The following is a 116,641-nucleotide window of genomic DNA, read 5'->3' as shown; positions in this document are numbered from 1 at the left end:
CCGTAGTATTTGTACCTGCAATTATGGCCCAACCCTAACCTGGTACACATACTACGTCCCTGTGTCTGCTATCTTGGTTCACATACTTCGGGAGTACCAAATAAACTGCAGCTCATGAAATTGAAGCACTGTCTCTCCCCATTTTTACGTAATAATAGAGGCAACACTACGTAATAAAAAGTGAACGACATAGAAAGGTAAAATGAATTTACTGATTCATATACACAGTATTCAAAGTAAGAAATAATAGTTTTCAATCAACTTTTAGTTATGTTTAACACAATCCTGTTTTTGCGACGCACTTAGCAACTCGTTTACGCGACGCACTTAGCAACTCGCCACGGCGCATTGGCGTGTCGCCCAACTCTCAGGTAAACGAGCTGCGTTACACCATTTTTCTTTGTCAATTTTACCTTCTCATTCTTGGTGTTCCGCGAAGCGAGTTAAAAGAACGTAAGTGTTCCGTGACTAAAAAAGTTTGGGAAACGGTAGTGTAGCCTATAAATATGTATATACAAAAACAAACTTAACACCTTCAAAACAAAATTATTTTCAAAGTGTATCAAGTTCTATAATAGTGACCACCCCATTTTGGTATAACCGGGTATTTGGCTTTATTCAAACATTATATATATTATTAATATAGACTCTGGGATTTAAACAGAGATCTGAAGAACCTCTCGACTGTACTAAAGGAAATCCGGTTGAAACCACTGTTTCACAGTAATGAAAATGTAGTGATTGAAAAATGAATTGTTTTGTCAAAAATATGGTAATACTATGATTTGTAAGATAAATTATATTGATCAGAATATTGCAATGAAAAGCGTAATAACGTAATTAGAAAGTTAATTCATAACGCAATAAAATATGTTTGAACACCTTGTCAAAGTAGGTTGGGGTATTTTTTGTGTGTGAAGTCTGTGTGAAGACCATATTCCTGACATTTTTATAAATAAAAACCGCTTATATAATTTTTTTTTTGACTGGATATTTTTTTTAATACTATCTTTTCAAATAATGTCAAGGAAAGGAAGGGCTGCTGATGAGACAAAATGCCCACTTTTTCAAATGAGCGATAGTAAGTGGATCGGAATATGGTGTTCTTACGGAAGATTTTTTGTTTGTCAGTCAGGTAATACCAAACATATTCATATTTTAACTTTTTTAAAGATTTAAATGTAGAATCCAAAATCTTCTATGTCATGTATATCGTATTTTGCGCATGTACGGTACTGTATTCTTCCTGTTTTAAAACACTAAACAGGCGCTGCATGAAACTGTTCGAGGCAATTTTGGGAGTATGTTATTAAATTCACTCAACATCAGACGCGATCGACTACTCGAGACGTGGCGATCGACCGGTCGATCGCGATCGACGTGTTGGCCACCCCTGATATATATCATAAGCATTCCGCAATGAATGCATTTTGTGCAAAACAAATACTAACAACACTTTATTTAAATATACAATATATAGGTCAGTACAATTAGTATCCAGCATGTAGCACAAATATCCATTGCAAAATATTGAACCGGCATCAAGGATGTAAATACATAACGTTTGAGACACGAGGCTGTGAAGAAATTTGGCAACACTGCTGGGGATTCAGAAAATCTTTTTGGCATAGGAATAACGGTGAATTCAAATTAACAAGATTTTTTTTAATATCTATAATATAAGCTAATTCAGACGCATTTTGCAAACGTCAGTTTCGAAATGATCTTACTGATTCATCAAAAAGTCATCCACGCAAAATTGGTGGGGTGGGGAACTAAATGAGTGTACACCAATGTTTTCCCAACCCTTGTAATAAACAGTTTGCATTTCATTGAAAGCTATTCAACGCGGTGACTCATATTAAGCGGGTTTTTAAAATCGTCGTGTGTCTTTACTTAAGTAGACAGCAGCTGCCTCGTTTTCACGCCGTGATAGTATACAATTACTATTGAACAACATTTCAATATAAATATAAAATAAACAGTAAAATTTTATAAAATAAAATTAATGCCAAGCGACCCGATTCTGAGCCGCGACCCATAGGTTGGGAAACACTGCTTCAAAGTAATTTGAAACGGTCTCTCCATTTCTTATTGTCATATCCAACATGTTCTGCTTTCATCGGTAGCCACTCCCTTATCTGCTTGACAGACGTTGACAGACAGCGTGAGGCATTTGAAATACGGTATATGCTGAAAGTTTGATGAAACAAATATGAAAGATATTGTATTGCTGTAAAATAGACTGAAAAGTTCCAAAGCGAAGTTCTTAATGTTTTACACTCTTTTAGATGCAAACAACATCATCTTTTATCAAGAGACGGAATTGTGTTTCAATCATTTGACGCTAAGAAATTACACTGAAAGTAAAAAGGCGTGCACGGAAAGAGGATCGGAGATTGCTAATTATTAATAGCAAACAGAATAGCAATATTAGCAAATTATAACCAACACGACTCGACATAAAATGCATACGATGTAAAATTCGCAGTGGCGGCGCGTCAATAGGGCCAACCGGGGCAATGCCCCGGTTGTTTTTTCGATATAATAAAAAATATTCGAAAAATACCTCAATATCGGTTGCACAGACTGTCTACACTAGCCATATTCTCCCGACATGGTTCATTTTCCGCTCGCAAAGCCTTCGCCGAACGTCGACGGGGCGACGCCGATTTTGCCCCGGTTGCTCATTGTATATCGTATTCTCTCTTTTTTCTTCCACTCGCCGCGTTTGTCTCGTTTGTTTTCTGTTTCTTTTACTAAATCATCGGGGCCGATCGGGGCTAGCCCCGAAATTATGACGACACAATGCCGACGTTTCTTACAACAACGTGTTGACATATTCACGCATTCCTTCTCGTTCGTTGGTTGCTTGAAGAGTTGATAGTTTCCTCGCCTTCGTTTTTGTCGCTTGTTTCGCTATTTGAATCAGTTAGAGACCTTTAGTCCATTTGCTTTCGATTTTCCACATTCCTTTTGAGCTCCTCACTTCTTTCCGGCTTCGCATTTTTTAGCCTTAGACCTCATAATGAATAAGGTTGATGCACTACTTCGCACTCCGTTTTCGCAGCTGCCGCTGGAACAAAAATTAGATGTACAACGTCTTGGGCCTTATCAACCAAAAAATTGTTCACTGGAACAATCCCATGACGGAGGAAAGCGTCGGCGTACATTCTGCGCAGAAACTTGGTATAAAAAAAACACGAATGGTTGTGTTTTTGGTTGTGCAGCGAGGACAAAAATGCACTTTTTTGTTTTTATTGCCTATTTTTTGCTACCGCCCGTGACTCACGTTGGTGTAAATTTGGTTTTAGAGATCTTAAACATCTTTCCGAGCGTGCCAGGGATCATCAATCTTCTATGGAGCAACTGGACAATGCAGTAAAATACCGAACATTCGGAAATGATAATATTGCAGGACAGTTGGATGAAAGACGCGCGGTTTCTATTCGTCGGCACAACCAAAACGTCGAGAAAAACCGCCATGTTCTCGGTCGATTGATAGATGTTTTGAAGTTCATTGGTTGTCACGAGCTGTCCCTCCGTGGGCACGATGAACGGGCTGGCTCTTCTAATAGAGGGGTATTTTTGGATATGGTGGAATACACCGCATCCCTAGATACAGTATTGAGAGATCATCTTGATGCCGCAACTGTTTCGAAAGGGACATCTAAGGATATCCAAAATTATTTGCTCGACTCAATGTATAAAATTTATTTACAACATTTGGCTCTGGAAATTGAGAATTGCCAGTTCCTTTCGATTCAGTCTGACGAGACAACTGACATCACGTACGTTTCCCAACTGGCTGTGATTTTTCGGTTTGTGAAAGATGGTAAACCTACCGAGAGATTTCACAGCTTTGTACCATTCGTTGATCGCACGGCTTGCGGGATATCGGCTGTACTGAAAGAAGTGTTACAGCCTTACAACGCGAAGTCAAAATTGATAGCTCAAACTTATGACGGCGCGGCAGTCATGAGTGGGTCGAAACATGGTGTTCAAGTTTATATAAAAGAAGATTTTCCTCATGCGCATTTTTTACATTGTTATGCACACCAATTTAACCTCGTTATTAAAAATATGTGTCTTGATACCCCTCTCGTCCGTATATTTTTTGCAAATGTTTCGGGGTTTTCTTCATGTTTTTCCCGTTTCGCCGAAGCGCTCTGACCTCCTTCGCCAGATATGTAGCCGCCGTCTCCCAGCTTGTGCACCAACACGTTGGAACTTCCAATCACGCGTGGTGCAGGGCGTGTCCGAACATGGGTCTGAGCTCATTGAGTGTTTCAATGGCATTCAGAGCTCTCCGGTTTGGGACGAACGCTCTGTGAGGGAGGCGGCAGGTAGAAGATGGTAAGTTTTCATTTTTTCTCGCTTTTTTCTCCACAATATTCTATCACGTGGATGTATGATACGGCGCATTGCAGTCAAGGCTAATTCAAAATTCGTAACCTCCTCCAAGGGTGTAACATATTAGTCACCGATTAATCATATTTGAAGTTCGTTAATAAAATAATACTTCATTATTTTTGAAACTGACTTTCCATTTCTTTGTATTAATTTCCCACATGTTGTGCTTTCATTAGCGGCATTTTTAATAATAAAAACACTCAACAAATCACTTATCTTGCCGACAGACATTGACAAAGAGCGTTAGGTATATTGATAGATTTACATGCTGAAGGATTGATACGTGAACCGAGTATTAAAGACATTGTGGCATCAAATTTAAATCAGGAAGTCAATATAGTGATTGCGTCGATGCGCGCACTAACGAAGAGATTGGCGGTAATATAAACCAAAAAGCTGCAACGACGAATTATTATTAATGTCCTGCGTTCATTTAGATGCAAACAACATCATCTTTTACCAAGACATGGAACTGTATTTCAATCATTTGACGTTGAGAAATTACACTGAGAGTATGAATATGTGCAAAGAAAGAGGATCGGAGTTAGTTACAATAAAAGACTCACCAATGAACGACGTTATCGTACGAGAGCTCGACGAGTAAGTATTATTACATTCTTCAACTTTTAACTCATGTGATCACATCGTTCCTCAAACATCAAATCAAAGTCGTAATATGAAAGCAGCCAGTGTCAGGTATTTATGAAAATGTGCTAAAAGCGCTCCCGAGGTATGTGAACCAAGATGGCGGCCAACGGAACTTAGTATGTGTACCAGGTTAGGGTTAGGCCATAATTTCATTTCAATTTTCCTAATTTTATTTCTATTACGAGTTCGGGGACTAGCCAAGTGACTCCCGTAGTATTTGTACCTGAAATTATGGCCTAACCCTAACCTGGTACACATACTACGTTCCGGTGTCCGCCATCGTGGTTCACATACTACAGGAGTACCAAAGCGAGGTTGCGATAAATCAACTGCTATCCAGTATTGCGGGCATTATGGCATCATAGATTTGAAAACTACACTGTATGTATTCATGTATCACGAACGGCGAAATTTGTATGTATGGCTATGCGCAATGTAGACGCTTGCTGCTGAATTATGCTTATATCAGGGCATTTTATCGCATCTACCTTACTCTTGTAATAAGTCATTTCTCATATTTCAATGAATAGCCGTTTTGGAGTTTTCATAAGAATACGAACACTATCACATTACGCCATCGAGCTTAGCTTCGCCCTGCAAAAATAATCTTTTAAAGCTTTAACAAATTTAACGTGAGACAATGGCCAAACAACACTTTATTGTAGATAGGGTTTCAATATCAATATTGCTATCAGCACATTCGTCATGTTAAGAAACAATTGTTTATGACAGCGGTTCCCAAAGGGGGAACTTGTGAGGCGCGGCAATTTGAGAAGTGCGCGTTGAAAACTAACACAATTGTATTAAACATAACTTATATGATTGAATAATTGACCTATTTTGTTTAATATAAATGTTTTATTGTTTCTTATTTTAAATGCTGTGTATATGAATCTATAAATTTATTTTAACTTTCCATGTCGTTCACTTTCTGTTACGTTGTATCTGCCTCTATTGTTACGCAACAATGTTAGTAGAAAAAACTTGCTGCAATTACGGGAGTTGCAGTTTAGTGAACATGTGTGATTTGTCTATTAGCCTATTCATAGCAAAATCACGTTCACCAATGCATTCCCTCTATTCGAGTTATTCCACTGTATATTAGAGCTTGCTCTCTGATTTACTTGCCGGTGCGGTGGAATTTCGATCAGCCTCGTGTCAACATTTTACAAAAGTTTCTAATACTGCCTTCAGAATCGCATTTTATATAATAAAAAAAGCATTAAATTTGAACAAAAAAAATTATTCAAGGAGATAAATTGAACTGAGTACCAAGTTTTCCGTCAAATTATGATTAATTTTTCATTCAGGCGAGCCAGTCCAAGTGATTCTAGATATCAGCGGTACTTGATTGGTTTGAACGACATCACAAATGAAAGGGAATGGGTTTGGTCAGATGGCACAAGAGCAACTTATACCAACTGGTAAGTTTCGCGAAGCTTGTATTGTTTAAGATTTTGATGTCGCGTGAAGATAGAAATGATTGTACAATGTTATTTTGAACATAAATTTATTTGTCGTTGTGTAGAGAACTTTGGAAAAAGTCACTTCAAAAGATTTCACGCGAAAAATCTGGAATTTCTCCGAAAACAGAAGATGGCATATGCGTATTTTAAAGTCATGACTGAGAATCTCATTTTCAGTCTCTTGTACATATTTCTGGGTTTTTGGGTCATATTTTGCCAAATTGAAATCCATCGAAATAATGATTGGTTTTTGTGTTTCAAACGATTTACCGGTAACTTTATATTAAATCGCATCTTTTTTTCCAAATTTAAAGTAATTCACTTAGATCCGTGGTCAAAACCTTAATGCTGCATTTCCCCCCTTTGCGTCTTTTGAAATTGTTCACTCTCTTTCACAACGTATAAATTTACTGTTCCCGTTCCTGTTTCAATATGTATTGGATTATTAGGTATAAGTGATAAGTGGACTATGTGCTGTGGCATTTGTATAGTTAATGATGTGTACATAAACAGGTATTTCTGTGATGCTAAATGAATAGAGGATATTAGTAATACTGTAAGCTTAATTTCTTCCCAATATAAATAAATGTAACAAAATATCTCATTGGGAAGAAATATTTTCGCGGTTGGGAAGGCCTTATTACTTGCTGCGCATCAGTAAGTAACCGACTAATACTAATTGTTGTCATCTTGAGAGACTTTTTTTACAGGTATAATGGTATGTGGATAGAACCTACTAACGCTAGAAACAGAGAAAAAAGATTGTGTGATTACGCTGGAAAAAAGATTTGGATGGAAGTGGGCTGATGTTTCATGCAGTGAGAAATATTCCAGCATTTGTCAAAAAAGTAAATATCGTTTTATAGATTGTTAACACAAAGCTTCAATGATTCACTCAGCTTAAATCGATCATTATCCCGATACCGCCTTGAACTCTAAAATGTGCAAGGAGATCTAAATAAATGTCTTTTTTCATCAAAAATTAGGAAAATTATCGAACAAATTGTATCATTCACAACTTGTCCAATGAAAATGCATTTGGTTCCAAACACATTTTTATTTTAGCAATGAACAGTTTCCCAATCGCCATTTATTTAAAATCCGATTCGAGCGTGGTCGGTATGAACCCTAAGTTGATTTTCTTGACTTAGAAATCATCACATATGACAGTTGCTAATAAATCACTCATTTGTCGTGACCGTTTGGCTACTTTAAAACCGCGTTAATTTGAAAAATAAAAATCTATTAAATCTTATGCAAAAATATTCAAAACGAAATCTTTCGTCTTAACTGCAATGTGTTTTTATTTCATAGGTGTTAGTAAATCATTGCTATTCAGGTTAAGTTACTTCCATTTTCATCTTTTAATTGCAATGGCTGGTAGCATTAGATAATAAATTTTAGGATTTGGTATCATTCGGAATAAGTATTTGATTTAGTACTGTATTTTAACTACAATAAAAATTTTCATGGCTCAGCAGAAGTTTGTTGCATTGTCAACAATGTGTTGTATGAGAAAAGCTGTAAATTAAGAAACGTTTGAAAAAAAAACATTTTACAGTGCTCGAGTTTAATCTCAAATTCGAACTTAATAATTAACATTCACTCTGAATGAATTCCATGCATTGCCAATGTTTAGCTGCCTAAGTAAAGATAAAATACACGGGTCCAAGGGTTTTGGTTTTCGAAAATGTTGTCAAGCTGAAAGTAACATAAAACATTTTTGTATTTTACATCAAATAGAACTTGTATTCAACGTTAGAGCAAATTGCAAATACCATATCAGTCACTTGGACAAGAGAACTTACTACGACGCTCAGTCCTATTGCTTCAGAATGAATAATACTGCCACGCTTGCAATGATCAAGACAGAAGAAACTCATCAATACATAAAAGAAGCGATTAAAACAAGATTTGTTTCAGTCAATAACATGACTTTCTGGATCGGTGCGAAAAAAGACAGTAGTGATTCATGGACATTTATTGACGGCGAGCCATTCTCTACTGGTGGATTTGAAAAATGGGCAAGTGATCAACCGGGATCTGGAAATAAAGTATATCTCAATACTAGTGTTGAAGATTCAAACACAGATCTGCTTTGGGTTTCTGGAACAAATGAAGATAAAAGAGGTTTTATTTGTGAATTACCAGGTTTGTGTAATACGTCACAGTTGCTACAATTGCATTCGATTGCAACTGGAAACCGCGCAAACGCATAATAGCAGATCATTAGTATGTGTTTGCCCGGAGATATTAAATGAAACAATAAGATAGCAGTTCAGGAAAATTTCGAATCGGCAGTAAATCTTACTTTCAATTGGAAAATTTTCAATAATTGGCAATGACAATATAACAGTAGATGATGGTGTATTTTGCAACTGTTGTCAAATATTTTTTATACATTTAACAAAATGACATTTTAACAAAATACGATTATAGGTAACCCGATATAATCACTTCTCTCATATTGTGTGGGATTTCATTATAACATTTGTCGTCTGTCCATTAACTTATATTTTAAGAGATCTCCCTAGATCAGGGGTCGGCAAACTTTTGTCGTTCGCGGGCCGAAATATGAAGGTTGCAAGTCTTTGGCGGACCGCGCATATTTTTAGAAAGTTAAAAACCGAGAGAATGGCCAATGAATCACATTTTTTCACACAGATTTCAGGTAAATTTCAAGCAGCGCGCGAAGACTGAACATTTGAATATTTTCTGCGCCATTCTTTTTTACGTTTTGTTGCCTTTTGTCTAATTATAATCAATTTATAGGTTGTGAATTATATACTTGTTAGGTTATAATATAATTTAGTGTCTCAAAACAAATTCTGTTATGTAAAGAATATAATTGTCAACACAGTTTTTTTGTTATTATAATTCAGTGAAGCGTCGCGGGCCGGATTATATTGTTCCGCTGGGCCGGATCTAGCCCGCGGGCCATAGTTTGCCGACCCCTGCTCTAGATTATAATTATTTGAATTAATAATAATCAATTTTGACATTGTTGTATCTAACAGTTTGTCCATCATGAATTTAAATAGTAAAAAGTATTACTTTTATTCTGCCGTAACTTGTTACATTGACTTAGTTCTGAAGATCCGGTGTCCTCTGCTGTTGCAATAATTTTTATACTTTTCTATACCAATCTATAACCATATCAAGGGTTGTTGTTTTATATCGCAGTCATTGATCCTTGTCACTCAACACCATGTAAGAATGGAGGAAGTTGTAGAAGTACCATCGGGTGTCAGGTGGAATGTAGTTGTGATAACGGATACAGAGGGACATTTTGTGATCGCGGTATGAAATCTGTTCGACTATTTTACTTTTACTGACAAGGAAGAAGTTGTCGCCAGAATATTTCTGCCGATCGCAAAGAGAAATTGTTGAGTGTTGACCCAAGTATATATATCGAACATATGCAACTTACGGATGTATACTATTTATTATGGCTGTTAATCTTCGAATACGTGGTGATTTCTGAATTGATTCAAATATTTTTTCAGATAGCATCGAATAACGAATACGTGGAAAATATGTAATTGTATGCGACTTTTATATTGTAATGGGTCCTCCAGACACATAAATTGCTGAAAACATTGAACCTATCACTCAGACGGGTTGCTTAGTGATCACGCAAAATGAAAAACACATTTCATCAATACCTCAGTCACATATTTAAAATATGGCTCCACGACGTTAAATTGAGGAATTCACCCTGGCCTTTGGCGGAAACAAAAAACGATTTAAAAAACGTATTCGAATAATTTACTATTCACAGGATTTTCCATATGACATATATTTTTCTGTACCTCCCCATCCTTTAGTAATTTATGCTTGTCCCTTCCCACGGAATTCCCATTTGAATGGAACTTTTAAATTTATGAAAATCTAGGTCTAGTGTCTACTAAATACGACTGCATATAAAAAGGTATATGCAAAATTTCAAAATTTATTGTCTTTGTTACCTTTAAAATTCGGAGGTATCGTCCAACTATGATTATTCAGTATCATTCTGGCATTCATATTCTATTTCTGAGTCACTCTACTCATTCAGCAAATTATTAAGTTTTTGCTTATCGACTGTTTCTAATAATTCAGTTGATCCGAGTAAAACCCAAATTATTTCCTTAATCTTCATATTATATTCAAATCTAATGTGCACATAGTTTATAACAAGAGCAGGTCACATCTGTTTTCGTAACTTACTCAACAACAATCCGGCAAATAAGCGTTGTACTGATGTCAATGACACTGGCATGACCAAAGCAATTTTCTCACCAGTTTTTAATATTGGAAACCTGCGTGCATTTTTCCAATAATCCAATGGTTGTGAATTTGGTTGCCGTAATTTTTAAAACATAAAACAAAATAAATAATAGATACAAGTATACAAAGAAAAAACGAGAGCAGAAACAATTAAAAGGTAAATAAGTATACCGACTTAAGGTTACCTCTGACGTAATCAAGCTGCTGTGGCATGACTACTGTCCTATGGGAAATACTATTGGGATTGTCATTGGAATCCTATTCTCATGGACAAGACTTATCTATTCGATTCCAAATTTTCAGCCCTACTCCCTATCTATTCTGAAACTCTAGATGACTCAAAGATCACGAAATTTTTCAATTGGTTGAACATCGTAATTATGTACAAATTGTGCAATAGGATTTTGACCAAATTTATTTTAACTAGAGAAGTAGACAAAAGTAGTGTTTGGGTCCGATTGTTCAAACCTTTGATTTTTGGCTTTACGTAGCCGTATGGCCATAGTGTGCGCATAATCTTTTATTACTATTAACCTAAATCTTGTATTAAGTATATGCATGTGGCATTTTCTATATATGAATATGGCATTGGCTGCATATGTAAATGACGTTCGCTGTATATGCATATGTGAATGGTTGCATTTGACATTCACATGGCATTGACTGTGTGTACAAATGATATCGGCAGATATGCATTTTTGATTTCCTCAATATGTATATGGTTTGGTTGCATATGCATATTTTGTTGGCTGTATGTGCATCTGGCATTGGCTCATATGCACATGGCATTGGATGTATATATGTATCATGTGTTGTGATTTTGTAACGTGTCGTAGAGTAGACAACGCTTTGATTGGCTGCTTTGTAAGTCCACGTGTGTGTGACGTATTTATGTTTAGGCCAATCACAGAACAAGTCGATAGACATATAAAAGCTATTAGTTCTTGATTCTTGACGATCGTTATCTGTCACTATCTGTAGCTATATTAGTCAATGTGCTTCAATGTTAAACTGTTATCGTTTGATTGTGTTGAACTGATGTATCTTAATTTGAATAAATAAATAATACAAGCGTTACTACATGGTGTCAGAAGTAAAAGATTGATCATCATGAGTAAATTCAACTCTCCGAGAAACCTTTGCCTCGAAGGAAATCTAAGCGAAAACTGGAGGAAATTTAAGCAACAGTTTGAAATATATTTAGAAGCATCAGGTGACAATGTGAAGTCGGATAACTCAAAAGTAGCAATATTTTCAATTTTGCCGGAGAAGATGCGATAGAAACTTATAATAATTTTGATATTGCGGAAGCCGACGACAGGAAGAAACTTTATGAAGTCATCAAGAAGTTTGAAAATTATTGCAATCCTAGAAAAAATGTTGTTTTCGAGCGACATCAATTTTGGCAATCGGCTCAAGATGTTACGGCGACTTTGGATCAGTTTGTAACTAGATTTAAGAAGTAAAGTAAAATCCTGCGCGTTCAAAGAAGAGTCAGAAGATATGATTAAGGTTTGTTTATTTTCAATATGCGTGACCATGGAGTAAAAGAGAGACTGCTAAGAAAAGATGAACTAACGCTTGTTCAAGCTTTAAACATGGCCAGAGCTGCAGAGACGTCAAAACAACAAATACATAAAATGGATAATTACTCGATGGGGTCGTCTGTTGACAACATTAGGCAATCAAAACACAAGAGCTCGTTCGCCAAGACTGGTACGACGCGGCAATGGAAAAACGTAAAGCATTGTAAATACTGTGGTGGTAGTCACGCACCTGGAGCACGTCCAGCTTTTGGAAAGAAGTGTCGATTTTGCAAGAATATTGGACATTTTTATAAAGTATGCATAACGAAGCAAGAAGATTATAAATCAAACGAAGAAAGAGTAATGAGTTTGATCTCTGAAGACAAAGATATCTTGATGTTATCGGTCGATAGCGAGACTGAAAAGAAATGGTTCGTGAACTTCAATATAAACAAACAGTTAGTTAAATTTAACTAGATTCCGGTGAGGACTGTAACGGTCAAAGCCTACGATAAGGTCTCTATACCTTGTTCTTATAAATAGCTTACAAAAAATATTGACATTTTGCTTGTTATAACAATGTCCAACCTGTTCTTGGTTAACTTTCATGTATGGAATGGGAACTTTTAAAACGTGTAAACATTTTGACCAGTGGTGCAATAGAAGGTGAATACGACGATGTTTTTACCGGGTTAGGCTTGATCTGAGGATCCGAATATAAAATTACGATAGATCCCAATGTAACGCCTGTTGTACATGCACCACGCAGAGTTCCGATAGCTATGAGAAATTCTTTAAAGTCTGAACTTGATCGAATGGAAAAATTTAATGTGATTAAGAAAGTAAATAATTCTACTTACTGGATTTTAATAGCATGGTTATGGTACGAAAGAAAAATAACAAGCTTAGAATTTGCATCGATCCGACGGATTTGAATAAAGCAATTAAAAATCTCATTTTCCCATGCATTGTATTGAAGATGTTGTAAGTCGTATGCCTAATGCTAAAATTTTCAGTGTTTTAGATGCAAATCATGGTTTTTGGCAAGTCAAATTGAGCAAAGAAAGCTGTAAACTCTGTACTTTCAATACTCTTTTGGAAGATATTGCTTCCAACGTTTGCTATTTGGTATTAAGTCTGCCCCAGAGGTTTTTCAACAAATTATGACTCATCTTTTTGAAAATCTAGAAGGTATAGAAGTTATCATCGACGATTTGCTAATTTGGGGCGAAAACATAAAACAGCATGATGAACGTCTAGCTAAAGTTCTGGAGATTGCCAGAAGAAGTAACTTGTAACTAAACAGAAGTAAGTGTCGATTTAGACTCAACGAGGTGAGTTATATTGGATATTTACTAACTGGTGAAGGCTTGAAACCCGATCCAAGCAAAGTCAAAGCAGTTCAAGATACGCCAGTTCCAGAAAATGTTAAAGATCTTCAAAGATTTTTGGGGGTAATAACTTATTTGGCAAAATTAATTCCAAATCTATCTCAAATAGCCGCCCCTTTGCGTAATATTTTGGAGAAAGATGTTTGTTGGCACTGGGAACATGTGCATAATAAATCATATAATGACTTGAAATCTGCTATAACAGCTGCTCCAGTGCTGAAATATTTTGAAGTAACAAAGCCAGTAACACTTTCTGTAGATTCCAGCTCTAAAGGTATGGGTGCAGTTCTAATCCAAGATGGAAAGCCTGTTGCATATGCGTCAAAGGCGTTGACAAAATGTCAGCAACGGTATGCACAAATTGAGAAAGAAATGTTAGGGATCACTTTTGGTTGCGAGAGTTTCCACGATTATTTGTAAAATCAAAAGCTCGTGGACGTAGAATCAGATCATAAACCCCTAGAGTTCATATATACCTTATTCTCTCAATGTACGTTATAAACCTGGTTATCAATTGCAGATCGCAGACGCCTTGTCAAGGTCTACCCAGGTGTTGAACGGAAAAGAGAAAGAAGAATATGACGAATACGAAGTGCACGTGCTCAGTAACGGTGAACTTTTAGAAAAAAATTATCATAAACTTGTGGCAGAAACCAGCAAAGATCCCGGAATGCAAGATCTATACAAAGCTGTAATGGAAGATTGATCCGTAAGAGGTACGAGATTTCACTAATAAATTTTGGAATTTTCGCGATGAAATATGGTATGCTGATGATATTTTATTCAATGGCGAAAGCATAATCATTCCTCAATCAATGAAAAAAATAATAATGAATAGAATTCATTATGCACATCTTGGAATGGAGAAATGCAAAGCAAGAGCACGGGGTTGTGTATTGGCCTGGTATAAATTCTGATATCGAGAAAACTGTATCCATTTGTACTACATGTTTGAGGTACCAGAGAAATAATCGCAAACAACCATTATTCCACACAAAGTCCTTAACAGGCCACGGACTGTTGTTGGAGCAGACATTTTTTACTTTGACGGCAGAGACTATTTGCTAGTCGTTGATTATTATTCGAAATATCCTGAAGTAGCCAAACATGTTGACAAAACTAGTTCATGTGTAGTAAGAAGTATGAAGAATATTTTTGCAAGACATGGTATTCCAGAAAAATTTGTTGCAGACAATATGCCCTTCAATAGCAAGAATTTTCATAAATTTTGTCGAAATTGGGAGATTAATTTGGTCACATCCAGTCTAAGATATCATCGTTCAAATGGTTTAGCAGAGCGAAATGTTCAGACAATGAAAAATGTATTAAAAAGGCCTATTTTTCTAATCTAGATTTTTTTCTTGCCGTTTCAGAGTTTCGAAATACTCCTATCACTGGGATGAAAGGGTCACCAGCAAAATTTATAATGAGCAGAAAACTTGGAGAAAGAATTCCAACAGGAAGAACTTCTCTGCAACCAAGAATTTCAGCTGATGTCAAGAAGTCATTATATAGACGACAACAAGACCAGAAGAGATTTAACGATCGCGCAGCATTTCCCAGAACCGCAATAAAGCCAAACGACTCAATTCGATTTCGAGAGGGAAAAGGGTGGTATCCGGCTGTAGACGTATCCAATCATGATAAACCGCAATCATTCAATAACGCTATGGCGAATTCAGCATCATTTGGTTACAACAAAAGAACATTTTCACCATATGTTGGTACTGATATATGTCCCGAAGTCCATAAATCTCATAGCGATTCAAAGATTGCAGAAGTATCTCCAAGCCAGATACATAATTCTCGGGATGAAGCTATAAAGATTGAACAACCGCAAATACGAAGATCTACAAGAATCCGAGGTCCACCTGAAAGATACTGTGATAATATCAGTAGATTGTTTTATTATGATGCTCGTTTCGGAAAAAGGGGGATGTCATGTGTTGTGATTTTGTAACGTGTAAAGTAGACAACGCTTTGATTGGCTACTTTGTGAGTCCACATATGTGTGACGTATTTATGTTTAGGCCAATCACACTAAAAGTCGATAGACTTATAAAAGCTATTAGTTCTTGATTTTTGACAGTCTTCATCTGTCACTATCTGTAGCTATATTAGGCAATGTACTTCAATGTTAAACTGTTATTGTTTGATTGTGTTGAACTGATGTATCTTAATTTGACTGAATAAATAATACAAACGTACTATAACAACATGTATATTTCATTGATTCTATTTAAATGGCATTGGCTGTATATGTATATGGCATTAGCTGTATATGCACATGACATTGACTGTAAGTGTATGTGATATTGGCCACATATGATTGGCTGAATTTGCATATTTATTTGGTTCTACATGCATATGCATAGCCATATATGCATAAGAGGTCGTGATTTGGCTGTATATTCATATTGCATTAGCTGTATATGCACACGTCATTGGCTGTATATGCATATAAATTGTCTTCTTGGCATTGGCTGTATATGCACATGGCATTGATTGTACTCCTATATGATATTGGCTGTATATGCATATGGCATTGACTTATATACAAAGTATATTCACTATTTATGGATGTTTGGCTGTATATGCATATGCCTTTGGCTGCATATGCATACATCATTGGCTGTATATGCATAAAAAATTGGTTATATATGCATCTGACATTGTATGAGTTTTCATATGGCAATTACTCTGTATACAAATGATATTGACAGATATGAATATTTAATTGCCTCAATATGTTTATGATTTGCATGTAGAACCGAGGAAATATACAAATACAGCCAATGCCATATGCATATGAAGCCAATGCCATTTGCATATACAGCTAATATCATATAGGAGTACAAGCAATGCCTTGTGCATATAAAGACAACGCCAAGAAGCCAATTCATATGCACATACAGCCAATGCCATTCAATATAGAGTCAATGCAATATACATATATGCAGTCAATGACATATAGGCAAATGTCCTATGCATATACAAGGAATCAAAATATGCCTACAATGAATGTCATATGCATATGCAGCCAATGCCATATGCCCAAACAGCCAATATGACATACAATTACAGTCAATGCCATGTGCATATAAAGCCATATGCAAACTCATCCAATGCCATATGCATATATAGCCAATGTTTTATGCATAAACAGCTAAAGTCATATGCAGCCAAAGTCATATGCATATACAGACAAACCATATTCATATAGATCCAACCAAATATTCATAAATCGTGAATATACTTTGCATATAAGTTAATGCACCATGCATATACAGCCAATGCCATATACATATACAGTCAATATGCCATTTCAATAAAATCAAAGCAATATCCATATATAAAGCCAATGCCATATGCATATAAGCCAATGTCAGATACACATACCGCCCACAAAATAGGCATATGCAGCCAAATCATATACATATTAGGGAAAATATCTATATTATAGTGAATGTACTTTGTATATAAGTCAATGCCATATGCATATACAGCCAATATCAGGTACTCCTGAAGTATGCGCATCAAGATGTCGCACAACCTGAACCCTAATCCGGTACACAACCTGAGTTCAGGTTGTGTGCCATCTTAGTGCGCATACTTCAGAAGGTCCCAATTTCGTATAGGAGTACAATCAATGCCATGTGCATGAACAACCAATGCAAAGAAGTAAATTCATTATGCATATACAGCCAATGACAAGTGCATATACAGCTGATGCAATATGCATATACTGCCAATACCATATGCATATACGTCCAACTCACATGCATAAACAGATGGAGCCTTACACATATACAGCCAATGCCATATGCATATACAGCCAATGCCATTGTATATAGAGTCAATGCAGTATAAGCCAATGCCATATGCACATACAACCAACAAAATATCCATATGCAGTCAATGCCAATGCAGCCAAGAAGGTATGCATATACAGACAAATCACGACTTCTTATGCATATATGGCTATGCATATGCATGTAGAACCCAAGAAATATGCAAATTCAGCCAATGCCATATACATATACAGTCAGAATGCCATTTCAATAGAATCAATGCAATATACATATATACAGCCAATGCCATATACAGATAAGCCAATGCCAGATGCACATACAGCCAACAAAATATGCATATGCAATTAAATCCTATACATATTGAGGAAATCAAGTATGCATATCTGCCAATATTATTTGTATACATAGTATGCACATACAGCCACTGATATATACAGTCGACTTCATATGAATATACAGCCAACGCCATATGCATATATGGCTATGTATATGCATGTAGAACCAAGGAAATATGCAAATTCAACCAATGTCATATGCATACGCAGCCAATGTCACATACACTACAGTCAATGCCATGTGTATATACAGCCAATGCCATATACAGTCAATGTCATTTCAATAGAATCGATGCAATATACATCCAATGCTATATGCATATAAGCCAATGCCAGATGCACATACAGCCAACAAAATATGCATATGCAACCAAATCATATACATATTGAGGAAATCAAATATGCATATCATTTGTTTACACAGTCAATGCCATTTGCAAACTCATTTGATTTCATATGCTTAGAGATCCAATGTCATATGCATATGCAGCCATTAAAATATGCATATACAGTGAATGTCATTTACATATGCAGCCAATGCTATATTCATATGGAGCAAATGCCATATGCATATACTTGAGTCATATGTATATACAACCAAATCTTATGCATATAGTGCCAACTAAATATGCATATATAGGCAAGGTCCTATTCGTATCCCGCGAATTCAATATGCATTTTCAGTCAATGCCAGATGCACAGCTAACCAAATAGGCATATATAACCAATAATATCATTTGTATCATTTCTATATGTATTTACAATGCCATGTACATATACCGCCAATGTCATATGCATATACATATTTACTGTTAATGCCATTGCCATGAGCATACGAAGTCAACAAAATATGCGGAAGATAGTGTTATATGCATATACAGCCACATCATATATATATAAAGCCAAAAGAATTTGCATATATAGCCAATGCCATATGTGTACACAGCCAATATCTTACTAATCGCCTAGCCCTAAAACATATTTAATCACCAAATGCCTTTACTTACGTAATCGCCACTGCTTCATTAATCACCAAAAAGCATATTTGATTGCTAAATGCCTTACCTCATTTATTCGCCACTGCCTTACCTAATCGCCACAAAACATATACCTCAATTTACTCAATTGTCACTGCCTCACTTAATTGCCAAAAATCATATTTATTCGCCCAATGCCTTAATAGGAATGCAGTGGCGATTAAGTAAGTTAGTGCATTTAGCGACTGAATATGATTTCTGACTATTATGTAAAGCAGTGACGATTAGTTAAGTTAAGGCCTTTAGCAACTAAATATGATTTTTGGGGATTAAGTAAGGCATTAGGAGACTAAATATGCTTTTTGGCAAGTATTTTGGGCAGTGTCGATTAAGTCAGGTAAAGCATAAAGCGACTAAATATGCTTTTTGGCGATCAAAGAGGCATTGAGATTCAGTGAGTCAATTCATTTAGCGACTGAATATTCATTCTTGAGATTATGTGAAGCAGTGACGATTGAGTAAGGTAAGACCTTAGGAGACCAAATATGCTTTTTTGCATTTGAGTAAGGCACTGGCGATTGAGTGAGATTGATGTTTTTTTGGCGATTCGGTAAGGTAGTGGCGATTAAATGAGATTACGTTTTGCGAGGAAGGAATTTAGTTTTTCAGTCAGGTAAGGTATTTAGCTATAAAGTATGCCTTTTGGCAAGTAAGTAAGGCAGTAGCGATTAAATGAGTTGAGGCATTTAGCGATTAAATATGAAAATGTAAAATCGAGATTATCTGCCCACAAAATTTCTGAGAAAAGCAATGGAATTCTGGTGAAAGCAATGAATCAGACAAGTGACACACGGCGCCTTTTTCAGTATTCTTCCTCAAACTGGGCCCTAGGCTTCATTAGGGGACCATGTAGCGTTCCCTCTGATAAAATAGTACACTGAGCAAATGTTTGTTTTAGTGAGCATGGATATTTTAAGGCTGTATCAGCAGAGTCGTAAATGATATACAACTTTGTGAAATATTATGGCAGTGTTTCCCAACCCGAGTCCGCGGTCTCAGATGAGTTCGCGGAGCGTTTGAATGAGTCCGCAACGAGACAGCAATTCACTGCGGGTCGCAAATGTTTTTACGTTAGATTTTACATAAAACATAAAAAGTAAGTTTATTCACATAACATTAATCGAGTCAATAATTACTGGTTACTGAGTGGGGCTGGGCATATATCCGAATATTCAACTATTAGTATATCAATTTACTATTGAAAAATTCGGTAACAGATTGGACCAAACGATTGGATTTCACAACTTGCGGATTTCCGACGAAATCACGAGTCTGTACATCTCCGATAGATACCTAAGTGGTGTTTCTCGTGAGTTCGAACAACGAGGAATAATTTTTTTTTTCTAGTATATGTCAATGGTGGCAACCCAAATTTTCTAAATTAGAAAGCGGCAATACAAAATACTAAAAATAAAACGGAGAACACCAATTTTGTTTTATGATGGTAGGCGACCGAATAAAAACGCTTTTTTGGACATTGCAAATCGCAAAATTTCGGGTGCTACCGTAGTATACGTACCAAGGCATTTCCCCTCAGGATTCGTTGTTTTCCTGCCTACACATTGGTACGTAAAGTACTGCCGTAGGTGTTGTACGAACAACTCAGATTTGTTGAATTCACAGAAATACGAATCAAAACAAAATATAATTGGGCACTTTACCACGCATTTTTGTGTCCACGAATTCTCATGGGATTTTCTGAGTAGTGTTTCTCATATTTCGTCAACACAACCGCAGATTAAAATGATTACAAATAAATTAATAATAAAGCAACCCATCTAAAAAATACCTGTATCGGTCATGGATTGAATACTTTATGTAATCGAAAAAATCATTGAAAAGTCGGCACTTTTAACGAGTTACGTATAAGCGGCGATTACTTTTGAAAAAGTAATCTTGTCGTAAGTCGAAGCAACCGCGGGTTACCATGAACCCAATTAAATTGAAATAGAAAGACATTTTAAATTCTCGTCGTTGTCATGAATTGAATATTCGGTGCTTCCACAGTACCACTTCCACCAGGCTAGGCGATCATTTTATTCCAATTTTCCTTATTTTAGTTCAATTTCGAGTTTAGGGCCTATCCCTAGCCTGGTAAACGTACTACGTCCAGGTGTCCGCCATGTTGGTGTACATACTACGGGAGCGCCGAATATTGTGCGACAGAAAAGGCCATTATACAATAAAAATTTGGCTCTTATAACGAACGCGTGATTGCGGCGAATTTCCGATTCGTGTGTTTGGTTTCATGGCTCTTCACACAGAGTACGGTTGCAATAAACGCACCCTGAGTCCGCAAAGGTTTTCGCCGGTGAGAAAATAGGCCGCGACCAAAAAAGGTTGGGAAACTTTGTGGAATATTATGGTATTGTAGGCTCGGCTAAAAATAGCTCGATCCAGATGTTTTCAGAGAAATCAAGATACATTACTCGAACGTAACAGACACGAGTGTGACATCACAATGAACAGTAGCAACCAAAATACACTTGAACTTGGGACGGGCATCCTAGCTATATGTTAGAAAATTATACGAGCCATGCTTAGAACGTAATATTGCGAGCGCGCAAGATTGAGATTTCAGTGCGCAAATGGTCTGGTAGTACCGCACATTAGATGGAACCTTGATTGTGTGGCACAAAGGATAATAAGTGTTGAGAGTTATTTGAAGTTGGAGAATAGAATATAAATGAAAATTTCATGCTTTGTCAAGAATTGGCTAAAATTTTGCAATCGATTCATTCATGTTCTCTCACAATAAATTGTGTTCACAATAGATAAACAGTAACAAAAAGCAATACATTAGCACACGTTTGCAGTGGTAAACCAAAGAGCTACTGGGCAATGATGACAAAGGTGAATAATCGGCGCTCCAGAAGTATGTGTACCAATATAGGGGTAACTAATTTTGTTCGCTTATTTTACATCAAGTTGTGTAAAGAGACGGAAGCCTATGGGCAGGGGGTATATTCACTTGGCTAACACAGACAGTACCCGAACTCGTGATAGAACTAAAATAAGGAAAATCGGTATACAATTATGGCCTAACCCTAACCCGGTACAAATACTACGGGAGTACCCATTATTGAGGTTGGGTAAACCTTATTTAGGCGGCGTTTGATATTATCAGATATGACGGGGGTTTCCATTCGACTTATAACTTTCTTGGCAGAACGCAGTCATTGTAGTAAGTAAGTGTCACAGCGAGTATTGTGGTAACATTAGAATTCGCATAAGACTCCAACCACCCATTACACGTGCGAGAGAAAATATGTGCTTTGCTCTCTTCTGCGGCCGCTGGCCTGGAAGCCGGCCGCTTTTTAGTTGTGTATAATGCTTCTATCAAAATGTCGAGTTGCCGTTAGATCAGAAAACCCAAGATTCCGTTCGGTTATTTATTTTAAACGGAAGAAAATTGGACACACGAAAAAGTGTTTCAAGTTAATTAAATCCTAAACGGAATTGTTAATAACGGCATTGTTCACATGGATGCAATCATGTGATACAGGCAGTGTGGCTTAGCTCAAATCGGATACATTGATATGACAGTACTTGCCTTATCATATTATTCGAAATTTCTGATCCGAAAAGAAAATTACGAGTTTCAAACACTGGTGATTTCACATGAGCAAAGTTACTGGCGACTACTAAATTGTAAGTCAAAATCCGTAGTTCTGCGGCGCCGTGGGGTACAGTCCAGGGGTTACGCAGGTTTCCATTCAAATCCCAGAGTCGATATTAGTATACGTATATCGTATAAATATTACCAAATACCTATTAGGTTTGCCACTGTTATTAAACTTGCTACACTTATTTTGTTTTGTCAGTATTACCTTATATATACATATTAATAGCTGAAACAATTCATACAACATGAGACAATCCAATTATTGCACAGGGATTCTCGAACGTCTGAAATTTTTCATGGGTGTCCCTCTTTCTTTAAATAGGTTGAAAACCAATGGTGTAAAGAGATAAAAATTGCATCCATGGTTCACACGCCCGAGTGGTAATTTATCAGTGTGTACGCCCGTCACTGTTTCTCCTTATGTCACAGATAGGGCTGGGCATTTTCGAATACCTGATGATTTCAGAATCGAATCGAATAATTTTTTCGAATCGAATCGAATCTCGAATACTTGAAAGGTATGAAATTATATGTAACTTTCTAATTATTTTAAGTCCTCCAGACACATAAATTACTGGAAACATAGGATACATCACTGACAATAAGAAAAAACACGTTTTCATCAATACCTCAATACAGAAAAGAGTCGTATGTCAGAATTGTGTTGAAAAAATATGGCTTCAATGAAAAAAAATTGAGAAATTTTCCTCGACCATTGGCGGAAAGAGTAAAACAAGATGGCGGCGATTCGAAAATTTGCTCTCAACCGATTCGAATAATTTACTATTCGATTCGATTCGAAATGCCCAGCCCTAGTCACAGATAGGTTTTTGTCACTGTTATTCCATGTATTCCCAAATATTATGTTTCGCGCCAATCGTTTTTTTAATTTTCTCGGCATCGATTTGCAGCCATCATGATGGCGGATGTATGAGTAATGTGAAAGGCCCCATTTTTTAAACACACCAGAGTTGTTGGTCGAATTGCAAACATCGACTCATTTCTCGCTTACCGCAAAATCTCCCTTTAAAACAACAGAAGTTAAAGATTAGGTCGGCGGGTTTTGCCCCATAGAACTCACTGGCTACGCATGTGCTTTCTGTTGTAATATTCGAAAATTTGAATGAGATTTACAAATATATCCCGGGAGAGGAAAGTGACCAAGACGGCCTAACCCTACGGCGAACCACAGCCTCTCAGCCTGGTTACCAGTTCATGTCGGGTACGGGATTCGTTAACCAGTTATTTGTTTTCAGATGCATTGACTTGCAACCTCACACCCTTCAATAGAGGTCAAAATAATATCTTTCAGTATTTTATTGCACGACTAACTTTAGAAACAAATATATCTTCGGAAATTGTTCCAGTGATCGTCAAGTTCCTTTAATATCTACAACGTGTGGTCCATAGACGCTGCGCCTGTCAACATCTTGAATGACCCACGCATGTACGGGGAACAAGACAAAAATAGGAACATAGAAAATAAAATACAGCAAGAATGAATGTATAGGGAAAATAGTCACAATGCTGCCTATTATTTAGAATACTTCCTCGCCATAGTTAGTAGCTTATTATTAGTTAAAGCACATCTACAGATACGGTTTATGGACGGCCATTAGGATCAAACGATAAAGAAAGGAGTTATCAGAATACATATTAATTTTGCTACAAGTAGGAAGTAACACCAGTTATGTATGAACTCCGGTTGACAAAAAAACTTTTACAATAAAGATCATTTTTGATATTTGCAATACCACAATTATTTGCATGTGGCATGATGGCACGCAGCAAGGTCATTTTACAAGTTTGAGTTTGCACCCCTGCACTGGTGTATAAAAGTCTGTTCCATTTATGTGAGCAAGTCTAGATCGCTATAGTCATTATTTAACTTATACGCCTTCGAATAAGATTGAGTTGTAAACAAAAGAATAGATTTTATTTATCGCTATCTCTCTCCAAAACCGATACCTATAGTTCATAGCAAACGGAAAAATATTGTAAAAACACATGTGCAGTAGAACCACATAAAACATGTGAAATGAGATCACATATATGAGCACACATTATGGTTTTTTTCTCGAACATGTGCACAGAGAACTAGTTGAGGTGCATAGAAAATATAATGCTAGTATTCTATACAGTTCAAAAAATCAGTTTTAATAGATAGAAATAAAATTTCAGTATAACAAATCATGGTCTATATCAGTGGTTCCCAATCTTTTCTTTCGCGTGGGCCCCTTCCGGAGGCTTTTAGCACTCATGGCCCCCCTGTTTATCATTCCAGTGGTATTAATAATGATGCTACTTTGATTGGTTGATTCCAAATCCCATTTTGTCCAAACAATTCATGCTCAACAAGGGGAAAAAATGTGAAATAACCTTATCAAGCAATTGAAACTAGGAAGAATTGGGAGTTTTTAGTAAAAGGAAAATAAAAATCAGTTTTGCGACTGGCAAGGTGGCAAATTATCATAACTTGATGTTCCACAGTTCAAATAGTAATCTAGATTATCTAGAACTTAACTCAGACATACAGGTTATATTTCCAACTCACAAATGCTAAATACGGAAAGATAGGTAGATAAACTTATTCGATCGAGCTTATATTAACCCAAAAATGGCCTCAAAACAACAGCAAAATTGTAAAATTGACTAAAAATAATATAAATTCCTTGTTGGGATTAGTTTACCACATAATTATTAATAATGACCATTTTATAATGATAAAAATAGTAGGTTCATAAATATATGTATGTTCAATATTGAGCCGAAAAAATACGGCTTTGGGAATGCCGATTTCACCAGAAAAATAGCAGAAAAAAGACAAATAGGTTCAAAAGGACGAAAAAATAATAATATATATGTATATAGATTAATAATCACAGTGAATTATTTTATACATTTTTATTTCCACACACAAATAAAGATAGCAAGAATTGCTGAATTAATAATTGGGATATACTTTAAAAGGTATTTTGTCGTTTAATACGAGCTGGCAATGATGATAATAATTAAAACTTCTTCAGGAACTTCTGATTCTTAATCTGGAATGGCTGGACAAAATGTGATTTTGTGATTGACTGCTAGGGCTTGGATAAATAAAACAGTGGTGGCCACTTCATGATATTGGTGACACAGGGTTGAGAACTTAGGCCCTATATGTTTCTAGTATATATGGAGTCTGACACAAAACATTTCATAAGCCAGCCAGCCACAACGAAATCTTATTAGGACAAGGTTAGGGTTAATATTAGTAACACAGGGTGGAACTCCCCTACATCTTTATGGTATATGACGTCTCACACAGAACACTTCATATACCAGGTTATACAGAATGAAATCGTGAACAAAATCTTATTAAGACAGGGTTCCCCATTGGGGGTGAATTTTACAAGCACTAAAGTAAAAGGCCAAATGTGGCCGTTGACCACATAGAAGTTTGCCAAGGACTCCTATGCACTATTGATGTTTTTTATGCTTCGCTATGAAGAGACAGTCTATTCTATTTTCCTTATTTTAATACTTCACTTACAACATACTAGAAAAGACCGTCTACACAGTTTACAGGTATAAATATACTTTTTAATTTCCCAATAGGTAAACGAGAAAACAAAGATCGTGAAACCTTGCATTACGAGGTGAGAATAAACGCAGGGAAACATCATCAGGTATGAGAGACTGTGAGTGTGGCTTAGCATAAGATTCACCAACATTTTTCTCGCACAAAAGAAGCTAAAAATTACAATATTTGTGAAGAAAAAAGTGTTAAATCTGGAAACAGTCGACATGAATAATATATATAATCAGTAAAAACACCAATTTTGTTTTTCAAGTGCAAATTTCATTTGAACAAGTTGAAAAAAGTGAGTAAATTTTACACAGGAATTTCATGTTAATGTATCTTTGTATGAATCTGGAATGCCTCAGAAATTTAGTTCAAATAAGTTTAAACCGAATTTTTTTTTTAATTTACTATTGTTTAAGCGTTCTAACCATGTTTCAGATGTGAAATCAGCAGCCCTTTCTCGGGCAAAACTATATCTCAGAACATGGAATCAATTTGAAATGCAACATTGCAAAAATGTAAATCATTCCAAAAAAGACTGGAACAAGTTTAAATCAAATTGCTAAAAGTGGAATTGCTAAAATAGTCTCAAGTTTATAAAAAACCTGCAATTTACATACTTTCTAATTTAAAAGGAACATTTTATTCATATATAAAAGTCTTAAAGATGTTTTTGGAGTCTGTAGTCCTTGGTTTTGGAGTTTTGTTTCTTAGTTCAATACATTTAGCTATCCACTGTTTCCAAGCTGATGTTGCAATATCGTCTGTAACTGTAAAATGAATTGATCAAGTGGTTAATAACAGTTCAACTTCATAGGGAACAAAAAGAATCAAGATAGGAAACTCGTTCCTCTATTATAGCCTGTTACGGAACTGGTGAGTTTTAATGAGTTTTGCTCTAAGAAAGCTGATGCATGCTCACTCAGGGGCAAAGAAGACTATTTTGAGAGCAAAATAAGGGCGTTCCGGAAGAATGTGTACCAATATGGAGGTAACTAGTTTTGTTTGCCTACTTTACATCAAGTTGTGTAAAGGGACTGAAGCCTATGGACAGGGTAGATTCACTTGGCTAACACAAACAGTCCCTGAACTTGTAATAGAACCAAAATAAGGAAAATCGGAATAAAATTATGGCCTAAACCTAACCTGGTACACACACTACGGTAGTACCCAATTATCATTCCTCATGTTATTATCTACTTCAATGTATAAATAAAGTCCCTTTACAGTTTCAATTTTGTTATGAAGTCAGTTCTCAATATATCTTAACCAGGTTTGTTGTTTTTTAATCAGTAATTGCTCAGGTATTTTAACTTCATTTAATACATCTGTGATCGCCAGAACAATATATTATGATATCGATAAATTCCCTTTGCAATTTTCAAAAATTTTAAGACTTTATGAACACCCCTTTTTCATACATACAAATATACCTTGTTTTTCCAAAATTACTTTTCAAATCTATGAATATTATTGAAAATTCAAATATTAATTAAATCATTGTCAGGGAAAATAGACAAACAAGTCAACATACAACAAGCATATATAATCAATCAGCAATAATATACAAACGAACACATATGCTTTGATTCGTCTAATTTATGAGAACTATTAAAAACAGTGGTTCTCAATATTTATTCATTGTTCAGAGAATTTTGCCTGTTTTTACAACTTTTTATTTGTTTCATTATTTACGTTCCATCCACATATTTCCAACATATTTATTTTTTTTGAGTGAAACATACTTTCGTATTACTATCTGATATTTGTAGCTTGTTGTTAGCTAGTTATTTTTGAGGTGGGGTGCAAGACTTGACAATTTCTAAATAGGAGGCGCGGCTTAAAATGTTTTTTAAACCACTGATTAAAAACTTAATCCATGAAGTACCCACCATCTTCTGTAGTGCCGCCCAATCTCTCTCCATTTTTTCCCATTTCGAACCAGAAGTCTCCGCGAATTTCACCATGGAGTCTTCTAATCTTCGTAACCGTTTGTCAATAGCTTGCAAATATGTCGACATCATTTCAGGATTGCTAGATATGGGAACGCCAGGTCTGTGAATATGTTAAAGTAAATTATACAGAGATCTGAATTGAATTATATACAGCACACTAAGGAATAGTGTTGTGCAGCTGTGAGTTTAAAATGTATTTTCTTGATATTGAGTCATATTTCCAAGCTTCTCGATGTCTAGAGTTCAAGAAGTATTTATGAATTCCTAACGCCAGGATTTTAGACTTCTCTAATGATGTAAATCAGGGGTGTGCAACCTGCGAGCCCGCGGGCCAAATGTGGCTCACAAAGAAATATTGTGCGATCTGCGAAGTATTGCCAATTTTGAATTGTGTGCGGGCCGCGAAAATTTTTTTTAAATTAGTTAATCTGGTATGTGCACGTAATTCCGATCCCTTCGCATTGCAAAGCCTATACCAGAGTCCAATTTAATATCTATGCCTATGATGTCACAATGCCCTAGGTCACATAAAAGAAAGGCTGGGAACCACTGCTCCAACCAACACATATCTAAGTACAACAATCTTAAACTGGTGAACCGTAAAGTACCATCAAACCCACCTATCTAATAAAGCAGCAGTAACAGAAGGGTCCACACCATCAGCAGTTGCTGCTGCGGCTGTTACTTGTTCCAAGGTTGTAAGTCTTTGATACATGCTGTAGTTACTGTATACTAGCAGAATAAATCTGGAAAAAAAATCGAGTTTTTGTTAAAGAGTATTCCTTCCAATTCCAACATACTCAAAAAAGTGGAGAATCAGTATGTGTACCAGGTTAGGGTTAGGCCATAACTTTATTCCGATTTCCTTATATTAGTTCTATTACGAGTTCGAGAGCTGTCTATGTTAGCCAAGTGAATATGCCCCGTGCCCATAGGTTTCAGTACCTTTACACAACTTGATGTAAAAGGTGAACAAATTTAGTGACTTCCATATTGGTACACACACTTCTGGAGCGCCCATAGTTGTACAATGTACTAGGAATCAATCACTGTTGGTTTTACAAATTCAAACACTATAGAGCTTCTATTCACACAAAGCATTATACGCTAAAATTAATGGAAAATTCATGATCTGAAATTTGGGCTTTAAAGAGTGCTTTTCCCTATGGGCCAAAGCAAAGAATTTATAAAATCAACTTACATAAATAAAATAGCACCGATGATAAATTTTCCTCCTTGCCCAAAAAAATGAAGTCGCGGACTCTCCGGTTCATAAGAACGAGAAGACGGAATGTATCCATTTGGTATGTGCAGGGATGGAACTGCAGAAGTTGAGTCCCGAGACGGTGTGAGACTGAAAAAATCATTTTTATATTAAAATCTTTCATGCCTTTTCCTCCAAACAATGCCCTGTGCAAGTCTCAACCGCTATCTTAGGATATTTAAGAAGTTAATCTTTGGATTAAGCTTAATACACCCTGAATGAGATTGAGTGCATGAAATTTGAACCCTGTGTGTATCTGCGATGTTAACACAGTTAAGTCAAACAGCGCATGATTGCCACCAGGTATATTCATGTCAAAGATATATAAAGCACAACCGGTGTATAGCAAAACGATATAATTTGCCGACGTTTCGAATTTCTATTCAGAAAAATTCTCGCCCTGATGAAATTTTTCTGAATAGAAATTCGAAACGTCGGCAAATTATATCGTTTTGCTATACACCGGTTGTGCTTTATTTATCTTTGACAGTTAAGTCAAACGCTCGACTGTTGAGCCACCTCATACAGTATTGTTTAATGATAAAGTCACATTTCATGAAGTTATATAACTTTAACATAAACAAGATGGTTCCATTACATTTGAACCCACGACGATTGCACCTGCATACTATTGAACCTATGGAAGTTTTTGTTGTTTTACGGATATTTAAACCCATGCTAACCCTAACCCATGGGTTTTAACACCCGCATATAGATTGAACCTGCGAATATACACATGGGTTCAAATGTACGGTCACCAAACAAGATCAATGGAGCATTTTTGAATGTTTCGCTCAAAGCAACGTTTTGTACATTCACTCATATATCGAAAATCATTCTGAGCAAAAGTACAAGCTACCATTAGGATTAGCTCAAATTAACATTAAAATTCTTCACTCACCTTCCTTTGTTATTGTTAACATCAGATCTATTTTGCAGTGAACTTTGAACCCTGCCATTTTCATTAGATAAACTGGAGGAAGCTAAAAATAGGTGGTAAAAAAATAAGTTTGATAAAATGAATGATCATGTTTCTCAACAAATGCCACCCTGCGAGGGGGAGGCCAGGGTTACTGGCAAATGTACATGTTATTGAATAAAAGTGCATAAAAACAAAAATTTCGCTACTTTTCCACTTCAACCTAAGCATTGGTATGAAGGAGGTTCAAAAATATCGTTACGCATGATGGCATGAACAAATCATTAGTCACATAATAATAGTTAGAGATGGTATTATAATACATAAAACATATACTGAAAGTTGATTTTAATTTCAAATGGATGAAAATTATTCGAATCTTGTGAGGCAGCTATGTCTCTAATACACTAAAACAGTGGTTCCCAACATTTTATGACTGGTGGCTTCTAGCACTCATGGCCACTGTTTATCATTCCAGTGGTATTAATAGTGTGTTGATTTCATAATTCCAAATCTCATTATGGCAAAACAATTCATGCTCAACAAATGAAAACATTCGTGAAATAACCTAATCTAGCAATAAAAGTAGAAAGAACAGGAAGTTTTCCTTGTGGAGTGAAAAGTAAAATCAGTTTTGCGGATAGTAGCGCTTCCGTCATCCACCCCCAACCCAAATGTTCTATGTCCCCCTTTGGGGGCCATGGCCTACGGCTGGGAACCACTACACTAAAAGAAGCCTATGAAAACACACTTACATCTGCTCCCTTTAGTCTTTGTATCATTGCCAGTTTCAGATCTTCGTTTCCGTCTTCGGAGATTACCTGTTGAAATAATGATTAGAATGTCTTCAACTCATACATGAAGGTTATTACAGAGTTAACAAAAAATAACCATAACTTTTACTTCTACAGGAATAAAAAAAAATTAATTTAACACTTCATTCTTGTGGCAACTGACACATTCGGATTCGAAGAAGGAAGAAAACAAGATACCAATAGGAATATTCATGTATTGCACTATACGAAATGCATGACCAAGTCAAGAAACACCGGTAATGATTCCAAAAATATTCATGAATGGAAGACGGACTTCTGTTTGTGTATGATTAACATTTCAGAAATCAAGGACACTTTACACAAAAGTTATCTCTCCAGAATATGTTCCAAATGAACTCCATTTTGGAGATGGACCGGTACTGTGTATAACACTGGGAATTCATTACATGAGTACATGATCACACATCAGCAAATACGAATAAATAGCAAGTACTGAATAATGAATTAGTTTCGTTAAGTGATAAACTATTGTTTTTTTGTTTGAACTGCCTTACAACAAATTCAATCTTTTTCACAAAATTGTTCACTCACTGTTTTTCCTATTTTTGTCTTCTGTCTGGGGTTGTGATTTCTCATAATCAACTTGGTCTTTCAGTTGATAAGCTGTGAAGAACAACAAAATATGAGAAATTTAGAACAAGTTGTAATAGAAATGTTTTCTGGCACGAGTTTGAGTTTTTTTTTCAATTATTTTCACACTATACTCCGTTAGAGCAAACTGAATAGTCTTCACAGCTAGGTCTTTGACGTAGACACTCTTTCACACATTTTCTCATAATTGATAGGTAAAGCTTTACCAATTCAAAGAGAGTCATTTTGGGGGTGATTTACAACTTCTTCCTGATCAGGGCCCTACTATAGAAAACGTGAACACAATTCATCAAAACCTGAGTGATGCAGAGGGCACGAAGTTTGAATTAATATACAAGGTGTCTGTCCATTAATTCCCTTTACAATTTCAATTTTGTTATAAGTCAGTTCTCAATATATCTCAACCAGGTTTGTTATTTTTTAATCACTAATTGTTTAAATATATTTACTTCATTTAATTAATACATCTGTGCGGACCAAAACAATTCTTTCCCTTTGCAATTTTAAAAAATGTTAAGACTTTATGGACACCTTATATTAAACATGCAACATCTACATTGTTATGTTATTCTAAACCTGGTTGCATCATACCTTCAAAGTTAATGTTAGTGAACAACCTTGTTCAAAACTTTATAAAATAATGAAAAGCATTTTATAAAAATCTTGGGTCCAATGATATCTTACCTAATTTCCTAAAATTTTGCGTCAATCCACTTGCCACATTTTTCTCAATGAAATTTTTGACAAGTCCCCATGGAGTCTTCTTGTAACGTAGTTCAGATGTTACCCTGGAATTCAAAAAATAAAAAAGTTGAATTTAAACAGAAATACAAGTTATTTGACAAACTATTCTTAACAAAGATCTCTTCTGACAATATTTATCCGTTATATATGCTGCTGATTTTCACTAACTAACTCGATTATAATTTACCAGCATAACTATAGTTGTTACAGCTTGAAAATGTGAACAATTTAAACCCAGTATAGAACACTTAGTCTATCAAGACAAGGCCATAGAAAGCATTTTCCCTGTTTCTGAGAAGCCTAAAACAAAAAAAATTGGTGACAATTGGACGCAAAACACTATCTGCAATTGCAAAGACGAAAATTTTTGCGTTACTTTCTTAACACCCTGTATGACAGAACTAAGAACCAGAATCAAATAATAGGTTATCGATGAAAAGCACCTAAACTGATTTTCTTGAAAAACAACTTTACTTATAAACAAAGATGTTATTATTACCTGACTTCACATGTATCTCTTGTAACTTTCCTAATACAATATCTCATGCAAGTATAAAAGTAATCAGCATAAGGAATTCCATAGTTCTGTACAACACAGTCGATACCATATGATTTGCCTTCAACAGTGGACGGATATAGAATCTAGAAGAGAGAATATCGAAGATTAGCTTCAGTCGAGAGAGTAGCAATTGTTTATGCATCACAAAACAACAAAAAAAATTGTAGAGATGTGAAAGGACATGACTCTCATCCACAGTATAAGTTAACCACTCCCATTTATATTTCAATTTTGTAGAGTTCTCAACATCACAAGCCTTGCTAGATGCCATGGAAGAGCCCTAATTTTTTACCTATATATATATAAGCTAACCACCCCTCACATAAAGAAGATGTTGGACGCCGAACATTGTTTATCATACTTAATTCGATCCGAAGAGTTTGAAACATTGGAACACCGTGCTACATGAAGATGTGCATAGTGTTTGACAATCAACCTTAATTTGACTGTCACCAGATTCTTGATTGCAGTTACTAATGGGCCAATAAAAGTAGCCCAAAACGTAATTCTTGTGTGAAAGTTTTTAGTTTAAAGATGTAACCAGAATAAAAACAAACTACTGAATTGTATTTCAGCTACAATTGTTATTTGTGTATGATATATGAAGGTGAATAAAGACCAAGCCCTATGCATAACAGTATTAATTTCTGAAAGTCCATTTACCTGTTTTTCTTTACAGTGTGATGTTTTTGGTCCGATTGGATTATCGAGTCGCAATGTATAACTTAGATGTCTTATCTTTTGACCTTTCACCTCATCATCATCGGTCCATCTTCCAAAGTCAATTTCTAGAAATAAAATAATAAAGTGAGCAACAAAATTTCATATGAAGCAAGAATAAAACAAAGTATGAGATAAGAGAGAATATTCAGCAACTAAAAATAGTTAATACTCTAGCTTTATGACCCAATTCAAGAAATTTGTTTGAGTATCACCACAATGACAGCTTCAGTTTTGGATGACAACAACATAGAATGGTTTATGCAACAAAGTATTACTGATATATATATATTACTCAAACATATTTCAATTGAAATTCGATATTAATTACATTTGTCTATTATAATATCGGAATAGTTTCTCAATTTTAAATATCTCAATATAAATACATATAATATGCCATATTTACCACTGTGAAATTATTCATAAATTTGAATTTAGTGGTATTTTGAGTATCTGGTTTCCTACAAAAACACTTTAATAAATAAGCACCAATTTGAATTTCATCAGCACAACAAACATTCTAAATACCAATAGAAAACTTACGGGTAGTCCCCTTGTTAACGAGAGTATCTTTCCAGAAAGCACATTCGTTTTCTTCTCCGAATATGATTCGGTACATGTCACGAGCTGACGTCTCATACACAGAGTTCAATGATACTTTATTGCAATCAGGTAGAGTAAAGTCCGCAGGTTCTGGAGAGAAAGAAAACATTGGTAGATTTTGCACATGCAAGGTATTGTGATAAATTCGTTAGAAAATAACTGATATAACCACTTTTGTAAAAAGAATAAAGATTAGATTGGCTAGATATAACAGGATAGACACTACTATAAGCCCATGTATCAAAAGCCTGCTAACAGAGATATAAAATAACCAACATATGGAGTCGGAAAGTCATACAGAGTACATAAAAGCAACAAAAAAGTTTTAATATCCGAAGTCAAAAAGTCAGGTCATAGAATTCTAAAACTCTAAATTACTCTCAAAAATTTTCAATTAGCTCAATTTTATGGAGCTAATAGACTTAATAGACTAGACGTATAATGCAAGGATACTGTAACAGGAATAAAAATATCAAAAAATGCAATTCAAGAGTCCTGCTGCGCACTAACACAAATATATTGCTGTAACGTTTCGTCTGACCAAAATTAGACATTCTTAGATAAGCAGTCTAAAATTATACATTGATTTTGGTCAGACGAAACGTTACAATAATATATTTGTGTTAGTATGCAGCAAGACTCTTAAATTGCAAATTACAAGTAACATCATTGGCCTCTTACCATCATTCTCTTCATCAACTGCTTGTTCTTCCATTTTCCTGCTTCTAGAATCTTTCATAATGAGAGGAGATTCATCTCCGTCCACATCCTCTACTCCTTCCTCGTCTTGAATGACATCATCAGCAATAGACACATCGTCATGGGAACATTGAGAACTCTGGAAATTACAATTTTTACATTTAATATGTTGCAATAATGCTGAATTTTCAAAACAGACTAAACAACACTAAAGAAAGATTATCTGAATTTTTTTTTTATGAAAAAGTATAAAATTTTCAAGAAAAAAAAAATCTAGTTCCGGTTTCAAGCTTTCGATCGTTAAGTTTTCGGTCTACGGCCGATATTCTCGTATTATATATTCGATTAAAAACTTTTAAATCCATTGATATTGAATTCATATAGAGGCCAGGAAGAAAGAGAATATATAAGCATGATGAAACTTTTACTTATGGGAGTGAAATTTACTAATCGAATGCACACAATTTAGTACAATGTCTAAGGAATTTGACATGCAGAGAGTTCTCTAGTAATTTTTTAAAATTGTCTATGTCCGAGGAAACACAGTCTAGATAAGTTTAGCATAAAACTTAAGCCAACCCTATTTGTCAGTATAGTTAGTAGCCTAAGGCATATTCTTAGGAAGTTTCAAAGTAATAAGATAAAGTTACATAAGAGAAAAGTGCTATGGTATATTATAAACCAAGTTTTTCACACCGTCTTAGTAAATATTGTGGCCGAGAAAAATGTCTCTTTTTGAGTGAGTTATGTCTTATTTTGTCTCAATAAGTTACGATCCAGCTTATTTATACATATATTATTCTGTGGAATTGTCAATTTTTGTATGTCAATAAAACTAACTTTTTAAATAGTATGCCCAATAAAATTATTATTCGCTTTTTGAATGAGTTGTATTGTTTTCCTGAAGTTAGATTATGATCTAGCGCATTTATTATTCTGTAGAATTATTACTTTTTATAGGCTAAGGCTAATTATATATAAACACTTCAGAAGCTGTTCAGTAACATTACCGAAATATGACAGATACATCACACAATAATAATACTGTTAGTGGCTGTTGTATAGAGCCGTGTTCGAACGAAAAGCGTAATTAAACGTCGCAAAAAAAAATAATTATAAATTTTTTTGCGTCATATACTGTCTCCGGAGAGAACATATTGGGCTGAAATCGAACCATCCTTTATCAATCCAACACAAATCTTATTTAACGACTAAAAAATAGCAAAATCTTACATGAATTGACTTATCATATGAATCCGATTCTTGTTGAAACTGCGGATTGCTTTCCTGGGATGAATGTCCGGTACTTGGAGAACTCTTAGTTGATTTTGTACTTCTACGACGACTTAATTTCTCATATTCATCATCATGTGGAGTTTGGGTTGAATTTGTCTGAAAATGGAATAATTTTGTTTTTAATACAATATATATCATCTATACTGGATCGTTATACCGGAGGGGGCGATATCTCTTGGTTGCCTAAAGTTTTACCAGCTACAAGGTGAAGAACAAAATATTTTGAAAACTCTCAGATTACCGCAGATTTGAAAATAGTTCTACAGTCCACAAAAAGGAAGAATGCAGCTCAACTGGAATGAATTTTATTTAGGAACATTTTTTTCTGTAAAATTTATTCATTTTGGCAGATTAATAATTATAATTTATCATTTATCTCCATAAAATTTGATACTTCGTTTTCTAGCGAATGAATAAATTTAGAATATTTGAAAAAGTAATATTATGGAAATGAATTATTCAAACACGGAGTCAGGTGTAACAAGTTATGAACTATGATTGAACTTTTTCAGCATAATTTATCTATAACTAAATACAAACACTTTAATTAAATTGTGATATTATTATATGAGGCATTCGGAGATGCAACATGAAGATCGAATGTCTCAATCTCAACTCTACCACTCATAGTTCGGGTGTCAAATATTGTTTTGTGTCCCATGTACTCCTATATACTATCTTTCCAGTCAATGTATAAATCACTCACCAATTTCTTTTTTCGTTTCAATTTTGTTGTTGTTCCGCCGTCTCCCTCACCTTATAAAAAAATGGATAATTTGAGTCAAACATCTAGAAAAATATCGTGAATGTTTAGCAGAATCTCATACTTAGAGACAATTATATAATGTGAACAAACTTCATCTGAGCTAACATTCAGAATTGTGAAAAGAGAATAACTTTTTTACAACGAATTTAGAAAATATATTCATAATCAGGAATATCGAATATGTCTATGATAGAAATTTGAAAAAATATTTGTAGATTTGAATAACTCGAAGTTTATTGCTAATATCATTTGCTTATTCAGTATTAGCATATATGTATATTTATATGCATATATTATGGACTAATGGAAGTACAAGTTGCACATATCGTGAGAAAACGTTCCGTTAAAGATTGAATATTATTTTTTTGAGTAATGGGAGAGGAATGAGGAGCTTAAAAGAGGCCAAGAGAGGAATGTGTCAATAAGGTTAGAGACCGCTTAATTAACTGGACTTCAGAAATACTGGTTGAAACAAGACAAATAGTTTTACAGTGAATGCATCACAAATATTTTCGATTAGATTATAAACATATCATATTAGAGAATCAGTTTCACTAGAACTTAACAATGTTTTTAGAACTACAATACTAAATGTCATCAAATTGACTTCAAAACAAAAGAACAATTTAAATATTATGCTGTTATGCAGACTACAATAGTTAATTCTCCATTTTAAATCAAATTACTTGATCACGGGAATAGGTTCTGCTAGAACTAAACACAATGACTTTCACAACAATGATACTAAAGGAATACTAAAAGAAAATTATCCTCCCAAACACACACAAAAATTATATGAATATTATGCAATAAATCAAAGGAATTCCTTTTTCAAGTTTCGCTTTGAAACAATCGATTCCAAGGAATAGTCCTTAAAACAGCCAAATGCGTGAACAAATTTTTATTCATAGTATGTGGTTGCAAATACTTGCATTATCTGAAATCATAAGATTTACTTCAAATTGAATTTAAATAGAAAATTTCATAAATTGAGTTTAAAGAGCAATATTATTGTCTTATATAATATGGATTGAATTATGAAAATAAAAAGTAATAATGTTTTATTCAAAATTTATTGAAATTAATATGGTATATTATGTTAAATAGATGATAGAACCAATTGGGAATGATTGTGGAAATGATGCGGGGCACTAGGAAGAAGGCTTTTAAACTATTATGATCTACGGCCCCTCTCAAGAATATACTAAACTGTGACACCCTGCTCTTCTATGAAAAATCCCAGATTTGCATTCAACGTGTGTGTTTTCATTGGTTATTTTATGCTCCCCATTTATTTAGAAAAGCCAACATACAAGCAAAAAAATTACTATCAAACTGTCAAAGAAATAAACAAATGAAAACCACTTTACTTTTTAATTAATATAGCCATCATAAATGGTACCCAATGAAGACTTTGCTTGTACTGATATGTGCCCCCTAGAGGAGCTGATTCTTGCAAAAACTTCACTCGAAAGATTTCAGAGCGAATGATATCAGCTACATTTACAAACCAACTTACCGAAACTCTGGTGTTTTCTGGGGGGCATGTTCTCAGGTCTGACGTAATCATCATCTGAGCTACATAACCCAAGTTCTTCTCCGTAGTTACTGTGAATTTGAGTCCATAATTCATGAGCAGTCATCGGCTGAATGATAAATGTAAATTGGAAAATGTTTGAAAAAAGATCGTAAAGTTGTTGTATCACAAAATGTCTTGGATGTGGCTACATATTAGTACTTCAAAATGATGAACATCACAATATTGATAAAGTGATGTAAATGTAAGCAATATGTATAATGATATAATCTTTTGCATTGTGGCCCTAAAAAAAATCAAGTCCTATCAAAAACATAGCTAGTAAACAGGATATATGGGATACAAAGTCCCCAAAAAAGCCCGTTTGTATGAACAAAAATTCGAACTTCGAAAGATCTTTTTTATTTTGGTTAGTTGTATAATATAGTCACATTTTATAGATTCATTTTAGAATTTTGCACACTTAACAAATTTGGCCTAATGCACACTTTATTATGCATTTATTTTCATACCTTGTCCAGCAAAGCATTCTGCCACAATCTGAAAGTCAGTAGATAGGCTCTATCTCTTGCAGTGAAGCTTGTAAACGTTGTTTTTGTTTTGTCTTTCATTAAAAACTGTATTGCATTCGGAATGACTTTAACTGTTTTTTCTTTCGTCATTTGGTCGATATCAACAAGTTTTACAGTGACCTTGGAAAAAAATGAAGGTTGAAATAAACTTGAAAAATCATTAAAATTAAATGATAATGTATTGCAAATCAACACATAACAATTTAATAATAAAAACGATAGGTACAAATACGATGCAGGACTGAATGAGTTTCTAAATCAGCGGTTCCCAACCAGCACCTATGAGAACCCGCAAGTGGGCCACAGAGAAGTTGGGGGGAGCCACAATGATGAGCTTGAAATTCCATATTCTCCATAATCTCATACTATAAATATCATAGGAATGAAGAACACGGGGGCGGCATGCGTGCTAACAGCATTCCGAAAGGGACTACAAGCCATAAAAGGTTGGTAATCACTGTTCTAGAATACAATATTAACACTTATTATTATAATTTAATCATTTAAATGAGCAAAACCATTTTGAGCAGTAAACAAACTTAAATAATTTCAGTGCAACCAAGATATAGTAAACCCATTCGAAACTTTTCTTAATATGACCAATCTATTGATTCATCATGTTTACTGTTGATTAATCTCAATGACTTAGGTCACACCTATAGGCTATACACCCGTAGATGGAAACCGAAAATGGCCGCAGTGATAACAGAACCCTCCACATTAAGCAAAGAAAACATCAACTATGGGACAAAATATAAGCTCATATATCGCCAATGTTTAAACATACATAACTGCACTCGTATGTATGGTTGATGTCAACAATTCAGAAATCCTAAAGAGCAATTCCTAACAGTTCATTTTAACCATATATGAAATAACAATATTCCCAAGAGAACAAGTACTTATTCCATATACCCTTCGAGACCCCTTGTCTAATCAACTAAACAAATTCCCAGTGTTGAAGATTGTAAATAACAAAAACTAATTAAAAATTCGGAGATGGAATATCATTCCTTTCATAACCATCATGGACCACAACAACCACAATGTTATGAAGTACTCTGCTTTTGCAGGTCATATTTTACATCACAAACACATTTTGCATATGACTTGTTATTATCACTGGTATTTTGACAAGCAGAATATTCGATAAAGCATAAAAGAAAATCCTGAAAAGGCACGTCTATTGCAATTGATAGGTCAATTGCACCTAGTAAGGTGTCTGAAACATAACATAGAAAGTGCTTATAAAATGTGATTCAAGAGTCTTTCTTGCACATTAAAACAAATATATTTATCAAAGAAAACGATACGAAAATATATTTGTGTTAGTGTGCCGCAGCATCGTTGCATTATATGCATATGGATCCATCGTCACAAAAGCATAGAAATGGGATAAGCAGATAGTCTTGCAGAAACCCAATTGAAAAAGTCCATTATTTTTTGCCAAAATAGAGGAAAGATTGACTAAAAAGATTAAAATAAAGCGGTCAACAATAGAGAATATCTTCTATAATGAAAGTATACTCACAGCAGTTTGCCATTTCAAAATATTCGAGTGAAAACAAAGATAGTTTTGTGAAACGTACAGTCTTCCTTGAACTAAAATGTCTTTTACCATTGCACAGGTATAATCTGAAATATAAACAAATGGCAATTACATACAGGTTGTATGACTTTTATCTTCTCACTTATCACTTCATTGACATTCAAAGTGAACAACTATACACAGAATTCAAATCAGTGAAGAGCTTGGAGATATGAAACAACATTATAAGACGTGAGGAGAAATGTTGAATGACCAACAATATAAAACAGACATTCAATTTAAGAAAGAGCAACGTGAAAACTTTTTTATATGATTGTGTCATGAAGGTGTCAAGCAAGTTCCAAGTAAGCCAAATTGTAAATATAGAGTAAAGTAAGATATAATCAAATGGAAAGCATGTGATGTCATAATTCGAAACAATTCAACTTCCAAAGTTCTACCTTGAAGGGTTCATGCATGATGTTTTGTAAGTCGTTTATCATTATACAAATACTACAATTCAAAATGACGCTGGCCTGAAAATTTCTGATTTGAAAGGTTCTTGAAATTTTGTATCTAGTTTATTATTATAAAGTGAACATACCAACAAGTAATCTTTCACTTGAGGGTAGATCTTTGAAGAATTTATGGAAAGCTTCATTTTTCTGTTTGTATGAAGGACTCAGCACCTGAAAAAAAAAATTTAACATTTAAAAAAAAAATATATTTTTGAGGAGAATGCACATCCATTGTTTTGAAGAAAAATCTGCTTAGAGTAAGGTTGCAAGCACTCAATCAGAAGCAAGATTAGAAAATTTATACATTCATGATAGAATTATACTTCAGTATTTAAAAAAAAGACAAAATAACCTTCATGATGTTGTATTATTTACAATCATTAAATTAAAATGAATGCAAAAACTTGTTGACGTTGTAGTGTAGTAAATATATTGCACCAATGTTTCTAATTGGTCAAAATCATATTCACAATTCTCAACTATCTTAGTCTATCTACGAATATTAAAACAAATTCCCTTGTATATGAATTAGCTACTTGACAAATGAAGTCTACTTATGCACATCAGAAATTTAGTACAAGAAGTTTCGCTCAGTTTTCATAAGAGTGTAAATATGTTCCATATTTCAGAGATTAAAATACCATTTTAATTATTCATTTTTCAATTCCTCTCCTGTTACCAAACACAAACAAATGTAATCTCTGAAATATGGCACTCATAGCTATGATTAGTTAGGTTATTCATATTCAAATCTAGATGTTGAATAGCAAATCATAAAAACGTACAGGAAACTGACACCGCAACACAACCATCATTATATCATTTAAATTTAAAAAAATGATTCACTTAACTAAATCATACAATTACGCAAATTTGTTAAAAACGATGATACATAGCGCATTCAGAGTTATATTGGTTTAGAATGGAACTTATTTCTAATCTTGGATTTCGTGTATTCAGCCAAATTATATTTCATTTCATATTTTCAAGCCTCTAGTATTTGACAATATTAAATTTCATTTTCATCTTTGCTTAGGAAAGCAAATAAGCGTGCATAAAATAAATTCAATGTATCAAATCAAAATATCAGAATCATATAGGATTTGTCATGAAAAGTATTGGATTGTACTTCATTTGCATCTAGGTGTAGAATCTTGAAAGCCATAAACAACTAATGTGTGTTCATCTGTTAACATTCTTACATCACAATTAAAATTTTAACCATGATGGTTATATATATGGATATTCATTTTAATTAAGATAGGAAAATCTAATGAAATATCATAATCTTTGATGTGAAAGATTCATATAATACATCAGGTCAGGACTATGACGTTATCCATTATTATACTATGTTTGACCAGTGACCACCCACCGAAACTAGTGTTAATTTTTGATATCTTTTAGTCTTGAAATCAAGAAATGTCAAAAATATAACCAACTATCTGTGACCACCCACAAAATCACAAAATATCTGTCTTCAGAACTAATTGGCCAATTGTTACAAAAGGAGTGGTATAAAAACAAAACTTCTCAAAACCAATTTTCAATATATAATAAAAAGATTGATTTAATTGTTCAAAAGAGGCAGACAGTAGTGAAAATTGATCAGTATGGCAGTTCTCTCATTTCATTTTGTGAACATTATAATCAATTGCAAGTGCAAAAGGGTCATGCAATGCAAAGTAATCCCATACCCAACATGGATGATAACCGGGAGAAGGCCATGGCTCGCCATATGATTAAGCAGTCTTATCGGATTTCCTCTCCCCGGGATAAATATGTAAATCCTAATCCTACCATCATGTTCTTCCTCCTCTCATACAGTGTTTTGTAAAACATTTAGCTGATATTGAAAAGAATTTGATCGAATACAGTCTGGTTACTGATCCAATAGCACTGTTATTAAACAACTCATTCCGAAATTTTTATTCATTTACTTAGCTCAATTCTTCACGGTGGTATGAACAGAAGAAAATTTTGCATATCAGGAATTTCCGACTAAACAGACTGATATGAATGCGACCAGAGGACGAATTGAAAAATTTCCTACTCATAAGTAATCTGGCAATATCCTACAATTCAATATACTAGTCATCACACAAATATCCACACAAAAACTCTTTGTCAAAAAGTTAAACTTCACAAAATAAAGTCTAAGTTCTAATGTTAATATTATCTTCAGATGTCAAACAGCAAAGAATTAATTGTTTTCTTAGATATATGTCACACAAAAATGTTAAACTACTATTTTGCTTAAAATTTGGGCTACCAGATATGCATACTTATCAAAACAATAAAAGTCAAACGTACCATAATCTATATATACCAAGTTTTTAAATACGGTATGTGAAAAAAGCCTAATGTTACTCTTCCAAAAACCAGAATCATTTAAAACACAGTATATGCTTGGTCGAATAGGGGCCTAATTTCTATCCTCACACTTCATATCCTTCAAAAATGCTATTCAATAAATTCGATCAATAGGCAGAGATAAGTGCACTTATATGCCCAACAGCTCATAAATAAACTGATCAATTCAGCAAAACTTCCCTTAAAAGATTCAGTAAATTGAGGCATGTAAAATGCGAAATTGAAATAAGACTCTTTTCGCCAACGGCAACGTCTGTCCAAATTGAAGAAAATAGAACTTTAAACAAATTAAATAATTTGATGTGAGGCAATTTAATTGGACACAAAATATTTCAGCAAAAAGAATATACGGTAATCATTGATAGGAGCCCTCATTCGACCAAGCATGTTTTACCTACTTCAGATATTTGTTTCCTAATATGATGCAATTTTGGACTTGATTTAGCAACCACCTAAAATCGACATGGATTTATAAAAATTGGGAAATCATGTTACCTATAATATTTTGTGTTTTAACATTATATATTCCATTATGATTCATTACAAAAATATATCATATGAAAACAAACTCAACAATAATATGACCACACAGTGACTAATTCCTAAGATTGTTAAGAGTATGTTCCAACTACATTAAAAAAATTTATTAACAAGTATTATTTTATATAATGAGTTGTTTCTGACAAGATATAAAATCAAGAAAAGGTTTTACAGAGATACAAAAATATAAAAGTAGTGTGTTATTCCTAATCCATTTAACAGTTTGTTTGTTTTCTTGTCAATGGGACTTAAAAAAGAAAGTACCACAGTTGAATACTCTAACCATATAAGCCATAAGAGTATGATTTGTGAAATTATGAAACAATGATAAAATAAATTTTTAGAATGCACTAAAGCACTGTTCAGAATAATCTCATTTTGAATATTCATGTATACTAGATAACACCATGTTGTGATACGTCCTAACACGGAAATCCCATGTGATGTCACTTCCTCAGTTTCGCAGTAATTAAAAAGTAATAAAGAATATATATTAAAAAATGCTGACCAACAAGAGCAATATATTGCCCTCTGTATATAGCTCACCAATAGAAGGCTATAGCCTATAGATCTGACATATTTGAAAATGAGTTTGATTTTTATGGCAGCTACACATACTGATACATACGTACTGCCAATCAATTGAAATACCATGCCAAGTGTGGATCAATCATATAGTCCACCACAAAGCAGGTCTCATGCAGAGCTCAAAAAAATCAAACTGTCAGTGTCTAAATCCCCACATATGCTATTAATAAATCAATACTTAAGAGCCTTAAAGAAAGCTTCATTTACAAACCATAGAGTAAAATCAATGCATCTGCAGTTGACCTTTTGAGAAAGAATCAATGATTCTAACAAAAATAAACAGGGAAAGAAAATATGTATACGATATTTACTGTATATCGTCGCATCAGCCCTGAAACAGTGAACTCATAAAAATTCGCATATATGCCGACCCTTCAAATCACAGCAAATGGTTGCAGAAGAGAATTAATGGAAATGACAAACATCATTGTCATAAAGCGATTCTTGCTACAGCATCCTTGCATTATATGCATACAGATTCACTGGCACAATAACATAGAAGAAGGATAAGTAGTTAATCCCGCGTATACGCCAACCCCTCAGTTTGGCAACTTTTTTTGTTTCAAACTTGGATTACGGTATATGTGAGGATATATGATATATATGAGTGTTCTTTCTGAAAATACTAACCCCACAAAATATCCCAGAATACAGTATTCTTTTTATTTTATGCATCCAACAATATTCAAGCAAACTGGGCCGAATTTCAGCTATTATGAGTGTTTTTTCTCTAACTAAACTAAAATATACTTTATGTACTAGACGCAACATGTTATGTTATGTGTGTGTTGCCATGTTATGTGTGTCTTTTCATGTACTAGACACAACATGTTATGCATGTGTTTTTTATTTCATATAATGAACTGATGTCCAAATAAACTTGACGCAATGTAAGCTTGTATTCTGATGTAAGTTACCCATTCCAGCTAAACAATAACATAGGACAGTCAGTTAATCCTTACTCCACCACGGAACTATCAGTTCAGCGATTTTAGAGATCAAGAGCACAATAACCAACAAGCTAGTATTAGTACAAAGATATATAGTCAAGCATGGAAATTTGGATGATATTCAGATATGTTCATACACTTCATGCCGGTCATTTTACTTACTTATAAATCTCTTAATAATATAATATACCTGTCTGTCAGAAAATTTTTGTGCCATTCTTGAAAATGATTTGGATTTTCTTGATTTAGTTTTTCTTTTTCGTTTTTCATTTTCTTTATTTTCTGTTTTTGTGTTAAAATCATTCTGAGCTTCAGTCTCCATTCTCAAGCTGGCTATTGCAAGCTCTTCGACAGCGGTTTTCTTGCTTTCTCCATCCAATGATTTCTTTTGCATTGATTTTGTAGGAGAGGAAGGGGTAACCTTACCACGAAAACTACTTCGAATGCTTTTTAACGCTTTTTTACCCTTTTTCGGAGTTGATGTAATCGCTGTATCTGAATCTGCCCGATCACGATTGATCAATACTTTAATTTTTGAATCTCTTATAAAACTATTGTCTTCGAAATCAGTAACTGGTAAACTTGATGATCCAGCATCGCTTTCATAATCAGTTGCGCAGGACCCAGGGCTCAAAAGCACGTGACTAGTAAGTAGGGTATCTGACTTGTGCCTGGTTACTTTTAACTGAAGCCCGGTATCATCTTCCATAGTGTCATCGACAGGAGTTACAGGGCAGCTAACGGCTTTTGTAATCACCGGTAAAGCTTTACTATTCGTGCCTGCATCTGGGAAACCGCTTATGTCTAAATGCGATGGTCTATTTTGTTGTTTTCGATCGAACTTCCAATCGCTGCCTTTTTCTTTTCCATTCTCTCGAATAGTTTCCTCAATTCGCACCTCTTCTTCCGATGCGTCTCCAAATGACGTCACGGTTACCGTGGGAATAGCCGTCGATTTCTCGGGTAACGTAGCCCGAGAGTCCATTTTTTATAGACTAACGAAATTAAATTCGATAATAAACTATATTTTTTTCATAAATTCGATATATTTTCCGATATCTTTTGAAAAATATTGCTGAGAATAGCATCGTTATAAATTAGAATATTGGTCTCAACCGGGGAGATATTTAGCTTTGTATGTGCAGTGGTATTATATTCTTTTAAATATCATTATATACTCATTTACGCACACATCATAAACTGCTTAACCTGTCTATAAGCGGTAGTGCGGCCTGTGACTAACACTAGGTAACTAAATAACACTTGAACGTTGAATATATAATTTATTTTTTCTTATAGTTAGGGACTTCCGAAATATGCGGATGGGTGAAGCCGTGAATTTAATGGGAAAGAGTCGAAACATCGATTTTCAGTTATGAAATGCGCTCATCTAGTCGCGATATGCAACATTTTATAACATATTGATAACTTGAATACTTTTCTGCATTGCTAACGCACTATAAATACAACGAAAATTTCGTTCTGTATTAGTATATATTACATGAAAATTTCAATCAGAATGACGACGTTTATAATCGAGAATCAAGAATGGATTGTGACGTAATAAGAAACTAGAAATAACTTTTCACTGCTAATCTGGTGATCAATTTGAACAAAAAACATGCGAAACACTTTTCAATAATTATTCCCGAGCGATAAAGGCTATTTATAATCAAATTGACGAGAAAAAGTAGGCCCTTCAAGTTCAGCGTTTCCAAATGGCCGAAACAAATACTTGATCAACATTGTAAAATATAGTCAAAATAATTCAACTCGGACAAAGAAAAAAGGCATAATAAAACAACACTAAATTCATAGTAAAACCATACGGTGCACAGCCTGTGACAAAATTTAGGACCAATCACGTAAAGCGGAATTTCCACGAAGAGGTGCTGTAGGCTACAAAAAGCACACTTCCGCATACAGTAATCAAATTTGCAAAAAATGAGTCGACCCATAGACGGCATTTGAGTCAGCGATGTTCAGCGGGCATTTATTTAAAATAGACACAATACACAAGTGCGGAATCAATTTCCTATTCTACAATAATTTTAGCCAAATCGAGCAACGAAAAATTCGCACCGAAAATTAATTTACAATAAACCCGCCTTCAAAACGCCACACGGCAGCGATCGATCGATAACCTATAATAAGTATCGATTTTAAAGGCTGAAATTCATCACACGGCCGTGAAAGGTTTACTTTCGGTCATCGAACTGAAGAAACCCGCTCTTTTCTGACTTCCTGAATGCATGCAAAGACTAAAACTGGCAGGGTTAGTTAGGTTAAATGGCCAAATGAATGTAAAGGACACCAAGGTCGTAAAATAATAAATAAACAATGTCACATGTCTTCACAAAGGAATTCTATAGAACACGGGGTGTAAAATTTCTAAACCAGATATAAATTGGAATTTTGTTAAATTTGGAGTAGAATCGATTTATCGGAGATGATTTATCAAAAATCTGTCTCTTTGTAACACTTGAAATGCAGTCAAATAATGGAAATGCATATTATGTGATGTTAATCTCCATTCGAATGGTCTCCGCCGTGGATGGCTATTGAGCTACCTACATCCAGTACCCACCCAGTAGGTTTGATTATTAGGGCAGCTGCACTCCTTATGTTTTGTGTGTTAGCTTAGCTGCTGATCCTGCGTGTAGGACCATGAATCAAATACCTAAATTTTCAATTATCAAAACTTTCTGTATACCACAATCTCAAATCACTATATTCACTGTATTTAACGTCGCCATTTTGGTAATAATACGCTAAGATCCAGTAACACTTTTCAAATTTTCTATTTTCATTTTCCTAAGTCAAGCCAAAGACGCTCAAAAGCTATTGTTTCTACAAGTACTCGCGCCTATACTCCTTTAATACGTAATAATACGCTCAGATTCAAAAGCTATTTGCGAATTTTCACATTTTTTTTCCTAGCCAGGCCCAACGATCGCTCCAAAGCTACTGTTGCTACCAATCCTAAAAGGACTGGCTCCAACTGCACTTGGGAAGCATAGGCGACGAAAAAAGTTATGAATAATAGATCATATGATCCCCTATAGCTAAGCAAACACTGGTTCCATCCGAGCTAAATACTCACCAGACTTCATAAATATTTCAGAAATACAGGAGTTGAAAAAGTCAAACGAGAATCGGAAGTTTTGCAACAAAACTTCAACCTGTATGGACATTTATATGCAATAGGATAAAAAAAAATAATGATAAAAAGATATTCTCGCCGCCCACATTAAAATAACCAGAACTCAGGTCTTTAATAAGTGTCTAGAAATTCAAAAATGATTAAATTCAAAATTGTGTTTCGCGTTTTTCTCAAAACTCAAATTTGTGACTTAGGCCCGTTCTGTTCTCATCCGGCGATTTATACAGATGTAAAAGGTGAAAATTTGGTCGCACAACGAATTAATAAATTTGTCAATAATATCTTTTTAGACCATATTTTAAAGCCTAAAGTTTTTTTCGCGAGGATTTTATTGATTTACCGATAAATGGCAACGCTAAATCACTTAATATAATCAATTACCGCATAAGCGAAAATACACCGCTGTTGACTATAAGTGGACGACGCAAAACTAAACCACATTGGTTTGAATATAAATTATAAATATAAATAAGCCCTAGGTAGATAGGTGATTGAAAAATAGCATTAGGATTGAAATCTGACAACAAAACTTTACTATCCCTGTAACGCTCAGTAAAAGCCACGCAATCGGAACTAATTTGTTAGATTAAGACGCGTTTTAGAACTGTCCTAGAACGGTGGACATTTGTAAATTTTAACACATATATGCTATTTCAATTTGAAATGCTTCCTATCCACTCAGATCGCTCATCGCTTGCGGTCTAGCCCTCGTTTAAGATCGAATCGTCCTGATGCAGTGCCTGAAACGATGACCTACCTAAGCGACAGCATCTTATGGTAAAAGCTGTTATATGGCGTAATAAACGTTGCCGTCTCGCTATTCTTTCCGGTTATACAAATACGGTTCAACATAGAATCAAATGTATAGCGATTTTACATATTCGCCAAGCTTAATTTGGACGCATGACAGTCTCATTTATTTATGACTACAACACAAATGCATAGCACGCAAATTTGTGCGGGGAACGAGTCATATAATGTAAATTACTTCCGTTTAAAAGCACGAACAAATACCTTAGATATAAGCGATGCAACATATTAAAAAATGACTGTGAATGCCCATTATTGATATAATCAGTGAAGTCCGCATTTTGATTTTTAGTTTTCTATGATGCCTATATTGTTAGCATATATTTCCGACCGAAAAGTTAGAAAGCCAGATAACAATTTAGTCTGCCAAGCACATCATTCAACTTCGCTAGTTTCCCCAGCTAGCCATGAAATTATTTAATTCAGTGACATTAGTGATGGCAATATGTCAAAAGATTTTTTTTGATTAATTTTATGACCAAACAACACGTACTGCGATTTTTTGATTACTCTCAAATGTGACGGGGAAGCATCGCTAGGGCGCTAAAAACAAGTCTTGAATAGACATTTCAAACGCTGGCTTTCTCGTTTGCTTCTCACTGTTTGTACATCCTTACTACTGAAATCTTTATACGCGAATTCAAGATATGCCAGCACTTTCCTCAGGTTTAAATCCCCTGACTGAAATCAGGCAAAAAATAACTTCAAAAGACTCAAATTCATCGTAAATCTATACATTGAGAAAAACCTCCAAGATTAAATATACAGTCATTATGATATCGGATTCCGTAATAATGGCTAAAATTATAGGGTCGCATTTTAAAAGGATCCTCAATAGAGAATATTTTATTTTTTTACGGCTTTTAGTAAAACAGTACGTAAATGAAAGAATAAAATAACTAATTGATTATACAATTAGGCTGCCTAAGTTGGGTCCAACTACCAATTTATATTTTCAACCCGCTGGTGGCTTTTAACTTCAGTTAGATAAATAAATGAAATCTTCAAAAGAAATTATTTCTTTAAACTTCTAGTTAAAACCCTGGGCAAATGAAAAACACGTTCGCATTACGATTTTTGAATAAATGCTTCGGCGGATGCAACAACTGTTTTCCACACAACTCGTGCTGGTAGCCTACCTATAACGCATGTCAGGCACATGCTTCTGAAAAAGGCAACTTGTGGAACCACAGAGCTGCTGCATTTTGGTCAACCAGTTGCCATGGTCTAAATACAACCTGGGTACATGTGAAAATAAACGAATATCAATCAATGCATATTTCATGTTGCCGACGCGCGTTAGGTAATACAGATGAGACGCTACAGACAGATTAACTCGTTGAAAATCTATAAATCGAATACCGGAGGTCTTTGATGACAAGTTCCAACAACTGCAGACAATTTATCTTCATCCGGGACATAGACGGGACTCATTAGGCAGTGATATATGATACAAATATGCAAAAAACTAAGAGTCAATTCAATCGAAATCAATGAGAACAGGGGCGCAAACAGAAGTTTAAAAAAGGGACATTCGGACCCCCTAGGCAGCGTCACTGAATGAGAAAAATACATCCAACATATTTCGGAAACTAATTATCCCATAACGAAACAATACAGATATTCAAATCCATATTTCAAGTCAACGGGGATTAAATTATCGCAGACCTTTCCTCCGAAACATTGACAATATGCCCAAAGAAAACCAATTATGACGAAACAATTGAATCGGGAGACCATAAATATTAACGAACCATTGTTAACGTTGATTGGTTACAATATCGGAAACAAGTAACACACTTTTGCTAATTAGTTGCGCTAATAAAAATAACAGTAAAACTTTCTACAATATTTGCGTATTTAAACTTGCCCAGAAGCAATTATTTGGTTAAATAAACGTACACCTCTAAAGTCTAAATATCCCTAGGATTTACACCAAACTAAGTTCGACGTCGATTACAATTCTAAAACCAATCGCGTTACTATTCAGAAATAATCTTACATCAAATGTTATATTTCTAACAGCTCAAGGTTCTCGACGCACAAAAGAAAATTAGCTTTTCTAGAATTCTGTTCTAGAATTAACACAAGAGAACAATGCCTGAAGATTTACGCACTTTATCTCGGCATAAAATACACAAAAACACCGTCATCGGTAACAAATAAAAACGATTGTTAAAAAGAATATAATCCAGTTTCCCGAATACCCCGAAAAGGTCAAATTTACTCAGCACACACACTTAATGTAATTATAAAAGAGAAGCGCTTTTCCGTTTCAAGCATATTGTTACGTCAGAATGATCAAATACATTGTGCTATCACAATGGTGGGTTATAATTTTCGTCCGAATCCCACAAAAATAGACTCATCAAGTGTTATTGAATGAAGCCGATGACAGTGAAATGTAATAGAATGTTCAGATATTCGAAGGCTCTGAAAGACAGGGAAACCAGTTTACGACAAATCTTCGCTTTTCAAAAAAACATAATTTAATAGTAAAGCTGCGAAGTGGCTTGAAATTTTATAAATTCCCTATTCAAATTTGATTTAACTCTATAGTTTTGTGAAAAAGACGATGGAACCGCTATCAATTAGCGTCAACAGTTAATACTCGGCATTGAAGATACTTTCTTGTGCTGTGTTATTTATCACGTAGAATGGCATAAGAAGGAATATAACTAATTCGGGGTAAACATCTAATGATTTAACATCGAAGCGTGAACTGTTAATACAATTAATCGATAAGCTATCTGAGTCTAATGTCACAGCTACTGTGAAGATTATGGACTCTATTGGCGGAAAGCGTACCGTTGCTATTTGTCGGCATTGGATGAGAAGAGAATAAAAACCGCAATTCTATGCCAGCACATACTTTTATATACAGCACCATTAAACGGAAAGTCTCTTTTCTGTAAAACCCATACAATACCAGTTTATTTTCTTTGGTTGCTTGGGTAAACGAATATGGCATTCTCGAGATAACGCGTTATCGGAACTAAACGCCAATATAAACACCCCACACAAGAGAAACCCATTATCATTTTTGTTTGCTGTGAAACTCCATTACATATTCTAACAACTGGTGACTGGTGGTTATTGCTGTAAACCGCTATTCCGAGTAAGTCTGACTTTGGTCAGACGAAACGTTACAGAAACACATTTGTGTCAGTGTGCAGCAAGACTCTTGAATCGTATAGCACTATTGTCGACATTATTGATGATTTCCCGAGGGCGTGTTTAATTGAAAATTTGTCCAACTACCCTGGGTTACTGCCCCAATACTAGTTCTTATAATTATTTTCGTTGATACTTAGTTTTAGATTATTTTAACGTAATTTATTTGAGGTTCGGGACTCGAGTATATGGCCTCAAATTTTACTTCTAACCCCCTAACCTTAAATAAGAATAATATAATCTCTTTCCACGAAATAGCAAGTATATTTGCGAGCTTTCGTTAAATCATAATCTATCTTCCTCAGATAAAACAAGATATGGCTTAATAAACAGCGAATAAGATCATAACCTTAACTAAGATAAATACATAAAATCAAAGATGGAACAATAACTGTATAATATCGTTGCTTTTGCTTGTTTTGACACCCTCGCAACAACAAGAGCAATTTATATAAGAATCAAATGTCAAACCACTAACAATTCTCAAACCCGACCTTTCGTTCCTACTTCCAACCGCAAACAACAACAGATGTTCCCGAGAATTCTTCCCAAGAAATCTATATACTAATAATGAATGCAATGCGGCGTTTGCGGTTCGTGAGATGCATGCAATCCCCGGGGGCAAATTATAGAATTTTTTTTCACCGTCCAAATCAAACAACAAAAGAATCAAATCGACGGTTATCGATTGTCAACATCGTACATTACGGCGCATATTAAAAGATAAAAAAGAATCGGTCCTGATTTGATTATCTTTTTAAGTGCTAGCCTTCGAAGTTATTATTACTCATAATTATTCAAATACACTAAACTACTCAAAACCAAAGAGTCTTTTCTCTGCATTTGTGCATCAAAAAAGATGGAAAAATACGAATAATAAACGAGGGAAGCAGGTGCCATCTATGCAATAGTATAAAAATAGTATGAGTGATCATACCCATCTTCGGAAACATCTAAATATTCTCTATTTGAAAACGGACACGGCTTTTTTTATTTAGCGTGTCCTCAATCGCGATATAACAGTCCCATGGTGTCAGGAATAAAGTCCTTAGTTATAGCACACAAACAGTAATTCAATTTTATATGCCCAATCAGTCTGATACAAGTAATGGAGGGCAGTAGAAGAGCAGTTGGCTAAATAACACGTATTTTGAATTTCGCTAAATATGGCGTCAAGGAACTCTCCTAAAAATTTTGTTATAGTATAGTAAAGTATAGGAAGTATTTTTCTGGAGTCAATGGTCGAGGAAACGAATTCCATCCAATATCACAGCTGGCATTACAACATCTCGCATAAACATAATTTACACATCGTTCAATGTGATATTATTAAACCTTTGCAAAATCATGACAACTGTCTAATAACGTAAGATTGCAAAACCTATACAAATCGTCCGATTATAAAATCCCGACGACGTCCCAGTGGACGACATTCATATAAAGCAATATATACTGATTAAACCAATTGCTCGACATAAATGTCACAAAGCAAACTGACCTCTAATAACATTTTGTTTGAGCGTGATTCTAAAAATAGATAAAAACCTCAGCAATTTCACGATCGATTGCTAATTTCTAGCGTTGCAAAGCTGCTCAAAATACTCGCACATTTTAATGGCATTTTGGTATAACTGTGAACTCTCACTAAATACGATGATATGGATAAATATGTACGTGTGAAACATGTTCGTTGTAGTAGTGCCATCCCTGTACGTTAATTAGTTCGATTTGGAATACAATCTATGGCCCCAATAGTCGTTTGATTGGAATCAGATATAGAAGGGTGTGTTTGAAATGAAATATGGAACGATATGTGGTCCAAATCTCCATTTGACTGGCGTGCTTCGGAAGGGCTATTGGGCAGACAGCAGGTTAGAATTAGGGCGGTTATAATATGATCCAATCGTCATTAGAATAGACTGCTTCATGAAAGGCCATTAATTGGGATGTAGAACACGATTCGATTTTTAGGGCAGCCACACAAAAGGCTACACCTACAAATTGCAACATCGTGATGCAGGTTGCATTCAAATAATGTCAATATTATCAGAAAAAAACGTAATCCACGTCAAAAACAAATTGGATGCAAGAGAGACTTGAGACGTGTTTTTTATACAATGCCATTACAACGCCCTTTGCTTCGAACAAGGCCCTAAAAAAGCAGTGACCAATATAATATGACGATGAAGAGCAAATATTTTGGAAAGAACCGGAAAGAAACGTATGCAAAATTGCAAATGCCTTCAAATAAACATCGGATCCATTATCCCGTATCATCAGGCTAATGGAACTCGTCTCATTCTCGGAGAGTCGACAAGTAAATAAAAAGGGTACTCCTGAAGTATGCCGCACCAAGATGTCGCACAACCTGAACCCTAACCTGGTACAAAACCTGAGTTCACGTTGTGCGCCATCTTGGTGCGCATACTTCAGGAGGTCCATAAAAAGTAATTAGAGCAAAGAAGATAATACGTTGTCAATATCACCCAACGTCAATTGGTTATACACAAATGCAATTGCAAATTTATTGCTGCTCTTACCAACTAACTTCAATAGATCAATAAATCTTCAATAAATAGAAGTTCAAAAAAGTGTTTCCATACGTAATATAGAAGTGGTCCCATTAAATGAAATGAAACAAAGTTCTTGGGTGAAATATGGGGCCTATCGGACTCTGAATTTGAAATTTGAAAAAAATTAAACGTCTTGCTAAACAATATTTATTTCTTGGTTATTTATCAACAAAAACTTGCTCTGCAGATATTACTTTAGTGGAGAAACTTGTAATGAAAAAATTTATTCCATTTATGCGAGAGGACCTCGCTAGCTTTACGGATGATCACAATCAAAGACCTCATTTTAAACTGCTCTGTTGCGCCCTCTAGCAGATCAAATTTTATATCCTCTTGTACAATACTATACAATGATAGCAAGATAGCATAAAACGTCCAATAAAGCCCTCAATATATAAGGTGTAAGCAGTCTTTCCTAGCTTTATGGGAATGTAACATTCACGCCTTGCCAAAAATTGAAAATGCCATCATATACCAGGGTATTGTAGATTTCTTGTAGAATGATTTTATTATATAAAACCAAATATACCTCAGAATCAAAATTCGATAAATAATCCCTTGTCATAGACACGAATATGATTTCAATATCTGTATATCACAAGGCAAGCACGCATTGAGATGAAAATTCTGAAGCAAAATGTGCCAAGCACTGTCTTCTCAATTTACTTTTCGAATGGAGATAGTTTAACTGGTAACCAACAATACAACCTTCTTATTAGGTAATTTTTACAAATATAAAAATAAAGAATTTTCAATCATACATGGCACTGAGAATCAATGGAGTCAATCAAATATTGAATTTTTAAATACCGCATAAAGATAAAAAGCACTCACATTATACCAAGATCCAGATCTCTGTAAAATAGGAAAAATAGTCGAAATTAGAATGAGTGCATTTAGAGCTCGACAAAGAAAATAAAAGATATAATAATATGAAAAGGGTTTGATAAGATAAGTCCGCAGTAACTCTTAACAATCTACATCATGAGATTGGCGGGTACTAGAGTAGCATAGTGACACAATCCTGTTTTTGAAGTCACCCAGAGATAAATGTTCTTTACTTCTGAGTGAGTGCACATGACCTAATTTTGAATGTATTAGGTCGTATGATATTAATTGTTATAAACCATAAAAGTTGAACAATAATTTGATTAGTGTCATTCTCAGCAGGATAGGATCTACATATTTACATCGGGGTGAAAAATCTATAAGACGACTTAATCAGATGCCGAACCACCGCCCCTCATCCAGTTACTACAGGTCCATGTCGAGTTTGCGATTAGTTAGCCAGATAATTGATACAGATACATGGACTTGATGGCGAAAGAAACCATACTCCACCAGCAAGACATGATTCTAACCTGCGAACCCACGCTGGGTAATCAGAGATGCAGTGACGAGTATATTACTAACACTTAGCACACTGCGTCATACCACCTGGCAGTATCATTATGTCTCAGGAATCATCTTATTTTGAACATGATATACATTAAAAAATATTCTGTCAGTGAGCACTTTTGAACAGGATAAGTAATGTCACGGACAAAAGGTCGGGGCTCGCTAAATGTTGACCTAAATTATTAAAATGTTGGCTCGGCGATGTGGCGCATCGTGCTAAGCATTAGGAATACGCTCGCCACCGCACCTCTGATTACCTTGCATGGGTTCGCAGGTTCGAATCCTATACGGGGATAGTAATATGCGATAGGATTGCTGGACTCGTCGTCGCTGTGGGTTCTCCACATAACCGCAGATCGATTACGGCTCCCTCCACCATCAAGTCCATGCTTCCGAAAAAAAGTAACTGCCTATCTAATCCCATACCCAGCATGGAATGGTAACCAGACTGAGAGGCCGTGGTTCGTCATATGATTAAAATTAAATATGTATATCCTATCCTGAATAAACTCACCTTCTTTTTCCTCAGACTTCCTTGTTTAGTGAGTGATGAATTTGAACTTCTGCTCATCATGTTTTCATTCCTTAGTTGCAATGAATTGTTATGAGGATGATATGATATGCCCATAGAAGGTCCAATCAACTGAAAATTGAATTAATATAAATTATATAAACTTTCTGAAAGTTCATAAGTGGGCGCTCCAGGAATATATATACCAATATAGAGGTAACTAATTTTGTTCGCCTACGTCACATCAAATTGTGTAAAGAGACTGAAATCTATCGGCAGGGGGTATATTCATTTGCTAATACAGAAAGTCCCCGAACTCGTAATAGAACTAAAATAGGGAAAATATTAATGAAATTATGGCCTAATCCTAACCTGGTACACACACTATGGAAGTACCCATAAGTGTTGTTAAAGGGTGTGGAATAATGAAAAATTTATAAAGTTTGAAAGCTTGCTGCTTGAAGACCTTCAGAGGTCCCTTGGGCTTCTGGTCACACAAATAATATCATTAGTATATTTATCCGATGCATCAATTTCTTTGCCCTCGTTTTTTTTTTTTTTGTGGTGAGAAATAATCGATTGGCTGAATGACTTGTGAATCTTGCAACGGTTGAATTGCCATTGCACATAGCTACAGATCAAGCGTTGCTAAATGTATTTATATTAAAGATGATTGCTGTACTTCTCGTCATCGCAAATTGTTTTATCATTTGCTAAGCCTTCCTAAAGACTTTTTTCTACCCAAATTAAGAATGCGAAAGCTTATTTTAATAATTGAGATTACTCTTCTATTACAAAAAAACAATGTAAAAGACTGTCGGGATACAGGGATTTTCCAAATGAATTGAATACTCAGATTTACTCAAAATTGATTATGTTAGATATTTTATACTCGTGGATTGAAGATTGATAATTTAGATCAGTCTTATTTGGAAATTATCAATTTGACTAATTGAAGTCTCATGGTATCACCAGAATGCCTTCATTTTATTTCGAAAATCGTAAAAAACTTTTTTGCCTTCCCAAACTCCAGAGTCAATGAATTTACATTGACCCCTTCGTTCTTAAACCTTACCCAATTTAGCATAAATTCAAAATTCTATATTTGGAAATAATATTTTAGAAAGTGGAATACCGGATCATTTGGCTTCGGCCATCCCTTTATGTATACTCATAATTAAGTCTTAAAAAAAGTCAAGTCAAACATTAATATAAAAGATTCAAGATTTACTGTTAAAAAACGATTATGTCTCACAATGACACTTTGTGAGAAGGCCATGCAAAGTATATAAAAAGCAATACAATATTGAAATAATATATTTATACAAATGTGACATGTCATTGCTCCATAAATGCTTACGACAATAGCAAGCGCTTATGTAAGGTTTTTCTATACAATTATAGGCAAATATGTACATGTGCGGTGTACTCAATATGAAATTAATACCACATTGTTTTTTCATATTGCTTTGTTGTATTTTTATTCTTCTTTTTATGAGACTCAATTCTCGATGATTAAGGAGTCACATGACATTTATTATAAAAAATAGGCTAAAGGTTGTGGAAATAATGTCAAGGTGCTATTATTGATTGATACGCATTGTATGAATTATGTACTCGTGAGCAGAAGAAAAGAACAATTTTTCTCTACTCTATATACATTATGAAATGGAAAAGCAATTCAGGCAAATTTGAAGAATATTAATAAAAGTATTTGTTAGATTTAATCTTCTCGCCTTATTTTCAATATTTACATTTCAAAACTTTTAATTTATTTCATTATTTACCACATATTTTCAACATGTTTTTTGAATAAAACATAGGTACTTTCACTTTACTATCTGTTATTTGTAGCTTATTGTCAGCTAGTCATTTTTGAGTTGGGGTGCGACAATTGACAAATTCTAAAAGAGAGCACAATAATTGAAGGACTACTGATTTTCAGATGAACATTTAAGATATATTTTAATTGACCATGTTTGAATCACAGATGCCAGTTTATATTATTATGTTTTATTGTATTTATTTATTATATAATCCAAAACAAACCAAAATGAGAAATATATTTGAAATGTGAAATTTTTGATTTTGCAAAGTTGAATTTCATTTATTCTTTATTCTTTCATTTATTTAAAAATAGTGATTTATGTGGTTTTTAATTATCTGTTACATTATAAAGACCCTAAAATCAAATTCATAAATATTATTTCGAATATACACAGAATAGCGAATTATTCGCTCCCTGTGCCATTTTGCCTATGCAATTTTATATACAATTATATCATTTTAATAGGTATGTATAGCAAAGAATTCTTCTCAACAAAATACCATATATGCTCTACAATACATGCCATTGAAATCATCAATTATGCAAATGGCACAAGCTAACATTTAATGGAGACATATGCACATATAAACTTACATGAATTTCAAACCAGAATTAAATTTTGTTAAGCTTGTCTCATATTCACATAAGATATGGTAGTTTATTTGGTTTCCTTTAGTTTACTACATAGCAGGAGTGCGCAACCTCTGGCACGCGTGTCAAACTTGGAATGAAGGCACAGCTATTCGACACGCGAGCAAGGTCATTGAAACAAGATCCTTTAATAGATAAAAAAATTTAAACCTTTAATAAATTGACTGAACGAACTTGGCGTTTGTTTCTTCTGGATGAATTTGAAATGCTGGATGATTGAATTTCGAAGTAGCTCAATTTGAAAAAAAATTAATGACCTCAGAGTTGAGTTAGAATATAATTGAAAAAAAAATGCGATTAGAGAAGAGAATACAAGAGAGAAGTACAAAAAATGAACTATTGCGAGCATGAATTACCATTTTTGAAAATTTTTCATACTTAAAAAAACTTGCAACTGCATTACCCCCCATGTTTGTACGTTCTCACGAATTTCAGTCAGCACGCGGAAGAATTTTTTCATTGAATTTAGCTGATTTTGGCATGGAAACTGAAAAAGGTTGCCCACCCCTGCTATATGATATATCCGTTTGCCTATTTTGTATCTCTTTATCCCTAACCTTTAAAAACAAAATCTATTTCCTTTATTTGTTTAATTTTTATAAAGAAACCCTCCAAAAACAATGAAAATCCTTCCCAGTTGGGAAAACTTGCTGCAATTCATTATGAGAGATATTCAAATCCAATAGCACAGTAATCAATCATTGTGATATCATAAACTATAAACATTTAAATTTCACATTACCTGTCTATCATCAAAGTTGCTGTGAGTAGGAGTTAGTCTTGGTGATATGTCGGATAATTCTCCCTCGGTGGTTGCTATCGAGTTCAAAGCTGCTGGTGAAGTGGAAGTCGGTTTTAATCGAGGTTTTGAACCTTCACTGTGGAAACCTGAATGAACATGTGTTTAAAATTTAATAAAACATAATTTAAATATCTGTTTTGAATAGCTCGTCATACAATTCAAGATCTTGAAGGCAATTATATTATTCGGGGCAATAATATTATGAATAAAACGCTTTTGCGGGTACCAGAACATTGTGTATTGAACCGCAGGACCTTTACTGTTGTTTATTCCCTACTGAAAATACCAGTTTCGGGTAGCTTGTCATATTATTCGACGGTGGCGCAATTATACGAGGAGTCAAAAAAATTTCGCTAGATCCTATAGCAATAATTGTAAGTTTAAATAAATTTGATTCAATTGATTGTATGATAAATGAGAACTACAAGAACAATAAACACTATCAATGAGCAAAGACAAAGCAATTTAAATTGTTATTGGTATTGCTATAAAATTGGGCGCAAGTTTTTGGACACCCTGTCTTAAAAATAAAATAAAATGTTTTTAAGGGTACCAGAACACTGTTTATTGAACTGCTTTACTGAAGTTTATTTCCTACTTCTAGCGCAGATATGGACAAGGAAATACATTATATAATCCTTATTTTAAATGTTATGATTGTGCAAACTTTGTTTCAAACACTCTCCTATATCTGTTTCCCACTCATCTCTATATCTGTTTAATTTTGAGGTATGCTTTGATAAAACACCCCACATATTAAACAGAGAATGCCAGTCTTTATACTATCTCTCGATGGCAATTCTATTTCAGGAATGTCAATATTAAAATAGCTTAGTATTTGAGTATTCTGCATTGCAAAATTAATTTAAATTTGAAAGAGTAGGAATTTTGCAAAAAAAAAGTTGATCGTTTTCAGAATATGTTCATTTCCTTTTTGACTTGTAAATTTCCGCCATGTAAGATCTTAAGCAATTTGAATATAATAATATGCATGAATGTGCAGTCCATCTTGCAATGGTTGTTTCACAATATCTTTATTATATTTGCATTTGTGGATTGTGGCGAATAACTGATAACAGAATTTATAAATACACATGCATTTAGCATACTCCTTTATTTCATTTTGCAGCTATTAATACAGCAAAAGAAAGATATGCAATAGCACAAATCCGGAAGCAACAAATTTTTTTATGGAATTCAACCTTTCAGTGACTAATGAATCCGTAAAATCAAAAATTATATTCAGAAGTTAGGTCGCTTTAGGACCAGATATGTAACCTTACTTTATTAAACATGGTCTAATGTAGTTTACATAGAGATATGAAAATTGAATATCCCATAATGTGCTAAGTGTCTGACCGTCGCAAGTTGGATAATATCATAAATATCAGCCGGATGGTTACGTCTTCCGCCACACCCAAGCCCACACGAACAGAGCACTTAACTAGTTGACTATTTCCATAATCGGCTGAGACAGTTAATTGAATGAGAGACTGCAATTCAATATCAACTTTCCACTCACCAGGAACATAAATATCAAAAACCTTTCATATTGGCTCGGCGGTGGGGCGCATTTGGAATAAGCTTGCCACCGAAGCTCTGATTACGCTGCATGTGTTCGTAGGTTCGAATATGTGCGATAGAATTGCTGGACTCCTCGCCGTCGTAGTGTGCCCAACATGGATAGGTAACCAGACAAGAGGTTGTGGTTCACCATAATGGTTGTGTCGCTTAAGACTATCCTCTCCCCCCTGGATAAATATGTAAACTTATCCTATCCTACTTTTACAATCAGATCCATCCAGATCACTTATACACTTACCAGGTGAATCAAAATCAATGGATGAACAAGAACTTCTATGATTCGATGAAGAATTTCTGGATTCAGCTCTCGATACAGGTTGTGAGTAAGAATTTGGTGAAGTCTGAAATATAAAATAAATCAAATATTCAATCAAAATTCGATTTTCCCAAAGTTCAAGTCAAAGTCAAATTTCTTACACCAGCACATATAATTAAATTTTTCAATTCCACACGCAGAGCTCCTCTGCTTGGATTTAAAAATTGGGTGAAATAAAATCAATATTATAAATATCTCGATAAAGGCAAAATAAACATCAGATAATGAAGATTGATTTTTTAAAACAGTGATTTTTGATATTTACATTTCCTAAAAAATTATTGATTTTTCGACCCATTACATCCTTGTGTTTAGATTATACAATCCCAGCGAAACAAACATAATAAAGGTGGCTTTAAATAAACACCAAAAATCAATTCGCTATTTATTTATAAAAAAAATATAATTATAATAAAATATGAGGCATGATTATACATCAATATTGTGATGTCATAATCTAAATTTTAGATTGTAGAAAAAAGAAAGCCTCAAAAATTATGGTTTTAAATTAATATTACATTTTGCATCTCTTCTAATATAATATACTGTTACAGGTGGTATATTTAGTAACTAAACTCAGAATAGAATGTAATCTCATAGATTACATAGAGTTATAAGAGCTTTTTGCATTTCATGTGAGGCTATATATAGTTCCCAGAGACTCCAGAAATGAGAAACGTCTGAAAACTAAAAACTGCAAGTCTTAAGCTCTATAAACAAAAAAATAAATCTTTCCCAAAACTAGTGCCATGGGTTTCATTAGAAGATAAAAAATAACTAAAAATCGCTTTTAATTATGATAATAGCACAAGCATGGGTATTACAAATATTTTAACAAGAAGTCTTTGATACAGTACAAGAGTTGCAAACAAATTCAATAGTTTGTTCCTAGTTTCAAAAAAAGCCTGAATTGTCCGAGATATATCATGCAGGGCAAAAAACAATTGACTACCTTCAAATGCTGAGGTCTTGGATAACGTGATGATGCTGTCGGTAAATCTAGTCCGTGAACTGGTGAATCTCTTCCACTGTGACCATTCATATATTCTCCGTTTAACAATCTGAAAATAAGAAGAAAAGTGAGTAGGAATTCACCTATTTGGGTCCTGGTTGGCTCATCATGCATATCGCATCGCCGGCTACCCTCTGTATTTGCAGATTCAAATCCAGTGAAGAATTCTCAAACCTAAACATTGGTACTCCCGAAGTATGTAAACCAAGATGACGAACACCCGAACGTAGTATGTGTACCAGGTTAGGGTTGGGTCATAATTTTATTCCAATTTTCTAAATTTTAGTTCTAGTACGGTGACTAGCCAAGTGAATCCGTTAGTATTTGTACCTAAAATTATGGCCTAACTCAACCTGATACACATACTACGTTCCGGTGTCCAACATCTTGGTTCACATACTTCGAGAGTACCTTATTGTCAGCAACTGTGACTACTCACTGTTTATCGGGTTTTGTCTTCCCTGAGATAGTTAAAAATCCAATCTCACATAGTGGCGAGATAAGGACTATTAATATAGATAAGATATGTTGCATTTAGAGGACATTTCCAACAACATACAGGGTGTCCCAAAATGAATGAAACTCACAAAATTGCTAATCGAATTATTGGGTTCAATTTATTTTCAGATGCCTTGTATATCTACAGTAAGTCTGTACCCTAATTTAAGTTACAACAAAAAATTGAAAAATAAGCTTTGCAATGACTTCTTGTATGTAGTCTTGTTTAAAGCAATGGCGGGCGAATACAGGCAATACTTCACTAAGCGGGTTGGCACAGTTTATAACAGAGAAAAGACATTGGAGGCACCTATTTACCCACAGACAATAGAAAATTTTAGAACATAGTTAAGCTGTATATATATATATATATATATATAAGCATTTGAATAGGGCAGACAGCCAATAAAATAAAATTAACACATACAACCAAATAGTTTGATTTTGAATGATTTTGAGTTATAGAGACAACCATAGCAAAAACACAACACCTTCAAATTGGAACAATGATAAATACCTAATGGATTCTATAAACAAAAAATACTATTTTTCACATAAATAATTCAGTGATGCCTGTAATTTGACCTAGTGCAGCCAGTTCGTGTAGCAAAACACAATCTCGATCGATGAATTTAACAAAATAATCAGGTCAGGCTGACTTGTATTCCTCATCTTATATCGATTGCACTTGAGATGGCGATATAGCATTTAATCATATGAGCAATTTGGGCCAAAGAATGCCCATAATGAGTTAACACAACTACGCAATGCATAAAGGTAAGGCTATGTATGAGAAGCCACCATTATTTTTATGGAAGAACTGAAATCCTTCTGATTCAGTATTAACAACACAATATATTATACACACTGGGTGAAGTGGAGGGCATGCGATGTGAAGACCAAATTATTCAACTGTAACACCAACATGGCTTTATTAACCACTAAGCAAGCCATCGGTGCCAATGACTCTTGTATAAAATTGCCCCAAAGTTTTTTCCACCTGCTGATAATTGATCACTCAATAGCACATTCATTTAGATCAAGTGTTGATATTCTCTGTAACGGGGGCACAGGACCATGCATCATGAAGTTTGAGAACCTATGCACCTAGACAACCTTTTTACTTTCGTGGCCCATTTTCGTTGCACAAAAATTCTGTGACCCACTAACTTTTGCATGCTGGGAAAAACTTCAAGAAAAACATAGAATTCTTCCTGCGAAAATAGACACCTTCACTTTAATAATGATTAGGTGAAAATTACCACCCTGCAACAAAAAACGCATCATCCATTGCTACCACTATCAAATTTAACTAACTTTATCAACAACTCTATCATCTTCTTATAGGTCCAGAAAATTTTTTTGTGACCAGCAGTGGGCCATGGCCCTATGGTTAAGAACCAGTGATCTAGACCCTGTATACAATTGCCCTCGACATTCTTCCCAGGGTCTGGTTACTAACACATATAAAAAATTGATTCCATTCATGAACCTACCCGCTAGTCTCCCTTCCTTCACTTCCCTTTGAAACGTCGTCAGATTCATCAGAACCAGGCAAGTAATCTCCACCAGTTTCCTCGGACTCTTCCAGTCTGTAAGAAAGGAGAACATTCCAGGTTACAAATTCTGGGATTACGTTAAAGCAGTAGTAGTAACTTCTAGCAGTTGCGTGTAAAAAAACAGTATTGGGAGAGGCAGAGAAAAATACAAAATATAAATTTACTAGCCTATATGATAAATAAATCTAGATTTTAACTAAAAAAAAACATAAAAACTGAAAACTGAGTTGTGACACATTCTGCATATTCTGGATAATGACTCATTACTGAGACTATAGGTCATATACAAGGGCATACCCAGGGTGAATCAAAACATTGAAGGAATTTGAAACTAGTACTAATTTATATAATAGAAAACTTTCTTTTTCACATCACCTATTACTAAAATTATATTTTATTTATAAAACTTACAAATTTTGAATATAAATCTCTATACAAACCTAAGCATGTCCTTGTAATGCCTTACTAAACCAAATATCACAACTAACTAGCAACATTAGCCAGATAACCAATATTTAACTGCTGTTTGACAGAAAACATCACGCCACCTCACTCAACTTAGATAAAGTATCTCTTATATAAGCAATACAAGGACCACTCGACTGTTTGACAAGTACCTACAGTTAGAAATATACAAGAGATCTTTATTTAAACACTTGCTGAGGTTACATCCTATTGCAACACTCAAAATATGGATTTAAATATATGATTTGAAACGAATTCAAAAACATTATTATTTTAAAGTGTAGAAGTTGTATGCGTACGTCATCCTAATCAGGAAAAAAATTGTTTTGTACACTGATTTGTGTTGCATTAAAGATCAATTTTATTACCTACTGGTATGTCATTGGAGAGGGTTTAACACAAAATATTGCCTAATTTGTCCAATAAAAGCACAATTAGTATTCATAAATTGTAAAATGATAAAATTAACATAATGCGCATGTTGCGGTGGTCGTTTCATAGAAATGCATATTATCACACTTCAGAATTATATGGAAAGGGTGGTAATATCGAAAATCCGAAATAGGAGCATATATGGAAATTGCATGCACTGCATCTAGCTTTTCTGTATTTGAAAACTTGCTGAGGTTAAATCCTATTGCAACAATATGTATTTATATAAATGATTTGAAGCGTATTCAGAAATAAACTTATCTTGAAATTTGAAAGTCATATGCAGTAACATAATTAGAGTATAAAATCATTTTGTACACGATTTGTGCAAAAATACTGAAGAAAAATTTGACCGCATAATGTGAAAAGGTTTATTACAGAATATTACAGAATTTGCACCACAAAAGCATATTTTCGTTCATCGATTTGGAAATGGAAAATTAGCATATACAATGCTTCTTCTGAGGTAGTCGATTTGTTGAATAAATATTATTACTAACCTATAATCAATACACGATTCAGAATTACATGAAAAGGGGTAGTATTGGAGAGTAACATATAAATAAAAGCATGTATGAAAAGTTCGTGTACTACATCTAATTTTCCTGTATTTGAATAGTGATTCACTTGCTTCCCTATTTATTTAGGTAATGTTTATTCCTGTGGCGGTAACGTCATGAGAAATGATATGAACATCACACATACTACATTGAGTCTATTTTCGTAAATACCTATCAATAACAATATATACCTAACTATAACGTGCAAAACGCAAACATAAAAGAATGAGATACTATTTCGATTACATTCAAAAATATTATTTCCGAACATGGGATATCAGTCTTGTTTGACCATCTGGTGTCAAACTATTCTAAAATATGTGAAAGAAAATGGTTCCCCCTTTCATATCATTAAATATCAGTGGATGCGCGTTGAAGCCATGTATGGGGCGAAAGGCGAGAATATGTGTCACATAAAAAAACTGATCGCTAATTCTTGATTGTAATAAAATAATTGATTAAATTTGGACATCCCTGGACAAAAATCCATTTTAACATAAAATCAGACATAAAAACCAACCTTTTTACCAATTCTAGCCCAAAAATACACATCTGAATCCCAATGAATTTGAGGGCCAGACTTCAAACATTACAAAAAAAATCAATACAAGCATGCTGGCTTGCTATAAATCCACATGCAACTCCTTACATTTAACTGATAAAGCAATACTCACATAGTCTCTGGTGGAGTTCTCATTTTTATCCATTAATAATCGGAATAACAATATTACAGTAATATTGCACAATTATTATTATTATTAAATACTAAAGCACCATTATTTACAGCGTTATAAATCTAAGTATGTTAATACAAATAAAATAATCTATATAAAATCAAAATTAATTACAAAAAGGTACAAAAGAATTTAACTAGGACCATATAAGTTAATACTTCTTAGGAAAATATATATTGTAATGAATACATATTAACCTTAATATATAAGTTAATAATAAAGGTATATCATATATTGCCATAATATGTAGAAATTAAGATATTTATAATTAGATTATAATACTAATCTGTTAATGTTAATAAACTAATCCAGTAATTTTATTCAAATTATTAATTCAAAGTAAAGTAATTGGTTGTAGGGAAGATAGTAAACCAATCTCATTATTTGAAGGTGATTGAAAACAAAAAAGGAATTTAACCACAGATCTGGCCTTTAGATAAAGCCCAAAACCACAACCATCATGTAAACATATTTTGTAACTTTTTTTTTTTAATTTTCTACCACATCTTCCCAATAAATAAAGACCAGAACACGAGAAAATATCCTATCAGAATGTTTCCTTCTCTATAACCTTTCCAATGGCTAGCACATTTGGTCATCCATCCACTCACACCGATATATACAGCGTTCTCTTTCTATAAGTCAATTACAGACTATTTCGCTATTGAATATAGCCAAGCTGCCGATCAATGCCTACGATGAAATATAATTTACAAGAGCACGGGTCTCCCGAGCCATGGTTGCCATGAATTAATGATAAGCTTGGGAATCGTCGTTATCTCATTCTTGTCGTTAAGCACTGGAATGACGCAAACAACTATCCGCGTGTGCCGTCACAATGCACACCAAAACCGTCGGAAAAAATCGTTGGCATAAAAATTTTCCTTTGCACAAATTAACGCTAATATATTGAAATCATTCTTTGCAGTTGTAAAACGAAGAAAAAGATGGTATGCATATATCTACATTTAACGAGTATGTGCAGATTTATATACATAGTATGTATCCAATTTCATTGAAATCGTCGGTTTTTCGGCGCAGGAAAGAATAGAGGAAATACAGAGACAAAGCAAAATTGTTACCGATGCAAGTAGAAATCACAACAATCCAATTACCAATGATAATCCCCCACTATTGGATTAACTTAGCTTAATACACACAGGTAGAATTTCCTATTAAGCAATTGAGATTATGCAAATGCAGTGTTTATTGCTCGCATTGGAAATGCGCGAACATAGTAACCCCTGCCAGTATCTGTTCACAGGCTTGTTCATATTAAAAGATGCACGAGTGGTAATAAACTAACATAGTTGAATTATGGGCGCTCCAGAAGTATGTGTACCAATATGGAGGTAACTAAATTTGTCCGCCCACTTTACATCAAGTTGTGTAATGGGACTGAAACCTATAGCCAGGGGACCGACTATTCACTTGGCTAACACAAACAGTCCACGAACTCGTAATAAAACAAAAATGAAGAAAATCGGATTAAAATTATGGCCTAACTCTAACTGGTACACATACCACGGGAGTACCGAATTATGTATGTCCGATGAAGTCCGATATTTGTCAGACGAAATTTAAGCGAAATAAATTTATGTTAATGTGCAGCAAGACTCTTCTTGAATCACTTAGGATAGTTATCATACAAATTCATCCATCTGCGCATTGAAAGATAAGTAGTTAGTCCAGCAGAAACTCAAAAGAACACACGATATATCACGCTTGCATTTCGAATATTTACACAGTAAAATGTTAAAGTTTGTTCACTCTAACTAAGCTATATGGTAGCCGTGGACACCATTCCCCGAAAACGACGTAAAAATTATTTCAAACAAAAAAAACATAACCACATCGCTTATTCATAGCAACATATCTGCTGTAATAAGCTACCTCGCAAATTGTTAGACCCAGCTGACTTAGCCTTTTATCACAGAACAGAGTTACGTTACCAGGAAGTGCCATCAAAAACGACACATTTAAGAGCAATACATTATCGTAATGACGCGCGAAATATGGACAAAAATTGCAACATCAAACAAAGGCCAACAACAGGTAAAATATTAACTAATGATTTATTCAATATAAGCCTTGAGGACCAACAAGCTGGATAATAATTAGCCAGACGTAATGAAGCAATATCGAACAGGATTACGTGATTTTTAACAGGCAAGACTCAAGTCTAATCCACATAATATGTGTCAAAAGTTAACACATGGTGAGAACGTATTTGACCGAGTCCATAAAAGTAGATGAACTAACTTTTTGAATATGGTGTCCGGCTTTATTTCGAATGTACGAATCCAAAATACGATAGTTATTTGAATAGCTGGATGACGAATCGCGCACCGTTATTACGAAATTTATTAAAATGAGCGATCTGACGTTTCCATCCCTATTCCCAACCTATTACACTTTTGCCGTTTAGTTATCAACAGCTCGCTAATACCGTTTCGCAGCGTAGATTCGAGTCCGTGTTTTAAAAAGTCAATCTTTTGTTTCGCCAGTTGATTGTGCGTGACCTATTCTATTTTAACGTAATTTTCAATGTAATAGCTCACGCAATCTGACGCACGGATCACTGGATTCTAATTTGAAACGGCTAAACGTATCTTCAATGTCGTCATTATCAACTAAAGTCACCGTTGCCGGAAAGTCATCTCGAACTTTAGCAGCTCCTAACCCGGCCGTTGGTGCAGAGCCTTCTTAATAGCGGAAGGCGCATAAATTTATCCTATAAAAAGTCTTCTTACCTTCAGATTCAAGACTGATGACATTGTCTTAAAAATTGGTCAGAAAAATTCACGCTTTGCACGTCCACGCCGACAAGACCGCGACACCTGTTTCAGCATTTCGAAATTGCCTTCTACACAAACCAGCAAATAAATTTTAAAAAAAAGAAACGCGTCGAAACTGTTGTGATCAACAATGGAAATTGTTACACAATAGACAATCAATGTCCGAAATCACCCCATTTATACAAGATGGCGATTATAATACACGCCTACGCGCGTTCTCCCTAATACAACGCTCTCCATTAGATTACATTACAAGTTAGGACACGTTGACCGTCAGTGAGCTCAATGTCTTAATTTGCCGACAACAATTCGTTATAACTGAGCACAAATCGGATGTAATTCGTGTAGATTTGTGGATATAGTTCTGTAACGTGTCACCAAATATAGCGCCAATGGAAACGATATACTAACTGTACCACTGCACCAAAAGTTACCCACTGCGAAATTTCGATTACAATTATACTTCAATCAGATTGCTACTTTGAGTGGTTGAACGACAAAATGGCGATTTTATGACCAATTCGGTTAAACTTTCTAAAATAACATAAATAGGGTAAATAATACATATTCTGATCAATACTTGAATAATAACAATTAATTAATTAGATACACCTATATTTGTAAATCGTCAAAATTAACCCAAAATTTGAAAACAATCCGCCTTTGGGGATCAAAAAATTTATCGAACGTGGATTAATAAACGTTCACTGAATACACTTTCAATCCAATTCTACATATTTATTCAGATTCATTCAAAACACTCCTGTCAGTCTGGAAGATAACTGTTTGTCGCTATCCATAAAATCTGCATCTAACTTAAAGAGGCAACATTTACTTTATAAATATGACTTTTGACATCTGAAGAAAAACGTCTGCCTTATCCAGACTACAAAATACTAGCGCAAATGCGGAAACTATCAAAATCGTATTTCCCATTCTTGTCGCATAAATGGGAGAATTCGTCATTATCGCATTGAGTTTATTTATAACGAATCAAATAATTTTGTAGAAACTCGGCACCAATGTAACTTCCCCGTAACAGATTTACACGAATTCATATTTACGGTCCGAAATATAATAAAACTGTATTATTTCAACTAAACTTGATTATGATATAGTGCGGGGGTGTGCAACCTTCGGCAGGCACACAAAAAAAATTTTGCGGGCCGCGAAGTGCCAATTTTGAATAATGTGTGGCCCGCGAAACGATTTTTTTTAATTTAATTCAATCTGGTACATACGAGTTATTCCAATCCCTTTTGCCTTACAAACCCATACCTGAGTTCAATATATTATTTATACCTATGACATTACAAAGCGTTTTTGTGTCATAGGTATAGGTTGCATACCCCTGATATAGTGCAAAAAAAGCCCATATTCACAATTCACATTCATATTTCCGATCCAAAATATCACAAGATCATCTCTTTTTGTTAAAGATATTGACAATGAAACAGAAATATTGAAGATACGTTTATAGAGGTCAAATTAGGTTCCAGTGATCCGTACGTCAGATTGCGATAGCTATTACATTGAAAATTACGTTAAAATATAATAGGTCACGCACAATCAAGTGGTGAAACGAAGGAAATCGACAAGATAACCCATTGTTTCAATATACAGAGTGTTCTAAAAATTTCGCCCGAATTTAAAGTAATAACAATTGTGAGTATTTCATTCTATGATAAATGAGAACTACAAGCATAATAAGAAACATTAAAAAGACGAAAACGAAGAAATTTTTAAGTTTTATTACGACATTTTTTGGACACCCTGTATGAATAATACAGCTGAATTAGTTGGTATACACAAATATAAACCGCCATTACAAAGTGGAAAAAGCTGCCGAGAATTCAAAGAGAAAATACAAAACAGCAAGTAGTTTGGAATGGAGATGGATATATATGGTTCTAATCGCTCATTAAAATAACTTTCGTAATCTCGGTGCCGCGACTCGTCAGCGCCTCGAACGAAAACGGAAACCTGTGGCCACTATGAACCAAGAACTAAGAATGGCACTGAGAATTGGAATAGATAACGTTCTCCTTTCCATGTCAAATTACTAGAATTAGTGGACTCAAAAAAGTCTTAGTGCAGTGCTAATCTGTCAGTTGTCTCATTGTATTTAATAGAGCATGTCGCAAAACATGGGAATTTAGAACAGATCACTAAGTACTGACGAATGAGTAACTCCGAAACACTAGGAAACCACATTTTTTGCTAAAATAATCTAATACCTTATATTTTATGTTAAATTGGTACACATTGGTACAAGCGAGTTTGCACAATTGCCTAGGTTGGTATTAGTAAACGCACGAAGCTTTACTGGCAAACGACCAGCAAAGCGACAACCCGAAAAAATTCTGCCAAAAAGGACCGCCTTTAGTTGAACAAATCTGGACGCGATAGAGAGCTAGTAATGACAATAGCTTTACTCCGTTTGAACAGCCAAACAGCAAAAACTGCGAGTTTCAATCTTAACAAGCCCGTGACCTTCATCCCTAATCACAATGTACACCTTTATCGATTGCAGTCGAGCTAATTTCGTTAAGTCAAAAACATAATTTTATTTTTTTTAAATCAATACCAGTGTGATAGACATTTAATAGAGGAAGTCGTCAGATCATGATCACATGGAGGTACAACGCAATCGCACTTTGTTAAGTCCTGAGGAAAAGAGTGTTGTTTAACGTGTTTTCCAATCAGAGGAACGTCAGTCAATAATGGTAGTGCCCACAAAATATGGAATTCTCGGCGCTCCCGTAGTATGTGCACCAAGATGGCGCACAACCTGAATCGTAACCTGGTACACATACTATGTCCAGGTTGTGCGCCATCTTGGCGCGCTGCGCCAAGTCTCACGTAACTGCATCAAGTCTCGCGTAAATAGGTGTTTCTAAAGTGCAATCTTTATAGTGTAAATAGTAATTTTGAGATAATTGACAAAATATTTAGGAAATCCATTCATTTTAGAATCTGGATTTTATCGCCAATATAAAAGATGATACATGATATTACATATCCGTTGAGCGCACAAAAATATAGTTTAGTTAGATTTTAGTTATAATTTTATAATATCTCTAGCTTATGGCATCGCTGTGATCGCACGCTTCGCTCAGAGATCATTCCATTTAATTTCTGAGTGGATTCCGCGACCTTGCTTTGAGTAATATTCTTAAAAAAAGAAAAACGTTGAATAAATAGCAGAAAAAAAAATGCTGCAGAATCACCACGCAATGAAATGTGCGAAACAGTGGAAAATACCCAGATACTATATTATGTTAATAAACTCTGACAAAGCGCATTTAATTATTCAAAACTGACTCTATTAACAATAGTTCCTTCGGTGGTCAAAATATTTACTCAAGATATAAGAATAAATCTACGATAACTTCGAATAACACATAAAAGCATTCCGAATGAGCTTTACATTCCAAACTATTCTCCAATTCTATGCTACGCTGTGTGGGCGTAATGTTCGGAAATTCTTTCTTCAGTTTGGGGAATTTCCTAAACGTTGCAAACATAGCGCTCATGGGAAACGATATCAAATTCACAATATCAAATTGCTGGAATAGCTGGTTGCATCATCAACCGCCTACACTTTGATAACCAGATTCGATAAAAAATGTGGAAAAACAATAAGCGAGTGAGGCAATTCTTGGTTGGTTCACGTATAAATAGTTGTACTTTAAGGCCCTGATGAGCGATCGATTATGAATTTGAACATTATAACTATCAGTTGGGGTTACGCGACACGCAAATTTTTCAGACACGCGCAAATTATTTGTAAAAATTTTATACTCGGCTAAATTTCCCAAAAGCAAATAAATTCCGATTCTCCCTATTTTAGTTCTATTACAAGTTCGGGGACTGTCTGTACTCTGTGTTATTCAAGTGAATATACCCTCTGCCCAAAGGCTTCCGTTCCTCTACACAACTTGATGGAAAGTAGGCGAACAAAATTAGTTACCTCCATATTGGTACACACACTTCTGGTGCGCCTAAAATTGAATACGGTAATAAAAATTAAAAATCAGCAAACTACCCGTGGCCCGCTTGTGACTAAAAGCTTTATTTGTAATTTAAAAACTGATCTAAAAATATGTATGACGTTTTCGTCCCACTGATTCGTTGTTTCAAATTTTAAATCAACAATAATGATTAGGTCAAGCAAGCTAGGAATTTGTTTAAGGACACAACTGGCTTCCGCGAACGATTGTTTTCATAACATCATATTGTTTTGATAGCGTAACACAGATATAATCCAGGATTCGGTATTGTGGGGAATCGAAAATGTGATTTGAAAGAATCCAGAACACTAAAGCTGGATTAAAATGTTATACAATTTATTGCAGTATCAGCTATAATGCGGGAAAACTAAATCACTAACCAGCGTATGTATAGTTGATGGCACTACCATTTTATAATAATAACATAAAATTTACGCGTAAGCAAGCCCACTGGGTACCGATACTAACACGTGACAGGGATGAATCGATCAAATTATTCTCGCTGACGAATTCAAAATAAACCAACTGTGACGTCATATTCGCAGGTTCTCAATCAATCTGTCTAATTACTATTCATCAACTAAAGACCAAAAACATCCTTTCCTGCATTTCAACAAACAAGCGATATCAGGCCGCTTTAACGCAGCCGCCATACCTAGGATGTTATGCCTGATTGACTCGCGTAGCGTAGAAATAGCATGTAAGAGAATACCGGCAAATAGGATGGCTGCGTTATGATGTGAGAGTAAACAAAACCAGCATGATGGGAGAGAGAGATTGTATTTCAAACATCGATTTAAGTTTGGGTAACGTACTAACATGGCGCGTCCCAGATCAGTTATGTGATACAAATAGATTTCCTCTACAAACGGATCACCCCATTCGGCCAAAGTCCGTTGGTTTTATGAATGATTGCTGACAATTTTTCATGAGTCAGCATTGTGCAATGATGTGTGACTTTTTGAACGTTTTATCACGTGATTATGGGGTAAACAATTGCCTCATAATGAAGCTTATCAAGCGGAACCCATTTTCAGCAAAACGCGGTTTTTACGTAAATAGAAAATGATATTTATAGATAAATGTAGATAACGATAATCAAACATCACTAATGATAGATTATATAATATGTGCCTTGGTATAGAAACCGAACAATATAAAAATTAGCATTATCGATATGTTTATTCGGGTACTATAATAGCTATTTAAAATCGATAACGCAGTTTTAACAACACATCATTGCCGGCTTTTGAAATAATTTTTTTGTAAATTTTCCCAAGGTGGTGGTCGGGTACAGCAGTGACCATGAACACGCGTACTTTTTCAAGAACAGCATTGGTAAAACTGTGAACGGAAAAACAGATACATACTGCGCTTTAAGCATGCATAAATTTGCTAGATGTGTGCAAAACTTCAAATGATTTTGGTGATAACATGCCTAGCTATATCACACAATGATTACACAAGTGGACCGAACAAAAATTCCTTACTTTCGGTTAAATATTTGTCCTCTCTGTCTGGTTACCCATTTTTAAGTTTACTATGTTAATATTAGGCTACATTTTATCAAAATTGAATTTATAAAAATGGAATAATTTAAGAAAAAACTGAACGAGGCTTCGCTATCATTGCTCATTTTGTGTCGGGTTTTTATCTACAGCGGATTTTTAAGCAACTCATTTTGCATATGTTTTTAACTTTGGGGGCATAGTAATTTAGCTTTTAAATGCCAATTGATTTAAAAATAGAAAAACTACCAAAATCGGTCGCGGAATCGGAGCATTTACAATTTAATTAATATTCAAATATTGGCACTTGTTTGTCAGATAGTAATTTACTCTGCATATTTCAAGTTCAAAGTATATTTCAGGTGAATTAAAAAAACCAAAAGTAACGTAATCATCATATAATTTGTTAGTATATCTATGAACGGATCAGATTTAACGGTGTTTGCAGGTGTATTGAAGATTGAGCACAGATGTTCAATTTATGGGTTTTTTTTCAGTTATCCGTATATTGAAACCCCACAAACAATTTCTTATTCGTTGATAAGTAAATATAAGGTATTGCAATGAACTATATGTAGGCTACACAATCCACATTCCTGGAATAGTGCTGCAAACTGACCAATCATCTAACAGTCGGAATGTTACAATTCTTTTATATTCGGCTTTTATATAATCGCCAAAAGTAACCGACCATGTCGTAATATTCTCGTGATCTAAAAAGTTAAACAATAACCAGAATTTTATGATGGCAGAATAATAAATAAGGTGTGACGTCAACGAGAATGTTTTATGAAAAATTTTCAATTAAAATTAACCCTCGGTACGTGGGTAAATACTCGGGAGGATATCGCAATCAATCAGCAATGGAAATAAACTATAACCTACATAGAGAGAGAGCTTGTCAGCAAAGACGTGTGTCCATCTTAACGCCCAGGGTTGCTAAGGCATTGTGTAAACTGCTATTGTTACTTAACAAAGAATGATCACGTGACTAACTGAAAAATAGAAACACTAAACAAAAGAATGAATTTGCCGCACGAGGTATAGCAGAAAATTAATTTAAGAAAAAAATAAAAAGGTATATATTTCTTTCAGAATATAGAATACCCATTTTGTATAAACACACACAGCCATGATTAACTTTCGTCCCAATCTCGACGATTTACCACTCCATAAAAAAGTATACTTGTCACGTAACAATTCACATACGATTTGAAAAAAAAATGAAACCGAAATCGTACTGTAAAATAATAATCAAAACCACATTATAATTGTATATGCTATCCTCTAAGAAAATGTTAGCTTAAAGGTGAAAATCCAAATAAAATTGTTAGGATAGTGACAAATGGGGAGGCCACACCCCGTTATGTACACTGTGGCCGTGTGGATTTTGACCTAGAAGCGCACGTGATATCGGATGTCCTGTCCTTGAGGGGAAATCACATTAATTGTTGACATGACACAACCATATATTGAACTCTGTCCCTTGAACTCGCGCTTCCCAGCCATGGAGAAATTACTCCCTCCCAAGATGGACTTTGGCTGTATGGAAGGGATATTTTCGGTATTAGACATATTTTTTATGTACATATTATGAACTACTTAAACTATAGAAAAGCGAGAGTGCGACTTATGCGTTACACTGACTAAAGAACTTTTATGCATAGTAAGAGATCAGGCAAAACTCATCTGATAAAAGATCATAATTAATTACTATGAAATAAATGCAAATTAGTTTAAATAATATTCACACGAATGTGTACACCTGGAAGAAGTTTGCGCTTCGATGGAACAATATGATGCCGAACTTTTTTTAAAACCGCTCTTCCGTGTTTGTCATATCGGCGCTGGTCACCGTAAAACAGCGAAAAAAAAATTCAATTGTGAAACAGACTGTATTTGGTTTTGCTTCAAGATTCAAATTCTCGGGATAGAATATGGTTGAACCCCAGTGAAATACCACATCTGGGTTACCGTCGGTTGGAAAGTGCTTCTTTTTAAGATCGTTAATTACTAGGGAGTGTAGCTATGAGGTACATAAATAAAGAGCAATACAAAACAATACAATACAATGGTGATGAGCTAACTTTACCTCCTTGTCATTCATTCCATTTCATCCAAACGAACGAAGTTCAAGACATAATCGCGCTAAAACGCAAAAGCTATTCTTCCTAACTAAGTGATACAATTGTTATACAAATATTAGCAAAGTGAATATAAATGAAATTGAGTAATAAAGCACATATAGATCGACCGGCAATACCACGTGATTGTGGCACGATTGTTGGATACGTAAATGGGGCAAGGTTCACCCATTCGCAAATCCATGTGACCCAGAATTTAACGATATTTGTCCCCAAATGTGCGCTATTAACAATCAAATACACCGATCTCGTGACAATGAAGACATATGCTGCATTTGGAATAATTACACATGAACAGGTCGTAATTATTTCTCCCTTTTTGTTGATTTATCATTCTGGCCCAGTGGTTCAAGAATGTGGTTCTGCCACTAAAGTCCAGGGTTTCGCAAGTTTATATTCAAATCCTATAGTCTAAATATAATCAAATACCAAATTAGAGCCAAACTGAAGTTGAGATATTGCAATGAGATGTTAACTCAATAGCAATAAGTTTACTTAATATAAACTAATGATAACCACTACCACAACATGGTAAACCAATGGAACACTACCAGAGATAGTTGCAAACTTAAATCCAAACGGAAATTTTATTCCAAAAAATGAGTGAGAAACAAAAACGTTGGGTCGAAGCTACGTGACAGACGACCATACGCGTCCGAGGTCCAGCCCCTAGATTTGTATACTTAAGGAGCTTAATGATTACTATAAGACCTTGTAATAAGGAGAGATGGACAGAATGACCAAACACACCTAACCAGTTACTGGAATATGAATGCAAATAAAACACGTAGCGGATTACCCTAACTAAAAGTAAAGAAGAATACACAATTTTCTGGTGCCCGGTACCAACGAGAATGAACAATGAATACAATTACCGGTATGTACTTTGATTCCGGTAATCTGTAGATCGGTACCGAACAGGCCAGCCAAATTAAAATATAAAAAAAACACCCAATAAAAGACAAAGATAGCAGTAACGAGTTGTTATTGAATACACATCAAATTCCGGTTAATATTACTGAAATTCCCAACAGCCCGGTGACGAAGCTAGTTAATATTTTACTGTTTACGAGAAAATGTTCTCATAATAGCGGCCACGAAATCTCTTATACACGTTTATTGAATTCTACGCGGACAATATTGAGATGGAAAGAATAATGAAAAAATATTACAACTGTCATAAAAATAAATTTTGAGTTATATAAATTTATTTGCACTATTTAGGAGGGAAACAATATTTTTGACTAAAGTACAGAATCGTAAACCAGATGTAAAAAGTTTATTACTCTAATGCAAACTCGTCACGAGTAAAATCAAAACTATAGGGCTTCATTTTCTCATGCGGTCTAATCAAGTGATATTTTTACCTCGAGGAATTAGCATGGCTTTCTTTATCGAAGTGAAACATTTCTGCCCGCGATTTATTATTAAGTGAATGTATCAAAACAGACCGACTCACTACTGTGTATATAAAGCACAAAGGCGAACTCAGTATGGTTTCTAATATAGGTCAAGTTTGACGTTCTACTAAAATAACTTTATCAAACAAAACAAACATTAATTTGTAATTCGATATATTTTAAAAGGTACAAATCTACTAAATTCTAGATATCAAACCATTCGTATCGTATTCGTATTATTTAAACTTTTTAATCTTAACAATAATCAGGAAATACCAAAACTCACATTATTCAGTACAAAGGTCACAAAATAAGAAAACAGCATTCTGCATAAAAATAACTGCCTATTTCTAATTGCTGCTTAGCTATTAGAGATCCCAACGCCAAAACACAGAGACCCGTTGTTCAGTAGTGAACGTGAAGTTTCACTTAATTTTGATACCAACCAGGCTAATTTCCCACGAGGGCCGGTAAAGCGTTACATATCGGAATGATCTAATTCTAACTTCATGGAAAGTACCGATGTTGTCCATGCTCTACGGAACCTTGGGCTATTTAGAGAATGCCAGGATCATTAGTGTATTACAAAACTACTAAACTATTTCAAATTTCTGAATAGGATATAGAAATTTGGAATAGATGATCAAACTTGATTCACAATAAAACAAAACCTGGATTTTTTTTAATTTCTCCCTGGAGGACAATATAAGATATTTCACTGAATGCCACCCCAAATATCCCCAATACTAGACCAGCCATATGGCAAGTGAAACTACTGATATATATTCTGAAATTCTATCAAAGTTTTACTCACGAATTCTGTTTCGGTTTCTTCTTAAAAACCTTGTGTATTTTCAAAATTTTCCTCTTGATTACACTTCGTCTTTTCTTGTCCTTTTTTGAAAATTCTAGCGAGGATAGGGTGGAAGGACTAAGGGTTGAAAGCACTCTATCACTCGAGGAACGATGCAGCGAGTTGTCAAAAGTTTGTGAGGTAGATAATTTTGCGCGCTGATTAGATTTAGTCCTTCTCAAATCTTCAGTTGTGTTGGAATTTGATGCTTTTTTCAAATTCGGATCTGAGCTGGTGCGATATATAGCAATATTGGTGTCTGATGACACGAACTGGTGCGATTTATTAACTAACAATGCATCATTGTTTGCGGATAGTTCATAGTTCATCTCTGGTGATTGTGACGCGTTTTCGCTTGCATTCGCTGTAGCTACTTCGTAAAAATATTCGCCGTCAGATTCTGAAATTACATCTTCAATATGGTGATGGCGGTTCACTCCGAAAGTGACCTTTTTGTCCTTTACATTTGAAACTGATTCATTCTCTTCGGGAGTAGACGCCGGAGTTTTCAAAATAGCCTTTGCTTCTTCAGTTTTGTGAATTGTAGTCTCACTGTCGATTTCGGTATACTCATCGTCCACAAAGCTCTCAAAAGTAACACTTTCATCTGATTCCATTATTGTTTTCAGTGCTACAGACCTTGTTCCAGAACACTCGTTCGTCGACGGTGCTGTACAAATGATCGCTGGCTTATGGAAACGGCTCACACTGTCGTCCTTAGTTAATGAGCAATCAGAAAATTCCAGGTTTGTTTGATTGTTCCAACAGTATCTAACTGGAGTGTTTGTCCTTACGTTCAGAATAGTAAATAGAGAGGGCGGTCCAACGGAGACTTCAAATAATAATTTATCGTGTCCTTGGGCCGTCAGGTCAGAATGAAAAAGCATCTTGAAATCCTAATTTCCGTCATTCATTATTGAATACAGACTATTTCCAATGGCTACCGAAACTGTTACACCAACAAGCAAACTGGGCAGTATTTATATTACAATATCTAATTCATTGCAAGTCATTGTTACGTAATAATGAATAAAAAGTATTATTATTTCAAATTACAAAAAGATAATTCGGAACAAAATTCCAATGATAGCTCCCGCACGAAGCGTTGGAGCACAAATAAAAGTGACAGCCTATATTTTCGTTATAATAATACGGGCCAAGGGACTTAGCAAACATATCTCGTAGTTTCCCCTATTGTTGTACGCAGCTCTGAACGAAAATATTTAACAATAAAATTGAAAGCGCGTACACCTACGCTATACACGCCAGTCGGTGAAAGGTTCCCGACAAAAGTATTATTTTATGGAACAAAATTTTTTTACGATTTCGGTTTTTTATAGCGAGTCACATGATGTATTCGCACCAGCACGTGGTAATTCCTATTGGGGTGAGTCAGGGGCGTGTTAACTTCATATATCATGCGTGTTTGATTTTAGAATCTGTACAAACTTTTCAAACATCCTCTATTTAGTCTTTTTAGCAAAATAAGACGATTCGCGATGACTGCCAATAAACTAGCTTACTGAAATCGATAAAATAAGCGATACATGAACTTCAAATACTTCTTCTTGTAAAATGGAATAATTAACGAAATATGAACGAATAAAGCAAAACTAAGTATAAAAACGGGGAACTACCCATAAAACACAATAAAACAAAACAAAACAAAAAAATAACACTTGTAAATATATTTTTACACTTTTAAAATAATAAATTTTCAATCAAACACCACGTTTACAGTTATTTTTGATGTGTATGCATTTAATGGCACAACACTGAATTTAAATCAGGAGTAGATAAAAATATAGACTCTAATTAACCCAACATTTTCATTTTATTTATCTACACAGTTTAAACTATATCTGACTTAGCCGCACTTTTTACAATCCAAACGCTCCAACTGATCAGTTATATGCGATAATAACGAGGAAGTAAATTCATAAACTGGATAAAAATTATTAAAATAGGTGGAAATTCACATACCGGCAAAGGGAATTAAAAAAGCACTGTCCTAACTCATATAGGAAGTAATCCTAACCCAAGCGATTCTAATATTGAATCTGCCACTGCCCACAACCATGTTAGCGTAGGATTTTTAATAATTTCCTCCTTGCTAATTTGGATAGCAAATCTAATTTTAAGACTTGTGTTATTATTGAAACCGATACAAGTCACATATCACGCGGACTTTATTGACGACAACGACCCGTGAAAAAACGCACCTGCCGCAATAGAACGCAATTTTGCATAAAATATTATTTCACTATTTTCCGAAGGTAAACAACGATCATTAAACTAGCAAAGTAGTGCTATCAGAGCCAGCAAAAATTATTACAGCGCTTTCTGCAATGGATATACGGGGAATTACTGGCGATTGATACCATATATACATCCGTATTTCTCTAAGAGTTGAAGCACTTATATACTCTTTCCAAACAATGCTAAAGAATTCAAGTCACGAGGTATTAGAAATCAACTTTGTCGCGTAACAATAATAATATTGCGCAATGACATCGTTCGTGAAAACCACGCAAACCACGTGAAGCGTAAGAAAATAATGGAAGGCATCATGTTTACACACTCTTGTTCGCTTTATAAATATCTACAACACAACACCGGCGCTGAAAACGGTCTTCCGCATAATTGTGGTCACCAAAACAAACGTGAGCTATTCTATCGGATTTCTATTCTAAAGATATCAAATAGATAATCCTATGCTCGTGGTTCTTTTGTGGTTTTATTCTCCCGTTTATGAAAGTCGTTTCTCAACAATCAGTCACATGGAAAAGTACCGTACGAGGAAGACTAGGGTCGATGTTTGTTCAACTTTAAAATGGAAAGCAAAATTTAACATTTTATTAACCTGTACATCTTATTTGGTACTCTCGTAGGTGTCTGTACCAGGTTAGGGTTAGGCCATAATTTTATTCCGATAAGTTCAATTACGAGTTCGAGGACCGTCTGTGTAAGCCAAGGCGTTTTCGAAACCAAGAATTGACGTACGGTGCCACACCAAAAATTTGGGAGGTCTTAAAAATTTTAGTGGTATTGGGTGCAGGGATATCACCGTACCTGTTGATAAAGTAATGGCCTATAATAGCGAAATTGTTAGCACATATTCATTGAAAGCGAACCAATTTGGAGGCATTTATTTTGGTATATTTATAACACATTTTTATAAGTTACAAATAGTTTTATCACTAATAACAAAATATCTACCACCTCCTAAATTTGGAAACACCGCCCCAAAAAAGAAAACGCTGGGGAACACACTGCATAGAGGTCAAAAGGCGATTCGAGGACGAGTTCGAAGATGTCCCATTTTAGGTCAACGAGAGACCTATAAACGAGCGACATCAATATAATAATATGCTCACAGAATAGCATTAACGCGGGTCTGGTTAGTTTGCCAAGAACAATATTCCAGGTACATTAATTGCATAAGTTTGATACATTCGCACTTGTAATATGATACCATGTCAGTAAAATGCACAAAAAAAGGATTGCATGTAAAAACTGACGGAGAGGCGAGTGTTATTTACCGAAAACCTGCAAGCCTGACCTGTAAGCGGTTACTGAACGACAAAACGAGACTTTCAGGTCTATAGATTTCATTACAAAAACTAGCTGCCCAACTGCCTGTAAAAGTATTTAATTAACTAGTACAAAAACATGCTTACGACAAGTTTTCTCCAGACCGGCATCCACAGAAGCAAAGCCAAGAACCGCACATTTTCATCGGCGACAACTGACTGATTTACAGAATTTCTAAATTCATTAATACAAATCACGCCATTCTTACGTCACAATAATAATAACCTCACGCCACTTTCGAAGCGACCGTGACTTTATAGGCCTAGGTCTAGGATTACCGGCTTGCAAAAATTGGCGTACGTTTGACAACCGGGGTGGAATTTTGTCATTCCTGGGAGACATTTTCCTTTGTATTTGCGGTAGTATTACTACTATTCTTTAGTTTTTTCCAATTATCACAATATTAGTTATTTATGCGCACATTATAAACTACTTAAACCGTGCAGGGTTGCGAATATCATTGGCGACGAATCCATTAAAGATTGGATGAATAAAGTACTTTTTATGCAAAGTGAAGAAAGTAGAAACAGTTCCAAAATGACCGGGGAAGAGAATTTAACGAAAAAAGTTGGGAACCGCTAGTATAAGCATTCGCTACAAAAACTTGAGTTAAAAATAAATCGGGTTTTCTGACGAAGCAGGCTCTGTGCTCAAGCGAGCACAGTCAAAAAGTTCGAATTTCTCGACTGTCAAAACTGAAACGCAAGACTTCTTTATAAAAAAATTTTCCATTTTATCACAGGTCGTTAACTTTGTACAATACGACCCCAACTTTCCAGGATTTCTGGCAAGAGGAAATTAGTGTCATACTCAATAAAAAAAATTCGCTGGAAAATTGAATGGTTGTAAAATTGGAATTTTTAGTGTGAAGTTTCTTTAAATGGCTATGATGATACAAAAAACGCTGAAGCATATTCTTTTATACAAAACTTTCCCGTGTTGCTACAAGACGCATTCGATAAATACTCTGTTCTAAGTGATGAATACAAACACGAAAACTACCTTCACAAAAACTGATTCGAACTAACTATCCTCAAATATTTGGGAAATTTTATAGCTTATAAAGAAGGAAAAAAATATCACCAAAAGCTAAAACTATAGCAAAGGAAATCCCGAATTGTTATGACAGGTTGCCGAAAATATGTACTGTTATTAGTACACATAACATGAGCGCTGGGAATAAAGGCTTAGCAAGGGTAATCGAGAGAGTGTTCACAAATATACACATGTCACATTTATAATTGTAATTATTTGGCATAATAAGTAAAGCAGCGATACCTAGGAAAGAAAATCCGAAATGTTATGACACGTCGCCGAAAATATATACTGTTATTAGTACACATAACATGATCGCAGGAACCAAATGCTTAGTCAAGGGTAATCGAGATAGTGTTCACAAATTTACACATGTCACATTTATGATTTTAATTCTCTGGAATAAAAAAATAAAGCACGTTGTTGTCTAAAGATCGATAAGTATGTTGATGGGTATTTGTCTGTTTGTCTGTCTGTCTGTCTGTTGGATGAATCTGCTCCAAATTTTGCATGTCCCTTCATCATATCTCGGATCAGAAGCTTATTGATTTTGGATGAATTATGTCGTATAATAAGCGAGTTATTAATTAAATAGTGATGGGACACACGGTGTCAAGAATCGAAACCGCAGTTTCGATCGATAAGTCTCCGGTCTCCGACCGATATTCATGTTTTAACTTCGGGCGATTCGGCGGAATCCGTCTATAGCGTGTTTTTGCGTGAAAGTTGACAGCCGGGCTTTGACAGCTCATTCGAGGGGAGGTCGTTCGCAGGTAAAATTGATAAGTTCAAGGTTAAGCTAAATATTAAAACTGTAGGCCTGTGCTCAAAGTAAACACGGGCAGTGGTATGGATTCGAAAAAATACAACGATTAGCGACAAAGGTTTTCTCGATAAATTAACCGACCCAAAATTCACTCTACCTTCATAATGACGTATTGGAAACAAACACAATTCTTGGTACTCCCATAGTATCTGAACCATGATGGCGGACACCGGAACGTAGTATGTCTACCAGGTTAGGGTTAGGCCATAATTAAGTCACTTGGCTAGTCCCCGAACTTGTATTATAACTAAAATGAGGAAAATTGGAATAAAATTATGGCCTAACCTGGTACACGTACTACGTTCCGGTGTCCACCATCTTGGTTCACATACTTCGGGAGTACCCAAAAATTCAACTCATTTTCATATCGACGTATTGGAGATAATTGATTTTATTAGTGATTCCAAGAGTCCTGATGCACACTAACACAAATATATTTCTGTAACGTATCGTCAGTCATACTTTCGAATCACTTATAATAGCTATCTTCACCCTTGCATAGCTGTATTGCATACATACGGATCCACCGGTGCAAAACAAAGAATAAGGATAAGTAGTTACTAGTTAGTCCCGCAGAAACCCAATCAATATCACAAATGTTTATGTCAATTTTATTTGACTATGGACTGTTTCAGTGCTAGGTCAATCGCGCACTGTTTTTTTTTCAATTATTATTGCTCGGTATATTGTTGTGGTCCGTACTTGTAAACACGATCAATACCGCATTGTGTTTCTTTAAAATTGTATGAATCAAAGACCCGGCGCCTTACTCGCTTTAGCAAGTTTTTATTTTAATCAACAGACCGACAATCACGCGAACATCACCTGATCGACAAACCACGTGATACGCAATGAAGCTTATCGCTAAACGTAACAACAACGGAGCGTAAGAGACGACACGCAACGCTTTTCTAACAGCGGTGCCTACGCTTTAACGAGTAAAAATCGCTTCGATTTTAGCAAAAATCGCTTTGATCGATTGATTTTAGCAAGATTGCCTTAAAAATTTATACAAGGATTTCTATACTATAGAGAGAACACTAAATTTGCTAAGAGCTGAATAAATCCAGAACGAAACGAAATACAAATAACTGAACTAAGATCCCTTTTACTAAAAAAACGGTTCTTATCTGAAATAAAAGAGTTCAACTACCGACTATGGATGGATCATTTTATACAAAATGATAATGATAAAATCGCCTATCAAACGAATTGAATTAAAATTCAATCTACTACGTAAAATCTGTATATTAAATTGAAGTATTTAATTCGAGAAAATTTCGAATACCAAACAATAACTCCCTCAAAACGGAAAACACGTGACAAATCCACATCTATGACAGACTTATCCTACTTATCATAAGGTCATCACTCATAAAGGATCTGTAAACACTATTGTATACCACATGACTCCACCGGCTCGTGCTTGAAATGTCCGAGGAATGGGCATTTCTCCTTTCTCGATTCGGTAGCCAATCGGGCTGCGTAATTCCGGCATATCTGACACCCCCAGTGCTACCAAACGTGATAACTAAAGCGTAGTCAAAATTTACTACGAGATAACCCGAAGAAAAATATTCGCAAATTTTTTTGTAGATGAGTATCACTGGAACAAGCCTCGCCACCGGATTTTGTTTTAATTTATTTTCATTAATTTCACTTGGATATAATCCCAGCAAGCGATATGTGCAACAAGAATAAAAATAACATATACGATATGATTTACATATATATATATATATCCAGTGATGAGCTGGAAAAATCGTAACAACTGGAACGCACCTAATTTGCAAAAATGTAATATATTCACAACACGACGCGGACGTTCACAGAAATCTTTGTCTGGTCTAAGACAGAGCCGAAGAACTACAATAAAATATGAAGAAGTTATCGGAACTATGTCTTTGTAAAATTACAAGAATATTCATAGCGATTCAATACAAATGTTATTATTAAAAAGGTACGGGATGAATTTCAATGGGGCCAAAGGTCGGGGAAACATCTATTACACGTTACTGATGTACTAATTATTTGCGTGATGTGATCTAAAAAGAATTACGAATTATGATGTAACATTACATAAATTAATAACTAGGTTTACCAGAGAAATTAGACTTTTTTTACCATAATTTCATTTCAACAACAGGAACGCAAATGAAATACAATGTCCTACAAACGGAACACCGTTCCGGTGTGTTCCGGCGACAGCTCACCCATGTATATATCTCCTATGCATGGGGAGAGGACAGTCGATAAGACGGCTTAATCATATGGCGAACAACGGCCTCTTGTCCGGTTACAGTCCATGTCGGACATGGGATTAGTTAATTATTTGTTTTCGGAAGCATGGAGTTGATATAATTTATGGCTATTCAATATTTGTGTGATTGGTAAGTATTTGACAAAAAGATGCCCAAATTCCGAAGATATACGGTACACTATGGCAACGACTATCTTTACAAGATGAAATTAATGATGTGCGTGCATTCTTTCCTTTACCCGAAACGACCGTTATGCGTAGTAACAAGTACAAAACAATATTACAAATGCATTTTCTTATGAATATTCATGATGAATGCAATTAATACATTCATAGCGTTCGTCATTTTAAATTTGGGGTCTAATTTTAAAACTCTCGATAGAGCAAAACAGGTTATCAAATATTTATTTGAATTCGACAGCAAACATCACGTGATTATTTTTGGATCAACCGGCCTGTCAAAGAGCGCCCTCGAACGGAAGTCATGTTAAGGGGGCTTGGGTATGCGGGAAGAACGGTCGTGTGCGATACAAAAACAATAAATATTTTAAGTAGTTGTGAAGTATGTATACTTTTGATACAAATGGAAACGAATTTAACAGCATACAATACTTGCAAAACCCTGTATCAGAAACCCAATACCCAACATGATGGGATTCTTCACAAAAATCCCGTTTCGCTCCAACGACATGAAATATTAGAGTGAAAAAAGTATACGAGAACGCGGTGACATCGGAGCGATCGAAGGCCATATCTCACGAAGTTCAATACAGTACGTGAATTTCCTCAACACGAAGAAAAAAATCATCGACAACATTGCGGTCAATTAACTTAGCTCGTCGGTGACAGGATTTAGATTGTAGCGTGAAGACGGATCATGTCTTGTCAACGATTATTTACATTGTTATCTATTGCGATTATCCGAAAGTTTTGGCAAAAATTAGCGAATAAATGAGGTTTGTGGTCCTTTTATATATATCCTTATAAATAATCAAATTGTATATAACGGTAGTCTATTATCGTTAATTGTTATAATAACTGTATCGTGAAGTGAAAATAAGCTTCTCCAAATTGTTATGAATCGCTATGAAGTCAACTATGTCTCATTCGAGAACGAGACTATAACATCTTAACGATTTTGATTTAAAAAATATCGTAAAATGAACAATGTTATCAACTACATTACATGTGTCCATCAACTCAAAATGATAAGTATATAAATGGATCAATTTTAAAGAGTATTAATAATTAAAGACAGCGTACATTCCAGGTAATTGCGACTTTACGTGTTTCAATGACAGCGACATAAACAAACGGAATATGAGCTCATCTTGTTTATTGCATCCGTTAAGCTATGATTATCAAGAGATTGATCGTCATATCCGTGGCGTGTTCCGTTCATAACGTCACCAAACACGACCTCATCCATGATAATACCTCATCCTGAGTAAGTTGGCAAAACATTGGTCAGGCAATGGGAAATATTTATTTACTAATTTATTCCTACTCCCACATTGTGTGTACCAGGTTAGGGTTAGATCATACTTTTATTCCGATTTTCCTTATTTTAGTTCTATTAGGAGTTCGGGGACTGTCTGTGTTAGCCAAGTGAATATACCCCCTGCCCATAGGTTTCAGTCCCTTTACACAACTTGATGTGAAGTAGGCAAACAAAATTAGTTACCTCCATATTGGTACACACACTTCTGGAGTGACATTTTACCATCACAAGTAAAATTCGAAATTTACCACCAAAATGGTTCAGCCCTTAAACGAGACATTGAAGACATACTGACTGAGAAAGGGCCCGAGGCCAATTACTTTTCATTAAAATGTCTGATGTATGGAAAAAAATAAGCTAAGTAATAAACAGGCAGGTCATGATTAAAGTCATCTTGCGTTGTATCATATCTATTTTCGTAGTAATTTTCTCATTAAAATATGATGCAATGGATAAAATTTACTATCGATTTTGATCAGAATTTATCCACAGATCAACTCTAGAGCCAGAACCTTATGATAAGTAATTTTGCATAGAAGAAATTTTGGTGTATTAAATAAAACAAATACCAAATTGCTTATTTCAGCTTATGGAAAACCTAGGATCATCTCTATCATAAATAATCAAGTCTAAATAACCAAACCATTTCTTGATTTATGTGTGTCCAAATCATGACACATTTGAAGTGTTGTTTTTATTGTGCACACTATTACCCTACTTAAAATATCTCAAGCCTACTTGTACAGACAAATATTTGAGCTACCCTGATGAATAGAAAGCTGTTAAGACAATAACAAGTGAATACAAAAACAAATGGGTTGCATTTTTTACATTGTAATTGGTACTCCACCTCCACACCAATATTTTATATGCTGCGGAATGTTATTTTTGGCTTTAGGACAAATTTTTTTAACACTGATCTCTGAGAATCCATGACAAGCATAAAATATATCAATTATCTTCAAACAATGAAGTGAAAGTCCACAAATAATTCAATGTTGCATAGCTACAAAGCAGCTTGCAACAGAAGTGATGCATTAGCGTCATTATGCCAAGCATTCAATTTCCTGTTACGAATCTGACACTCATTGGATTTAAAAGTTATGCAAACACATGCTTGTGACACAATCATAGGAATATTCAAATAATTATAGCTATTGCAATCCATTCATGAGCTCTTTCTTTTATGTATCAATAACATAGCAATAACACCTATAATTAGCCAACTTAAAGTGATGAATCAAAGGCCATGGTTTACACAAAAATAGAAATTAAAGCTATCAGTAAAAAGTTCTATTTTGAAAAATAAGACGGAGTCAAAGTTACTGTTTTATCAATGAAATTTTTTGGTTTGTGATATAATAACATGAAAATGTAAATGAATAGAATACCAGTTCAAATCAGTTTTTAATGAGATGTCAAAGTATATAGAGCAACACAGTTCATATCAATTTACGTAATCAATATGCAAATTGATAATTACAGGAAGCGAAACAAGCTTGCAAATATAAAACTAACGCAATGCCGCAATATATCAGGTTATCTTATATAAATTGCTATAATTATGTAACTGTGTGTTTATATCATCAGTTTTCAACCTGGGTACCGCAAAACCCTAGGGTCCTGTTTTTCTAATTTTTACATTGAAATCCCGAAGTCTATGTTAATATATATGTATATTGTTTTAATATAATCAAACACCTATTAGGTTTACCACTTTTATTAATAAACTTTACACACTTTGAAGATTGTTTCGTTTGTTTTGTCGGTATTAGGTTTACTTATACTGTAGACATATTTATAATTTATACAATTCAGACAAAAAATAACAATTTATCTATTGCACAGGGGGTTCCTGGTGCCTCTGGAATGTTGAAAGGGTTGAAAACCTTTCGTTTACATGATATCTAAGTGGATTTGTAATATCATCAGCATCATTAAATTTTGTCTACATCCCTATATCTCACACTAAGTGTAATACACATGGTACAATAAGTGCATTTAAAATCCAAATGAATGTGAGCAAACTAACATGAAGTAATTAAGGTAATTTTTAAAAATATTGAATTTTGCGTTTCCATTATTATTAATCATCTTGAACCAATAATAAGAAAGCACACTCCTATAGATAATTGACATAACTCCCCACTGAAAACGAAACTATGTATTGAGAATTGAGATTTGAGGATTAATCATTGAGTTTGAGAGAAGGCGGGATCACTAGCACAATATCATAAACATGAAGGAAGTTGAAAAAAAATAAATGAAAACAAGCCTGACGGATAAGCTTACTAAACATTATCATCGTCATCCAGGTGGAAATGATAGGTTTTCAGGGATATCTACCATGAATCAATAAACCAATATACAGTAATTACTGTATATTATGACTTTCCAGCATTTCCAAATTCAGACTCGTGCAATATTATGTTGACTTCTTTATTGAAAAGACACAATTAGGATATGGATATACTCAATTTTTCAAACATAATTATTCAGCAATTTCAAATCCAGACTTATTCAATAAATATAAATAGACTCCCAATATATTTTTTGTTAAACATGACACAATTTATAATACAATACAATAGAATTAAATATTCCTTTATTTCCATATTATACAAAATTATTGGTGCTCCTGAAGTATGCGCACCAAGATGTCGCATAACCTAAACCCTAACATGGTACACAACCTGAGTTCAGGTTGTGCGCCATCTTGATGCGCATACTTCAGGAGGTCCAAATTATTTCTTGATTGCCAAGTCTTTTTCTTTGAAATAACCCCCAAGAAAATAATAACAAAATTTCAACTTACGAATCGTTCCAGGCATCTTCCCAATCTCCAGATTCCATCGAATAGTACGAACTCAATCTTTCAGTCATTTTCGGTCAGGTTCTTTAATTCGCAGAAGTACTAGAAGGTATAACATAAAACCGTTAAATTTATTGGAAACCCAAAATTGAGGAAGCACAAAACAAAAGATTGTTGAGAAAAAAAAATAAGACTTAAACATGAAATAAAGTTGGTTAAATAGGTTCATAATTAAAAACCAGAGAAAATTAAAGCACAGCTATACAGAGACATATAAAGCAAAATATGGCATTGGACAAAGTTAGAGTAAACTAGACATTACTAAGTGTAGAGGATGAATAATAATAGTGCTACTATTGCATGGCATGGGGTTTACCTCAATTAAGCATGTGCTCTACCATACTATAATATCACTTATTTCAATAAGTTTATTAATTCAGTGATTTATGACATAGATATAACCCTGACAAGGTAGAACTCAAACTGCAACTGGGTGGGTGACATAAAACGGTAGTTCTCAGGCTAGTAGCAACATGAGAAAAGCTAAAAGCTATAAAAAGGACTAGCTAAACAATTTGACATATGCAGTTTGAGTCAAGCGAAAAACATGTTCATTGAATATTGCAACATCAACCAGAAAATAACCTTCGCCCTCTGCTAACCTGCTAACACAGAAAAAACTAAGGTTGCAAATGAGTACATCGGAAACTAAGATAAAATTCACTAAATTTCACAAACGAACTAATGCAGTAATAGGTAAAGAATGATGAAGAATATTTCATGTTTCATCTATGAAATGGCCCAGATGTGAAATACACATGTAGACATCTCATTGCAGATAGACTTTCACAACTCAAATAAATTAGCTCATCTCAAATACATTTACTAATTCAAACAAATACAAACCTTTAATAAGAACAAATTTCAATCTCAAAATACATTGTTGTAGTGTATCAAAATGCTGCATCAACTACATGAAATTATTTGTGACTAAAATAGGCAATTGTAAGATTTTATAACTTCACTGCTAAATAATACTCTTTTACTCTTCTACTATTGGAAATCATTCAGGTATGACTGATCACAGTAACCCAATACTTAACATCATTATGGAGACAATTTTTTGAGAAATAGTTAATGGAGCATGACTGAGTAGAACAACTTCATCTAAATAACACCACAATCATGCCGCCTCAGCAAAAGTGAATAGATTAATGACAAGTTCTTACTCACGCTGCCAAAATCTAACAATAAAGTAGTCACAGACAATGCAAATATTTGATTTACCTTCACTTACCTTGGTATTTGTTTATTCTTCCCAATCTATCCCTGTCATGATAAGTGATTGGCAAACATTAGTTGTTAGTAGTTCAAATGAAAATTTCCTAGTACATATATAGTTCATAAATAATTGTCAATTGCTCATGTCTGCATGAACTTTCAGGCTGAAAAATAGATGGATGATTGGATGTTAAAAAATTTTCAATTCACTGAAGCAGAGTTAAATTTACTTTTACAATATTCGATAACCATTCATCTGGAATCATAAAGCCAAGATAGTTTCAACCGTAGTAGTATATATTTACGGTTCAACATAGAAACCATGAATTGAGAAAAAACCATACATCTGTACATTGTATTCAATATTTCAAATATAAGATTACAATCAAAATTTTTGTCATATTTGATAAAAAGTTTTAGATATCTCAGATATCTGGATATTGGAGTTTGGTTTTGTGAGTGCAAGATTAGCAAATTCCACAGATCATTAAGAGATATTCAAAAAAAACTGTAAAAAGGGCAGAAGGGAAGCAAATTGAGTTGAAATGAAAATGATTCCAATACTATTCTCAACTCTAAACAACTTTACACTCAGTATGGGCATGGGGAACAAACCGGATAGGATAGGAAATATTTCTATATTTATCCCGTAAAGAATACTCCTGTAGTATGTGTACCAGGTTAGGGTTAGGACAAAATTTTGTTCAGATTCTTCACATTACAGCATTATAGTTCTATTACAGTATTATGAGTTCGACGAGTGTCTGTGTTAGCCAAGTGAATAGTCTCTCCACACAACTTGAAAGGCCATAGCCTGATGGGCCGAGACCAAATTCGATGAGCCGTGGCCCTGGCCCATGGGTTGTAAAGGAGTAACCACTTCCACTCCAGATTTGTCAGCTAAATACTGAAATACGGGATAAACAACCTACGGACCTAAATCATGACTAAAATCTGAAAATGAAGACACCATGCAGTCTGCATGTATAACCACATAACTGAAGTTAAGCTGGTTCAAAAAAAATATTTTAAATTTGGCTCGGGAGTGTCGGAAATTCACTCAACTCTATCAAATTCAACTTCCTATATTATTCTGTGTTTGACAGCCATTAGTCACTAACTTATACGGTACCGGTACCGTAGTACCGGTAGCCTATTTAAGATCTGAAGATACAGCAGATACATGGATATGTGTGCGGGTCTCATGTACTTTCTTACCTGAATAACTTCTAGTGGGCGTGGCGTAACAATTTTTGGATATATGACTCCTGACCCCTATCTGATGACGTCATCCAAAAATTACGTCACTGCGACGTCACAATAACGAAATACAGCTTGCCAAAGTATAGCGACGGTCACCCGTAATGGCGCCTACGAGTATGTCAACAAACTCAATACGTCAGCGACCTCTCTCTTATCGGGGTCGTTGTACAGAGCTCAAAATAAACACAAGAATCACAAGCGACTAAATTGTCGCCGAGGAACGTTCACGATTATGGTGGCCCATCGTTGTCACGCGTAAAATTAAAAAAAAAATGAAAAAATAAAATGAAAAAGCGAAAATAAAAAAATAGTTGTGAAAAAAAAAATAATTGAAAAAAAAGAAATGAAAAAAAAAATTGAAATTAAAAAAATAAAACGAAAAAAAAAACAAAAAAAAAAAAATTAAAAAAAAAATTGAAAAAAAAAAATTAGATAAAAAGAAAATAAAAAGGTTGACAACGATGGTCCGCCTCGTGGCCCATCGTTGTCACGCGTTTTTATTTTTAGAAAATTTGATGCTGCTTGGGACCAACGTTGTCAGGCTTAATCCTACACGCACAAATGTGTTTCCTGGGTTTCTAACTCACTACTGATTTTCATGAGCAATATTTAATAAATTCAACATAAAAATGTTCTATAAATTCTTCATGCTACAAGTTCAACCACAAGCAATATAATTATAATAATGATAAGAGAATATAGAATTGAATACGAAAATTTGTTTTTACTTGTAGAAGGTAATTTAATTTGAAAATGCTGCTTAACTGCTCAGTTGTCTGGACACTCGTGCGATGCCGGTACGGTACCGTCTGACCATGCAATCACTCATGAAAGAATGGGAGATACGGATAGTCTCGTGGAATATAGACTACTGAAACACTCTCTGCGCCTGCCCCATACCGTACAGCCGTAACGTACCGATCCAGACAAATGATAAATCGCCCTTGCTCAACCATTTATTTCAATTCATACCTCGACTCACTATATTCTACTAGGATCGAGGTATGGATTGAAATAAATGGTTGAGCACGGGCGATTTATCATTTGTCTGGATCGGTACTGCACGGTATGGGGCAGGCGCAGAGAGTGTCTCAGTAGTCTATATTCTACGAGACTATCCGTATCTCCTATTCTTTCATGAGTGATTGCATGGCTACCGGTACGGTCAGACGCAAAGGGACTATAACCGACTACCGGTATTTGGTAAGACGGTACGGTACCGGCATCGCGAGTGTCCAGACAACTGAGTAGTTAAGCAGCATTCTCCAATTCAATTACCTTCTACACGTAAAAACAAATTTTCCGAATTTTCGTATTCAATTCTATATTCTCTTATAATTATTATAAATAGATTACGTCTTGTTAAACTTGTAGCATGGAGAATTTATAGAACATTTTCATATTGAATATTGCTCAAGAAAGTCAGTAGTGAGTTGGAAACCCAGGGAACACATTTGTGCGCGTAGGATTATTCCTGACAACGTTGGTCCCAAGCAGAAGCAAATTTTCTAAAAATAAAAACGCGTGACAACGATGGGCCACGAGGCGGACCATCGTTGTCAACCTTTTTATTTTCTTTTTATTCAATTTTTTTTTTTTTTTTTTTTTCAAATTTTTTTTTTTTTAATTTTTTTTTTACCATTCTATTTTTTTCGTTTTTATTTTCGATTTTTTTTTTAATTTTAATTTTTTTTATCATTTTTTTTCAATTATTTTTATGTTTTTTCACAACTATTTTTTTATTTTCGGTTTTTTATTTTATTTTTTATTTTTATTTTCAATTTTACGCGTGACAACGATGGGCCACCATACACGATATCCCATTCTGACCAATTTCTGTCCATCAATAGCTCATGTATCGTGCTACAATCTAAAATAGAGCGTTATACAATACAACTCTAACCAAGGCTTTAGACAAGCAGAAAATACATGTTATTTTACGCGATGGTTGAAGTTGGGTACCACACACATAAAGACTTATTATTTTATGTCCAGCAATAGCTCATGTATTGTGCTACGATCTATTAATAGGGTGATATACGATACCGCTCTGAGCTAGGCTTTAGACAAACAGAAAGAACACTTAATTCACGCAATGATTGAGGTTAGGTGCCGCAGACATAAAGACTTGTTATTTAATATCCAGAGACTGATCATGTATTGGGCCACATTTTATTAATAGGACGTGGAACGCTTTCACTCTATGCAAGGCTTTAGACAAGCAGAAACCGACATATTAATTTGCCTTAGCGCAATGAATGTAGTTTCTTACCTCGATAACTTATACTTATCTTAGCGTAACAATTTTTGCATATATCATTCCTGACCCTCACCTGACTTCGTCATCCAAAAATTACGTCAATGCGATGTCACAATAACGAAATCGAGCTTGCCCAATAATAGCGACCATAATGCAATCGTGATAAATACGCCTGTGTGTCCGCTATGGATGTAGTTTCTTACCTCAATAACTTATACTTATCTTAGCGTAACAATTATTGCATATAATAGTCCTGACCCTCACCTGACTTCATGTTCCAAAAATTACGTCAATGCGACTTCACAATAACGAAATAGTGCTTGCCTAATAATAGCGACCATAATGCAATCGTGATAAATACGCCTGTGTGTCCGCTATGGATGTAGTTTCTTATCTCAATAACTTCTAGTTAACTTAGCGAAACAATTTTTGCATATATCATTCCTGACCCTCACCTGACTTTGTCATCCAAAAATTACGTCACTGCAACGTCACAATAACGAAATAACGCTTGCCCAATATTAGCGACGATTACGAGCAATGCCACCTATGGATGTAGTTTTTTACCTCAATAACTTATACTTATCTTAGCGTAACAATTTTTGCATATATCATACCTGACCTTGCCCTGACTTCGTCATCTAAAAATTACGTCAATGCGAATTCACAATAACGAAATAGAGCTTGCCTAATAATAGCGACCATAATGCAATCGTGATAAATACGTCTGTGTGTCCGCTATGGATGTAGTTTCTTACCTCAATAACTTCTAGTTATCTTAGCGTAACAATTTTTGCATATAATATTCATGACCTTCACCTGACTTCGTCATCCAAAAATTACGTCACGGCAACGTCACAATAACGAAATAGAGCTTGCTCAATAATAGCGACGATTACTATTAATGCCACCTATGGATGTAGTTTCTTACCTCAATAACTTATACTTATCTTAGCGTAACAATTATTGCATATATTATTCCTGACCCTCACCTAACTTCATGTTCCAAAAATTACGTCAATGCGACTTCACAATAACGAAATAGAGCTTGCCTAATAATAGCGACCATAATGCAATCGTGATAAATACGTCTGTGTGTCCGCTATGGATGTAGTTTCTTACCTCAATAACTTCTAGTTAACATAGCGTAACAATTTTTGCATATAATATTCATGACCTTCACCTGACTTCGTCATCCAAAAATTACGTCACTGCAACGTCACAATAACGAAATAGAGCTTGCTCAATAATAGCGACGATTACTATTAATGCCACCTATGGATGTAGTTTCTTACCTCAATAACTTATACTTATCTTAGCGTAACAATTATTGCATATATTATTCCTGACCCTCACCTGACTTCATGTTCCAAAAATTACGTCAATGCGACTTCACAATAACGAAATAGAGCTTGCCTAATAATAGCGACCATAATGCAATCGTGATAAATACGTCTGTGTGTCCGCTATGGATGTAGTTTCTTACCTTAATAACTTCTAGTTAACTTAGCGTAACAATTTTTGCATATAATATTCATGACCTTCACCTGACTTCGTCATCCAAAAATTACGTCACTGCAACGTCACAATCACGAAATAACGCTTGCCCAATAATAGCGACGATCACTAGTAATGACACCTATGGATGTAGTTTCGTACCTCAATAACTTCTAGTTAACTTAGCGTAACAGTTTTCGCATATAATAATCCTGACCCTCACCTGATTTCGTCATCAAAAAATTACGTCAATGCGAATTCACAATAACGAAATAGAGCTTGCCCAATAATAGCGACGATATTCGTAATGACACCTATGGATGTAGTTTCTTACCTCAATAACTTCTAGTTATCTTAGCGTAACAATTTTTGCATATAATATTCATGACCCTCACCTAACTTCATGTTCCAAAAATTACGTCAATGCGAGTTCACAATAACGAAATAGAGCTTGCCTAATAATAGCGACCATAATGCAATCGTGATAAATACGTCTGTGTGTCCGCTATGGATGTAGTTTCTTACCTCAATAACTTCTAGTTAACATAGCGTAACAATTTTTGCATATAATATTCATGACCTTCACCTGACTTCGTCATCCAAAAATTACGTCACTGCAACGTCACAATCACGAAATAACGCTTGCCCAATAATAGCGACGATCACTAGTAATGACACCTATGGATGTAGTTTCGTACCTCAATAACTTCTAGTTAACTTAGCGTAACAGTTTTCGCATATAATAATCCTGACCCTCACCTGATTTCGTCATCAAAAAATTACGTCAATGCGAATTCACAATAACGAAATAGAGCTTGCCCAATAATAGCGACGATATTCGTAATGACACCTATGGATGTAGTTTCTTACCTCAATAACTTATACTTATCTTAGCGTAACAATTATTGCATATATTATTCCTGACCCTCACCTAACTTCATGTTCCAAAAATTACGTCAATGCGACTTCACAATAACGAAATAGAGCTTGCCTAATAATAGCGACCATAATGCAATCGTGATAAATACGTCTGTGTGTCCGCTATGGATGTAGTTTCTTATCTCAATAACTTCTAGTTAACTTAGCGAAACAATTTTTGCATATATCATTCCTGACCCTCACCTGACTTTGTCATCCAAAAATTACGTCACTGCAACGTCACAATAACGAAATAACGCTTGCCCAATATTAGCGACGATTACGAGCAATGCCACCTATGGATGTAGTTTTTTACCTCAATAACTTATACTTATCTTAGCGTAACAATTTTTGCATATATCATACCTGACCTTGCCCTGACTTCGTCATCTAAAAATTACGTCAATGCGAATTCACAATAACGAAATAGAGCTTGCCTAATAATAGCGACCATAATGCAATCGTGATAAATACGTCTGTGTGTCCGCTATGGATGTAGTTTCTTACCTCAATAACTTCTAGTTATCTTAGCGTAACAATTTTTGCATATAATATTCATGACCTTCACCTGACTTCGTCATCCAAAAATTACGTCACGGCAACGTCACAATAACGAAATAGAGCTTGCTCAATAATAGCGACGATTACTATTAATGCCACCTATGGATGTAGTTTCTTACCTCAATAACTTATACTTATCTTAGCGTAACAATTATTGCATATATTATTCCTGACCCTCACCTAACTTCATGTTCCAAAAATTACGTCAATGCGACTTCACAATAACGAAATAGAGCTTGCCTAATAATAGCGACCATAATGCAATCGTGATAAATACGTCTGTGTGTCCGCTATGGATGTAGTTTCTTACCTCAATAACTTCTAGTTAACATAGCGTAACAATTTTTGCATATAATATTCATGACCTTCACCTGACTTCGTCATCCAAAAATTACGTCACTGCAACGTCACAATAACGAAATAGAGCTTGCTCAATAATAGCGACGATTACTATTAATGCCACCTATGGATGTAGTTTCTTACCTCAATAACTTATACTTATCTTAGCGTAACAATTATTGCATATATTATTCCTGACCCTCACCTGACTTCATGTTCCAAAAATTACGTCAATGCGACTTCACAATAACGAAATAGAGCTTGCCTAATAATAGCGACCATAATGCAATCGTGATAAATACGTCTGTGTGTCCGCTATGGATGTAGTTTCTTACCTTAATAACTTCTAGTTAACTTAGCGTAACAATTTTTGCATATAATATTCATGACCTTCACCTGACTTCGTCATCCAAAAATTACGTCACTGCAACGTCACAATCACGAAATAACGCTTGCCCAATAATAGCGACGATCACTAGTAATGACACCTATGGATGTAGTTTCGTACCTCAATAACTTCTAGTTAACTTAGCGTAACAGTTTTCGCATATAATAATCCTGACCCTCACCTGATTTCGTCATCAAAAAATTACGTCAATGCGAATTCACAATAACGAAATAGAGCTTGCCCAATAATAGCGACGATATTCGTAATGACACCTATGGATGTAGTTTCTTACCTCAATAACTTCTAGTTATCTTAGCGTAACAATTTTTGCATATAATATTCATGACCCTCACCTAACTTCATGTTCCAAAAATTACGTCAATGCGAGTTCACAATAACGAAATAGAGCTTGCCTAATAATAGCGACCATAATGCAATCGTGATAAATACGTCTGTGTGTCCGCTATGGATGTAGTTTCTTACCTCAATAACTTCTAGTTAACATAGCGTAACAATTTTTGCATATAATATTCATGACCTTCACCTGACTTCGTCATCCAAAAATTACGTCACTGCAACGTCACAATCACGAAATAACGCTTGCCCAATAATAGCGACGATCACTAGTAATGACACCTATGGATGTAGTTTCGTACCTCAATAACTTCTAGTTAACTTAGCGTAACAGTTTTCGCATATAATAATCCTGACCCTCACCTGATTTCGTCATCAAAAAATTACGTCAATGCGAATTCACAATAACGAAATAGAGCTTGCCCAATAATAGCGACGATATTCGTAATGACACCTATGGATGTAGTTTCTTACCTCAATAACTTATACTTATCTTAGCGTAACAATTATTGCATATATTATTCCTGACCCTCACCTAACTTCATGTTCCAAAAATTACGTCAATGCGACTTCACAATAACGAAATAGAGCTTGCCTAATAATAGCGACCATAATGCAATCGTGATAAATACGTCTGTGTGTCCGCTATGGATGTAGTTTCTTACCTCAATAACTTCTAGTTAACATAGCGTAACAATTTTTGCATATAATATTCATGACCTTCACCTGACTTCGTCATCCAAAAATTACGTCACTGCAACGTCACAATAACGAAATAGAGCTTGCTCAATAATAGCGACGATTACTATTAATGCCACCTATGGATGTAGTTTCTTACCTCAATAACTTATACTTATCTTAGCGTAACAATTATTGCATATATTATTCCTGACCCTCACCTGACTTCATGTTCCAAAAATTACGTCAATGCGACTTCACAATAACGAAATAGAGCTTGCCTAATAATAGCGACCATAATGCAATCGTGATAAATACGTCTGTGTGTCCGCTATGGATGTAGTTTCTTACCCTAATAACTTCTAGTTAACTTAGCGTAACAATTTTTGCATATAATATTCATGACCTTCACCTGACTTCGTCATCCAAAAATTACGTCACTGCAACGTCACAATCACGAAATAACGCTTGCCCAATAATAGCGACGATCACTAGTAATGACACCTATGGATGTAGTTTCGTACCTCAATAACTTCTAGTTAACTTAGCGTAACAGTTTTCGCATATAATAATCCTGACCCTCACCTGATTTCGTCATCAAAAAATTACGTCAATGCGAATTCACAATAACGAAATAGAGCTTGCCCAATAATAGCGACGATATTCGTAATGACACCTATGGATGTAGTTTCTTACCTCAATAACTTCTAGTTATCTTAGCGTAACAATTTTTGCATATAATATTCATGACCTTCACCTGACTTCGTCATCCAAAAATTACGCCAATGCGACGTCACAGTAACAAAATAGAGCTGATCACCCGTAATGGCGTCTGCGACTACGTTAACGAACTCAGTGAGGGCAGCGGCCTCCCTACCACACACACATAAGGAGGGACTTGTTAAACTCAGTGAGGGCAGCGGCCTCCCTACCACACACACATAAGGAGGGACTTGTTATTTTATGTCCAGCCATAGATCATGTATTGGGCTACAATATATTAATATGACGTTACGCGATATCACTCTAAGCAGGGCTTTAGACAAGCAGAAACGGACATATTAATTTACGTGCACATTATATGGGTGTATTTTGTATTTTGCCACCATTTATCAGTGAGGTTTATATATTAATTTGTTTTTTGTAAACTATACATTTTGGATAAGATAGTCCGGCAGAATCGGGCCTTAACATTGTTTTGGGACATAAAGTTTTTTTTTATTGTTTAGATATAATGTATATGACATATATAATGATACCCAGGTGGGTGTGGAGTAATCTTGAGCAATTTTTTTTATAGGTGGATTTAAAGTATCCGGTCCAAGATGACGCACATTCTGAACCCTAACCTGGTAACCATACAGTGTTCAGGTTGTGCGCCATCTTGGTACAAATACTTCAAGAGCACCTTTTTGTTAAAAACAATTATTTCATAACTACATGGTTTAGGTTTTCATACATAGTAACATTGAATCTCCTTACAATGTCAGAAATTCAATTTTAGTAGAATAAATGGTAGTTTATTTCACTAATACAAACCAAGATCCATCGACAGCATCTAGCCACTTTCTATTGCGCTCTTCAAACTACATCTGGCATTTCGTTTTCCTAGTTTAAGCTTAGGGACTTGGGAAATATTTTATTAGTTGAATTGGATTGGAATATTTGACCTCGTCTTTCACTCCGAACAAGGCCATGTAATACCATCCACTGGTATCTAAAGATGTGTAACGTGTTTTCTTTTGGAAGAACCGCAACCTTTCAGTGCTGCATTGACTTTGGCAAAATTAATATATCCTTGTGGAGATAGAAGGTATGCGTATGCGAAACCGAGATGTGCACCTGTTATGCCAACATAGTTGAGTCAAACGTTTTGAATACTAGTACATCACACGCATATTCCTGCGTGCTTCGGTTATACGTGGTAACGCGCACATTTTTGCGCACATGCATCAAATTCCATTTGATTATTGAGCTATAGGTTTTTGACGAGCTTTTGTGTATGATTTCATTCCATAGAATTTGTATGCTGTTCTAAAGAATACTAGTTTCAGCTTTTTCATTCATTCAAACCGCGTGTTGAAAGTAAGTTTTGTAATATTGCGGGTTGGTTTCCAACATCCTTAAATCGGTGATGCCAGTAAATCTTTAATACAAAAAGATCAGTAACATCTGCAATAAAAACAGCAGTACCCACTCAAATGACAGCTGGGGGATGGATACTCTTAGTATCTGCTCCATCGCGTGCCTCTTACAGTCTTACCAGTTTACATGAGTGCCAATTGGTATCTAAGCTCAGCCAGAGACAAAAAGTTTCGGACTGCAGTTGGCGTGACGAAATGTTTTTAAATATATATTCTACAATAAGATTATTTGATTGCATAGTGCATACTACTGAAAGTTCCGCCTTATATGTCTTTTCCCTTTGCACTATTCCTTTACTGATATTCGATAATATGACGCTCATCTGACATAGTTCTTAAAGTGTGTAGATGGGTACAATCTTTTTCACGCTGTTCAGCTGGGAATGCGCGAATATATATAAGAATTGCTAATATTGGTTTATAATGCGATGAAATCCCATCTTAGCATTTCTGCCTCTCGCAATTGCTGCGTATACTTATCGGGGAAGTTCTGTGGCGTGGTTATCAAATAAAAAAAAACATGGAAGTATTTTTTCTACTTCTCTACTACTATCAAACCTTGACATTTTGTGAAAACTTTTTTCCATGCAACCTTTTTTAAAACATCCCCAACAACCACAATTACTTCTGTTATTAAACTTCCGAAACAAACACATAAAATCATCAACAGATGAATATCACCAAGTAGATATTGCTGAATTGATCTTTATTTTACCATTTTGCATGTAATTCTTTTTGGTAAACCTGTTATCTATCGTAAATACAGCACATTTGACAATGTTGTAGTGTGACTATTTTAGCCTCACATTTTTGATATTTGTAGTTAGAGCTCTTGGGGCTCTGTCAAACAAAGTTACATACAAAATATTGGTTGTAAATTGCAAAACATGATCATGTTCTTGGAATAACTTGGCATTTTACCACCCGTATATCATTCATTGTTGAGAATATTATTAAAATCATAAAATTTAAAAATCCGTTTTCGTGAAATTTTTGTTGTAGCTGAATTCCAGGGACAGCATGACAACAGGCAAGAGAAGCACGATCGCCTCTTTTAGTTTATGACAGGGTTTCATGAAAGGGGACCCCGTCCTCCTTGGAGGCGCTGATCGGTTATCTGGGAGCACGAACAAACAGATGGAAATGCGAATATATAATAACAATGTATTTTTATAGAAGAGAAGAAGCAAAAGTGTTGAGAGTCTTTGGTAGTTTGAAAAGCATTGGCATGGAACATAAGAATGAACTACATTCTTTCCCAGGGATATACTATAAAATGTAGCAATTTTCTCATTCTTGTTCTCGTGATATCATTATCTTTCACTGCGTCGTCGTGATCATCCCGCTGCATAACAATTCTCGCCAACAAATAATTGACTGTTCTCCACCGGGTGTATATCCACTTGAACCACTGGCGACTACATTAGCAGGCTTGTACTGTTAATTGCAACAAAAAACGGGTATTTTGAAATAGTACTCTTTATTTTACGCGTATGTTTCGACAGTATTTCCATATACTGTATATGGGTCGCGACCCAAAGCTGGGCTCAACAAATACCTAGAAAGTATCGATTTTATTTCCTAGTAAATTTGGTGCTTGCGTAGTTTGTGCACCAAGATTGCGCACAACCTGAACATAGTATTGTAACAGGTTATGGTTCAGGTTGTGCGTCATTATGATGCACAGGTTTGACAAAAAACACTAATACAAATATCGAGCCGTAAAAAAAGTGCTCAAGGCTGCAAACTCCACACCCATGTAGAAATGATGGGCAATGACCCCAAGATGAATACTCACAAATAAAAAAAAATTTATGTCTGAAATCAAACTTGGGCCAAAAAGGTCCCCTTATCTGCCGGACTAAGACTTTGGATGGACTTTGGATAATGAGAAACAGGCATATTAATTTACGGTCCCCCAATGAGTGTAGTGCCACATATACAAAGGCAAATATTTTACGAATCTTGACATTCTATCCCTATAGTCGGATTCGGAAGACTTTTGACACAGGGTACTCAGATTCTCAAAAAGGACAATGAAAATATTTGAGACAGACGTGTGAATAATTATGCACTACTTTAATGTGTGCTGTATTTGTGATTTCCATTTTACTCCCCTTTCTCTGCGCGACTATGACATAGGCATTTTACTTGTTCTGATTAAAATTTGGCTTTGTTTGGTGCCTATTTCAATTTTGAAAAGCGCTATAATTTTATAGAACACCCACGTTCTACCGAAAGACAAACGTTTAGACATATTGGGTTCCTATACATAGCCGTTGCTATCATTGTATTTAAAGTTTTCTTTTTTCGGAAGTTTGTCAGAAGATGCTTCTGTGCTGAGGAAATTGAATAGATCATTTCATAAACATTAAAAACGAAATTGACAATTACTCATATAATTTACCTATTGAGCTCATTGCTCATTACAATCATCCAATATGATTATAAGTTCTATTTAAAACGTAACGACAGATAGATGAGAGATGCATCCTGGAAATTAACTCAGGATTGTGAACGAATGCTTAATTATCGATTGCGCTTGAAGTCGAATCCATTCCAAATTTCAACAGTTAGAAAATTGAAGAGCCTATAAATATGGTCTTCTTTCATCCTTTTTCACATTTCCCCTGAATTACTTGGAGATCAAATACTATACCACTTCCTCCACTATGTCAAATTTCTGTTAACCATTTTTAGTTCAAAGATCGGTATGAGAACAGAAAACATTTTTCTTAATATTTCGCTGTTAGTGAACCGCAAGATGAAAAAGGTCTGGAAACATTGTAGTGGTATTAACATTTGAAGGATCTTAACATTGTTTCACGTCTTATGAATAAAGGTAGGACGAATACATGACGTACGGAAGGACATCAAATAACAAGGCTTTAGTTGTGTGGTAAAAAAATACACTCATAGCGTACTCGCAAGCGCCATTATTACGGCTTTATTATCGTCGCTATTATTAGGCAAGCTCTAGTTCGTGATTGGGAGGATGCAGTGACGTAATTTTTGGATGACGAAGTCAGGTGAGGGTCAGGAATCATATATGCAATAATTGTTACGCTAAGATAAGTATAAGTTATTGAGGTAAGAAACTACATCCATAGGTGGCATTAATAGTAATCGTCGCTACTATTGAGCAAGCTCTATTTCGTTATTGTGACGTTGGAGTGACGTAATTTTTGGATGACGAAGTCAGGTGAAAGTCATGAATATTATATGCAAAAATTGTTACGCTAAGTTAACTAGAAGTTATTGAGGTAAGAAACTACATCCATAGCGGACACACAGACGTATTTATCACGATTGCATTATGGTCGCTATTATTAGGCAAGCTCTATTTCGTTATTGTGAAGTCGCATTGACGTAATTTTTGGAACATGAAGTCAGGTGAGGGTCAGGAATAATATATGCAATAATTGTTACGCTAAGATAAGTATAAGTTATTGAGGTAAGAAACTACATCCATAGGTGGCATTAATAGTAATCGTCGCTATTATTGAGCAATCTCTATTTCGTTATTGTGACGTTGCAGTGACGTAATTTTTGGATGACGAAGTCAGGTGAAGGTCATGAATATTATATGCAAAAATTGTTACGCTAAGTTAACTAGAAGTTATTGAGGTAAGAAACTACATCCATAGCGGACACACAGACGTATTTATCACGATTGCATTATGGTCGCTATTATTAGGCAAGCTCTATTTCGTTATTGTGAAGTCGCATTGACGTAATTTTTGGAACATGAAGTCAGGTGAGGGTCAGGAATAATATATGCAATAATTGTTACGCTAAGATAAGTATAAGTTATTGAGGTAAGAAACTACATCCATAGGTGGCATTAATAGTAATCGTCGCTATTATTGAGCAAGCTCTATTTCGTTATTGTGAATTCGCATTGACGTAATTTTTAGATGACGAAGTCAGGACAAGGTCAGGTATGATATATGCAAAAATTGTTACGCTAAGATAAGTATAAGTTATTGAGGTAAAAAACTACATCCATAGGTGGCATTGCTCGTAATCGTCGCTAATATTGGGCAAGCGTTATTTCGTTATTGTGACGTTGCAGTGACGTAATTTTTGGATGACAAAGTCAGGTGAGGGTCAGGAATGATATATGCAAAAATTGTTTCGCTAAGTTAACTAGAAGTTATTGAGATAAGAAACTACATCCATAGCGGACACACAGGCGTATTTATCACGATTGCATTATGGTCGCTATTATTAGGCAAGCACTATTTCGTTATTGTGAAGTCGCATTGACGTAATTTTTGGAACATGAAGTCAGGTGAGGGTCAGGACTATTATATGCAATAATTGTTACGCTAAGATAAGTATAAGTTATTGAGGTAAGAAACTACATCCATAGCGGACACACAGGCGTATTTATCACGATTGCATTATGGTCGCTATTATTGGGCAAGCTCGATTTCGTTATTGTGACATCGCATTGACGTAATTTTTGGATGACGAAGTCAGGTGAGGGTCAGGAATGATATATGCAAAAATTGTTACGCTAAGATAAGTATAAGTTATCGAGGTAAGAAACTACATTCATTGCGCTAAGGCAAATTAATATGTCGGTTTCTGCTTGTCTAAAGCCTTGCATAGAGTGAAAGCGTTCCACGTCCTATTAATAAAATGTGGCCCAATACATGATCAGTCTCTGGATATTAAATAACAAGTCTTTATGTCTGCGGCACCTAACCTCAATCATTGCGTGAATTAAATGTTCTTTCTGTTTGTCTAAAGCCTAGCTCAGAGCGGTATCGTATATCACCCTATTAATAGATCGTAGCACAATACATGAGCTATTGCTGGACATAAAATAATAAGTCTTTATGTGTGTGGTACCCAACTTCAACCATCGCGTAAAATAACATGTATTTTCTGCTTGTCTAAAGCCTTGGTTAGAGTTGTATTGTATAACGCTCTATTTTAGATTGTAGCACGATACATGAGCTATTGATGGACAGAAATTGGTCAGAATGGGATATCGTGAACGTTCCTCGGCGACAATTTAGTCGCTTGTGATTCTTGTGTTTATTTTGAGCTCTGTACAACGACCCCGATAAGAGAGAGGTCGCTGACGTATTGAGTTTGTTGACATACTCGTAGGCGCCATTACGGGTGACCGTCGCTATACTTTGGCAAGCTGTATTTCGTTATTGTGACGTCGCAGTGACGTAATTTTTGGATGACGTCATCAGATAGGGGTCAGGAATCATATATCCAAAAATTGTTACGCCACGCCCACTAGAAGTTATTCAGGTAAGAAAGTACATGAGACCCTATGTATGCATCGGGGATGTAAGCATCGATGGATGCAAGAAATTCTAAACTCGAGAACTAAAAAGTTATCTCCATGCTATATCTATACGCTATGTAGCACTGCCCAAAAGATGACCAAACGAGTCTGAGTGAACTTACGTTTGGAAAAACCACGCAACGTCAAAGTCGCGAACCAGCATCAGCTGATTTTCGTTTCGGTCTGATACACTCACTTCCTCCGCAGCCAAAGTGACTATTGTCACTTTGTCCGCAGCAAACGAAATGGGCGCCGGTACGAGATAGCATGGAGTATATTCTCAGAGAGAGAGAGAGAGCGATTTATAGATTCGTCAACCAAAACAAATATAAATATGAAAATATAAATATGAAAGCATAAATACTAATGAATAAACACTGTTTACGGTAAAGACTAAAGGGAGCGATACGACCATACGGTCATCTAAGTTAGCTCCCCCCATATTCACTGTTATGGATAAGATTCACGGTATTGGATGACTATGTGTGTAACATGACATCTAATTATGGAGTATTATACACTTAAATAATTGTAAAAAAGCACAATTACAAGGGGCTAATGATTGAAGTCAGTTATCAGGTTTGTTGATCTATGCATACTAAGAAAAAATTTACTAGGGGTCTAGACTCTAGAGAATTAATGGCGCTCCCGAAGTATGTGCACCAAGATGGCGCATAACCTGAACCCTAACCTGATACACATACTATGTTCAGGTTGTGCGCCATCTTGGTGCACATACTTCTGGAGGTCCGAATTAATAATATGGAAAACAAATTGTGGTAATTATACCCAATGTATTTGGATAATTTTTATGGTATATGAAAAGGAATATAAATGAAGGAAATAAATAATTAAAATATTGGATTTACGAAGATAGGATTAACTTTGGTTTATAAAAAAACATTAGAGCACAATGTGAATATGAAGATCAATTTTAATGTCTACTGAAAGGGATTTTTCAGAGTACAAGAAGGGGGTTTGTAATCAAATATATAAATAACTAATATCATTAATTAACAAAGGATGAAAAATAGAACTCTGAAACCAATCGGGGTCTGTAGACATCTAAGTTCTAGTGCAGTGTTTCCCAACTCAAATGAGTCCGCGCAGCGTTTGAATGAGTCCGCAACGAGTCAGAAATTCACTGCGGGCGCAAACTATTTTGCAAAACCTAACTATCATCCAAGTTACATAAATTATAAAAGCAAGTTTATTCACATAACAATAATCGAGTCAATAATTACTGGTTACCGAGTATGGCTGGGCATATATTCGAATATTGAACTATTAGAATAGCAATTTACTATTCGAAAATTTGGTAACAGGTGACGCGACAGGTCACTTGTGCGTCGCTTACCCTTTCAAAAACAATTAGATCTCACAACTCACTCGCGGATTTCCGACGAAAACACGAGTCGGTCGGCACACGCGTCGATAGATATATATATATACCTAAGTTTCTCGCGAGTTCGAACAATTAGGATAAACTTTTTTTCTGGTAGTTGTCAATTGTGGCAACCAAAATTTGCTAACTTGAACAGGGGCAATACAAACTACTAAAAATAAAACGGAGAACACCATAAGTTTTATGGTGGTCCACGACCGATTAAAAACGCTTATTTAGACATAGCAAATTGCAAAATTTTGGGTGCTACCGTAGTATGCGTACCAGAGCATTTTCCCTTCGGATTCTTTGCTTTACTGCCTCCACATTGATATGTACAGTGCTGGAGCGCCGTAAGTGTCGAACGAACAGCTCAGATTTGTCGAATTCACAAAAATACGAATCAAAACAAAATATAATCGGGCACTTCATCCCGCATTTTTGTGCCCACGGATTGTCATGATATTTTCGGGGTAGTAGCTTATTGCTTTTATTTCGTCAACACAACAGCAGATTGAATTGAAATTAATAATAAATCAAGGCGATGAATATTTTTTTGATTCACTAATGCAGCGTTTCCCAAACTGTGTTCCGCGAGCAATTTCGAAGTGTTCCGTGGAAAAGGAATAAAAAAAACGTCTTAAATAGTCGCCATGGAGATCTATGACAGGGCTTCCCAAACTAGGGGCCGCTAAACGAATTTTAAGGGCCGCAAAGAGAACACCAATTTTACAAAACATCAAAATCGCATATTTCGAACTGTTTACCATTATTAACGAAGACAAGGGCCGCGAAAATTTTTAATATACATATATATTAAAAGGGATCGCGAGCTCAAATATTTGGGAAGCCCTGATCCATGGAACATGAAGTTGTCGCCCAACTGACCGTTCAATATCGCGTCACCATCGGCTTAAATCGTACTAACTGGAGAGGGATAGGGGCATTTTCGATAACTGTCGGCCTAGCTTTTTGACTGTTAAGTTCATTATCAAGTTTACAGCAATCATTTTGGTTTTGCTACAGGCAAACGAGTAGACTTAAAGAATAAAGGCAAAGGGTCAACTCTTCTTCCTTTATCTCTGCCTGGTTTTACTTTGAAATGCTGAAAAAATTACTCATTTTCACTAAACTCTATTAATTAGATAAATGCAACGAAATTGCAGCACGTACTTCTATCTCCATTAGACGTAACATTAGAGGCAAACACTACGTAATGCAGCGTAAACGACATAGAATGGTAAAATGAATTTATTGATTCATATACACATCATTTAAAAGAAACATTTATAATAAATGCAACATGTAAAATATTCAATCCTGTTTTACGTATTTTAAAACAATTCTGTTAGTTTTCGACGCGCATTTGACAACTTTTTCTTTATCAATTTTACCCTTTCATTTTTTGGTGTTCCGCGAGGCGAGATAAAAAGTGGAGGTGTTCAGTGGCCGAAAAAGTTTGGGAAACGCTGCACTAATATATATACTTTAATTAATTACATTTTTAATAATTACTTAATCAAGTTGTACTTTCTGGAAATTTATAGCAGATAATAGGATTTTTCTAACGGCAACAACAAATTCGCAAGATCGCAAAAAAAATATATATATATATCAAAACTAAATATAATCGGGTAATATATTCTCACATTAGTATGTTCGCAGATTGCTGTGACATTTTAAAGAAGTAATGCTTTCATCTTGTTGTAAGTCGGAGCAACCGCGAGTTACCACGAACACAATTAAATTAAAATAGAAAGACATTTAAAATTCTCGTCGTTGTCATGGATTGAATATTGTGCGACTGAAAAGGTCATTATACGCTAAAAAAGTCGGCTCTTTTAACGAACGAATTTGAGATTTGTTAAAATTCTGTTGTGTTTGGTTTTATTGCTTTTTCACACAGAGTACGGTTGCAAAAACGCACCCTGAGTCCGCAAAGGTTTTCGCCAGTGAGAAAATAGTCCGCGACCAAAAAAGGTTGGGAAACGCTGTTCTAGTGTCTACAGGGGGTGTACTGTGGAACAGGTGTACCCATTTAAAACATTTTCACCAAACAACAAAAATCTCAAAAGGTTATTGAATATATATAGTTCAAGTACCTATAGCAGTGCTATTGATAGGAAGTGGAGCTAGTGTATTTGTGGTAATTTGACAAAATATAGTAAAAAATTTACAATCAGGGATGTAGAGGGATGAATATTTAAACTCAAACTTCACTTACTATATTGTGAATAGTATACTAGTTTGAGTTTGAAAATTGTATATTAATTCGGAGAATACAAAGAATTGCGCTTTACTTAATAGAAAAAAATGAATGAGTTTCAATATTATGCTAATCCAGCCACTCATTAGGAGCGACATGATTTTCGAGTATACTTACGAAGCTGAAGCCCGTGCACCACTGGCATAACATTAGGGAATGAGACAAATATTCATTAAACTTCTAGCAACCAAATGAATTTATTTTGAGATTGTACGCCATTAAGAAAAAGGCGACAAGATCTACTTTGAGGAAAACATCAACCTGAGAACTATGTACCTTGTCAGAAAAACGAATCTCGATCAGCGAATGTCACGAAAATAATTCATTGTCACTTTCTGTCATTACAGGATACCAACGATGTATACATATCTATGAAAAGTTGATCACAGACCAGCGCATCCAGATTCTGAACCGTTCCATGCACAAAACGATTACGTTGTCTTTTTAATTGGGCTGCTGATCGATCAAAAGGGTAAATATTCGTGGTCAACGTTCGACATAAATAATGTGTACTTCGATTCCAAAGTTGTCTGCGTAGAAGCGTCCTAGGAAATGAGTAAATTTCGAAGTTGGGTCAGAATGAAAATAATAAAAAAAAACAGTGGCCGATAGCAGGCACATCACAAGAAAAATAAACGAGGAGGGGGGAATTCATATAGAACTAAAAAAGCAAGTCCGGTCACAATTCGATTGATTCCCGACTTGTCCTTACAGAAAGGATACCAGCGAAGTAGGTATACACAAGTCTAGAAAGAGAACCACAAACCAACGCGTCCACAGGGGCGGCTTATGCAGCAAAGCTGAGGGAGTCTGGTAAATAGCAAGTAGCTAGGGAAAAGCGGCAGAAATGGGGACCACGAGTCGAAAGGAAGTGGAGGGGCGCACAAGCAAGCAGTGATTGGGAAGGGAAAGCATGGAAGGGACATAAAAGAAGAGAGGCATCGTCGAGCCAGCCAAAATAAAAAGTCAAAACAGTGTAATGAAGGGACGCAAGTAAGCATCAGATTAAATAGGTATAAATATTTAAACTTGGTTCAGAATAGAGAAGCAGAACAGCATAGGGAAAAGAAGCGAGCGAGGATGATGCTATTTATTTATTTATTTTTATATATATATATAAAGAATTTAAAAAAAAATAAAAATATACTTTGAAAAAACTATGCACCTGGTTAGAAAAGTTATCAGAGAATGTTAAGGAAACAATAACAATTCGGCTTAAAATCATTAAAAATAAAAATGACAACCTTTCAAACAAAAGCAATTTTTTTTAAGGCCAATACGACTTCATTTGTAATAATATATGACAAATAAGCGAACGAGATAAATGTATAAAGTTCACCAACACTGGCAAAGACGAAGTCATCCAAGCAAAGAATAAAATTAAAGTGGAAAACAAAATAATTTATATTCAGTGTTTTTTTTTACAGAACGGATAATGCTAGTAACTTTGAAAAAAATAAATTGGCTGAAAAAAAACCACGAGAAAGAACCACATTCAGTAGTTACGCACGGCCTTTCTTCGAACCAACGCAGTAACTAAATTCATTATTGTTAGAAGTCATTAGACTTATTAAGCGTTGTTGATTAAGTAAGATTTTGTTCCCGCTATTCTCGTCGGTGACGGGTAGTCATATGAATATATATACATTATAGGCAAGGTCAGTGAAGTGAGGACCGAACAAGCAGTCGGGTGAGTTAAGAAATCGAGGCACGGTTGGCGAAAGAAGCCATGCAAGAAGTAGCAGCAAATCATCGAGAGAAGAAGAGGGGGGAGTCTGACAGAAAGCAAGTAGCAATGAGGATGCAAACCCCCACATGGAAAATATGGCAGAAATGATGACCATACGGCGGAAGGAAAAGGGGCGCACAAGCAAGCACGCTGAAATCGAAAAGAAAAAGCAGGGGAGGGACGCTGAAGCGGCAGAGAAATTTCAAAGTTGGGCCTGGGTAGATAAAAAAAAACAGTGGCGGCAAGGGACAGCAAAGGAAAAAGTAGCGAGGAGGAATTCGGCTCACCACGTATCACATAAAAAAGAGAGGGTGCCGAACCAGCCAAAGACAAATTAAACAGTTAAATGAAAGGACACAAAGATGCGGCAGAGGAAATAATTAAATTTCGAAGCGAGCCAAGTAGAAAAGCCCAACAGTTGCCAAAAGAAAAGAACAGCAGAGGAATAAATAGTAAAAAAAGAAAGTCGCACTGACGCTTTTGTATAGATTATATATATATATATATATATATATGTGTGCATAAATTTTAAGTTTTATTATAAAATAAATAAATGACGCTACATTAATTTCTACCATTTTGTCAATTTATGTCATGTTTTAAGTTTACTCGATCATTTTACGATATGTCTGTTCCACAAACCAACTCGGGAAACTCCAATTGTCATCCATACTATATTGTGAATTCTCGTCGGTTTTGCAAAAAAGTCATCAAGAAGCGGCAAATTCCTCTCATAGTCTGAAAGTTTCTTTACTTCAGTAAGCTGTTTAAGTTGTTCATGGAAAGTCCTCCGACATCAATTGTTTTTCCCGTTTCTAATGAGAATGCTTGGGTGGTATTTCCAACAGGCGTTAAACACGGACCTACACATCTTTAGAAAGCACAACAATGCAACCGCCTATAAAGTTGCAAGCTTGGATGTGCATGTTTATGCGGGAGCTGTGTGGATTTTCGATTTAATCTTTCATTACAAATGTCCTTCCTACGAAGAAAATTCGCGTGAGTTATAATTTTACCTAAAATGATGAACAGTTTTCAGAAAGAAATTATAAGCATTGAGAATTGACAAATCCGTGAGTGCTGTCAATGCATATGAAAAAACTTTGGTCTGTTTTTGAAGCGCAAGCGTAATCGAGTTAGAGAAACAAGCGATCATCAAATTGGTTTACATGGATAAAAAGCACACAAATATAAACATTCCAAACACAAAAAATGTATTTTGGGGGGTCTGCTCTTTTTCTCGATAAATTTTTTATATGCTCAAATGTTAGGATAGGATTTACATATTTTTTCCCGGGAGAGAGAAAAGCCGATACCATACCATATTGCGAACCACGGCCTCTCGTCCCGTTACCAGTCCATGTCGGATATGGGATTAGTTCAGTGTTTCCGAGTCCGCGGGGCGTTTAAATGAGTCCTCAACGAGCAATCCTGCTTTCGAAACTTTATGCAGAGTAGTATAGTTTATGTAGGTCACTAAACCTTTTACTGTCGCGGGCCACTTTCACATTTAGAAATTCATTGCGGTGCGCCAACGGTTTTACCAAACTAATCTTCGCTAATAACGCGTACGATTGCATTTTGCGAAAATCGCCGATGGTTTTCGTCAGCGTGACATTTTATTTATGCGTTAAACACCTTTACGTCGGTGTTTTTATTCTCCCTAAATCACATATTTCCCTCAACATATATGTCTTGTGACACGACAACGATGATAATACCTTTTTTGTACTCTCACAGAATTGTGAATCAGGTGAAAGTCATTATACACATTCATTGGCGACGAGATGCTAAGGACAAACA

General features: G+C 35.1%; 1 protein-coding gene and 1 long non-coding RNA gene across 7 annotated transcripts; one reads left to right on the top strand and one right to left on the bottom strand.

The window, feature by feature from the left end:
• Positions 1–12,319: 12,319 nt before the first annotated feature.
• On the top strand, positions 12,320–14,502 carry LOC144431034 (uncharacterized). Its single transcript, XR_013479844.1, has 3 exons — positions 12,320–12,753; positions 13,511–13,630; positions 14,234–14,502. It is a non-coding gene; the product is annotated as an uncharacterized LOC144431034 (long non-coding RNA).
• Positions 14,503–23,824: 9,322 nt separating this feature from the next.
• LOC120335843 (protein Aster-A-like) lies at positions 23,825–109,600 on the bottom strand. 6 transcript variants are annotated; one of them, XM_039403455.2, is made up of 27 exons: positions 109,582–109,600; positions 93,750–93,907; positions 92,466–92,564; positions 65,465–65,560; positions 63,411–63,519; positions 62,381–62,483; positions 60,499–60,644; positions 57,281–57,409; positions 56,203–56,223; positions 41,284–41,368; positions 40,683–40,786; positions 39,092–39,271; positions 38,562–38,688; positions 36,983–37,032; positions 36,214–36,372; positions 34,963–35,119; positions 34,222–34,371; positions 33,619–33,743; positions 32,896–33,038; positions 32,337–32,440; positions 31,593–31,664; positions 30,981–31,046; positions 30,208–30,289; positions 29,244–29,396; positions 28,663–28,788; positions 27,980–28,142; positions 23,825–26,857 (listed from the first exon to the last, which is right to left on the bottom strand). In XM_039403455.2, exons 3-27 carry the CDS (start codon positions 92,531–92,533, stop codon positions 26,816–26,818), a joined length of 2,760 nt encoding a protein of 919 aa, XP_039259389.2. In that variant the 5' UTR covers positions 92,534–92,564; positions 93,750–93,907; positions 109,582–109,600; the 3' UTR covers positions 23,825–26,815. The 6 variants fall into 6 exon arrangements, with proteins under 6 accessions (XP_039259389.2, XP_039259388.2, XP_039259390.2 ...); XM_039403454.2 differs by having other exon boundaries at positions 93,760–93,907; XM_039403456.2 differs by lacking the exons at positions 92,466–92,564; positions 93,750–93,907; positions 109,582–109,600 and adding an exon at positions 84,115–84,182.
• Between the last annotated feature and the right edge of the window lie 7,041 nt (positions 109,601–116,641).

The sequence above is a fragment of the Styela clava genome, chromosome 2 (assembly GCF_964204865.1).
Source record: "Styela clava chromosome 2, kaStyClav1.hap1.2, whole genome shotgun sequence".
NCBI lineage: Eukaryota > Metazoa > Chordata > Ascidiacea > Stolidobranchia > Styelidae > Styela > Styela clava.
The sequence above is the reverse complement of the archived record's forward strand: the minus strand, read 5'-3'. Positions and strand labels throughout refer to the sequence as shown.

Bases quoted from the DNA above. Each gene is read 5' to 3' on its own strand.
- LOC120335843 (XM_039403453.2), bottom strand. From the start codon at position 81,321: ATGCTTTTTCATTCTGACCTGACGGCCCAAGGACACGATAAATTATTA. The intron at 41,369-56,202 runs GTGAGTGCTTTT...TTTTTTTTTCAG, and splicing joins GATCTGGATCTTGGTATAAT to GTGCTGAGTCCTTCATACAA. The intron at 26,858-27,979 runs GTGGGTACTTCA...TTCATTTTACAG, and splicing joins GGGCGGCACTACAGAAGATG to TTACAGACGATATTGCAACA.